The following is a 141,283-nucleotide window of genomic DNA, read 5'->3' on the forward strand; positions in this document are numbered from 1 at the left end:
GGGCACACTGCTAGCTCGTGTTCAGCCAACAGTCGACCAACACCCCCAGGTCCTTTTCTGCCAGGCAGCTCTCCAGCCTGTAGCACTGCATGGGGTTGTTGTGACCCAAGCGCAGGACCCGGCACTTGGCCTTATTGAACCTCATCCCGTTGGTCTCAGCCCATTGATCCAGCCTGTCCAGATCCCTCAGCAAAGCCTTTCTACCCTCCAGCAGATAACACTCCCACCTAACTTGGTGTCATCTGTACCCCTACTGAGGGTGACTTGATCCCCTCATCCAGATCATTTATAAAGGTGTTAAAGAGAGCCGGCCCCAGTACTGAGCCCTGCGGGACACCACTCGTGAGCGGCCGCCAACCGGATTTAACTCCGTTCACCACCACTCTCTGGGCCCGGCCCTCCAGCCAGTTTTTAACCCAGTGGAGAGTACTCCCACCCAAGCCATGGGCAGCCAGTTTCTCCAGGAGGATACTGTGGGAGACTGTATCAGAGGCCTTGCTAAAGTCCAGGTAAACAACATCCACTGCCTTTCCCTCATCCACCAAGCGGGTCACTTTATCATAGAAGGAGATTAGGTTTGTCAAGCAGGACCTGCCCCTCATGAACCCGTGCTGGCTGGGCCTGATCGCCTGGGTGTCCTTCACGCGCTGCATAATGGCACTAAAGCAGGTGTTTGTCCGAAAGCAGTGGCAAACATTACCAGGTCTGTCAGCACACCATGACCTCCTTCCCTTGCCCACCAGCCAGGCACCTGCCCACCCCTCAGCAGCCAAGTTCAGGGGCCCTTTGCAGCGCGGTGGCTCTCCCTGCTGTGGAGCTGCAGCAGCTTATCTGGGTAAGTGAAAAAAGCCTAACGCTAACCTTAAGGCCTTTGAGAGGAACTACCCACCCTATTCCCCCCACAAAAGAAACCCAACCAAACCCACACCTTTTATGCAAAAGCCACTCTACTTCAGTTTGCCCACAGAAACTCGCAGCTGAGAAGGCACCGGTGGGGAAAGGCTCTAATCCCCATGAGCGGGTGCGATGCTGCCGCAGCAGACGGCTGCATCCCTTCGCACCCATCTGGAAGCATCAGATGCGTTCAAGAGCAAGGTCCCCAGCCAGAAGCTCCCAAGAGGTTTAGCTACCCCACCTTCCTTGTCCTAGGACAAGCCATTTAGAACGGGAACACTTTGGTCACCTTGAACAAGGCCTTGTGTTGCACAAAAAGGAAAAACATCCATCATCCCCTTCTCTTTCTCTGCAGAGAGACGCTACTTTTAAACAGCGGATGCAAATCCTAAAGTTAATTCCTGTTTGGTGCTAACTCTGAAGCAGTGGGGGCAGTAAGAGAAGGGCAGGGGAAAGCACAAAGCTCAGGCTTTTCTGAGGATACCAGCTTTGCACCAACAACCTTAACCAAGAAATAACACAGAGCACAGGCATTATTTTTAGAAATGTCATTTCGCACATCCAAGCTGGAAGAAGCCAACACAGCAGAGAAGCAGAAGGATGCAGAGATGGTATGCAGTAATGAAACCATGACCTGAGGCAGCAGAGGAAACAAGGACAACTTCTGCCTGAGGATACCGAGGTGGGTATCCAGCATGACACCTCCACTTCATCACCGAGGCAGAGAAGTTTAACCCAGTCAAACCTCTAATCAAATCAGAACTTCTTCACTAAGCCAAGCAGAAAAATCTACATATCACTGAGGTCTGAAGATATTTTCTTCCCTCAAGAACAGGAGAATCCACACACCTATGTAAGTGGAAAGACAAAGAGACAGCACCCATCCTCTAAAGTACTCATAAATAAAATAGCTGTTCCCTCCTACCTCAGGCATTGACTTTGTGGTCTCCTGATTCCCAGCTCCTTGCTTCTGTGACATTAAACCGCTTCTTCCCCAAAACTCCTTCAAGCCGATGGCTGGCTGTTCCCAGCAGGAGTCCCAATGTCTCCCACCAGCTTATCCCCTGCCAAGCAGCAGTTCCCCCCGGGCTGCAGCTGTGAGAAACAGGGGGGAGGCTGAGCCTCGCTCATGCAATTCACCTGTGCTGGAAAAGTGAGCCAAGGAGTAAGGGGCACAGCCAGCCAGCCAGCCCAGCTCCCCGAGAGGTATGGCTACAGCAGGCTTGAAGTCTGCAGGGTGAAGGAGGCTGCTTGTCCCCTGGAAGGGAAGGGGGAGAAGGAGGGCAGACTGCCGCCGGCGGTACCTGCCACGCCGCCAGAGACAATTCACACCCCTGAGAGCTGGAGACACCATGTCACAAGTTTCGCCTGGAAGCAGCTGTATCAGGCACCAGCGTTCAGCAGGTGTACTCACAGCGTAGGCAAGTCTTGTTCAGCTGCAGGAGAAAGGGGGGTTGGGAGCAGTTCTCTTAGTGACTAATTTCAGTAAGACTATCTTCTGTTTGTTTTTTTTTTAAATCTCACTTAAAAATAACTGATGTCATCTTAAGTGTTTTTCAGCATCTTGACAGGATCTGTCCTACCAGATAATGCACTGGATTTGCAGTGTGAGCTTCTAGCAATGCTTTTTCATTCCGTGGAGTCAAACAGTGTTTGAAGGAGGTGGAAACTCAAATGTTTTCGTGTTTGAAAGCTGACAAGTTGGGGTTTTTTTTCAGTATCTGATACAGATAGCATGAGAAAGAAGAGAGAAGATTTGAAAATATTTGAAAGCAATGCAGTAAATCTTAACAAAAGTCATTTCCCTTAGACTCTTCTTATAAAACCTTTTGTTCAACGCCTCAACACAGTCTCCCAGTGTGGGGAAAATGCGATTTTTACTCTGACTGGTGAGGCTTCAAGTGTTTTAGACTTAGGGGCAAAAGTCACTCTCACTGTCAGTTTACAAGGCGAGCACTGCTTTCATCTGTAACCCCCACGTCGACTCTGCCTCCCTTCCCGCCAGAGGATGCTCCTTGTACCACTCAACTACAACCTCCGAAGGCCGGCCCACTGGCTGTAGAAAAGTTTGGGTTGGTGGTGCTGGGGCCCTCCTCTGCATTTTGGCACCCTTTTTATTTGAGCTGACCCAACCCAATCACCTCCCAGTCCCTTTCTAACTTTCGTCCTCACCCTCAGGGAGCCTCACACGTCCGATGTTCCTCCTCCATCAGGCTGAAGGAACAGAAAACCCCAAACCACAAGTAGCACAGTGGGAAACAAAGCACACAACTCTCTTTATAGATACGTGCCTTTTGTTAACAAAAGCATCCTGTCACTTTACAGTACAGATTTTGATTTGCGTACCACCTCTGCAAGCTATGCTTTTATTTCGTGCTTGTTTTAAAAAAAACCAAGTGCCTAACTTTTGGCAAGGGCAGCTACAGAATAACTCTTGGTGTTCCTTGTCTTCCTCTCCGAACAGACAGGAGGAAATCAGACCGCGCTGAAGAGGAAACGACATTTTGGACGAGGCCCACCATTCATCCAGTACCACTGGAAGTTGTTGCAGGGTCAATAGTGCTTCGGTATTATGTTATTTATGCTTTATTGCACGCTATTTTTGCCTTTTGCAAGCACCAGCCAAAGTCTCTCCTTCCTGTGAAAGTCAACTTCTTCAAAGTAGGAGAGGAAGGGGAAGGATTTTGAAGCGGATCCCAAGTGGACATCATCCTTCCACATCATCCAATTTTAGGCTAATTCTTAAGCTGCCTCTTCCATTAAGGCTGACTCAGACAGGATCTCGGATATTTTTGTATCATGCTCTGGAGGCCAATTTTTCTCCAGAGAGAAAAATTTCTTCCAGCTCCTGGAGAGCCTACAGGACCGGAACCAGTAAAACCACTGAGGCCAAATGCGTTAAGTGCAGTGGTTTGAAGACCCAGTTGATGGTTTTTTGCGCACCTGGAAGCCTGGAACAGGGCAGGCCCGCTCTCCCGGAAATCACCAGAGTTAAGGCTGTAACTTTGGTGTTCAGGAGAGGAATTTAGCCTTGGACAAAACTTTTTCATGTTTTATTTTGGAGTATGGAAAAAATAAATGCCTCCAAAAATGATTCTACAGAGGGAGGTTGGATTAGGAGCTTGACTTCACCTGCTGCACCGGCGTATCAGCCCAGCACAAAGGCTGGGCTCCAGAAGAGGAGAGCGAGTGTCCAGGCAAACAAATCTTACAGAAGACAGACCTGACACTGGTTTTTATATCGAAATGCATGTACACTAATCAGGGAGTCCACATTATAAATAACTCACATAAAACCTGTGCCTTTGAAAAATCTATTAACCATAATCATGAATCTACATATTCTTGACATACAGAACCATGAATCATTTTATAAAGAAACAGATTCCTTCTAGTTTATACCAAACAAGAGATTTTGAAACCTTTTTAGGATGAGAAGCTTTCAACTAATAAAACCTGTATTTTGGATTAAATTTCGGTCCCACTGAGGACAAGGAAAAAGTAAAATTGAATTAGGGATTAATTTATAAAATCACAAATATTAGAGCTAAGTATCATCACAGCTGTAGGTGACTGCAAGAAATATATGAATGTTTAAAGGCATTCTACACAGGTTGTTGGAAGTCTACCTACTGTTTCAAAATACCCCTTTGTTTAAATCAGATGTTCCCTGCACTGCAGCTAGTACTAAAGACCTTTGAAAGTTTTGCTACCACATGTTGTAATAAAGGCTTGTACTTTCTTTCTTCAATTTTCCAGATCCCCTACGCTTCCTTATGACCCATGAAGCTCCCAGTCGGTTTTAGGCTGCTATTTCCATTTTACTTCAGAGCTTCAAGCATTCTGAGCTTGGCTCAGCAAAGCACCAAAGTATACACGTAACTTTAAAAGATATGTCACCCTTTTTATGAGGTTAGTTATTACTAGATTTAGCTACATTTTCTTTTATAATTATAACAAATTTCAGCTACAGTCAATAGCATTTTTTCCATCACTAACAATATAACAAGATTAGATTATAATATATGCACATTATTTATGTGTGAAGTACGTGTGAACACAGAGCAAATGCAGTTACAGTGTTCACACATGTGCCTGTAAGTTAATGCATACAAATATGCACATGCACAATAATCTAAAGATAGTGGACGGCTTCACTGTCTATTGCTGTGTCTAAAGCATTTCTTTTGATTAAACCTAGATTGAAGGCTATCAGCCACACAAGCCAATACATCCTTGAGCTACATCCCATTAAATCATACTGATTGCTACTACTTAATAAATACACCCTTCCTCAAGATACTTCATTTTGTACTTACATTTATTATCTAACAGTTATTTTAATGTACCTTTGGGATAATCAATCAAAATACCCAAGCAACAATCCTTTCCCCATATTTTCAAGTAATCAAAATACTTAATTTTCTTCTGCATGCAGGTTTATTTTGCTTTAGTTTTGATGAGACTGAGTAGGGATTATATTTTCCTTATTTTCACCCATTTCTTTCTGGAAACTAACTTTATTTTGTCTCTGACATGTCAAAGCACCAAAGCATTAGATAAAGTTTAATGAAAACTGTAGTCTTATGGGATTTAAGCATATGCTTTAATGCTTTGCTGAAATGAGGAATTTCAGCAGGGAGACATCTAGAAGTTTTGGTAGTTTTCTCAAGCATTACCAGTGAACAGGTAAAACTCACGTTAGTTGCTGAGTATCAGCTGAACAGTATATACATATGGATAATCCAGTCCTAACCTAAGGATGACATTAAAAACCAGTGGCCAGTTCAACTGTGCTGTTATTCTTAGATTTGTAACTTAGATTTATAACTATGTAACAGCTAAATTGTCAGCGTATTTTCTTTTTTTTTTTTTTCTTTTCTTTCACAGTTGCAATATGAAAACTACCAAAACTGATTCTTATTTTTTAAAGCTCTAGTTATGGGAGAATCCTATTGGCTGCAAGATCACCAGGTTTATAAGGTCAGTCACCCAAAGATAGACTTAACATCAAACAGGCCTTGACATGAGACAAAACACAGGAATATCTGTATGCCAGTTCTCTTTAATAGCAAATTATTTTTAAAAATAACACCAAACCAAGAAAACAAGTCTTAAAAAACCTCAGAACTGTTGCATAGAGGCTTAATAAAATAACATTATCTAAGCTTAACAAAATAATGTATTTCTCCTGTAAAACTGAGTTAAGCCATCACACACAGCAAACCCAACAGAAAAGCTATTAGCAAGACCACCCGTATGCTTCTTGCTTCATTTCAGCTTTAACATCAGAAAAATTATGCATAAGCTACTTTCTCTATATAAAAGAATCTGATACAAAATTCATGTTGTCAGTTTTGTAAGGTGAAAGATAAAATGGTTATATCTCTATTTCCAAAAAGTCTGGTTTTCTATTCTGAAGAAATATATCCTGACTTACAAGAAAACAGAGGGGGAACCATTTTAAAGACTGAATAACACACACAGGGATTTCATGTTCCCATGAAAGAAAATGTTCATATTACACTTCTCTAGAATTTAGTTTAGGCTTTTAAATTACTCTTATTGATACCTGTAAGTCTTTTAAGTATGAAAGACACCAAATATTTGGGGAAAAGGGAAGAAATGACAGAAATTGTTGGTAGACAGAAGCTCTAAACAGAAACCAAAGGGAGAAAAGTACCACCATACAAATCCCTCAATTTCCTCTAAATATTTTTTCTAGGCACAACATTTTGAGGCAAACGTTCTCCAAATTAAATACTTCCATCAGATATTTTTGGGTGTCAATTTAACTTCAAACTTTTGAGGATGAAGAACATCTCAGAGGTTGCTCAAGTGTTAATCCACAATAAGATGACAGCAAGTAGAGTGCTGTATTTGGTGCACCATTAACTTCTAGCGAAGAGCCCGTTCATAGTAATGCCAATACAAGATTACTATCATTTGTCTTGATTCAGCAACACGCTTAAGCCCATGCTTACCGGTAAGTATACGAGCTATTTAGATCTAAGTGAGCAAAGACACAGCATTAGTGATTTTCCCTGGTCAGCTTTGCACAGCAGGTTCAGTGGGTAAATTCCCCTAAGCTCCCCGAGGAGACAGAGCTGCCTTCTCTGGCTGGTTAAGTGTTGTTTGAGGGCTTACAATGCTACTGAGTATATTATTCCAGTGTAAGATTAACTGGAAAGGTACCTAGAGGATTTCTGTGTGTCATTTTTCCTCACTAGCATATACTGTTATTTTATTCATTCTGTTGGGGGGGTTTATTGTTGTTTTTACTTCTGCTTAACTTTAAATGTCTTCTTAAATCCCAGTGAAATCAAAGATATTTGAGCATAGGCTTAATTGCTGTATCAAATAAAAGAAGCATACATACTTGCTTAAGAGCTTGGCTAAATTAGGAGCTTATTTTGAACTCATCACAAATATAACATTCCCTCAGATCTTTGTCAGACAGTTCAACAAAGGACACACAAATCATAGACAATTCAGAGATGCCGCAGGGCAAACTGTTCTAACCCTGTTCCTATGGTTTTTAACATTATGGTTTGTGTACTTACATTGCCAATACTCAGAAACATGCTGAAGGATCTCTACGTATTTCTGCTCCATTGGAAAAATATGTTTAATAGTTAGCAGAAAAAGTGAAGATGTTTGTATGAGTTTCAATCATGACAAGTGGTTCTTCACATTCCTCAAACATCGCCTCAAGTTCAATTTGTTCATAAATGTAATTTTTGTCTTAATGGCATGAAATCAACAAAAACTACATTTACTTTCTCGTAGTAATAATTTACCAGCATTAACGATAAGGAAACCCACTATTTCTTTTGTATAATTAATGAAATTATTCTCAGGGCTGTATTTCTATGAACTATGAATTATTCCCATTACTAAGAGAGAAACGATAAGAGCAATGGAATCGGTGTCATTAAGAGAACTAATACTGTGGATCAATACCTTGTTTACTACTGCAAATTAAGCCACAGCCTATCAGGAACCGGTTTGCTCAAAAAGACGATGATACACTTCCAACCACTAAGGCTATAGAAAGGATTCATAAATGCAGCAATTGTTGCCAAATTTTACAGAAAACTTACAGGCTCATCCCAACAGGTTTCATATTAAAGTGGCTTCACTGACAGCAAGATTTCATGGCAATTTCAGTCTGAATCCAGGCCCGTTAATTTTTTTCATTACTAAATTAAATTTCACCTAGACTGAATTACAAATCCATCCAAACTCAGCTTTTGAAACTAATTTGCTACATAGTCTTCCTTTACTGTTTTTCCACTATGATAACAGTTCACTGTTTAGTGAATCGGTGCAGGACAATCGACAAAACATCTTGCTGTAAATGGGAACAAACTGCGGTGTTGTAGGCTGTCTACATACATTCATAGTGCTAAATAAGTGCTATTTATGAATGTAAAAACTAACAATTCTAACAAATATATTGAAAATCCACTATTTAGTAACATTAGGACTGACACCTCATTATAGTACACCATGTTTTGGGGGCATAAGTCCATTAAGTGAGGAACGTATTCTAATTCTATCTTAATATTATGCCTGGAAGTCATATATATCATGTGGAATTTTAAAGGAAAAATTACGTATGTCCTCATTAAAAGTCAAAAATTGTTTCTCTTTTCTGAACAAATCTTTATTCAAACATAGTTTTGACACTCAATTTGTGTGGGTTTTTTTTCTTTTTCTGGAACAGTGTCATTTTTGTGATTATTCAATTACTGCTAACCAATCTTATACCACAGAATAGTTCATTTATTTCTAATACTACTATACAGTACTCTTGTATTTCCCCCCCCAAATGCTATCGGAAAATATCACCTTGTAAAAATAATTTTATGTTCTTCTAGTAGCTATTAATGTTTGTTTTCTATATCAGTCCAAACGGCATTACCATCTCAAGACTCATTATGTGGGTACTCAACCTATCTTCCCATCATAAGTTATCAATCACAAAAAAATAACATGCTTTATATTTAAAGTATTATAATCTTTTGTTTTCTGCTCATTACATTTTTTTATATCTATGCAACCGCAGCATAGTCATTGCTCTGGTCATTTTTTTTTTCACTTTCCTGTGGGCTGGTGATTGTCACCCTTGGATTTGTGGATGTTTTTTCAAGATGGGAATCAACCTAGAGAAAAAGGACAGGTACTGTTAATTTCATCAGGAAACAAAGATTTCTCTTCATTTCAATACAGTGTTAGCACTTCATACTAAAATTTCCACAAGGTATTCTTCATGTGGAAAAAATGTTTTCCGACAGTGTCACATTAACATTTTTATTTACCTTATACTTATATAGCTTCCAAAGGAGAAAGTATTCAAATTAGAGGTTCCCCCCCCAGTTCTTTCATGAAACATCCAGTTACCCACATATCCATTTAAAGTGAATGCTCACTCAATTCCTCTACTTCCATAAATAACTTCAGCTTTTCTAGAAACAAACAGAAGAAATCAATATAACAAGCACAGAATAAATTCAAGGCCCAAGAATGCCAGGTAACTCAGCTGTCTTAATTGACAAATGTTTTTGTATGCCATACGGAAACAGAAGAAAGCCCAGCAGCAAGATGCAACAGTGTCACAAGAAGCAGAGGAAGAGTCTGTTTCTCAGCAGCCTATAAGCAGCAAGTTGTTCTGCTTCTGATGCTCAAGAATCCCGCTCTTCCCAGATCTGGATTCTCCCCATCAAAAAATGCACTTTGTTTCCCGGATTCTGTTTGCTGGTCAGTTCATCTGACAGTCAGGGTAGTCCACTTAATTCTTCTGGGCTTCGTGCCTCGATCTAAGCCAACAGCGTGTTACCAGGTCTCCTAAATTAATGGCATATTTGCTTTTAAACCGACTAAAGTCCCTTGTTTTGAATATCTTATTTATCTCCACTGTCTTTTCCAATTTCTAAGAAAAGGAGATGAAACTTCCACAAAGCAATAGCAAGAGCCTTTTATGAAATGCAACTTCTGTGAAAGTCAACTCATCAAAATAATGAGGCACTGTGGTTTCATGAACACACCCTTCTGCTCTGTCCTAAAGGACAATTTAACGTGGAAATATGCAATGATTATGCTTTTCTGGAAATTGCAATAATTTTTTTATTACTGTTTTTCAAAATTCAGCATACTCGGGAAAGCAGGAGATGCAGATTCATCAAACAGCAAGAAACGTCTGTTTTCTCAGTTGGAGGGCATATAATGTAATTACTGATGTAACTGATCTATACAGTTAGAAAAAAGCTTTTCCCACAAACTGAAATTCTCATAAATGCTCTCAGAACCTTATCAGGAGTGAGCTACTTAGAAACTAGCTGAGAAGCCTAAGGCTGAGAGGAATGAGGAACAGTAACTTAAGAACAAACAACTGAAAGAATAAACACTCACTTGTTTCTGACTGTCAAAATCCTCTTCTTTTATTTCTTCTTCAGGCTGAAGATCACCTTGGTAGTTCAAGTGCTCCATTCCCTCACCATTTTCTTCTTTTTTCTTGCTATTTAAATGGATAAGTTCCTCTTCTGCTTGGTCAACATTCTCTATTTCTTCTGCTTCATCTTCATCATTCTCATTTAATTTCTTCTTGTTTTCTTCTACTACGCTTCTTTCTTTAACAGTTTCCCCACTTTCCTCTCCATTCACATGTGGATATTCTTCCCCTCCTTTATATACATCCTCTCCCCTGTCATTTTCTTCTTCTGCATTTTCTTCTTCATCTACAGTTTCTGCTGGCCTCTGGTGAAAGGAAAAGCAGCAGCATTATGAGGCATTTTTAATCAGAATGCTCCACGTAATTCTGAAACGTGACAGACATCAAAATCACACTTACATCATTACTGGGGAGTAAGTATGCTAATTGGAGGTTTGCCTACATGGACGGAAAATGATGCTCCTGTACTAAGATAATGCACTCTTATTCTACATAAAACAATGTGTTAGTGAGATTTAAATGTATTACGCCAGGTTAATCCATTTGACCATATCCAAAACAGCTGGAATGAGCTAGATTTAATTAATACAGCAACAGCTATTTTGTTCCAGCTATTCCAGGTTCTCCAACATTCTAGCATTTAGTATGTACCTGTTTATAAAATCCTGTCACAATAAAATATCATACATCACTAGCCCACAAACTGTTCCCCAAAAAGCATTTTACCTATGTACCAGGCCATGTCACGCCAGTCGGTCCTTTTGTGCAGCCTGTCTTCTTTGCATCCTCAGAAAAGTAACAAGAGAGATGAGGTGGATCTACTGGTCACTTCCATAAGGCCATTCCCCTCCCAAAGACCCTTACGTAGGGTGGCATGGATAGGATTTGTTTGACATTTAGCAATTGATTTTTCCCACACAGAATCAGACCAGCAGACAGGAGGAACAAGATCTTGTCCCATATTGAAGAACAGTAAGCAGAAACTCACTATAGATAAAGCTGCTGGCAGCATCATTTCATGACAACCTGGAAGACTGATGTACATACTATCTAGTTTTTGTCATTTGTCTTCCAGTTTCAGCTTTGAAGATTCACTTGACTATTCAGTGAAACAATGCGCCTGCTGCCAAGATGACTTACGTACTTCTGCTAAGGTTTGAATGAAAATAAAGAGAAAAAAAATCCCAGAGGAGTGTCAGGGTTTTCTACCTCCCACACAGCCTCATCAGACTCTAAATCTAAAGCAAACAAGCTGAGAGCAATAGATTATCTCTTAATCAAAAGTGTTTGGAATTTTACTATCATTAGTAGCTCCTTTATGCAGGGAGCCATCTGCTACAGACCTGTAACTTATTTATGTCTTCTAAAAATCTCTTTCCCTCACTAATACTAACATTTCAAAAAAATTCTGTCATCACCTTCAACATATTAGTAAAAGCCAGTTCAGCAATACCAACAATTGATTGAAGCCTCTTGATGAAACACCTTGCTTTTGCTTTGATATCTAAGTAGCAACATAAAACAACTCTATTATGCCAGTGCACAATACCGCATTGACACAGTTTCAAAAAGGACAAGTTATTGTGTTGTGACAATCCATAGAATGACAAATTACTAGAAATATTACATGGTTATCTGACCAGATAAATAATGGCTCCATAAGTGGTTTTTCAAGTATAATAGTCTCTGTGTGTTTTTTATTCAAGCCTTCCTGACTCACTCTCATCTGGTACCATCAAACTGCCTTATCACCACTAAAATTAAAATTAAATAAGCCAAGTCTTAACAGACACCTTCAAAGAAGGCACCATCCAAAGCAAACTTGAACCAACTTTGGTAACCTCCAGCACATAAAGATAGCAAAGACTCTGTAGATCCACAAACTCTCAGAAGTTACCTGCTAAGTTTTACACGTGTGACCTACTAATTTGTTCTCAGTCTGCTAAAGAAAGTAGCAGTTCTGGATTCTGACCAAAAACAGGGGAGAGTGGGACAAATTAAATGCACCAGAGACTGCTAGCTAAAAGTAAGCAGTTTTGGTTTTGCTTAATGACACCTGCTTGCTGTGACATTACGAACACCAAATAAAGAGAGGGTAAGAAAAGAAGAAAAGTAAACCCAGACTTTCTCAATTAACTGTTGTAGTCATATTATTACTTCCAGCTTTTTGTTACTGCCTGATAGCGGGTACATTCAGAAAAGAATATCTGCCCTTGCCTGAACTGCTTTAGGATAATGGCTCATTTTGGACTGCAGAGGAAGGTGTGTAGACTTTACGCCACGGTGTAAACGTATGTATCCCAACGCACATGCTTTTACTGGTTTCATTGCTGTGAAAGCAGTCTTTAGCACAGAAGCACAACGGACATTTGAGAGGCAGTAACCTGCTAAGGTGCTACGCTAGCTAGACTCATGAGACCTTACCTGTCTAAAATTGGTATGGATGCAAATTTTTTATGAGTTAAAACTGAGTAACATAGAAGATAAATGCAGTGTTACGGAACTGTACCCAGAAACTCACTGGAAGCTCACAGGGAACTGGCATGAAATAACATTCAATTTTTAACTAATTTAACTTGATCAGTCAAGCTAAATTGCCTGAAAAATAATAGTACAAAACAGGACCAGTAAAACAAATCCCGTCAGTGCAAGTATAATGTTTTTATAGTAACTGAAAATTTCAAGGTAGCTGAGCATATTACTACAATGGTTATTACAGACAAAAATAAAACCCCATGTTCACAGGTAATATTTGGGAAGCAAAATACAGTTCTTTATTTAATCTCCTTTCAAGCTGCACTACATTAGAATGGACATTTCAAACAAGTTAAAATCAATATTGATCCAGAGGAAAAGACCTTCCGCAAGGTAATCTGAAATGCGGTGTGGTTCCCACTGCCTGCACAGTCATAGGTAGGCTTTGAAATGTCGATATGGCCACAGATGATGCATTTCAGAATGCACAGCAGGCCTAAGGCAAGACTGTAGAGAGGGAACTGAAGGCCAAAATCACTCAGCAAATCACACATTGCACGTTACATTAAAAGTGTGATACTTTCTCCTGAGATCTTATTGATGTACTAGCTATGCATAAAGTAACATTATTTAAGTGCACCTTCTTCACTGAGAAAGAGATATACTTAGCAGAAGTTAAATTTTTCATATTTGGGGAAAGAGAATGTTTAGGTGCATACATACATGCAGGCAGGAAAACAGAAAACGGGAGAAAACCAGAGGTTCTTTTATGGTCCAAAGCCTGTAAATGTTGTACATGCTTAACTTTACCTTCTGGAACAGTTCCAGTGATTTCAGTGAACCTGAAATAGTGAGCTAAAACCTACATTAAAATGCTTGCTGGGTCAAGGTATAATTAAAAGTCCCCTGGAGTCAATGGGAACCTTTTCATTGAATTTGATACACTCCAGCCATCCCTCCGCCTACAACTGTACAAAATGCCTACTATGTACACATCAAAGTTACTACAAACTGTTCTCTCTCAGTCAGACCTACATGTCCTTGCAGAAATTATTAGACTCAATTCTCTAATTCAGCAATGATCTTGTATGTTTAAGAAAAAGCAGTGACACTTGCACATCTCAATTTTTAGCTTTTCACCCCTTTCACATCTTTTAAATAACCAGAATACTCCCAGTAACAGCTTCCTATATGGAATGCATTGGCTGGATAAGCAAGACAGATGTGGGACTTGGCTGCTCCTCTTTGCACCCGAGAAGTCAGAGTTCGGCTTTCAGCCAGTGTGTTGGCTCACAGGAAGTCATACGAGCATGTTACGTTTGGGATTCCGGTGAAAGCTCAGGGCATCTCAAATCCAGAGAACCAACTGTATCTCCAGGCCTGAGTGACTGAGGTCTCTCACTACTTTGTAACACAACTAAATGAACACGAGCATCAAATATTAATATCAACATGTTGATATGAGAGATCATTATGATTTTTAGAGAACAAGGGGCTCTTCAAAAATTCATGTTGAAAGCAGCCCGGCAGTTGTACCCCAGGGTAACTAAAGATTTATACGGTAAGGAACTACGGAATGTGTGTTCCTGCGTCACTTTAATCCTGTGTCCACATCACAAAAAACAGCATCACAACTTGAACCTGACAGCAATAAATTCAGGACTGGAGAAGGACAAGGTGATTACATTCTTATTTCTTGAGGTATTTTTCACAGAGAAGTAAGTCACTTCTAGGACAGGGAATTTTTCCAGTGACTGTGATGGATTATCCTCATTCCTCCTATAGTCAGAACTATTCATGGTAAGGTTTGTAATTTTGTCTTTTGTACGCTTGCAAGAAAATAGGAAGGAGCCTTCTTTCTCATATTGCTGACTGTATCTTTTAAGTGAAGATGATGCTTTTGCAGTTTCCCAGTTGAAAGTACGGTAGTTAAAATAACTAGTTTTCAAACTATTCAAACCATACCTTCATGAGAGTGAGCACAATTCTTTGCTTGTCATGGACTAGCAATAGAAAGACTCACTGACAAAAGACCTTGTCCCAGTTTGAAGTAAAACCGAACCAATTTTCTGTTCTGTAACTTTACGTCCTAGCTCGGCCTCCTCTAACTCCCTGAAATTAACGGCATATTGTGGAGAAAACTGCTTGTTCTCAGAATGATCAGACCAATGTTTGTGCTCCATGCCAAGGAATGGTGAGCAGGGAGGCCCTTGCTTATACTTATTGCTATAACAACCAAGGTCAGCCAATTTCATTATTTGCTCCCTTAGGGGGTCGGAAACGGAAAAAACGTAGAGGGGTCACATCGGTGGGGAGGAGTGGACAGGACAGGTGACCCAAACCTGACCAACTGGGGTATTCCATCCCATCTGCCCCATGCTCAGTATAAAAGCTGAGGGATCAAAGGGTCAGCCCCTTCCTGCGATGGCCGACATCCAGAGAGGACTCTGTCTGTTCATCTGCCTTTGATCCCGATCCGTGTGTTCCTGACTCCAGAGCTGGAATCCAGTTCCCATTCGTCGCCGAGTCCAGCCTGGGACTTCCCCAGTGCCTGCCGGTGACGTGACTGTCATCCTGGGAGCTTGATACGGTTTTGTATATATTGTATCTATTTCATTATTTTCTTCTTTATTTTTATTTTAATATTAATTATTCATTAAAGTAGTTTAGTTCATTCTAAACTTCTGAATCTCCTTATCTCTTTCTCCTCCTCTCTCCTTTCTTGGGAGGGGGGAGAAGGGGGGGGAAGGGCCATCTGTCAGTCTGGTTTTGGTAAATTAGGCCGAAACCACGACAGACCTGTATATGTATATTGAGAGGCATATCCAACCAAAGGCGTGTAGAATAACCGAAGTCATTCTCAACTTCATGCTAGAAACATGGACCCAGCTTGCCTTCTGGAAACCTCCTGACTTACTAGCAGGTTGATGAGGAGCAGAGTGAATTTCATTTCGCATTCAAAAAGTATGATTGCTTGATGGTATTTTTAATCTAGCAAAACCGGAGTGTTTAAAAAAGAAAGATGTATTCTAATTACACTCATCATGCTATCATTCATTAAGAGCTACATTATCATCATTCAAAAGCAATAAGTCAGGAAATCTTCAGACCTTGAAGCATTTGGCTTCTTTTCCTCTAGGGACACTAACGTAACCTCTCCGAAGGTTTGTACATGACTGATACAAGAATATTGAAAAGTGCAGTATCACAAATAATTTAAAGCGGAAACTATTTTGTACCATTAATGTAAAACATAATTTTGCTTTATTGAAGTCATTTAGAAATGTTTACTTGGCTAATGGTCACAACAGATAAACAATGGGGGAGACAACAAAAATCTTAATGGTCACAAATACCGGCATGAAAACATCTCACAAATGCAGCATCAGGAACACTTCACTTTGATTGCACCAAAGCTCTCCAGAACAGAGCTGCTCCTGCTCCTACCCAGTCAGGAATGCTTTGCAGCAGCACTGCACAGATTCCAACAGCAAAACATTTTGTTCCCGAACCAGACAGGGTTGCTAAGTGACAGCAGCCCTCTTCTCTTCCACATCATTTACAAAACCCAGGCTCTTAAAAACAAGCAAATGAATAGTTAAGGGTTCATCAGTCTTACACTTCCCACATAGTAAATGTGCTGTTGTTCATGAAGGCAGAAAAGCCTTTATCCCCTCAACATTTAAACTCCAACCTTTTTATGAGTCGGATGGGGTTTTTTTTGTTTTGTTTTGTTTCGTTTTTTTTACCATAGATGCAACATCTGAGTCTACAAAGTCTAATTTTTATATACAATCATAGCACGCAGAAGTCTAACTGGAATAAACGGAAACTATGTAACTTGGAAGTGTAGGAAAAATAGCTTTTCAAACTCCATTCCTCAGTTTCATTTTGTGGTAACTGGAAGCATGCATAATTCCTTACTCACAAGACAGCCATGGCAGAGAAGAAAACATCTGTTCAGATCCTTACTTTTCTGAGACATACCTAAGTGAAAAATATTTTTCACCATCTATTTCACTGACAATCATGTCTAGTTTTTCCATAACACTTTCCATGCATACGTTAAAATTTGTCTAAACCTCACACCCTACAACACAGTATGATCTGTTGAGCATCCCTGTGGACAATGAGGAGATTGATAAGCATTTGAAAAGAAGCCCTACTGAGGCTGCAAAAATACAGTAATGTTGGTTTGGTTTTTTTTTCCCAGAAACAGACTCTTCTACAGTGAATGAAAAATGCTTTAAGAGATAAGCAACCTGAGAAATCATCTGCTCTAGGATAGCTAGATTTTTTCAAGACAGGTGCACACAGAGAGAGGAAAGTTTTTTCAAAGTGGTATCAACACTAGTTTTGCAATGGAGCTGTGCTTGCAGGATTTACTCAGAAGAAGCGAAGGCCCTCCAACAGCTGACCACACAGATCTCTAAAGAAAAGATCAGACCTTCTGCTATACTTTCAGAAATCACAGTCATCCAATGCAGAAACTGACGGAAGATCTCTCTTATTCTCAGCTGCAAGGAACCAACCAGAGTAAGTTTCCCTATCTTACACAGACAAACAATAAAAAAATGAAGCATAAATCAGTGGAGCTGAAAGAACATGCAGGGAAAAAATCTTATCTGCTGGCTTGTCAGCACTCAAAATCCAGAAGGCTTAAATTACAGCTGCATCATTTGTAGCAAAATTTGAGCGTAAGAAGTTCTGCATGTATTCTTTCGAAATGCCATTTTGAAATCCTTCCTGATGTAATGTAAAATGTTTACTCATGAAAAGTTCTAGCCTTTTTAATCAAGGAATGTTTCTTCGAGCAGTCACCCTGTTTTAATGTTGAATCAATGTAAGCTTTAACATTTTGCCTTCAGCAACAGAGAAGATAATCGTTTTATTCTGTTCACTGAGGTGAATCTTGGGTCTCTAAAGCAAATTGTATATTCCATAATGAAAACTGCAAACGAAAGGTGCAGATTTTCTGCTACTGATGATACACTCTAGCTACAGAAAGAGTACCTAGGGGAGCAACACAATCTCACATCACATCACAGCCCAGGAAATGGGGAATAATGAGTGGCATCAGGGCTGCATTAATCAGTGGACATGTCTGTAATAATGGAAAGCAAACGGCTAGTGAAAGAACTAAGAGTATGAGTATCTACAAAAATCCCCAAATCAGTGCCTGCTGGAGAAATTAATAATCCAATGATTTTTACAAATAAACACAGAAAGAGAGAGGGAGATGCGGATACTGAATCTAGAGGGAGAAAAAACAAAACAAAACAAAACAAACCCCAACCCACCCACCCCCAAACCCAAAGAACCAACAGATTCACTCTACATCACTTACATCTTAATAGCCAGTATCACATACCTCACAGAAAAGCAGGCTGGCATAACAACATGCCTGAATTCCTTGTAGGGGTCATGCACTGGACAACTTCATATCTCATAACTCTCACGCTTATCCCACCTCCCAAGGGCTCAGCGTGGGAGAAGAACAACCATGCTTACGGAAATGGATAAACCAATGCAAACTTGCAGTGTTATTTCAATACTATTACTACTAATTGCTGCTTTTGTATTTCACAGCTTACATAAAATTAAAGAAAAAGCAGTAATTTGTTCTGAAAGCTTTACAAGTTAGAAAATTTTCTATCTCAGAAAGAGTTACTTGGAATATTTATATTATTATCAGCAAACTCAAAGTAACACACTGCCTCCCTACCAAGAACTGCAATAAAATCACCTTGTTCCCTTGCTATTTGCACAATTGATTTCATAGTCTGTCATCAGTTCCTACGGATGTTGACACAGCGATGTAAACAACCAAATTGGAGTAAGTCTGCATGTCAAAAGAAGAAACTACCCATTTTTTATTTGGAAGCTGAAGTCTTGGTACAGAATATAGAACAGAAGGGTCTGCTTTGGTTTTAGGCAAAATACTGATTTTTCCTCCCTGATATTCAATTACAACCATCAGCTAGTCTGGTGTAAAGCAAATCCTGTTCTTTTAATGTGTTCTCAGCTGGCAGACAGCATCTTACAGAACAGGACATAGGCAAGTGTCTAGCCAGCATTACACTAAGTTTAGTTAATGGCTAATCTGGCATTTGTTCAACCGTGTACTTCAAATGGCAAGACAGAGAAGGTGCATAAAAAGAAAAAAGACTAAGTTCTGTCTTCACCACCTCATTTATGTGGCTGATGGAAATGATAGTGTATCAGAACTGTCAGCATTCTACTGAAAGCTGGCATGTAAATATTTATGCATTATGCAAGATAGTCAAGCCCTGGCTGGCTGTCCTTTTCCATATTTCTAGCAATAACAGAAACTGCAGTTCAGATAAGAAAAAGCTATAAAGCTTTACATCACAGAATTTAAAACCATTCAAAATGGTCATTAATAAGAACCTAACACGTGAAATGCTAAACGCTTCCAAGGTCTGAGTAACCTCAGTTATCTGGGAATAAAAAGTACTCAGTGCTACTCAGAAGGACCTGGCTTCTTGCCAGATTACCTAGGAAACTATACATGAAGTTTTAAAATGAGAAATAAACCATGGCTCGAGTTGCAATAAATTTTGGTGCTTTGTTTGGCTTTTCTGAAAATATGAAAATCAGATTATTAATAATGTGCGTGACTGATTTTTTTCTTAAAAAATTCCCCCTCAAACACAGCTGCTTCCAGTTCCTTGTCCAGGTAGCAAAATCAGTTGGTAACAACTGAAAAATAATTCCATTTGAGGACGACGCATGGGCCTTGGTACATGAGCTTAGAGGTATTAAGCAAGTTCCTAGCATTGCAAGTTTGCCAGCACATCCAATGTTCACTGGCAACTGCATCTGTAACCGCAGCGGCCACTGCCAAGTACAGAAGCGGTACCGGGGAGTTAACTACTCTCCCCCTCCCTAGTGATGGTCCCCATCCTCTGGCTGAGGCACAGCGGTGAGACACACAGCAGAATGGGCAGAGTTGTTGCCTGCACTGTAGGATCTCCATGGACAAGTAAGGCAGCCATCTCCAGGGCTCTTGGATTCCATATGAATTGCAGTCAGCCTAAAAACTAGACCTGACAACCCAATTTACACTGTCAAATGCTTTACGCTACCCAGAGGAATTCTTTATGCACCTTCAGAGGCCAATAAACAGGCTAATCATTTCTCAATTTGATTATTACACTGTCAAGACCAGGGCAGGATATACTTCAGGATGCCATAAGAAACAAAGATTAAGATGACAGGCAGCATGTTCTTCCCCAATGTCATTACTATCAGTACAACCCAACACATCCTAATTATCACAACACTTCACAAGGACAAGTGCAATTAACAGTGCTGATGATCCCAATACTGTTTAGCACGCAAGTCTCTGGGGTCGGGGCAGGTATTTGCTGTGAAAAGACACAGCTGTAGCATTCCTTATATCAGGGACCAGGACAGTCATGCTCTTGCCTCTTTCAATCACCTGATTCATGTATCTTTAAAAATAATGTCTATAAAATAGTTGAGCAACACTCCTTCCCATTAAAGTCAATAAATCACTGAGGATGTTCCTTCTTAGAAAGAGCAGCCTAAAATAAAATTGAGGGATCCAGATTTTTTTTCAGATGGTATGGTGCCATTCTTCAAAATGGCTACAGAAGCAATTTCATATGTGTACACATTAGTAATGCAGGCAGAAATTGACACACAAAATACAATGTCATAAAACTTCTGTTTTCCTCTCAGGCATTTTTTAAAAGCAGAACACAAGCAAAATGTATATACATCTAGTATTCTTTTACACAATACAAATAAATTGAAAAAAAACCAGCCAACTAAATAGTAAGCAAAAAACCCCGAAGCTTACTAAAAAGAAGTTGATTATAGGACTGAAATAATCAAAGATGAACAAATACAGAATCACAGAGAAGTTATGTTAGAAGAGACCTCTAGGGCACTGGTCCCCAAACTGTTTTGATTGCACACTGCTATCAGTAAAAACTTTTGGAGCACGAAACCCCCAGTACTTGTATATTTATTTATAAACTATATACAAGTACTACTGAAGTTCTAACATTTTCTTCCAATGGATTGTCTTGCACAGCCCCTAGGCTGTGCACAAGCCACTTTGAAGAATACTGCTCTAGAGATCATCTAGGCCAATGCCCTCTTCAAAGTAAAAATAAGTTGTTTGAGGCCCTGTTTGGTTTAGTTTTAACTATCACCAAAGACAAAGGTCCTCCACCCCCTCTAGACAGGAAAGTGCTTGCAGTTCTCAATGTTGAAAAAATTTTTCTTATGTCAAATAAGAATTTTCCTTGCTGCAACTTTTGATCATTGCCTCATCCTTCTGCTGTGCAACACAAGAGAAAAGATTGGCTCTGTATTCTCTGTTACTCCATCCGTAGCTGAAGAGAGCAGTTTGACCTGCCTTCCCCTGCTTAGCCTTTAAGGTGAAAACAACCCAGTTCCCTAAGCTTCTCCTTGTGTCATAAGCCCTTTAGGGTGTTGTTAATTCTCTCGCGTTGGTAAATTTCTCTCTTGTACTGGGAAGGACTCACAACTGGACAAAATATTCTAGATGCAACCTTAGAGATGACAAGTCAAGGAAGATGATGTTCTCTTGATGTTACTAGCCCAGCCTTGGAGATCAACCAGATATCCTGTGTTCCTCTGCACTTCAGGGCAGCTTTGGACAGGCTCAAGCCTACCAGTTTCCCAAAAAAGCCAAAGTCCACTCTCCTGAATTTCAGGATTTTTATTTTCTTATTTGCTATCTTTACTTTTTTAAGGGTCTTAAACCCTATCATCTCATGGCCACTGCAACTAAGACTGCCACTATCTCATCCCCAACCAGTTCCCCTTTATTCATGAGTAGAAAATCCAGCAGAATGCCTCTCCTAAATGTGTATCCCACTACCTACATCAAAAAATTGTCTCCAGCACACTCCAAAAATCTCCCAGATTGTTTGCACCCCATCATGTTGCCCTGGGTAATTAAAGTGTATTTACAAACAACTATTTTTAACTCCTTCCCATTTATTTACAATCTCACATTAACAACTGTTCCTCAGCACTGAGCTGACCACCAGGAAGTCAGGAAAACGCCCAAGAATCCCTTATGTTGTTGGGATGATTTTTTGCCTGAGAAATCTATTGGATAAACTGTGATTCCTTACACTGCAGCACAGACCGGAAATATTATCTTGTGGCCTTGGTGGCTGGCCCCAGGCCATTATCAACAGACACCAGAATCACAATGCAACATCTTGTGGACCTGACGCAAATTTCTGCAAACATGTAAGATGAAAAAGAGGACTGAATTGTGAACAATTGACTATTTACTGCACATAAGTCTTACAATTAAAAAGTTGGCCAACTTAGTACCATGTTGTTTCAACAGAAGAAAGTGCTGGCAGCCTAAATAAAAATCAGATAAATCCATGCCTGTTTGTGCAGAAATTCTGACCTTGATTCTCTGCCATAGCCCTTTTACACTGCTCCACCAGTATAAAGGGACTGCGATCCAGGTGGATCTATTGGGTAGGTTGTGACAGCAGGGAGTCCTGATTCTCTAATGCCCTAAAAGGGCTCTCAGACCAGTTCTGAAGCCGATGAAAGGTAACTAATATTTGACACATTAACAGAGAAAGGAAGATTTGCTAAAGCTCCCATAAAAGAAGCCACATCGTTGAGTTGTTACAACCATGCCCAAAGAATTATGCTGTACACTTGAAAGAAATTGGGGAAAGAAAAACAACATGCAACCTGTGATCCTAAAAAAAAAAAAGCCATTGATTTAAAGCTCGATGAATACCTGGTCCAGTGGAACTTCTACACGAGTATCTTCATCTTCCTGCACTTCAGCTGCCCCCCACATTTCAGAACCCTCTTCTCTGGCTTTGTAAATATCTTCACCTGCATTGGGAAAGATACAGAGTGGAAGGAAGTGAAGTCCAATTGTGACACTGTGTGGCACAACTGCGGAACTGCACTCAATTTCGTTTCTGAGAGCAGGTTTCTGAGCTGACCCACCATTCCCCATACAGTTTTTTTAATGAAGTTCTCAATCTCCCATTATTGTCAATTTGTTTTCCTTTCCTTTTTAATAACAAATACTTACATGCTACACCATTTGGGGAAGGGAAGAGGGAAGAAAACAAAGACTGAACAAAGCCCTGTATTTGAAGCTCCTTCACTTCTGGCAAAGGTCAGGAGCGAATCTGAACTTAATACATTACAACAACAACATATTACTTCTATTTCTAAAGCCAATGATAGTACCTTCTAGTAAACAGCATATAACACACATCTACCAAAAATCTCAGGCTCTGAATCAACAATAAACACGGTGAAGCAGGACAGGAGTAAAAGATTAACAGAAACAGTTGGGGAATGCTACTCCCCACCCTTGGGCACGTGCAAGTAGAATTACAGCTGAAACTCCACATCCCCATTAAAAAAAGCACATACTCCTAGCTAACAAGGTTAATGGTTAGAATGATGTTCAATTTTGCAAAGCTTTTACACCACTTAGAGTAATTTTTTTTCCCACAAGTCTAACTAATAACTAGGGATCTTCGAATTTTCTAATACAGATCTTTCATTATCAGCTAACTAGGAAAGTGAAGATGGGTACACACAGAAAACAATTTCCAGGTGACACACATTCCTCTCTCCCTTCCCCCCTGACTGAAAGCAGCCCAGAAATCAAAAGCATAGGTTACTCTAAACCATCTCCCTCTCCATCTCTCTTAAGAAAGACAGATGGTCCTACGCTGATGTGTTCATATCCAACATAATAAGTAACTACAATAAGAAAGAGGAAAAAATACTTGTGTTGTTTTGGACTGTCTCTTAAGTCTTCATAAGAGGATAAGAACAGAACTTGATAATATCCACTGACCATGCAAATTGTTCTACATTGCTGACACTGTTAAATAAACAGCCCTAGTGTAGCACTGAACCATTCACAGCACCTTTGAGAAGGAGGAAAAATAATGGATAAAAACCCAAGACTTAAGAGAAATCCAGAATCCACCTGCATTGACTACTCTGGAAGTTAGTTTTCCACTTACTTTCTCATCACTACAAGAGCCAAGGAAGGAGTTTACCTTGGGAAAAAAATTCTGAGGCATACCATACCACTGTAAATGGCTAACTGGAGGCAAGGTGCCAGCTCATCCAGATGGCCTTAGAGGTCTACTGACGGGCCACTGACCAGAGCACCAGAAATTAAAGCTGTTTTCATAGTTTGAAATGAAGAGGCAAAAATGGGGAAGTCTATGGAACATCACAATGATATTCCAGAGTGGTACTGCTAACAGCATCTTAGGAGAGAGATTTTCTGATGGACATAGCAACTTGAGTACCTGAGCATCAGTCCCGCTGGAACAAAAGATCCGACAAAAGATCTATACTACTCATCCTCTGAAAACACCAGTGTTGGAAACACCACAGGGTTCTTAGCATCATTGCCTGGATTCTTATTCTAAACATCACACACATCTTGAAAAAGGTCCCATCTTCACACTTAGTATGGAAATAATAATTTTATTTTCTTAATTTTTTTTTTTTTTAGATTATTAAATATAATGCATCTGTTGTAGTATGTTCCATCGAAAACAACTAAGGACATCCAATATTTGCTGGCAGTATGGTAAATCTTGGACAATCTACATATATGTATCTCATTACAGTCCCCCTTTGATGAGACAAGTTTTTTTGACAAATTCAGCAATAAAAACATGGAGCAGTGGAGAGTAGCATCAAAATGCATCTGAATGGGTGCTACTTGTACTTTTTCAAGTAATTGACACACTTCACATTTCCCATTTTTCTGAGCTCTCTAAGGCACAGAAGGTTCAGTTTCGCTTACCTGATATTATGATTGTTGCCTCCCATCACAGATGTTTGTGATATAGATTACCCCCATATTCTGAGAGGAAAACATAATGTGTTCCTTGAAAGCCATCATGATGCTTCTCCTAATTCAAGGCCTTCCCTTAAGTACCTAAGAAAATAACCTTGTCCTACATTCCTTGGCTCACTGAACTATAAAAAGTGAAATCAGTGTCTGAGAGAACTGCCTTTAATATCACCATCATTCCATTTAGATTCTGTAATAATACCTTTGCCTTCAAGATTCCCAAGTCTTTCAACAGAAATGGTTATTGTCTGGCCTCTAGGGGTAAAAGGATTTTGGTGCAGAGGTAATTCTCATCAGGTTTTTCTTGGGCAGCGCAAAAGTAGTACAAGGGAGATGAACATGTGTCAGCCCTGGAGGCCAAATCCACAAAAATCATCTCGAGAGTTGAGGATTCTCAATTTAAAGCACCTCTCCTTAGAAGAGTAGCCTCGGGGCTAGGCTGAATAACCCAGCACAAGGAGACAGATGTGCAGTATTTTCAAAAACCTTAATCATGAAACCAGGAGGGAGTGAGGGAGAGGGAAGAAGACGATAACTTTTTACCTGGGCCATGCAACCAACTTTCCCATTCAAAACAGTGTACCCAAAGAGCTAGAAACAGGGGGATTCCAAAAAGGAAAAACTGAAATCCCCATGGGATTTCCTCCAAGCACTTTCTAAGAGGTGTCTGCTCAGAAAGCTGGTCGTAAATGAAAAGAAATTATTTGAAAAGAGCTCTGCACAGCCCTCCAGCGTCTCTGAAGGATACCACCGTTCATTGCCATGCACAGGAAGCACTCTAAAGTGAAATAGCATCCCTGATCTTCCACAGAGTGGAAGATGCCAAAACTAGATGGCAGGCTGCAATGGGAAGGAATAGAGACCACAGAAGTCACCAAAAAAACTTCAAGGACAGTGTTTTCAGACAAATAGGAAGTTATCCCATTTTTAGAACAACTATATTCTTTGCAGAAAACAAGTAGCTAAAGAATAGCACATTTCAAATGCATGCAACACAAAAGATCGTTAGTTGGTTTCTGAAGGGATGGCAGAAAAGATTTGTTTTCAGTAAGAAACTTGACAACAAAAGGGGAATGAATTATTTAGCTCTGCACAAACATGAGAGCATGGAAGACAAATGTCCAAAACACGTGTACCATTAATAGTCAGGGAAGGAAGAAAAACACTTAGTTCTGAAATGTGCCAAAACAGGCGAAGGAAAAAATGACACTAACTGAAAAATGGGAAAGTTGTAACACTTGAATAAAACATGAACAAATAAAAAAATCCAAAGAAAATGGCAAGGAACTAAGTTAGTCTTACATTAGGACACATACTGTTGTCTTTTGGTACCAAAAGAGAAAAAAAAATACAGAAATTGTAAAATATTTTACAAAAAATTAACTTGATTAAATGGAGCATTAAGAGAATAGCTTAAAATGTAAATATTGTTAGTTTGTTGCTACCCTACTTCAGCCAGAAGTATTTACACTTTTTGTATGTGAATTTACAAATATTTGGAGAAAGGCAGCTGAGTGAAAGGCCAGCATCTTGCTTGTTTATGTGATTCTGTGTCAAGATCTTGTCAGCAGAAGTTTGTAGACCACATTAATCACTATTATCAGTGCTGTGAGTTACTCAGCACCTCCCAAGCAAATGTTTTAGGTTGGGCAATTTTGCCTCATCTTTTATAGGTAATATTTCAGAAATGCTTTTTGGTTCAGGAAAAAAAGCACACAAAAAAATCTTATTGATGCAATATTTCACATGTCTGTCTCTGAATCGTTAGTCAGTTTCTAGACAAATCTCTAAGGGAGGAAAAACAAGAAGGCATTTTAGAAAATGCTATAAATTACACAGAAAAAACATTTTTGCAAGTTTTCATTCTATATTGTTATGGGCTTACACTGCAATCTCTACTGAAGTTAGATACAAGTAGTGTATTTTACTGAAAAGAGAATTCCCAGTACTTCCATTAGGTGGAACATTTATGCCTACCCCAAATGGTTCATAAAATATTGTAGATTAAACATGCTCCTGATACAAGAGCTAGTTCTTACTTTCTGTGCCTCAAACTAATTGACAACTAGCCACAGTCAGGTCATGGCAAAGTCGGAGAAGAGTTCTAAAAGGGGGTTAAGAAAGGAAGGTAGTCCAAGCCTTACAGACAATCTGTGGCATACTCTACCCATTTGCTCCAAGTTGAGTAGAATACGATGGCAGTGAAGGATTCAAGAGCATTTGGAGCTCCAAGATGTCTCCCTACAGCTTTGCTGACAAGTATAAATCAGAGGATTTATTTCAGTTAGGTTCTCAGTTCTCCACGCAACAGTAAGTGCTGCTTCTGTCAACAGGCCAAGCTAAATACTATTGAGACTCTCCTGATCTTCTGCGAGAGTATTTTTCCATGGTGCCCAGACAACCAGAAGAGACTAGAATTCTTCAGGTTTTGACAGTCACTGTGTGAAAACAAACTGTCTCAAGCTAAAAATCACCACTATTTTTTTATACCCTGTTCAGAGAGAAGTGAGGTAACCTAAACAAACATTTCTCATTCTTTCTGATTATTTTAAAGCAGGGTGATGTTCAGTAATTCAGGCAAGAAGGCAAAAGAAGAATATGCAGAAGGGCAAAGAACAGATCAAAAGAGGGAAAAGGCATTCAAGAGGAGCAGCCAACTGGAGAGAGAGGATATGCAGAGGCTGTAGGATATGGGCACGGAGAGGATGAGGCAACAGTAATATTAGAAGGAACGTGTGGAATGAGGAATGGTACAAGAACAAATAGAAAGATGAGGAAACACGGATGAAAATTAAGGGAAGAGATGGGGTTCAGCCCACTGGCAGAAAGGCAGAAAAAATGGGTTACCTGCAGTGGAAGAGCAGAAGCCTGAAAGAATGAAAGAGGAGGAAAGAGCAAGCTAGCAGGTACCCACACCAATTTAAGCTTCTTAAAGTAAACCTCCTTCAGGAAAGCCCGAGAAGAGGAATGTCTTTTTACTAATACCTATCTGCAATTGAATTTGTATGTTCAGATCCTCCCACACATACTTGTTTGTGACAGAGGTGCAGCAAAAAGCAACAGTGAAAAAATGCTCTTCTTTTTTCAGGCAAGTATTTTTCTTGATATCTTATTCTTATTTATTTCTACAACAAACAATATGTAGTAAGACTCTGAGTAGCAGCTCTACAGTCTGGGAAAAGAATTCTTACTGCATTTTTTGGCTTTAGGCTGAAGGAATGAATGAAAACTGAAACCCCAAATGGTTTTCCAATGGAGCTTCTTCAAGAGTTGTGTTCTATCATCTTACCTCTTCTTCAGCTCCATAATCCCACAGAAAGAAACGCTGATGAAATCTTAAGAGGATCTAGACTGCTTCAAGCTCTGAATGCCCCAAAACCTTGTAAGGGCTACCAGGAAAGGGAACACTTGGAGCCTGATAACAGCTCTACTGAAGAGAGGTAGCTAGTTGTCTCAAAAAAGCAGTGAACCAACTCAACCTGCCCTAAAGCAATGTCAAATGATACAGCTGTTGAAACACTGGCACCTACTTCATGGCTAACCTCTACAGCTAGCAGCAATGAAGCCACACAAACAGTATGAAAAGAGAACGCTTTTCAGCAGAAAAAGGTGGTGAAATTACACAGGAGAGGATGTTCTCAGAAGGCTTAGCTCTTTGGAAATCAGGTACAGAGGCTATGGGTAGGAGAAAGGTAGAATCGGTCAGGTCTGGCTCAGAACCTTATAAAGGATGATGACTGATAAATAGGGTGTGGGGTTTCTGATTTTGTACTTGCTCAAGGCCTATTTCATAAAGTAAGCGGCTTGGTCCTCACCTGGTTTCATCAAAGTTAAGAGAAGGTGGTACTGTATTCCTATAGTACTTTTTAACCTCTGTGACTGTTGCAAATGGACAAATAAAACACATTAAGACAATGTTAAGACCTCTGTAAATTATGCTTCTTGTATAATGGCTCTTAATAGCCAAGGATCTTCATCTTAAGAGTTACCTACTCTGTCTTGTCCCATCCCCTTACCGATGCCAGCTATGCTGGCTTTGCAGCCCCTGAGGATTCATTTGTGTGAAAGGGAGTCCACTGACCATTCAGGGGAATTTTCTAGGTGTTTTATACTTCTGGCTAATCTCCTAATAGGTACAGAACAGAATGATTATCAGCAACAGCAAATTTGTAAGTGCTCAAACCATTTCAACTGACAACATTTCACCTGATACATATTACCAGTTTGTCTCACTACACACATGTTCAGTGTATTGTGCAATCACTCAGTTCAGTATGTACAGAAGCAATGAATCGATGCATATATAACTAAGCAAACCTTGGCTAAAGTGCAAAGGTCATTTTCTGTCTGATGCCATTCAGTATTTCAGCTGGAATCCTTTTGTATACTTTGATACTATGAAGACAGGCTGAGAGAGCTGGGGTCGTTCAGCCTGGAGAAGAGAAGGCTCTGGGGAGACCTCATAGCAGCCTTCCAATATCTGAAGGGAGCCTACAGGAGAGCTGGAGAGGGACTCTTTGTCAGGAAGTGTAGTGACAGGACAAGGGGTAATGGTTTTAAATTGAAAGAGGGGAGATTTAGATTAGATATTAGGAGGAAATTCTTTACTGTGAGGGTGGTGAGGCACTGGCACAGGTTGCCCAGGGAAGTTGTTGATGCCCCATCCCTGGAAGTGTTTAAGGCCAGGCTGGATGGGGCTTTGAGCAACCTGCTCTAGTGGAGGTGTCCCTGCCCATGGCAGGGGGGTTGGAACTCGATGATCTTTAAGGTCCCTTCCAACTCTAACCATTCTATGATTCTATGATAAACAAGAAAGTTATATGACTTTATTAAACAGTAATTGAGTTACAGATTGAACTAACTCATAAGAAATCTATATATTTTAAATAATTAAGCACAGCAATTAATGGCTCTTGTATAAGCTCCTTTCCTAACCAGCATTAACTGTAAAACATTTATTGCAGCACAAATTACAACATTATACAGTCATTAATGCATTTCAAATTTTAAACTGATTGAAGTTTAGCAGTGGGGATAAAAAAAATCATTGTAATAATAGCCTGCCCTGAATATTTTATGTAAATCAGAGGCATTTACTAACTGCAAGCTCTGTATGTAAGCAAGGAAGTTAATGTGACTATAAAAAAAAATTAATGTGACTTACCACAGAGGCTGCCTCATAAAAACATTAAGTCAAATTAAAAACAAAATGTAAAAAATCTGTGGCTCATTAAATTGAATAGATTGCTACAAGAAATAGGGAGGACATGTGCATTTATGCTTATCTACAACATAATTTTCTTTTCTGTTTTTCTTTGGTTGTTTTTTGTTTGTTTTTTTAATTTCAAGGGTTTTTTAACTGTACAATGCCCATTTTCAACAAAAAGCCACTGTCTTCATGATAGGTTTGCACACGTGTGTGTGCCTGTGACTTCTGCCACCAAAAAGTAATGGAATTAAAAAGAAACCGGTAGCAATATACATATGAAACTGTTGGGAATATTAAAAAATACGTATTTTTCTTCACCTGATACTATTGCAGCCTCAAGCTTCTAAGCAATTAGTTTCTCTCTTCAGAAAATACTGAATTTCTAATAAGATTTCACACTCTTACAGATTCCTGTCATCTGACTACCTCAACAGAAGCTGCAAAAGGTCCTTCTAGATGTTGACCTTGTATGCAGCAGTCTCCTTTAATGATAGGAAATATGGTAATGCTAGAGCAAAGGGAAAGCTGCCTCAGTCAGCTGCAATAGCTCAGTCATCTTTATACATAAACAGCTACAAAAAAACCAGACTGCATGTCATTAATGCAAGGTTTTTTCTTCCTTCTCCTTACTTTGGTCATTCACCTCATTTATTCTGTGTTTTGAAGCATCTAATTTATTCATTTATTTAAATGACAGATCATTAAGACCATTTGCATTTTGAAATTAATAAGGCAGCTTCCGTTCAGCCACATCTTTTTTAATTCCATGCCTGTTCCAAAACTCAGCCTTCTCTTGGGTACAAGCTGGGTCCTAAGGGCTAAACTGTCACACAGCAAATGCAAAAGCCCTGAAACCTCTGTCCCGGTCCAGTGTGAGGGATGCACTCAATCCCCTAATCAAACTAGCAGAGGTTTGGTACAGACTCCAAAGGAGGCAAAGCCAGGCCACAAACTCCTCTAGTTTCAATCTGCTCCCTGAAAACCCACAAAGGAGCAGAGTGACACAGAGAGCACCGATGCATGTGAGCTTGGATCACTGATCATGCAATTAACACATGAATAGCAGATGGCTTTTTCAAGACTCATTGATCAAGGAACAAAGTTGTGGGTACAAGGAATCTCATGCAACCTTTTCCATTGCATGTAATTTGACCACAAGCCAACCACTTTATCCTATAAATATGACAGCCTAAGTGTTCCCTCTTTGAGCTCTCCCTGCTAGACAGCCTGGCTGAGGGGTGGTCATCTCCCCTTGAGCTGGGACGCCTCTCAAGGTTGTTCATTAAGGCAGAGAGACCTTTTATCAACAGCAGATCTTTGGTAAGTGATCGATATCGCTCATAAACCTGTAGTATGGTAACTTTGTGCCTTGGTAACTTTGAACGTATGCTGAATTGATGCTAATGAAACATTACACAAACTTTGCATATATAAGCCTTTATATACAAACTGTTGACCAAGTCTGGGACTACGTCTGGATTGGCCTAGATTCTTCTCTGAGAAGGAGTTTAGAAAACAAGGGCATCCATTCGGAACCTCTTGACTCAACAGTAGGGCATCCCTTGCTCTTTGGGTCCTCAGTCTCTCTATGAATCATTTTAACTCGAGTGCAACTCAATTTTCCTTTGTATATTTTTTCCATGCAGTAATTAATAGAGTGAACCTTGCCATCGGACTTTGTTAAGTAGCACTTCTACAACATCATATTAAAACCACTTTTGCTAACACCTTTGACAGTGGTTATCTAAATCACCCATTTGCGGCATTCAGTCATTCCAAACTGAGCATCAGCACACCTACACTCCATCCTGCAGCAGGTTAAGCAACATGACTTTCCTGCTGCCAAGCACTATTTGCCCATTTTATGTTTTGCAATATATTCATTTTAATAAAGGCAAACCCAAAGAAACTCACCATGTGCTCAAAGAAAGAGGCTGCAAGGTTTATCACTGTTTCAGTTCCTCACTGACACTGGTATATTCTGGCTACCATGCTTCAGCACTGTAACAATACAGGGAACTACTGGACACAGTCCAACGTAGGGCAACTAAGATGATTAAGGGATTGGAGCATCTCCCTTATGAGGAAAGGCTCAAAGAGCTGGGACTCTTTAGCCTGGAGAAGAGAAGGCTGAGGGGAGACCTTATCTATGTTTACAAGTACCTAAAGGGTGGGTTGAGGGATGATGGAGATGGACTCTCTTCAATGGATCCCAGCGACAGGACAAGGGGCAACGGGCACAATCTGGAACATAGGAAGTTCCATTCAAAGATAAGGAAAAACTTCTTTACGGTGAGGGTGCCAGAGCCCTGGAACAGGCTGCCCAGGGAGGTTGTGGAGTCCCCTTCTCTGGAGATTTTCAAGACCTGCCTTGATGCAGTCCTGAGTAATGTGCTCTGGGCAATCCTGCTTTAGCAGGGGAGTTGGACTAGATGATCTCTAGAGGTCCCTTCCAACTCTGACAATTCCGTGATCCATAATACCCACTAGCAACAAGGGTTCTCATCTCTTGCTATAGATTGCAATTTTATCTCTGATTATGTGAAGAATAAACCTACAGGTCCTGTAAAAACTCTGCAAATAAGAAACAAGATGATCTCTCTTTCTTCAGCACAGTTTTTGCCACCTTTGACAACACAGCAGTGATATAATCTATGTGCCTATGTTTTAGCTACAGAGAGTTTGTTAATCCTAAAAGTTGTCAGTGAGAAAACGTGGACAACAGTTTTAGCTCACAACGCACAGCTGATATTCAGCAGTCCAGGTTTACACTCTTCGGCAAGTTCTTAATTTTATTCAAAGCAACTCAGAGCATGATAGTAGGAGTGGCTGCCATACCCGATGTTTTGTGCAGCTTTCCCTTTAATTAAGGGTTGGCCTTTTTCTTCCTTTTTTTAACCAATAGCAAATCCAGGAAATTGAAACGATTGCTAACTTCTAAGACCTCATAATACTCAAAACTAAATCTGAAAAACTGTGGAGTGGCTCAGCCCATGTCCAGTATAGTACTTTTCCAAATCATAGCAAAAACTCTAACTTCACGGTCTATTATCTCTAGAACTTGTTTTATAGTTTGGGGGGGTGTATAGGGGGGTGGGGTGTACTCTGGAAGTTGTGCAACCACAATTAAACTACTGTATTTGAATAGAATAGGCTTTAAAGTGAGAGTGCTCCCTTACAAGAATATTCCATATTCCATTATGCTTCTGAACTTTCCTGTTCAACCTCCTATAGTACACTCCTTACAGAATGTGGTGCAAACAAAAAATAAGTAGGTTTGGGTTTTGTGGTTTTTTTAAATCTTAAACCAAGATGCTGATCATTAAACGTGCCTTTAGTGTCATTTTCATAAGCCCAAATTCTGCTGAACCAGATTCTGCACTAGTCTAAGATCCAAATCTCACATTTCCAGTTGCAATTACTGTAACATATAATATATTCAATATTATTTAGGTTTCTACCAGTTCAATGAGAGTCCAACCCTAACATTAATAGCACGCCTTATAGCTTACAAAAACCAAAGCACCAGCTCACAGTCTACTGGATCTGCTCTAAGAAGTGGTGAATTTAAATCTTGCACAAAGAGCTCTCAACACTAAGAAATTCTTTAATCATCTTGATTTGAGAGGATTATGACATGGATCAGTTGTAATATGAATGGCATGCTGGTAAAATTCTCAGTGTATTAAAAAAAAAAATACACATTCAAAGTAAATACACGGCTAGCCCAACTAAACTCTGTTGGAAGATTAGGTTAAGCTTTAAATAAGATATGCACATAATTCTTCAGATGTTAAGTCCCAGGAAACAATCACTTTAAAAGAGTCTGGCACTCAAAACCAGAAGATTCCACATAACTGCTAAACTGGCAAGGAAAAGGACGGCAAAGAATATGGGATACATTTTCTACTATGAATACTTTCTTTTTATCTATTTCCATACCCTCCAAAATGTGCATGTGTAAACTCACTGTGCAATTTATTGGTCTCAGATTAAAATAAATAATCCCATGTCAGTGACAGCCAAATGCAGCCAATTAAAATGCCAAGAGTCTTTTTCACTGTGCATCAGGAAAAAATAAAATAAAAATCGTAAAATGGTGATTAAGTGCTTCCCTTACCCAATCCAAAGCCTTTGAATTTGAAGGAATTTTTTGGAATAAACCTGCAAAGCCAGCTGAGGAACTCCAGTGAGCCTTCAGAGTAGACAGTGGAGCTGTACTGATCAAAACAGTACTTGGGAGTAATCATTATCACTGTGTTCCTGGAGTTGGCTTCTAGCTCTCCATCAAAAATACATCTCTATTTCAGAATCAGATTCCTCATTCTAAAGTGAAACTGAAAATGCCATAATTCAAGTCAGGAATTACATATATGATACATCCAATACTTCAGTATCTGGTCTAAGCTAGATTTCTAATTTCACTGTCAACTGAAAGAATGGGCATCTCCAGACACACTTGTCTCTCTTTGACAGGTGAAGCCTGGAAACTCAGCTTGAATTGATTCTCTAACCCTCATATGGTGAAAGGTAGGCAAGATGCATCTTCATCTTGCCCTCAACAAGTTTCCAGGAGCAGCTGGAATCTGAAAGTGTACCACAGTCAAGAAACCTTTAGGATTTATTGCATCTTTCTTGTTGCCATGAGGAAACAGACTGGAACAAACAGCCTTCCCAAATAAAGAGCCTTTTCTGAACGCCTGCCCATGCTTTCTGAATGGACAAGGAAAAGGTGAGGCACTACAGGCAGAGCCTTCGCAAATAATCCTCTTTTAGTTCTTGCTATGCAGAGTTTGAATGCTATTAGCCCAAGCAGCACTTTGGCTAACAGCTGGCAATGCAGACAGACAACGGACGTTCTGAGAAGTCTGGTGTGCTCGTGTCTGCTCTTACTTTTCCTCCTCACCCTGCAAGGGCAGAGCTTACAGCTGGGCATTCGTGGGCAAAGGTAGGAAGAGAACAAAAGCACCACTTGCACGCTTCCTTCTCAATTTCTGTTTCTCAACCATATGTTTGAAGCAGTCTTGAAAAGGCACAAGCAAACTGGGAAGAAAGCTGCAATACTCCTTTCCACTAACTGAATCCACCTGAAATACTACAGCTAATCGACCGTATGGTACCAGCTGCCTGCCTAAGAGGGAAGCTGCAGCTCATACAGTCAAACCCAGGTGAAACAGAATGGCCTTAATACAGAATAAACCACCCCCGTTACCAGCTTTTAAGGTACCCTCATCATCCACTTCAGTCCCACTAGTCAGACAACAGCTGCAGGAGTCCATGTCACCCAGAGACAAGGTGACAAACCAGGACAGAGTGAGGTAGAGATCTTATTGACAGGGAGACACTAAAAGCATACACATTAGGAGAAGGGGAAGAGCTTGCACTAACACACAGAGCAACAGCCTATATTCTGCCCTTTCAAGTTGGGCTGGATATTAACGCAGATCTTCAGCACATGAAAAAGTACTGAAACCAACAGGTGAAGAAAAACAGTACCCTTAGAAGGTACCGTACATGTACCCTTCATCTGCCCTCTGGATCCTAACATACTGCCCCAGCAGTATAAGCTCCTTTCACCCGCAAAGGGGAGCATGCATGTAAATATAGTGTCCAAGCACAGGATAAGTACAAATACTCACACAGCATGTCTGGGTGCCAGCTGTAAGCCATGGTCACTTATTTGTATTTTGAAACCCAGAGGCTCAGTATCTTTAAATATTAATTTCAATGAAGCTTTTTTTTTTTTTCGTTAAAAATTAAACAACGGTTCTTCAGTTGTTAAACAAAATTTGTCCAGTTTGCCTATTGGTTTTCTTTCCTTTTAACTGAATTAAATATTCTTGTTCCATGGCCGTAGCACAGCAGCCACATTAACTTGTAATGAATACTTAAAATGCAAAAAAACAATATTCTTTGCTCTGTTGAGTTCTCATCACACTTCTGTTCTTTTAATACAAAGTACACTGCAATTGCACAGAAAACTACTTTTGCTTTAAAAAGTCATAGCCCATAAATCAGCCATCACCAATACACACACGAACTTTGTAAAGAGCATCAAGACATATATTTAATGGATACGTTCAAAAGAATAACTTTGTCTTAGTCAAAAAAAAGTTATACTTCACACACATAATGACTTGGAGCTATAAAGCACTCCAAAAGAAAGCTACAAAGCTATGAATTATGACTTGAATAAAGTCTAAAGACATCTTTTCAAGCTATGAAGTTACTTTATAGAGACGCCTGTTTTACAGCTGATAAAACCTCTTGACGAGTCTACTCTTTGCATGTGTCACCACCTGTTGCAAAGCTACACAGGGCTGAGTCCAAACGGAGGAGAAAAATAGTCAAACAAGAATGGCACATCCTCTCTGCTCCCAAGCTGATTAAAGGAAAAGGCTTGTGATAACCAGGTGGAGAAGGAAGCTAGGAGAGCTTTTGTCTTCCCATTCACCACCTCTGACCTTAAGCAGCCACTCCACAAGAGCCTTGGCAAGCCAAGCATTTCTACAGCTGCTCTCTGACATACCCTTGAGCCACATGGAGGAAGTTTCAGAAAGGTGGGAACAGCTTAGGAGGGCTGAACTGCCTCTTGTTACACATGTCTCTCCATGTTGATGCTTCACTGACTTTAGAATGTATCTAGGCCCAAGCAATTGCCCGAAGTCAAACAGGAAAACTGAGACAGAAGAAGGGGTTGAACCCAGACCTCCAGATCCTGGTGAATCAGTGCCAGACAGAAAGGATTACTTAAGGAAAGACCAACAAATGGCACAGAAAGAAAACAGTTGAAATTGGATAAAATTAATGAAGTGCTATATGGAACCAAGGAAAAGCATCAGAAAATGGGATGTCCCCTGCTCACGGCAGGGAGGTTACAAGTAGATGATCTTTAAGGTCCCTTCCAACTTAAACCACTCTGATTCTATGATTCTATAACTGGAAAGGAAAGTAGTGGAAAGAGCAGAGGGAAGAACAGTGAAAGGTGGGGAGGGATGGGAAGAGGAAGGGAGCAAATCAAAGGAGGTGGAGAGCGTGCAGGGAGGCCAGACTGATATGCAGTGAAAGAGTTGTTAGGGTACACGCATCACAGCCATCATGGATGCCACAGGATGAATTAAAACAAACAGAAACAAATTGTCACAGACACAGCTGTGTATTACGGAAGCTTTCTTCCATAACAGTATCAGAAAGCTGCAGGTATGAAATGCATCTGTCACAAACTTGGGGTCACCTGACAATTTTGCAGCACTCAGAAAATACTGATAGTCCCATTATGGAGTAAATTGACCTATACTAGCTTGGTTACATTCCTTACTTTAATTATAGAAATTTGCTACAAGTACTGCTACATACTAACGCACATTATATGTTTTTCCGCTTTCCAGAAAAGACAGGATCCTGGCTCTGGACTAATCTGATCCTCTCCATTAAGTCTGAGTCAGCCTTCAGACTTTCAGTCTTCAAACATTAGCTAGAAACTATTTAAATGACAATGTTTTAACCAAAAGTCCTTTAAGAATATTTCCATCAAAACAACAAAAAAAAATGCAATAAGCCTCCTACTGAACTACTGGAACACTCACACCACGCTATTAAAAGGACAGGATATTCAAATATTCCTGCAGCCGTTTCATTTGAGCTGTGTGTACATTTTATATTTTGAACTGTGCAGTTTACAATGGACAGAAGGATCCTTAACAACATTGTTACTTGGTAAACGAAGAAGAGAATAAAACACAAAGGTGCAAGGGGACATCACAGAATCACAGAATGGTCTTTCAGAGATCATCTAGTCCAACCCCCTGCCAAAGCAGGTTCACCCAGAGCAGGCTGGACAGGAACGCATCCAGGTGGGTTTTGAGTATCTCCAGAGAAGGAGACTCCACAGCATCTCTGGGCAGCCTGTTCCAGTGCTCTGTCACCATCAAAGCAAAGAAGTTCTTCCTCATGTTGGGATGGAATTTCCTGTGTTCCAGCTTGTGCCTATTGTCCCTTGTCCTGTCACTGGGTACCACTGAAAACGGTCTGGCGTCATCCTCTTGACACCTGCCTTTTAGATATTTATGTTTACACTCGACCACTGTAGAGATCAGAGGCTTTTATATGGCTTGGCTTATATATTATTTTTTAAATGTTTTATCAATATCACTGACATTAATAGATTCTTTCATTTAATATGGTAATGCAGATACACTCATATGACCATATATATGCTGAATAATTTTTTTCGGTCTGGAATATATCTCTGTGAAAGATTATCAGCCACTAGTAACTCATATAGTTAGGAATTATATACTTCTCTGAGGTTTTATCGTTAGCTTTTAGCTCTATTCTTGCAACAGAGACTATAAATTGTTTCATATGAAGTATGAACTGGTTTATTCACATTGTTTAATGATGATACTGAGAACACCGTGTGTGTGAAAACTCCATTAAATATTAAATAATAGCAATCCTATATTTTCCCAATGATTTGTGTGATGATCTATACATTTTAGGTTTAGGATAATAGCTCCTTCTTCAGAGTAAATATTTGTAAAGCCTTGACCTTCCAAATCCACATGTCCAAGCTTCAATTTAAGCACATAATGAGCCTAACAAAGACACAGGTAAGTGAGCATGTGACTGACCAGTTGGGTCTCTTCAGGAGCACGCTGTTTTACTTTCAAGCAAGCAGATGCCAGAGGCTCAGTAAAAGAAATGACACCTTGACTGTATGCTTAAAAAGGTTAATCATGCACGTTAGCGTGACTTGGCATAAAAAATATATAAATACACGCTTAAGCACATTTTGAAACTGGGCTGTTTTGGTAGTGGTTCCTCTGGACTTCAGACCCCATGTCATCTCCTGCAGAATTCCACATCTCTTCTTGCAAGAACCTTTCATATGGAAGACCACTCACCACTGACATCTCAAAATTCATACCTGATGATAGTTAGAAAACCTTTATCTGAGACAAGAGTTAACAGAAGAAAGCCGTGCTGTGGGACTCAAAGATTAATTCAAAACACAAACCAAATAAAATGAAGACAAACAGAGGAAAAAAGATCTTGATGCATTAACTCACATCACAGTATCATCTACCTCTCTAGATATATGTGCAGAAGAAATTTACTCAACTTATTTGGGAATTTAGAAGGCTATGTCTCTTATGATATAAACAAACATATTCACATTTGTGCCCAGATTAAACAAAATTTATAAAACTTATACTCATTAATATATTCAGACCGCAGCACATTTAGACTCTAGCAACAAAAATTATAGAGGCTAACGCTATTTAAATAATTGACCTGAAACAAATCAAGAGGGTAAGAAAAACAGTATTTTCTACCTCACGTGTCTACTCTGCCATAAAAGCCTACTGACTTACCAATATTCTTCATTACTAAATGCATGGTACACTTAATGTCAGTCATCCTAATTTATTGTCAGAATTCCTTAAATTACTTTCCTATGATTTTACCTTTCATAAGAACACTTACCAGCTACTGTAAGGATAAAATAACAGAGATCTTAAAAGGCATGAAGAAAATCTTTCTGCGGGAAAGCAGAATGCATTCATATGGAAACACAAAGTTATTATACGGCAGACACTAAAAGCCTTACTTCTGAGAGTCAGAAGGATTGAGGGGAAAGGAAAAAAATTCATTCCCATTTGTGCCGTGTCCAAACTGTTCATGTAAAAAGAGAAATTAATGGTCTAACCATTATGTGGTTTTAGCCAGTTTTAAGCCTCCACTCACAACTATTTAAAAGAAAGGTCTGGTTTTCTAAGAAACAGAATGTAGCACTGTGGAAACTGCTGTACCAGATCAGATCTGTGGTTCATCCATACCAGTATGCTATGTCTGACAATGCCAGCATGGGATGCCCTAGGACAAAAAAAACCCAACCAAAACAAACAAAAACAACAACAACAAAACACAAAAAAAACCCCAACAACAGTAGCCAGACAATAGCTAACCTATGTTCTGATTTGAAATAGTCCTTCTAATTACCAACTGGTTTAGAACTTGATATCTGAATTTTTACATCACAACCACAACCACAGTTTGTTTGAAATATCTATCATAATGCTGGGTATTATTCTTATCCAACATAGTATTTTTGAACCAAAAGACTTCTTTTTTGATGCAATAAAAAATTCCCAGGTTCTTTTGTTTCATGTGTGTTTTTTCAGATCCCTAACCTTTTTTTTTCTTTCCATGAGGTTTTCCTAAAACTATAGTGCCCCTTTCTGAGATGCAATTTAAAAGAATCGCAGATAAGCTCAAACCATTGATTTTATTTACCATGGGATATTCACTTTTCTTTATCTCTACATATCACAACATCTTACTGACTTTTTAATGACCTCTGCTGTAGCATCAGAAGAGATTTTCACAAAATTGGCTTCATCGCTGTTTTTCTAAACCCTTATGGCTAAAGTAGCACCCTGTAAAGTATTTCAGTTCACCACCTACCTACCATTCTGCATTGCTTTTGCTTTACCAACATTAACTTGATATCACATCATCTAGATGGTCACTTAGCTTTCTGCACAGAAACTTCGGCTTTTTTTGCAAATCATGAATATACAATGAATTCTTCATCAGGAAATCTTGCAAACCCACCCTTTTATTCAGCACTTTATTATTATTATTTGCCTTTGCCATATAGATACATTCAAACAATTCTAGCAATGAGAAAAAAAAATTATTTCCTCAGAAAGAGGTTTATTTCCTTAGAAAAAAGCTAGATGCTCTCTACCTATTGTTGCCCTCATGCTTAATGAAACCTGCAATAACAAGAGAATCCGAAAGCCTCCAAATTTTTTTTTTTTAAAAAAGACAGATAAAAAAATATGAGGCCTCACCTTGAGTATTGTGTTCAGTTCTAGGCACCTCACTACAGAAAGGACATTGAAGTGCTGGAGCGTGTCCAGAGGAGAGCCGCCAAGCTGGTGAGGGGTCTAGAGAACAAGTCATATGAGGAGAGGCTGAGGCATGTTTAGTTTGGAGAAGGGGAGGCTGAGGGGAGACCTCATTGCCCTCTACAACTACCTGAAAGGAGGTTGCAGAGAGGTGGGTGTTGGCCTCTTCTCCCAAGGGAATAATGACAGGACCAGAGGAAATGGTCTGAAGTTGCGGCAGGGGAGGTTTAGATTAGATATTAGGAAGAATGACTTTACTGAGAGAGTGGCCAGGCACTGGAACAGCCTGCCCAGGGAGGTGGTGGAGTCGCCATCCCTGGAGGTATTTAAGAAACGTGTAGACATGGCACTTCAGGGCATACTCTAGTGCCTGGGATTGTTGGTTTGTGTCCGTTTGTGGGTTTTTTTGGTGTTTTGTTTTGTTTTTTTTTTTTGTTGTTGTTGTTTGTTTGGTTTTTTTTGTGGTTGGACTCCATGATGTCAAAGGTCCCTTCCAACCGTGAAGATTCTGTGACTATTAACAGCTTCAGCTTCACAGAGGAACAATCAGCAATGACAGAGGTATAAAAGTGTCACAGCAGCCTACAGTATAAACTAGAAAGCTGCTGACGGTCACCTGGTTAAGTCATTAGCAAGAAGTAAGCCTCTCCCTGATGCACCATCTCAACAGTATGGAAAGCATAGCAGACAGCAGTGACTCCCTACAAGATGCCCCCTAGGGACAAACAGAAATGGAGTTGCGAACTTTCCTGTAGAACATCTTCTATACTAGGAGGTCTCCATGGGCTTAATCAGAAGAAAGGTTGTCAAGAGATGAGCAGGCAGGTTAAACCCAAGCAGCCCACTGAGCCATGAACAACAAACTGTATGATACAGATACATTAGGATATCTGGGTATGAAAATATTTTCAGTGTTTGCATATTTCTAACATTTCTTTCTTTCCTGCTTCCATTGTATGCTAAAGGTCACCTCAGTATGTCAAAAGAAGCAGGCAGAGAAGCCAGCCACAACCTGGTCTGCTTGAAAGAGTGGAACTAGTTTGTTTCTTTTGTTAGCAAGGAAACATGGTAGTGAGACTTTCCCACTGTGAACTTTTTTTCAGGTAGAGAAGGGGCTGCTGCACAGGTCAAAACTGAGCCAGGTGACTCTCCTGTGATGTGCCATAAAGACTATGTCAATGCTGATGAGGGCAGAATGTTTCAGGCTTTGCTTACTTCAACACATCTACTTGTTTCTTAGATCCCCCACTGACAGAGTTGCAGTCAGTGGGCTCATAAATCTGATTTGACTGATGAGGTTCTCTAGGGAAAGCTTTTGAGGGGACTACACCACCTCCTACCTCAGTCCCAAAATGTACATCAACCAGCTAGGGTCCACTTCCCACCTGCAGATAGATAATTTGGTGGAAATACTTAATCAAGATCCTGTGCTATATTTAACTCAACAGATAGTCCCATGGGTGAAAAACATTCAGCTAATGAGAAACAAAGAAACAAACTTGATAGCAAAACAGACAACATGCCTTTGACAGTAAGTTTAACATCATCACAAATCACACAGCAGTTCAGTCCCTTCAAATAAGAAAGGACAGAAATATGGTGTTAATGCTGACCCCTACAACTCTAAATTATTATGGTCCAACTGGCTTTCTGTCAAGAGAAGTCTTTGACATGGAGGGTTGGATGGGCAGGAAGATACTGTAGTTGCAGCACTCACACACTAACAGCACACATCTCCTACAGCCTTCCTGGCCTATGCTCCAGGTCACTCTATCTTGAGGTGTGACCAGAAAAACCACTCAGGAGTCAGCAACTGCATAGAAGATGACACTTTGGGGTCAGTATAGTACATTTTCTTTAAACTACTTCACTACGAGCTACCTAAGTTCTACTTCAGTGGAGCTCCCACACAGGGTCAGACCTGAATGAAAAGACATTTGCTGATTTTTCAAGAGCTGTCCTCCTTCCCCAAAATTTGCCCACAAGTGCCGCAGTCTCTCACAGGCAGGCAAAAATGGACAAAATTGTGCAAGAGCAATTTAAGAATCCTTCACATCCCAGGTGGAGATATTTATTTCCTAGGGCTTTTGATTCTCCAGAGGGAAGCCTGCTATTCATTTACATGGGAAAGAACAATGAGAAGGAGCATACAGTGATAGACTTGGTTACCAAACGTGGCATGGTGTGTTAGCTCCTCTTTCACATTTGTAGGATTCCACAGAAAACAAATAAAATAAAATATCTGTCTGCATACAAAAGACATAGAAAAGTTATTATCTGAGTAACACACAACCTCCTACTAGTATATGGCTCAAGAAAATAGTTCCAGCTGTAAAACTACCATCACACTAATAATTTAAAAAAACAAAAATTAGAAAAGAAATACTGTCTCCAGAGACTCTCAAAGATAAGGGTAAATTTAAACAATTGTAGCTATCAATCTACATTTCCTATCTCTCTGAAAGGCATTATTGCATCCTAGGGATACATATACTGAGTACATTGAAGCACTCATTTTCAAAGTAATTGAATGGTGTTAGGTACCACTAACAATCTTACAGGCGCATTTTAGTTCTTAATGTTAATGATAAAATACATTCATTTTTTTCTGGCATATTAATTATTTTAATATGAAAGAATTTCCTATATTTTTTTGCCACATTCACAGCAATACCACATTAAAAAGTTCTTGTATACAGTCATCACTGGATTAAACATTGTGAATTTTTAGATTTTGCCACTATATGGGTAAGTTACCCAATTCACCGTGCTTCAGAACAAAGCAAAAAGAAATCGCACTCAGTGTAAAGTCTTCAGGTTTGGCTGGGTTAACAGGGTGGTTATGAAAAAACATATAATTTGATATGAATGCCTTGCCTGCTTCCTGCAGTAGAAGCAGCAACAGCTATTAGTGCTCTTCCTTAGTCCTGCTCGGCCTCCTCTCCAACACCACACCTCAAATGCCATCCACCTCCAGAAGGACATTTCTGCTTCTCTTTAAAAGGTGACACATGCCACTTGCCTCACTGGGTCAAAAGAAACCTCAGATGTTTTGCCAACAGCATCAGCTCTTGTCAAAAGGTTGGGTACCTCTACCAGTCTGTTAGACTTCAGTCAATTCAGAAAATAAACTCAGTAGAGACACTCTACAATGGTTTCTTATGTGAAATGGTGAATATAGGGTATTAGGTGCTGTTAGTGAGCCTTTGTAAAGCAAAATGCAGGAAACTGGATATCCTAATTTTGCTCTTGATAACAGAAAAAAAAAATATTTCACACTTACTGCAAAATACTAGAAAAAAGTGGAACCAGAAAGGGAAGGAGAAAATAAATAAATAAAACATAATTAAATTTAGTTTGAATCATGTGGCAAAGAAATACATTTAAGCTGAACTAGGATACTGTAATCATAAGGATGCACCTCTTGTTAAAATACAAGCAGGGCTGAAAATCACTTTGAATGGTAGCCTTGTGATGAGAAGCTTAAGGCCACTGCTTCCTGGAATATTTTCCACTTGAACTGGCTGAACAAATATTAGGGAATTTAACTGGGGAAAGGTAAGTCTGTAGACGTTCACAAGTCTGCAGTTGTCACTGTGATTGGCATAAAGGCTTACAGGAGCACGAGACAGTTTGCTTTTCGTGTCTGGCAAAAGGAAACAGCTCTCACTGGCTTAGTATACATCTCCTCATGAACAGAGACCCATTGAGAGCAGGGATTGCACCCCACCAGAAATCCACTGCATAGCTCTGGATTTCTCATCTCACGCTGTTGTCTGAATTTAACCCAGAGGCTTCATCTCCCTCAGCAACTGCCTGCATGACCACCTAGGTCTCTCTGGACTTGCAGAACAGCACACACATCAAATTGCCCATTCCCACTTCTGCTGGCTCTTCATACACGAAGAAAAAACCAGAGGAGCACAGAAAGAACAGAGCGCTTCTCCCAACATATGCTTTTGCTCAAACCAGAGAACTGGCTGCCTTAAACAGCTTCTCCTAGTTACACAAGACTCACAAAGCATGCAAAAGCTGAAGTGAAAAGCAAGCAGTCACTTCTTCAGTAGACCTGGTGGATTTCTAACCATTTCTGTCAGCAGGAGAAGAAATAGCACTAAATATGGAGAGGTAAATATCTCCCTATATTTGTCTGCTATCTACCAAAGTAAGATTTGTCTCAGTGCCTGCTGAAAGGACAGAGAAACTATTGCTCTTCCCTCCACTGGGAAATGAAAGCAAGCAATCAGAAAGCTCCGGTAACATAATGCAAGGCCGACAAAGGCAAAGAACAAATTTCTCTCACCTTGGCATGAGGAGTCTGTTTGCTTCCAGGAAACTTTGCAGAAACTTTACTTACAAAAATCCTCAGGCCAGAAAAAACAGCACATAGAAAATCACCATAATGGCACTATACCTAACAGAAAAAGCTATGTGGCTTGGCTGTTCTTAACATAAGAGTTCTGACTGAGATCTGTCTAGACATAAGTAGAGGTTCAGAGCAGTTCAGTACTCTGAACCGGAGACTAGATCAGAACATGTCAATTTTGAGCTCTGTATAAAGAACTCTCTATCAGAATTTCCCAACAGAAGTCAATGCATCTGTTTCCAAAAAAAAAAAAAAAAAAAGGAAAACATATCAATGACTGAAGATATCGAGTGTGGACAACAGCCTAAACATAAAAGCCTTTCCCTGCACTCTTTGCACCTTACTTAATGAATCTGAGCCTTTAGAAATGGTAAGCCAAGCATAGAATCATAGAACCCTAGAATTGTCTAGGCTGGAAGGGACTTTTAAGATCATCTAGTTCAACCATCAACCTAACTGAGATAAAAACCATCACTAAACCATGTCACTAAGCACTATGTCTTTTAAATACCTCCAGGGATGGTGCCTCAACCACTTTCCTGGGCAGCCCATTCCAATGCTTAATAACCCTTTCCGTGTAAAAATTTTTCCTAATATCCAATCTGAACCCTCTGAGAGGTCATCTCTGGTAGTCTCTCCCTCATATGTTTTTAGTGTGCACCACTCAACCTGTAAAAAGTAGGGATACACCATGATGATTTCAAGGAGAAGAATATATTCAGTCATTTTATCCGTTACAGTGGACAAATGTTTCCAGTCACTTTCATTATAATATAATCGTCATTCTTCAGTAATAAGAAAAATTTGACCAAAAGAGTTGGCTAAAATGATGTCTGCTTACAAACAAAAGGACAGAATAGTATTTGAATCCACACTAAAATAAACCTGAAATTCAATGAACTAACTCTTGAAAAGACAACTGTATTACAAAAGATTAGGTTTCATTGATCTTTTAAAACTCAAATTTACAAACCTGCTCCTGACTTAAAGTAAATTTACAACTCATGCCTGTAGACAGATGTACAAAACTGGATGACATATACTGAAGTTTTAGACCGCAGTTTGTTATTGCACACTTAATAATTAACACTTAAACAGCAGTGAGATGAAATGTCAAATGTTATGAAAAGTGTAATTTATTTCTTGTGGCTGATATTAACTGGCCTGTATTAATGACTTTTGGAACTATTAATAATGAGGGAAAATAGCCATCCCAGCATGGCAGCAAAATCCGTAGTGAGGGGACAGTCTTCTAGCCATTAAAAAGAAAAAAATGGGGAGTAGGGGAATATCATACCATAGGATAAGAAAAAACGTTTCCTTAAAGAGGATGTTTATGACAAAATTTCTAAATTGCTGACACAGTACAGTGAGGGAGAAATTCTGAAATTGTTTCCAGCAGCCGGGCTGTATGATTAGTCTCAGCAGCTATAGGCTAACTGGAGTTTGTGTTTGTGTTATTCCCCCAGGGTCTAGTCATTGTGTTACACAGAACTGGGCAGCGATCATTAGGGACAGCGAGGTGTCCTCTGAGCAGACCAGCTCTTTTTCTGCGCTTTTTTGCAGGGCAGAATAGTGGCAAAATGGTCAAGATGTGTTTTCTATTATGCTTTTATCAAAAGCATAAAGATATGACCATATTAGTTTAACTTCCAAGGCATATTAAAATTATATACAGCCTTCCGTAGTATGTAAACGAAGCCAGGAATGTAGTGGTTATGCATAGGTACATTTCCTAAGCAGAAAGAACTTCTGTAAATTCAGTTAGCCAGAGTAAATGGAAAATTCAAGAACTATACAAGCATATTATTCCACTATTTCACTGTTTTAGCTGATGTTCAAAAGCCACTGGCTACAATATGCACTGACCATTATCTTGAAGGACTCCTGTGGAAGCTGTTACTTTTACTGTCTGTTTTACTTTTGTAGAGTTGTTAGAAAAGTGTCGTCTGGACACAGAATCTTCTGGATTCTGGCTTTTTTTGTCTTTCCCTTTGGGAAGCTGAGGTGAGGAACTATTTTCTCCTGGGTCACTGGATCCAACGGTAGATTTAGATTGCCGATCATTTCCCTGAAAAGAAGTGTACCCGATTATCACTGACGAAAATGACAACATTTATTTTTTTAAAATTTCAATATTGTTTCAACTTTTTAATACTAAGGATTGGTATCAGGTGTTAAAGAAGCATATTAATTTACAATCAGTACAGTTAAGTGATATCTTGAAGTATGCAGAAAACTGGAACTATCTCATCAACTTACTATATGATCTGACTAATTAAATGGTCCTCAACAACTCCCAGAAGAAAATAAGACATTTATTATAAGAAAATAATTTTTCATTTGATGAAAAGAATGGCTAGATGAATCTATACGTGCATACATATGATATACAGCTATATCTCATCTATACGTATGTGTGGAAAGTCAAAAGATGTAACATATACAACTTGTGAATAATTTATTGCCTGTGTAAATGAGACATGGGCATTAATCTAAGTGTCAAAAGCAGCTGGAAGAGGGTAACAGTCTTCACGTGGCAGTACCACTGTGACTGCCAGGTGGACACTAAGAAAGGGGTCTGCCCACACATCACCTCTGAATCACCTCCAAGGACATCAGTCACTTCCTCTGGTTGCTCTGTGGTGTTTCTAGAAACACAACCAGAAACCTGGTCCTTGTTTCTACAGCTTTCATTTATATATGATCCTGAGTGTACTAGCCAGAGATTTTATTATTTATACACATTTTTTTCAGTCTAAATCTGTTCACAATCAACATTGTAAAAACCTGAACTGTATACAGCACCCTTTATGGTGCTGTTGATATTGTTCTAGGTTGCATAAAGACTTTACCAAACGAACACCCTCAGCATCGCCTCTCATTAGGGGCTGTCAACCTCCTACTTTTGCCAGTCTAACAGCACATGTAGTTTCTTCCTAATCCAGTTCTGTCAAAACACTCCATATAACAACAAAACACTCTAGCAGATAGGACAGAAAACCTTATCAGTATCTGGAACTGTTCACCTTATCACAGTCCTAGCTGAAATACGGAAGATGAATATATTCTACTTCATTGTTTTGTTTAGTGTAGCTGCATGAACAATTCATGCCATTTTAGAACTTGCCCACCAGAAAGGCCTTTCATTCTGCAATGGTCATGGACAATTCTCTTCACCTCACTGCTAAAGTTAAAAGGTAATACTGTATAAAATTAAAATCTTTCAGAAAGGTAACTCCTGAATAAAATCCTGCATCTCTTTAAAAAAACTTTTGTATGTTATTACATTTTTATATGATTCTTCTGGTTTTCATGTGACCAGTAGAAATCAGTTCTGTTTAAAATATCTTACTTAAATACCATCTATCTTTTACCATCTAATCTACCATTTATCTACCAATACTCTCAAATCTACCGCTAATCCTTTCTCTATAAAGAGAAATGAGGGCATGGCAACATTCCAGTTTCTTCTGCTTCAAACTGGAGACTGTTACTCCCAAGCAATAATGGTTAAAAAGTGTAGATATCAAATTGTATGATTTATACCAGTTCAAGTGTTGCAATAGATCTTTAAGAGCAGTAGTACATATTCCTGCCTCTTTAAGATTTGACACTTGTTCCCAGTGCGTTACAATCCCAATGGAATTAAAGTGAACGTCAAATAATTTTCTTACATGTTGTTAAGTAATAGTAGAAAAGGCAAGAAGTTAAAACTGTTAATGAGTTATTTTTACAAATGATAGAACTGCAAAGCTCAGGTTTTACAAAACAAACACCACTTGAAAGTATGTTCTTTACTGAGGTTTTATCTTCCACTGAATTTCAACAGAATGGAACAGACTTGTATGTTTTATTGCTTATTTGGTTTAGTGGCTCCAGGGTTTTTTGTTTTGTAAACAGTGAATGGACATGATCAACTACCTCAATTATAAAGACAGACTGTGAGTCTGACTCTCCACTGTCTTGTACTTATATAGTAAACTTCACTTATACAGAATCGGTGCAAACAGATACTTATATTCTGATTTGACACTGTTTTAAATCCACAGTGAAGTCATATTGTACACATATAAATAGCTATATAGGATACAAAGCAGTGGAGGCTTAAGCTCTGTATTTAATTGTTAATTAGGACAAAACACACCAGATAGGAAAGTGGTTTAGAGCCTTATTCAGACCCAGCATGAAGAAATACCATTTTCTGCAAGACATTTTGTAAAAGGTTCTGTGTTTTTCCTTCAGGTGCATAATTTGACTAAATGAATACACAAAGATAGCTGACAAGGTTTATGCAAAGGACCTCAAGGCAGCAGTTGATCTTTGCTATGGAAGGTTTTATAAAAAACAAAGCAAAATATTATTGCAGTAATATTTTCTCAGATGTCTTTTGTCTAATTGACACTGCAAATAGCTACAGATTCATCAAGCTTTAATAAGCACACCACCAGGTTGGTGTGTATTTTTTCTCTTCAGATTTAATTAAAACCCAAAGGACAGGGACTTTCCATCTGCTGGAATTAAGCAACATTAGAAACAAACTTCATTATGGCACTTGATACTTACACTGCCTTTAGATTTTCGAGATCCCACAATCGGAGGTAGTACAGAGGCTTTGGAACTGCAGAAATAAGCCATATCTTAGAATTGTGTCCACTGTCACTATCAGAGACACTATATATCTATAACCAAGTCATGTAACACCAAGTCGGCTATGGCAACAGAGTTGTTTTATTCATGGCACATTTTTACTAAGAATCACACATTTCTGTTCACTAGACTATATTTCAACGTATAATCATTAACTTATTGAAATAAATGCATTACATTTCCCCAGAATGCATACTTATATAGAGAAAATTAGCAGACTGTATTCAGTGAATTACTGTGTGACAGATCCTTACAACTAATATAACGAAAAGTTCCAGCAATTTCAATAAAACTGTTTATATCAAGTGATCAACAAATGGATTCATTTGTTGCAAATGCTGCTTCCCAAAACACTTCCAGGTTATTCACTACTCATTAAAAAAATATATATATATATAAAATATATGCAGAATATGGGAAAAATTCTCTAAATTACACCACTTTGTGGGACAAATTTCCATTTCTTTGCATTTATTTCAAAGAAATGGCTCCTAATTTTCATGTTTTCCAAAGATACAGAAAGCCCAAGTTTTTCTTTACAGACACCAAGTTTAGGACTCTATTATGTGATAATTCAAGCCTATAAAAAATAGACCCAAACACAAAGCATTCTTAAGTGACCACATATTTCACAAAACACTACCAAGCAAGAGTTGAACTAGACTGGTGTGGCTGCACCTAATCTCATTCAGTTGTACACATTTGTATCCCAGGAAAACAAAAAAACCAAACCCAAACAAATTAAGCCAAGTCAAAATAATCCCTTTTCTGACATTAATTTTGCAATACATGATCAATGACATGTTTATGACGTGAAACAATCTGTTGAATTTCCATTTTCTCTTTTGTTTTTGTCATCTCAACTTTCTCAGAAGTTGTCAATAAAGTTTTGCATCCATACTAACCCATCCATTCCTCATTCTTGGAATGATGATTTTGTACTTTAGTGGTGGTACTTTGTAAATAAATTGACACACACATGCACGAGAGAAGTATATCACACACCTACAGAACTTACCCCTGCGGCTTTCTCATTGTAGATTTGCTAAACAGCAGATCACCATAAGGCAACTTCTTAAACTTTTCTCTACCCACTGCAACATAAATTTGCCCATTCTCCAAGTCTGACCCATTCTGAACAAGTTTTCCATCTAAAGTGTAAAGTCTGAAAAATATGAAAATGCTTCATATAATAAACCTTAACATTCAGTTAAGTGTATGAAGAGCGTTGAAAGCTATGTTAATCTAAACTCACTAAATCGTGTTGAATTTCCATAGATGAAACCAAATAAAGTACAGTGCATGTCACACAATGATCAGTTGCTTCATAAAAAACAAAAGACAAGGAAAGACAGCAAAATAATGACTTAAATCACAGTTTATATAAAACTAATAAAGTATGAAGCGCTACGACAGATGAAATACTCTCATAATTTCTAAAATGAAATAAATTACTTTGTACTTAGAAGGTCTTTACTGCCTTTCCCTGATACCATGGAAGGGATCTATTCCATGAGTTCCTGACCTCTCTCATACCAAGTTCCACCTCCCATTTGTGCTCTAGGCACTATGCAGAAATCTGGGAAGAAGAGGGCATTCATGGCTCCACGACTGAAAACCCAGAACCTGTCCACTTAATGCAGACCAAGTTGATAATATTACATTTATGTTATCATACTGTATAGATCAGAAGGTTGGAATGTGGCTGTACCTGGCGGGGTAAGGCTGGAAGTAGCAGGAAATACAATAATACATTATAACAAGAAGCTGTGCATTTTAGGCACCTACAATACTAATAATTATTATGTCTGTTACACCAGGTAGATTTTTACCACAATAATTTGTTTGTACACTTTACTGAGAAAGAAGAAATGCAAAAGGTACTGGGCTGGGTGGAGCAGGGGAGGTCAACACATTATTTCTATGCTATCCCAATTACTACACTGTCAAGTTTGTGATTTTGTTTAAGGATGGTCAAAACAATGAAGAAGGAGAAAACATTCAATAATATATAAGCTCTTTCCCATTAAGCATATTCCAAAACTCAACAATATTTATAGTTAATTAAAAAGTCAACATTAACGGTTTTGCATTTAAGTCTTAAATGCAGGAATGTTGAATGGCCATCTTAATTGCCTCTAGAAGCCTTCTACAGGAGCTACTATATGTGTTATTCATAAATTTCAACACAATGCAAGGAGATATAAATTCATATATACAGCTATACAACAAACCTTTTAGGAAGAATATCAAGAGCCTATCTTGAGAACACCCCTCATATAAACTGCAAAAATTTTCAGTTTAATAGAAATAAAGCTGCTTCTTAAGTTCATATACATGGTCCTGTATGTATGAACTCCTGAAAATGTTATGGACAAATATCTGGCAGTCTCTAGTTGTATTTTTCAGTTATTATAGTTATTATTTTCAAGGTGAATCAAACTTATTCAGTCACTCTAGATGAAAGTGAAATTAAAAAATCATTTTAAAAAACTGGAGCTTAAAGCAAATAAATATTCACTTAACAAGCATCACACAAGTTTTGTGACATTTACTTCTGAAGCCTTTCACCCACCTACCCGGCCACAACCTTTCAAAGACCAGCTGGGTTCTCTCTGGCTAGTATTATGCAATAAAGATGTCCTTGTGGTCACTTCTTCTGGTCACTGGGGGATGACCTAGGGCTTGTCGTGTGGAATGTCAGTGGACTTCCATTTTCCCTCCTGAATCCAAGCCAAAAAGTGCAGCCAAAACAAAGCAAGCATACAGGCTAACAAAGGAGACAGCAAAGACACAATTTGTGGGACCAACATCTCCATACTCCCTGTTGCCAATGCACCAGGCACCTGCCCATCAGGTTGCTGTACTCCATCCCCATATACAATCTGGCAAGCAGAACAGCTTCTTTCTCATTGTCTCCTCTCTCATATTTCTTACTTACATCCCTGTTTTGATGGGGATGATCAATAAATGGTTTTCAAAAAACCACAGGTGAAACTGCTTAAGACTTGGCAGCTTTGTAAGTCTTTTAATAACATGGAAAAGAAAAACTGCCATATACATAATGCAGGTTCTCGTAATTCCACTTATCCTTCTTTAATGAGAAATTATATCTTCCCAGCATCAGTGGTCTTATAGGACCGCCCCTAATGCTAACATACTTTCAGTAAAACCCAGCAATTAATGTGTAACTTATTAAAGAACAACGATCACTTTACCAACGGATTTAATATGTATTCCTGGCATTTTAAGGAAAAGAAAATGAAAACTGGGTTAATAGAAAACCAGAAAAAGGAAAACATTAAATAATTCAAAATGTCGTGTACATTATCTCATTTTTTAAAGGATTAAAACTGAGCACTGATTTCTCAAAGGCAGTTCTAGCTATGTACGGAATGATTTATGCTTTCCTGTACATCATTCAGTTTCACCAAGGAGTGACACCAAGTAATAAGAATAAAATGTGAAAGGTTTTTAAATTGCTAAACAACCTGAGATCAGAAAGAATTGGTATGTTGTAAACAGCTGTTACTTTGCCCCCTTCCGAGTTATACTAGCTGAGAAACATATCCAGAAAACTGCAACCTGTGTGTAGGTCTACTTTACTGCAAGCAGAAGTGCTAAGTAGCCAGATAACAGGAAAAAAGAAATGCAAGGCTGAGAGGAAAAAATTAGATGGGAGCTATAGTCAACAGACAGAATTACCTTAATCTTTTATCGTCTGTATCAGCTCTGGAAAAGCAATCAGAAGAACTGACAGACTATTTTATCTTCACTGATTTGAGAAAGATTTTGCAAGCTTAGCCTCAGACATTCCATAAGCTGTGAAGAATGATTTTCCACAAATGGCCCTTTCCAATCTGAGGAACAGATTTCTGTAATGTGCTCCGCGTGGGGTAACACTGGAATGTCAGCAATTTGCCAGTACACACCTTGGCAGCCTGCTTACACTGCAATGTTTCTCATGGAAACTACAAATATCATTTTGCTCTAAAACTTGCAACAACTATTTTAGAGAGCTTATTTTACATCGTAAAAGCCTTAAGGGACTGAAACTTACTGATCCGAAAGGTCATCTCCTATTCCTATACCACAACTCCTCAGACCAGCTGAGATACCGGAACTGACAAACCCCATCTACAACTTCGGCCCTGGCTCTTACTAGGAGGCTGACCTGGCTGAGTATAAGGTCCATTCTAGTCATAGCACAGGTCCTCAAAAACCAAAGAATCTATAATATTTCCCTTGAAATTGCTTGCTGCAATGAATTTTCAGAACTATCAAAATTAAAAGGTAATGTGTGGATCACATTGCCTTTATTGCACATTCCAAACATCTTCACCAACTTTACTGGGCTCATTTGTTTTATTGACATGAACTTAATTATTACTAAATATATTGCATTATTATTGTATTATTACATGCCTGCTAACCAAATATATAATCAAGAAATAACAGTTGATATAAATTGGGGCTTTTCTTTTTTTAAATAGCAGTTGAAATGAAACCTGAAGGTTACTTGGAGTCAATGTATTTCCATTTTGTGTAAAACATTTTCTTACAGTGGAATTTCCCATGAGGCAGGAACAATCCATTATATCTACTTATAGAGTTTTAAAAACACATCTACACATATCAAATGTATCTTGCAAACATTCAGCTTCTTGATACCTGTGAACAGCTCCACTTCTGAGGGTAACTTTTCCTGTAACCATTTCAAGAATATGATCCCAGTGACTCAGTGTTTTCCTGGGAATAAGGAGGCGCGTTACAGGGCTAATAAGGTCTCCATTGGCAATCAGGCTGAAATAAAGCAAAGTAAAATAATTTGGAGGTGCATTTTAAACAAAACTCATCTGAAGTTAAGACACCACTCTCCCCCCTAAAATGGCAGTTCACTAACTGAAAATTCTACTTACAAAATAGTGTAGGGCTCCTGGAGTGGTTTTCGAAATCGAGCAGACACAGTGATTCTACTGTGAGTAACTGGCTTGACCTGCAAGGACAAAAAGAATTAAAAATTCTCCAGACCTAGCAAATCAAAATAAGGTGTCAAACCCAAACAAACATTCAAAAGTCATAGTACATACATTAACAAGTTGGGCCGTATTTCTAAAAAAAAGACCATAAAAGCTTAAAGGATTAAATAGATGCGTGCACTGAGACATGCTTTCAAACAGATGTACACATTTTATTTAAACCGGCAATGCTCCAGTCACTACGTAAAGCAGTCTGATGACGTGATGTGTTGCAGTTATCACATTCTGTGCTAACTTAAGTAATAGTTCTCATTTAATTTATGGAAAGTGGTGTGGGCTCCAGTGCTTAAGTCTTTGCTTTAAGTCTTTTCACACAAATTCATTTAGTGCTGACAGGACAGGACTGCTCTCCAGATCTTTCTCTTGCGTATACTAGAAAAAAGCAAGGGAGGTGCTCAACCTACTAGATATTCTAAATGGCTAAAAATTATTGTTAAAATGATCAAATTCAACTGCCAATATAACCCAAAGAACCTCACACAGCAAATTCTGCACCAAGTACATAAATCCTGGAGCTAAGATAGCTCTCTTAGGAGAAAACACAACCAACAAAACAAAAGCAAAACTGGCATTCCTTGATGTACAAGCACTTCAAGTGAAAGACAGCAACAGGTAAATCTGTTGAACAAAATCTGTTCTCAATATCTGTTAAAAAAGCAGCATATCTATTCTGAGTTCAACTCACTTCAGCTTTTTGCTTTTCTCAAAGGCCCTTGAGAGCAGTGTAGCCCTCCCAATCTTTCATTTTCTGAGATACTCAGAGGACATGAAAGCCTGCACTGGTCGTGGACGGAGGAAGGCAGAATTAGCCTTTGCACAGCACAGTGACTGAACAGAAGCAATCATCAGCAGCAGAGGCACAGTGATCTGAAGCTCAGTGCAAATGGATATTTTAGCCAGAGACTTCTACAGGAGGAGAGACAGCAAGAAAGATGTTACTGCCACATTATGCTTGTGGACCAGACTAGGAAGCGGGCTCCTGGAATGGCTGGGGACCTTCCCTTTACGCAAACAATTTACTAGGCAGTGTATTTACTCTTTAAGATCTATTTCATAGATACATGTTTGTCTTGGCCTCATACAATGAGAAATTTTGTAGTAGACTGCACATAAGCTATGCCTTAATGCCTAAAGTAATTGAAATTCAAAGACTTGCTGTTAATTCCAATGTGTTCTGAACCAGGTGGAAGATTCACACCTACTACTACAGGCTTGGAAAGAGAGTAAGAGGTTGTTATCGTATGGGTCATTAGGGGAGGCAAAGAAATTTTTGGAGGCTGCCAAATAGTTTAGGAGCTCAGCCATTCTTGCAGAAACATTTAAAGCACATTTTTTAGAGCTTAGCTGGTCGTTTATGTCACCAAAATTTGAGATGAAGATTTACTGAGTCTCTAGGAAGAAAATGAAACGCACCTTAAACTGCAACATCTGAAAAAATTTCTGTTGCTGCTGTCAGCCATTAAGGGTTATTTGCCAAATGTAAGCAGTCTAATAGAGAGCTTCAGAATACAGAAAAAACCAAGGTAACCTTCTAAAGACTATACTGCTGAAGGGTGGGGCAATACTGACTTACTTCCACAGCATCAGGTCCTAATATTTAGGCTCCAAACACAAGTTGCATCCAGAAGGGGAATGACTTAACTTTACACCTTTCTGCATAGCTGCTAGGTTGCCGGGCTAATCCCCTGTGAAGTATTCAATATATAACTAGTAAAGCCTTATATCTCTTTTTCTGAAAGTTGATTTCTCATCTATTCCTGATGCTCACTTATGCTGTTGATACCTACGCTCGAGCTCTCACACACTCCAAATAGTCCATCAAAGTAAGTTCTCCGACCCAATCTGCAACACTCAGATTTCGATGATCCACGCTTTACTGGAACTGGCTAGAAAGCATTCGCTAAGCGTAAAGGAGCCCTTTAGGACAGTCCCAGGTGTGCCCAATTATTTCGTTGTTCTTACAAGCTGATGAAACCATTAATTTTTATGTATGCTCCTCAGAAGGCCATCATGTTATTGCATGCAGCCCAATCACCAGGCCCCCGAGAAAACAAGCAACCCAACAGATGTTAAGAGCTCATTTATTATTCGAAGGACTGTATTTCTGCCAATAATAGATACTCTGGCATCAGCTTGCAATTCTGTCTTTTGGGTTACTCTCTCAAAGAGTCATTAATATTTCTGGCAGCCTTCTATGGCCTAACAAATCAGCCCTGTTATTAAACAAGCAAACTGCAGGGGACTGTAAGACGGGACCAGCTTGGACAGAGACTTAATATCTGTCTTTTCTACCTAAACGTGACCTAAACCAGAACAAAATACAATCTTGCGTTGTTTTCGCTGTGCGTGTTTAAATCAAATGCACCTCTTATACTAAATGGTGAAAAGAATACCTTAGTGCAATATTACCTCTGCTAATATAACACCACAAAAATCAGTGCATGGAAATACTAAGATGATTATTATACTATTAAAACACCCACAGGTGTTAAGCACAGTGCATAGAACAAGACCTCAGTTTCTGGGAGCATGGAACAGAGTAGGCCAGACTAAACTAAGCAGGCACTGGACCAAGATGGCACAGAACTCTCTGAAGAGTCTTTGCCACACATGACATGAACAGTGGGGGCAAGCATACTGCATCTTCTCTTGGAGTCCACAAGCTCTTAGGCAGATGTTTAGGCTTTTGTTGTTTGTCTGGAAGAAGAAGGATAACTAAAGTCTTTGGGACTTCTTGCCTTCTGAAGGCATATTTTACACCTGATCTGCTTCAGAGGCCAAAAGAAAGATAAACCATATTCATACAGGACACAGGGAAACTCTGATGCTTCAAATGAGAGAGGAAAGGATAAAATATATATATAAATTATAAGACAATTTAAAAAAACAAACAGAGCACAGGCATGCTGCAAATGAGCTGTGCACAACACCTTTAATTTTGAAGCTGGCAAGCATGCAGACATGCAAGCAACTACAATACAGTATAATATAGTATTCCACAATGCACATGAGATAGATTCTTATAGATGCCCAATGTATGTTGTGGCTACTGCATAGTGTATCAAGCTCTCCAAGTACAACAGCTCAAAAACTCAGCACAAGAAATCCTAGCCTGCGCTGAAGCCACCTTTTTAAAAAACAGTTTGGCTAGATCTACACTGCATTGTGATTAAAACAAACAACAACAAAAAAACCAAACCAAAAAACCAAAACAAAACAACAAAAAAAACCCCACCCTATACACCATTCTTCTAATAAACAAGGCTGTGCTGTTCTTTTTTGGTTTTTTTTTGAACAGTCTTCAAGTTACTATCTCATAGAGTTTAGAACTTCTGTCTGACCAATGTTAATTATAATTATTATAATAATTATAAATTATTTAATATAAGATATTATAATTTCAATATACAGAAGTATATATATTAATAAAAGACCAAGCACTCAGCCACTATGAATCAATCTAGTTCCTCTGAAGTACATGCAGTTATGCCAAACCACCACAGCGGAAGATCTGATCAAGGATTTAATTACAGAATACACGGTTCTGCTCGTGTTTTGTTTGTAGGGGGTACCACAATGTCGCAGTGTCTGGAATAGCCTGACCCCTCTGGCACTGCAGAGTTACATATTAACAACAATGCCGTCTTGGGTGAAAGTTTGTGTTTACATTAAGAGACCAGCATCACTAGCCCCCTAAACCCTTTATTTTCTTTTAATTTCACTAGCAGCATTCTCAGCTGATGTAAATCAACACTGTCCCATTTACGTCAGCAACTGTAAGCAGATTTACACTAATCAATGGTCTGGCCCCATTATGATTTTATCTTTAAATTTTGTACATTTTCAGTTTGTTTGAAAAGACCCATTCAAGGGCAGCTTCCATATCCTACTCACACGTTGCCAGCATTTCATAATTTGTGATGAGATACTCATCTGAGGCAGTACGTGACAACATACAGCAGCAACACAAAGTATTAAGGGAGGAAAAAGTAAGCATTATATCAATTGAAACTCAGAGGGAACTTTAAGCTGGAGGCAATCAATCAAATGAGAATTTGCAAGGCAACAAGAGCTAAACACAGTTGGAAATACACCATGGGATCACAGACACTCAAAACCACCATAATTTTTACCTTTCTCTTCTACAAAGAATTTGTTATTTCCCACAGTGCCTCTTACACCAACAGCAGCGTGGATATTTCTTGCTTCAGAAAGGAGTTAGCACCTGTGAAATATCTTTGCAAAGCACCTTGCAGAGTCTGGGCAAAACAAAGCAGCTAAACTCAACACAGGCTAGGTTCTGGGAGTGGGGATCAATCTGCAGCGTTTGAGATCTCTGTAAACACTCAGATTTCAGAATACATTCTACAGAGAGTCTCTCAGAGCCCAGCTTTCATCTTCAGTTGTAATTCACTGTGGTTGAATTTGTGTCTCTGAATGTTAGCTGCAGCTGAGTGCCTCCTAATAGCCCTTTGAAAATACAAAGCCAAGACCAGCATCTATCTGGAACATGGTAAAAAAATCCACATCCTCACAGCTGCTTTATAACAACATTCTACACATTTTTCCCTTAGACTAAAAATAAGCTACATATTCACAAAATTTAACAAACACACACAGACAAAACACTTAGCAAACACATACAACACATTGCACAATCTACTTTAGGTACTTACATCTTCCACTGTTGACTGTTGGCAAAACAAAACAAAACAAAATGATCAGCAGCCAAACCATTCCCTCAGGTATACCATCATATGTATACACATGAAAATTAGTTTTTGTAAGAAAACCATTTTGAGTTTGTGTGTGCATACCCACATGTATTATATCCATATCCATATATATATGTGTGTGTATACATACATACACCAATTTACTATAATTTTCATACAAAAATTTCTATTATGCTTATGTTCAGCTGACCACATGAAAGACTGAAGATCAACTAAAACCACGTTACTCATTTTTAGAACACTATAGACGCGCTTGCTCATGCAACGCTTCTAACTCAAAGAAGTGTTCCATTGGGACGAGAATGTTAACTTACATGGCATTACAGGGATATTGTCATTGAAACTGGCTATTCATGTAAGGACTCTGAACAACCTGCACGTTGCTTTGAAATAACACAAATAAAAAAAGAATGGTTTTCACTTCTTTCTTCAGAAATGTGTTAACCAATAAAAGGTAAAAAACTTAATCCTTAAAACGGAGATGTAGCAAAATTATGTGCATTTGTTTTGGTTGGTGTGAACCTATTTGTTGATCCCCATGCATAAACTTTTTGTTTCCACGAATGCTACATTATACTTTTCACACCTATTACTCTATAAATATAGACTGGAAAGCGGGACAGACCCAGCAAACCACCCAACCTCCTGTTGGCTACTCAGGCCTTGCAAGATGCCTGTGACATTTCAGAGAATCAATCCTTCTACATCAGAATAGTATACAGTTCATTAAATAGTATTTTAAATGCCCCCTGAACATACCATGCTGCATGTTTAGTTTCTAAAAAGGTGACTTTTACATACTTGAGAATAGTTTCAAATAGAAATGTGCCATTCTTAGCTTTTCTTTTCCCTCCAGTGTACATTAAATAATTAGAGATATGCTAAATACAGAGGTCTGGCAGCACTTTCACAGGCTGCCATAAAGACATAGGCTAGTTATGCAGAGCTAAAAAATGGTATGACTATCAGATTTATTTCCTCTTCTTACCAGAAGTGCCCCCCCATCAAAGGGGGCAACTGAGCAACTGCAAGATTTACAGGTTTACACATATTTATAAAGCCATACTGGATGACAGCAAAACAACAGTCAAAAAATGTAACCTCCCTGAACCAGATGCTCTAGGCTGGTTTGATTTATACAGGTTTAAGAGCTGGCCTTTTTTATTGATGTATTAATACAGTCTTGGGCGCTATGAACATCTTGCTCATTACTCACGTCACTTTGTAACTAACCTTTTGAAGTTTTAAATATTTCAACACAATGTCACATTCCAAATTTATCAGCTCATGCAATGAGCCATGGCTTTGCCAGTTTGTTACAATGGCCTGTTTGTTAATCAATGTGCTCAGGAAAATTGAGAACAAATATTTGCATTCCCCTAGGGCAGAACGGGGGTCAAAAGAACCAAAAACCCCATTTATACACACCATCATCACCCTCTGATGTGAAAGAAAGGAATGTTCAAGGTTCAGTGATCAAAAGCAAATTACAACGATAAGTTTTCTAAAGCCATTACAGCACAGGAAACATCTTATCTGTTTCATAGAAACATGACTTTTTTTAAATGGGCATTTTTATACAATTTGATAAAAGATGCAGAGTCAAACTCACTGAGGTGTTTGGTCAGTACAAAACCATTTCAGTCATCCTACGCAGTAATTAACCTGGATAATCTACATTTCCCTGGCTACTATGCATTGCTATATGGTACACTGGATAGTACAAAACAGCCTTGAGCAAGAGACTATTAGCCTTTCTCCTGATGTGGATACAAAGCACCACTCAAACTGCTATTAACTAAGCATATTTCCAAGCTTGCATATATAAGTCTCAACACCATGGCAGTACACGAACTTCTCAGCCCACATAAAGCACAGATGAGCCAGAAACAAACTATGCCAGAACAAACAGTGATGTACTGATTCAGGGAGCCTTCTAGACCTCCTAACAAAATCCCCAAAATATTTGAAGCCACTCTGTTCACCTCCAAGGTAAATCTCCCTCAGCCATGGTAAGTGAAATGGAGTTCATATCCCCTGTGCATCTGGGAGTAAGTCTCACCCCATCTAGCTGAGGGACTCTGGAAAGAAGTCCTAGACTCTGGAAAGAAAAATGTTTCACTTGGGATCTGTCACAGTTTTGGGGCACTTGGATTAAGGGCCAGACCTTCAGCTGGGATAAACCAGACAATGGCATGGCCTTATCTGCCCAGGAACCTAGCCTGTGTAGTGCTCCAAAACAGATCACACCTGTGTTGCTTCTGGATCCCAAGAATAGCTCCTATTTCTTCTTGGAGTTGCATGATGCTACACTCTACAGTGCTTATAACATACACAATGATAGGATTAACAGTGTAGATTTTATTCAAGCAAAATAGATCCTGATACTCATTTCTGTCACTGACATAATACTGCCAATTCTGACCATTTTTGCCTCTCATAATTTGTGTATTTTCCCCAAATTCCTTAGACTCATTTAAACCAAAAGGAACTCTCTGGCCCTCACGGCTGATCAGAAGGGCCTGAACCTGTGAACAGTGACAGCTGAAGAATGGAAAGCAACCCACCAAAAAAACTTTTTTTTTTCCCCCCATCATTTTTAATCAAAGGTAAAAGTTGTTAATGTTTCCATGTTAATCTTTCCAGTAAGTCAATTTGGTATGCAGCGGCAAGTTTTTAATGAGACTAACATGCCTCATTAAAAGCTCCGGTACTGGCATCTCTTCCCTTCCTCCCAGCATCCCCACAGACCAGAAAGAGCAGCTACCCTACAGAACAAGGCAGACATCTTAATCAAGGAAGAGACCAACTTTCAAGTTTCATATCAAACTCAATACAGACCACGAAATCTCCAGTGGCATGAACCAAAGCCTCTAAAAGACTTTCTGTTGCTCCAAAATCCATTAAATCCATCTGTAAGCAAGCTGTTAAATAAAATACTCAATTACACAATTCAGGTATACAGAACGATATAAAGAGAAATTTTATTAATTCACAGACCCAGTTAGAAAAAAGGACACAGCTTACATTCTAACTAGATGTCTGGTCAGTTCTTCTCTAATTCCTCCTGGTATTAGATTATGAACACTCAGGAAGAGTATCTGTTTTGTATGTCTTGTTGTGCTAATTATGTTACCAGGATACTAAATACCAAACAATGACATATAAAATTTAACTATTAAAGATGTTGCTCAGGAGATTAAAGAAGGATATCACATTTTTTAATATTTGCATTTTTATAGTCTTATTCCCTAAATTACACTTAAAGTAGAATTCCTAAGTGATTGAGCATCAGAAAATGAGAAATTCCTTACTTGGTCTGTGACACCAGTGGTAGAAGAAATCAAACTGGTCAGATTTGATGTAGCAAGAGGGTTTAGATTTGCATATTGGCACAGGAATATGAAGTGGACCTTTATATACAATTCATTTCCAGACATACAAGTATTTTGTTTACAGTACCCTTGGGTATCACAAATCGCATTTGTTTCTTTCTTAGTCTTAGAAAAGAATTAGGAAAGAACATCCTGTAAAGATAGATTTTTTTGACATCAAATGGCTGTAATTTGCACATGCTGGGATCATTTCTAATATCTATTCACACAATCTTTTACTCTCACAAAACTATCTCCTGTACAGAGAAAATATCAATGAACCATTTCTAATTGACAGTTAAAAGTCAAAGTGAATCAAGAGTCCACTCTTTGAAAAATGACAAGTTTTTTCTTATGATTAGACATGTACATTATTTGTCAGATCTGACAAATGCTGGGTTTGAAATAAAAAATAATTATAAATACAGAGATTTTTCATAGGAAAGTACTTGGAAAAAATATGCAAGTATGTTAGGTACAAGGTATATCCAGCATAAATATAATAAAATAATTTGTGAAATCAAGACAACATTATAAACTTCCAAAATTCAATTTTTACTAATTAATCCAATCATACTACTGCTGACAGATGAGTGGTGACTCCGCTGTCTAGTAACGAAGATGCCCTTAAAGGATGCTGAAGAAACAATTGCCATAAATTATACTAAAATAATTGACTTTTAAAATATGGAGGAACAGAGGGAAGCAGAGAAATGGCTACTCCTCAAAATACTTTTATAGCAACGTTTCACATACTTTTTTTTTTTTTTTTGAAAATTCTGATGGTAAATTCAGATCTACCATGTCTCACGCATTGTATTTTCCACCTTCCATCTCCCTGTCATGGTGCCCTCCTGTTCTGTCTGCACTGGATAACTAAGGAACCCTTCCTGGCCCAGGATCTCACCAAGAATGCAGTGGCCAACTGACCTAAGCTGTGATCTGCCAATTAACCATGTCAGGCCCACAAGACCCCACAGCAAGAGTGGTACTAAGCTGATGTGCTGCAGCTGGAGACCACCAGTAGAAGGTACATTCTGCCAGTGACAGTTTTGTTCTGTAGTCACGCTTCACCACAGGGACACACTCTGTGAAGTTCCATAGCAAGCAAACACACTCTACTCCATGTCCCAGCACGTCTGTGCCACCCAGTGTGTGACCAATGTGAGGACTGACAGGCATTGGATCAGAAAAAGAATCTAAAAAGTTTCAAAATGCTCAAACGCTCATTCAAACCCTTGTAATTATCAAGTGTTTTCACTAGAGAGAGATGTTCTGGGCTTGCATGCCAATACAAATATTCAGGTCATACATGTATGAAAGCTTTGAGGAATCTTTACTAATCCTCTGAAGAATCATTAGTAGAAATATTGATTATTCCATTCTACAAATACTCCTCCAAATACGACCACACCTAAACCACCAGATAAAAGAAGCAGCTGCAATTGAAATAGAGTTATGGAACAATAAAATATGTTTATGTAAAACAGTGGAAAAAAGTGATGAATCACTAGAAAAATGTGACCCGGCCACAACGACTACATGTGAGGCAACAGACCTGCAGAAAGGTACCCAGGCTGAACATGGGAAGAACTTGGAGCTGGAAAGGTAGGACAAGACTCAGTGGGTGGTGGGCAGAGAGTCCTGAGTGCATCCCTTGCACCAGGGCCCCTGACACGCTCAATCTGACAGTCCAAGAGCCATACGCAGCCACTTCTAACGCTAAATGCCAGCACTCTGGAATGAACCCACCACTCAAAGAACTGGGTAAAGTGACCCTTCCTCAATGAGCCACACACTTGGCCTACAACCAACCAGCTCTTACAACGTCCATGTTCATACTTACTGCCCTACAGCAGTTCCCAGTTGACGGGTAATAATGTTATAAACACAGCGTAAGTAGGCAAATGTTATAAAATTGTGGACCAGGATGTGTCCATCACTTAAACATCATAGAAGACAGTGGTGAACCTAAGGAAAGGAGTCTACATCATTCTTATCTCGCTACAGTATAGAGCTAATTTTTGATGTGCCTTATGCAGAGAAAGACATATAAGTAGAGTTTTCTTAAATAACTTTATAAATGCTTTTCTAGAATATAAGCCGGTAAAAAAATTCAAGTGGAACACAAATGACAATGAATCTTGAGCAGCACAAAAAATATGTGTCAGAGCTTGCCACACAATCACCTTGTCCTAGAAGCCTAGGAGAAAAGGTGAAGTGCAGACAAAAAACCTCAATGTTTTTACTACCTAAGAAAATCTGCCTGCTATCAACAAAGGGCAAATCTATCCATATGGTCAGTAAGGCAGCTTAATGCAGGTCTACTGTGAACTTTTGGTAATTCATGCTGTTTCATACAGATACTATAACCTTCCTTTTTTCTTTCAGTTGCTAGAGACTCATTCTTCCAATATCAAAATGCATCTGCTTTTCTTAGGTGCCTGCAATTCTTTGCTTTTACAATAACACCTTGCAAACTCTGTTTACTTCAGTGTGTTCAAAAAACTGTTGGCCATAAGAAGTCAAAGAAGAAAAGAGGTTTCAGCTGAACACGTTTTTGTAAAACAAAGATTTTAAAACAAGTAGCTGCCTACAGGATTTGCAAATACAAAAACTCAGTTAATTCCTCAGCAGCTTACCCTGCCCCAATGACAAGTAAAATTCATCCTTTTGAGTGCACAGGGAGAGACCATCTAGATCAGAGATAGTGCTTAGAGAACTTTAAATGTCCGTACTTTACACATTATAATTGGAACGTAACATTCAGTACCTTCTACAAACAATTAAGCTTATAATAAACAAACAGTAACTCTGTTGATCCATACTTCCTCAAGAGATTAATTGTTAGATTCCTCAAGCACATCATTTAAAATGTATTTGTACTTGCAGATCATGTTCAGTACAAAAGGGATCTCTCTTGCAAAACAAGAAGCTCCGTTGCCAAAAGAAGTGATGGATGGAAACATACCTGAGGAATAGTTTGCACTAAAGCTTTAACTTGGGTCAAGATGAAATCTTTTTACTACTTTCCCTACCAGTTAACATGTAAAAAGCTTTGAGACATATCATTACGGCGTGAGAGCTCTGCCAATGGATTTAAAACAGCCAAGAGCCTGGCTGCCATCTGCTGAGACTGACACAATTTTCCCATGCTTCTAGGACAAGTGTCTTCTTTCACCCTTACTGCTGCCCCTGGTTGAAAGAGGGAGAAGGCAGAAATGTGAACTTACTCTCCACCCCTGCTCTCTCCCCAAAAAGTCTAAACTACGATGGGATGTGACAATTCTAGGGGATTAGCTTGTTGCAGAGGCCATCAAATGGAAATGGAAAAACCAGACTTTTCCTAGGAAACTTGCTCCAGCCTTCCAGGCAGAAAAACTACTACAATGCTACAGTGCAAGAGACATGTCATCACTTATCTGCCAGGATAAACAGCAAAACAGAAGGGAAAGAGTACTGCCATGTCAGTAAAATGCTTGAGCCAGAAGGAGAGCAAAGTACAAGCAGGCAAGAAAGTGCCTGATACACATAAGGATGGATGAAGCGAAAAGAGACAGAGATGTGGCTTTAAAATCCCACCAGCTCTAGCAGCATGCAGCAGGGGATAACTTGTGAGGATGTGCTTGATAATTGCTCAAATGCTACTGCATCAAGATTATCTCAGAAACCAGAGAACTGAAACTGGAGGTTAATGTGAAACTAAGCAAATTGCAGACTGATATTCTGAAGTGAAAAGGATCTTGGAGGCCTCTCCCATTATAAACTTCCTTTCTTCTGCACAGTTACCAGTTTTCTCTTAAACTACTCCCTTCATCACATGCATAAGTACGACAGTCTGAGGAAGATTTCCAAAAGCAAAAATGGTATCAAGGCACCTAACTATCCTCAAAATCCAGTGACACTTGAAACACCACAACTACCAGTGGTATTTTTGCATAACCAACAGTATCCCATCTCCTTCCTGGCCCTGGGCATGGCTCAAAGTCTACTGAAGTCAGTGATCACTGAACTGCAGGCATCACATGAACTGACACTACTGGAACGCCTGCTGCTTAGAAACATTTAATAAATGTTCAGCATCATTTTCATGCACTTTTATCATAAATCACATCATCCTGCAATAAGACGTCAGAGTGACCCTCCCTCATTCATCATCCTAAACTGATACTGGTCTATATACAATGCTTCACCCAGAAGAATAAGGCTATAAGATTAAGTCCATATCTGGGGTAGATTGGTGAAAAAAAAGTAGCTGTTTTCCAACAGCTGAGCATTTGGCCCATTTATTTCAGTTTTTTGGAGGTCTTAGGCTGGTAAACAGCTAGATTTTAAGAAACTAGACACTGAATTAAAGAAATCTATCATTGATATCAGAAATATTAACAGATAATGAGATTATTTCATTGAAGAACACCTTGAAACCTGATTTGTATCAGTAGTAGAATGACTATGGGCTTTTTAAATAATATTTTTTAAAAGCCCCAACTCTGATTGATGGTTGGACCTCACAGACCAAGACAACATTTATTCTGCGAGATTTTAAAAGCGTTATTACTGTCATACTTCAACTGTTCTTAATGATTATTTTAAAAAGAAAAGCCTTCAAAATTAAACTGCTCTGTGCAGTTGTTACACTCAAGCTTTCTTGCATTGCTCTGCTTATGTGCTTTTGGATGATGACACCACTGATGGGGAACATGTAATAATACACTTTTTCCATCTCATCCATCTTTCACCAAAGACAGCCTACGGTGAAATCAGTTACTGCTATTATAATTAGGTATTTGGTGGTATAGACCCTCATCTATAATTCTATCGGCTTATGCGGAAAAAAATGTATCCTCCCAAACTATTCCAACACTGACCCATCTTACAGACAATCACATCTATTTGCATGTTCCGCTTCTCACATTAAATAGATGGACAGCAATTGATGAATTACACAACATTACGTAGTTGATTCATTGCTGTGTTGTAACATAAAGACCTTATTGACCAAACCTTTCCCCAGAGCTCCTGTTGTCAGTTGTAGAGGACACACAGAAAATACAGGCGCTTACTAGCTGTAAACCCTTGTTAGCTCCAAACATGTCAGGCAAGGCAAGGTGCACCTTACAGGCCAACAGGACCGTGGTATTTGAGAAGCTCCAGCTAAAACTGAACCAGGGCATATCAGAGAGAAGTAATACTGCTCTCAAATGTTAAATCTCATCCTTACAAGAACAGACGCTAAAGGATTTCATTAGATGAGTTTTCAGAATCCATGAGATGGGAGAACTTTCCTTAATTATTTTTTTTCCTCCCCCCTGACCCTGGAACACCTTCCTTTCGAAATCAGATTCACAGATTTCACTAAAGACAACAAACGTGTTTCCGATGGACTACTTATTCTGTCTTGCCACTCCATGAGAAAAGTGAGAAGAGATTTTAGTAAGAAATTAATGCTTTATACTTACTATCTATTTTTCTTTATGAATGTAGGTCACTGTATGTACACCATATCTCGAACATGAATTTTTTGTTTAATTCTAGTTTGACACACATTTCCTAGTTACATGCAAATTTAAAATAATTGAGATGCTGCCTTCAAAGAAAAAATATTAAAGTACTACCAAAAGCAGATGTCAAACATTTGGCAGTTTAACTAACACAAAAGAAAACCTACAGCTGCATACAAATACAGAATCTACAGCTGCTGCATAAAGTTCTCTTCCTTTTGCCTTCCTCCTTACTAACCAGAACCAGAACTAGATATTTGTCATTGCTTTACTGGAGAAAAACCTGCATCGAGAAACACTCATCAGTTAGGAAATGCCAAATTAAATGTGCTTCATACAACCAGAGCTGATACCCTTGTATCTAAGAACGATGATATCAACTTTAATCACTGAACATGAATTTCTCAACCGCTATTTCTGTGCTATGTTTTTAAAGCTTTCAGATCCTTGATCTATGCCACTATGCAGGTACCACCAGGCCAGCATCAATTTGCTTCCAAAATTTGGTCTAGAGCAAGCCAGCTCCAAGACCATCTCCTTCTGTGTGCAACAAAAAATGCTGCACCAATTCCTAACACACCACCAGCACTCAGGAGTACTATGGCACAAGGTGTAATTCACAAATTCACCTTGCTGTGCTTGCAGGACTGAGCCATAAATTTCTTTAGCAATATTGTCCTTCACACATGCACTGATTATTTTTTTTTTCTTCTTTTAATGAAACAAAGAGGGAGGATTTTAATTCTGAAATTCAATCTAAAATAATACCTTACAAAAGCAAAATACCATCTAGCATCAAAAACTGCTTATAGGCTCCATGGGAAAACATGATTTTTTTGTGTGCTGATGCAAATCCAGCAGAATCAAGAGAACACTGCTGCCCCTCCTGGTCCTAAAACACATCTAGGCTTTTGATCTCTAAGTGAATGCCTGAAACAAAGTAAAACCAGAACTTGCTTCCTCACATCATTTTAGTATAAATACATTTAGGCATTAAAACTTGTTATTAGCCTCCTGAAAGTTCAGTCCTAAGACTAAATCATTAGAGCATGAAAACAACTGTGCTATTCATAAACCGAGATAAAAATCTGTAGACTATGACTAGGTTTCATCTCATTTTTATGACTCCTCTCCCCACATAAATCTATCACACAAAGTTAAACTCAACATGGGGAGTTAAGGTCTCCACAGAGACTGTGGAGATTGCAAACATAAGTCAAATAGGAAGAAAGCAAGCTGAGATAACAGATGGTTTATACCGACTCACTTCAAAGCCCTGAGAGATGGCTGAAAGTGTTAAGATAATATACGAGCACTGATTCCAAAAGAAATAACAGAAGCCTTTTTTACCAAACATGCAACTGTAAGTGAAAAACCCACAACTTCTACAATTACTTCTCTAACTGCACAGAATTTCTATTATAACAAGAATCTTCTAAGGATTTGCAGCAAAATTATCGACCTTAAAACGAGCCTTAAAGTAACAAGCCTGTGGTTGTCCTGATAACTAGCAGTACCAGGAGACTTGGTTAACAGCCTTCCATGAAGAAAACCACCTGTTCAGCAAAGGGCACATGGAATTACTCACACAGTGCACTATTAATGGGAGTCACACATCATAGTAAATGCAGACCACTGCATTTTCAGAAATAATCAGAAGCAATTTCCTCAGGTTCTTTTTCTTGTCCTAGATATGTAAGAATAATTTTCTTTTTCACCCCGTTACTGTTCTAGCATAAAATATGGTGCTACCCACACATTCAGGTATTCAGGAGAAATAGTAAAGACTGGTCATACATCCAAAGGTGGGACTTTTGGTTCAGAACTATTTTATGTGTTGAAGGTTCAGGTAAGTGCAATACTGCTACCATACAAAAAATTTACCTTCTCCCCCAAATTATAATCTCTTACTTAGATCACAATTAAAAGTGAGATGAATTACTTGATTCTCTGCCTGTGCACCCTGCAAGTCATTAGTTTCAGTAAGATTCACAAAACTTGATCAGCGGAGACTCAGGACTGGAATAAGAAAATGCCGGAGGTCAAAAATGGAATTTATGAATTACAGACATGGGGAAGCTTATATAGTGCAAATGTGAAGGTGTGTTGCTCAGTTTTATAAACGTCAGCGACAGAAAATAATACTGCTGTGTCATCAGTGCTTAATTAACTTTTCTTATCTCTTAAAATTGTTCTCTTTCCTTTGTAAAAAAGACCCAGAACAACAGGGAGACATGAATGGCTACACAAAACCAACAAAGCTATCCCTACAATGTTCTGGTCAATTGCATAAATAAACAAACTGGGAAAAAATCCAACTTAGAGTAAATTTATACGGTACTTGCAGTAGTATATCAAATCTCCAACTCAAATTTGATTTTCCTGTTGATTGTGCCCATTTGAAAGAAAAAAAAAAATATGGGTTACAAAGTTATGATCCACTATAAAATACAGGTGTCATATTTAATAACCTCTGAGTAAGAAGTATCCGAGTATCACAGTAAAATGTCATTAGGGCACGAAGGCCTCAATTTTGAGGGTCTGAGGTGTCCTACTGTCTGAAGACACCTGCTACACAAACCATTAAAATGCTGGACACATAGCATGAATGCACAAGGCAAAAGAAATTGAAAAACAAGTGAGCTGATGTGTTTTGTCCGGTAGAAGATACAGTTCAAATGTTTGTTAGGAATCATTGCTGTCTCCATACACAATAAAATAGTAAAACTAATGCAGTCACGCATCTCACAAAAATCCACAGACTGTTTTCTGAAGCCTGTAGCTATCTCTTCAGGCTACAACATCACACTGAGAAACAGGTGAAGAGAAACAGGTGAGCTTGAAGAACTATGGACTAGAAATAGTTAGAAGTTTACAACTGATACTGGCAGTAGCTGGGAAAAGCATTTCAAATAAGTGAGATTTTTTCAAATACAAATGTCCCTTCTCCAGGGAAAATACCAAGTTTTGAAGAAAAATTCCTGGTTCAAAACTCCCAAAATTCTCATTCCCACCATCTTTTTCTGTATGAAGGAGGGCTCCCTTAGGTTTATGATCAGATCCAATGAAGACAACAGCAGATCTTCTTTACTGAAAGTTTTTAACTGGCTGTAGCAATTCGGAAAGCTCAGTGGAAGACAATCAGTGCATCACGCTCAGAGCCATCACAGTAGTAATCACTGAAATAATATGTTCAGAATGGTAGATAATGGTATTATTATTAAACATAATAAATAGATATAAAAAAATCAGGCATAAATGCAGGCATGTCACTAACATTAACTGCAGGTTGACTTCTGAAATATTTCAGGCATCCTACCTCATTATTGATTTCAGCGGGTTTTTTCTTTGTTTCTCCAATGTCCAAATAGCTGTGGAAGGAAAACAGTTGATTATTTACAGAAGCATCTAACTTGCATAATACAAATATTTCTACACTTTTTTCATACATGAAGCTTTTAAAATTTATCATGCCTCAAAATAACATAAAAAATAACTAATTCAATATTTTAATGAAGGAGTGTTAACATAAATCTGTAGGCTAGCCCTCTGGACTAATACAAAAGACAGGGAAGAACCAACCATCTGCCTTCAAGTCACTGTTGATTAGAACAAACTATCAACAAGTGCCTTGTCAGAAAGAAGCTCACATACTACTGTGAGGTGGATCAATAAATCTCAGCACAGTATCAACTTACCACAGTTTTCAAGGTCATCATCTTGCCTCTTAGTTTCTCACAGGAAGTCCCTGACAGATTTAAAGCTTTTCTTCATACTCATGTTTAACCCAGGGCACCAGCTAAAGTTTAAAAGGATCTACACCACTTGTGTTTCAACAGGACGTGGACACATCTGAACACTGTATATCCTGGCTTCTCGTGATTGTGATGAACCAATTTCACAACTATTTTATAAACAGACAAAATACAAGCCTCAACTAGACAAGAAAACAAAACACACCTATTTGAACAATACTGCTCTCCATCAGAGTACATATTCCCACAGAAACATTGCATTAACACAAAATTGTTAGTTAAAACACACAGTGATGGATTAGCTGTACATTGCCTTTCCAAAGAAAGGGAATTAAATGAGCCTTCAAGCATGAGTAACCCATAGACTGGCAAAAAGGCAACTGTCCAGGTACCCAGATGACACTAACTCCTGTCCCTTGTCAGCACTCTGAGAGCCATGAGAGTGGTTCTTCTCACGAATGCAGCTCTCAGTAGCTGCTGGTACTGCAAGATCTCAGCACTGCAGGAAGAGATACCTTATTAGGCAGTTACAACTCAGTGGCGCAGCACGTTTCAGCACCTTCTACCAAGAGCTAAACATGAGAACAACAATGGCTGGGGCATCTATTCTACACTGAGAGCATCTAACCCAACATCAGGTGATGGGCATTTGTTAAAAGTTTTCCCTATTCCCACTTTCAGTGGGAAACCACAGGTGCTTTGCCAGGCTTTTAAGACTAGAAGACCCTATTTGAGAACATCCAGCGTACCTGATGGCAACATCAGTGCAGGCTCACCAAAAGACCTCAAGGCTTGCAATGCATCTATAGCTCTCCAGTAAGGTCATGCTCTGTAGCTAATGACTGGGATAAGATTTGTTTGGCAGAGGAAACTTTCCTGCCTGGCCAAAGATGAGAATTCATGGGACCTGGGAACCAAAAAAACCCAAACCAACACATCATTCATTCTTTGAAGGAATGGCAATCATTTATCAAGGGACCACAGAATGGTCACAAGGATTTCAAGGCTTCAGTGTGTGGGGACAGTAAGATACACTAAGGCTTCCAGGCAATGCTTGAAAGTGAATGCCAATGCTTTGGGAAGGGTAAATGTAGCAATGTAGAACAATGTTTAAAAACAAAGTGTCCAAGCTTCCTGTTTAAAAACAAATAAAAACAACTGCAGGCTTCTCCATGTGAAAAGGAAAGAAAGAGTTCTCTTGAGGCACACACACCCACAAAAAGAAGTCTTAAAGCCTACAAGACTGAAAAGAAATAAATTCCTCAAACAAAATAGTTCCAACAGCCTGTAACAACAGCTGCTGATTGTGGTTCTTGTTTTCTGGGCATCTGTGAATTACTTTGAGGAGAACTAAGGAAAAGGACAAAGAAAAGCAAATATATAGTTAGAGGCTTAAATTCACTATGCAGAGGTCTGGGCATTCAGCTGTCAAATTTCAGGGATTCACCAATCTGAAAAGGTCTAAATAGGGCCAAAGTCTTTTCTTGAGACAATGGAACTCAAAAAAAAAATCCAGACCAAAAACTTTACAAAAGTATTCCCACTTGCTAAGAAAGCAGAACTACTTCTACTCAATGACTATCCAAGCCAGTCATGAAACTACAGTGTTGTTTAAAGAGACGCTGCTGGAGGGAGGACCATCTACCATTCACTAATGAGCACAGACACAGGTAAACGGGCAAAGGAAGGTTGAAGGTAGAGTAGCATGCTCAAAAAAAGCTAAAAATCGAAATCAGCTCCAGTGTAGACAATTTTCTTTCAGGAAGCTGACACTCATAGAAGACTCCACAGGGGTGCTGGCCTGAACATGCATTCTCAGTCACCACTGCAGCAACTACAACATACCAACACACCTCACTGCATATACACCAAAAAAGCACGTATTCACTTAGCACACCTGTAAATGACAAAACAAGCTGGGAAACATTATATATTATGAAAATTCCCAACACTGGCTAATAATTCCTCCTTTAAAGAAGAAATATGCATATTTTTCTAAAAGCAGAATTTCTAAATGCTGATTATTTTTATTTACAAAATGAACAGTTTATAAAGACTATGTGCCCTCATAGGTATCTATCTCAAGACGTAAAGATTCAGGGCTTGGAATGACAGAGGTTCATGTGCTAAAGGTGAGTGCAGTTTAGTCTAGAATTCACTGCAGACAGGGAAGAAAGATTCAGTTCTCAGTATGAGGCGTCTGAGAAGAAACAAATGCACTGCTTGAAGTGGAGCCATGACACTTTCAGCTTCTGCTGTTCCTTGGCTTTCCATTATGCTCCCACACATTGGTGGTACAAGGCTCCATTTCAAAGTTCAGCCCCGCATAGTCTGTCACAGCAATGAATGCGTCCAACAGGCGTCACTGCAAAAAAAGTTGTAAAAAATGTACAAACTTCTTGCTGCTATCAGAACCAGACTCAGATCCTTTAGGGAAGATGCTTTGGTCTCCCACAGCTGTAACTGCTTTATCTTTGCCTGTGACACATACACAAACATATGCTCTTTTCTTCAATTCCTACAATTCCTTTCAGAAAACTGTGCCTCTCAATTAACCCCTCCTCTCCTCTGACTTTTCTGGCTAAGATGCCTCCCTAATCATCATTCTGTCTACAACCCAGTTAAGAACAAGATCAACATTAAGTCCTTCAGCCTGTCTTACATAATGCTTGCAAAAGCACTGCCAACATATACAGCACTATATAAATAAATACTAACAGTGAAGAACTCCCAACTCTGAACATAGAAATGGAAAAGATCTCAAGTCATCCCATTCATCCTCCCTACAGAACGGGACTACAGCATACTATCAAGGGATATATGAAACAGCCTACTTTTACCAAGTCCTCTAGGTTCGCTTTTCTTAAAGTACTCTCTTTGTTGACCTTAAATATTTAGGTATGTTGTTGCATGTTGCAACCAGAAGAGTCTGAAAAGCTCTCACCGTAAAACCCAGACCACAAAAAATTACAAAGAAATGCTTTTTCCCACCCAAAATAAATCCAGATGCCCAATCCAAATGCCCAATTCTCTACACGGTGCATACTAATGCCAAACGCTTGCTTACTTTCAGCCTGTCTGACAAACATAAAACACATTTAGGGAGGTGAAACATGATGTGCTGACAACTAACAACTTTAAGCCATCCACAGAATCACAGGTTTAAATACCAAAAAGATACAGTACATCATTCTTGAGAGTTGAGCACTGCATTTGACATGGAAGAGAGCACAGAGGGAAAGGGGCTTATATTTAGCCTGTCATACATCTTTCTTTGTAGCTTTGCCACTGAAGTGCAAGAAGCTTCAATAAATCACAGAATCGCAGAATCACAGAGTGATATGGGGTTGGAAGGGACCTCTGGAGATCATCTACTCCAACCCAACCTGTCAAAGCAGGTCCACCAAATCTTCAGAAGCAGCCAGTGACAAAAACAGCAAGAGTGCTGATAGAGATTCTGTTCTTTACACAGTTTCGTCCTGAAACATAATGAGCTCTCCTGAAAAATGTAGTGCCCTCAACTCTACAAAACCAAAATGAGTAAGCTCCTGTAAAGCTGGTAGTTTAGCATATAAATTCCCAACCACCTCCAGAAAGGGGCTGTTAATTTTGAGATTTTTTTAATTCAACTGTAAGAAAAATACCCACAAAGCCTGAACAAAACATATGAAGCAATTGAGACTATAAGATTCACTCCTAGAATTAGCAACCATTACTGATCACATGCAGAGCCACTCGGGAAACGTACCTAAAAGCCTAGATCTCCTCCTCGATATTCTCCCAGTCATTCACTAGAAAACAGAGAAACTGTCAGCTTAATTCTTGGTGTCCAGGCAGGGAAAAGAAAGCTAACAGTCATCTTTTAAATAACAGGAGGGACTCAACTATTCTGGTCATAAAACAGCTATATACCTACCCAAAATGAACAGAAGTGATGGAGAGGTGGATAGCTCAGTAGAATATTTGAGATTTTTTAGAAAATAAGCAAGAAACCAAATGTTGGGAATTAAATTCCCAGGCTCATCAGCTTCACGGCAGGACTGCCAACACTCCACCTTTCTACAGCTTCTCCCTGTTATCACCGGACCACTGGATACTGACACTCGCCTCCCATATAAGCACACACATCACATCAACATGCCATCACCGCATGTCCTTCGGGTTAACGGGCTGTTTCTCCTACTGTCATGTCAAGGTGATGGCACTATGTGACTGATAGTAACAGCAGCCTGTGGCTCACCTCTAAAGCTCTTTTGCAGGTGCATGTGTTAGAAGTACCTTTCTTTTTGCCTTGGGTCACAGCCTTAAGTCCTCTTCCCTCAATGCCTAATAAAAGGGGTGGGGTGGGGGGTCCTCTGAAGTATTGCCACAGTGCCAAGACCCAAATGCTGATATTCAAGTTCTGTATAAATCTTACGTTACTTTTTAGCCACTCACTTGAGTTTCTTGAAGGCTTCCCTGCCACCAGCCACATACTGCTCTCCACTTTGAAGCTCCTCCAGCTGCCGGACACGATGCCCACCCCGAGGGGTATAGATGTTACGCACAGCTCCAAAGGGTGCCTTCACCCCGCCTGTCACCTCTTTCAGGAATACTTCGAAGTTGGACACTTTCTTCTCATTGATGACAATACGGCGCCCGGGGAAGAAAGGGTCCCCGTTGCGATACACCAACACGCTCTTCACCATCGGCTGCGAGAGCCACGACCCCTTCGTGCCGGGACTAGTCATGCTGGGTGGCTTCCGACCTTCTGCACAGCCCAAGCCACCCCGACGCCCTGCTTGCACCTCTTCACTCAGGAGAGGGTCCCTGCCTGAGGAGAACCCGTCTCGCCCCCGCCCTGACGACTCCCTGCCAGGGGCGAGGCGCCCACACACCCCCACGCCGGGGGCCTGGGCACCAGGGCCCACCTCCAGGGAGGCAGAGGAGGGATCACAGCCTCCCCCCGGGGCTTGCGGCGCAGCTCTGCCCGGCCTTCCCACAGCGGCTCCTCCTAGGCAACCCGCTCTTGCGGCTCCGCGGCGCCTGGGGAGGGTAACGCGGATCACGCTAACCCAGGCGAAAAAACACATTGCAGGGAAGCGGATCCGACAGGGCAGGAGACGGGACGGCAGGGGAACCGTGGCCTCCCAGGGTCTTTATCCTCCGCCTCTGCCATCACGGGAAGCGGCTTGCCGCTACCGCCCTGGCGTCCTCGGGAAACTTCACCCCGCCGGTGCCCGTTCTGCCCCCTGCCCAGCCAGGCGACAGCCCGCCGGCCCCTCGCAGGGGACAGCACAAGACACGGCTGAATTATTCACCAGGCGATGGCTGGGGGAGGGAGGACGAGCAGGCGTCGTGCCCAGAGGCAGAGGGACACGGGGGCAGAGGGAACCCGGACCAAGGGCCCCGCAGCGGGGCGAGGGAGGGAAGACCCCGCTCTGCCACCGCCTCCTCCTCCCCGGCGGCCCAGGCGCTGCCTACTGCCGCCTCTCTCCGGCAGCGCGCCGGGGCTCCCCGCCACAAGGGAAGGGCCGGCCGGCTGAGCCGCCCTGAGGGGGAAGCAGCGGCGGCGAGACGTTGAACCGGCTCAGGGCTGTCACAGCGAGGACGGGCGGCGCGGCGGGGCCGGGCCGGGCGAGGCGGAGCTGCCGTGACATGGCGGCCCGGCGCGAGGCGGAGTGCTGGCGAGCGGCCGTTACCCGCCGGTCGGTGAGTACGGGAGGAAGCAGCCGCCGGTCTGTGCCCCTCAGGGGCTCCGGCCGTCGAGGGCCGGGAGTTTGAGGGGGTGGCAGGCGGCGGCCCGGCGCCCGCCCCGCCGATGTGCCGCCTTTGGCCCCGCCGGGGCGGGCGGAGGAGAAGGGTGACCGAAAAACACGTCTTTACTTCACATCTGGCCAGCTCTTCTTCGTATTTCTTACTAAAGGGGTCGGGTTTTCCCCCCACTCTAGAATAAAACAGACTTTTACTAGACCTTCGAGGTCAAGGTGACGAAGTACCGAGGCAACTGGCCCGGCGTGGAGGCAAGGGCAAGCCACAGCCGTCCCCAAAAGGCAGCTCCTGCAGCATGAGCGACTGCTTCAGGCTCTGCCCTGGACGCTCTTCTGTATTCCTTTGCTGATTCCCACATATGCTTTCGCCACTGGAGATGCAGTTATTTGGTGCCTGATTGTGACCTTGGTTCATTAATGCCATCTTAACGATTGCCACTCGTGTGTGCAGGATGGTCCGTGTACAAAGCAAACGAACCACTGAAAAACCATACCTACCATTATTTATTCCACTTTTTCTTTCCTTCTTGTCAGTTCTTGAATATCCCACCTGAAAACTGGATGTTTGCTCCAGGTCCCCCACTGCCATTTGCTGTTTAAATTTGCTGCAATTCAGAAATAAAGCTGGTCCGTGATCTTTCAGGGAAAAGGACTTCTCAGTGGGGTTGAAATTAGGCTATTGGACTACACAAACTAATTGCATATATGTAAAGGCAATTAGTTAGTATTTTTTTAATATGCCTACTCACATACCTTCTGAATGTCTTTTTGAGATGATGTGTAAATGTTACGGGCACTGTTTGGGTGCTTTTCCCCCATCCTACCATCTGAATGGGCAAAATTTGTTAGTAATACAAAACTAAACTGCACTCCCCCCAGTATTTGGGTAAGATTATGTAGTTAGCCGCATTCCTGAAATATTTAAAAGCTTTTCAGTACTCCTATCATTCTTTGGTTGAGTGAGTCCGTTATAATTTGTTCTCTTAAGAAGCCAGGATCTATCACAAGAGCTAATATCACTTCTGCTGAGCTGGCACAAACCTGCAACTCTGTCGGGATAATTTGAGTTAATCAGACCGAGAGGTGACCTGCCCCACTAAACGAAGCTCAAATTCGAAATACACCGTGAACAGTAGCCTGATAAATCAGAATAATATTCTTGGGCACAGTTTATTTTAAAAAAAAATACACTAACAGAATAAAACAGAAAAACAATAGACAAAAAATATAAAATTACATTATGTTCTTTGAACCACAATTGGGTTAAGTCAAATTGGGTTAATGTTGTACTCTTTCCTAAGTCAATTTCTATAATTCTGCACAGTACATATATAGTATATATAAAAAATATTAATATACATATTAAGGACCAGATCCAACCTCTACCGTCATCAAAAGACTCCTTAGATTTCAGAGATAAATATATCAGATCATTAAATCATCCTTATAGCATTTTCATCTTAAACCATTTTAAAAACTTTGTAAACAAACGATCCACTTGAAACTGCATTTTCCTTGCTAATTCTCAGCCAAACATCTCCAGGCTGTCCAATGTTTGGGAAGTAACTTTAGATACTGCATTATCAGAATAGTAGGGTTTTTTTAATCAGATTATTAAATATTGTAAAAAATCAATCAAGCATGCATTTTATGGGATTATTCAATGAAGAGATGAGCCTCTGATGTGTCCAAACAAATTCTGACTACAGATAAGTTTTCTTTACTTGAGGCACGCTTGGGACATGATTTTTGGCTGTACTTTTTAATGCTGCTTTGCTTTTTCCAGGAAGCTGCATAATAAAATACAGAGACTTTGATTCCACTGGATTTTTACCACATCTCGGGTACGAGAAGCCATAAAACCTGAGAGAAACAGAGAATGCCTTAAATTCAAACTGAATTCCTTTAACAGCCCCCGTTCCTCACTGACCGTCACAAGCCTAAAACTGGTGTAGACCTCCCTACCTGGAGCTGTTTAGCGTAAAGTAATGGTTGTTCTTCCAAATGGATTTCAGCACCTGTGATGGAAGGAATTTTTCTTTTATCTTACCTCCTTTGATGGGAAAATTACCCCCCCTGCTGTGAGTTACAACAGGGCAGTTAACCATTACAGAAAGAGCAATTTCAGGGTGAGGGAAGTCAAATATGCTACTGTTATTGGTTAACAGTTGAATTTCTTGTTGCTGGTCTTCTAACTAATGAAGGGGAGAGCCAAGCATTTACCATCCTCGAATTAATACTGTTTATAACACTGATGTAGTGCAACCTGAAATGAAAATTTGTATTAAAAATATGCTTATGTGTAAAAGAAGAAGTGATGCTGACCTTCACGCGGTTCTGCAGTGAAGTAGTGATACGTCAACTGTCTGCTATTTCGTGCCAGATTCTACCACTTCTGGTGATCTTAGGCCTATTTTGCAATCGCACATCATCTTTGGCATAGGAATAACCTACTGAATATTTCACTCGTGCACCCATTTTGACACCTGTGCTACTTCAAAATACTGTTGGTCTTTACCTATGGCCACGCTAATTACTATCACTTTTGTGAGTTGTAATAAAATATCCCTTAAATGGTACCAGAGCACTGCTAGCCTTAAAGCAGCCTAGAACTGGTGGGCAAAATCTTTGCCCAAAACTGGCAGGACATTAGGAATCCTTTGAAGAATTGCAATGCAGAATTTTGCCCATAGTTTAACCTTTACATAGCCTCTAAAGACTTTATCTTTCAAATTCAGCTGCTTGCTATCCCTCTACTAGTGCTGCAGCGGAATATCACCGTTTTCTTACTCTTAAGGCAACACCTTCAAATTCAGCCCCTGAAAAGCAGCCATGACTGTCCAGCCCACCACGGGCTACAGAGCCCACGGTTTCACACCAGCCTTTTCGGAACGAAACATTTTAGTTTCTTCAGTAACAGGAACAAAACAAAACCAAACCAGAGTATTTCCCATACAGTATAAAGTCAGCATGTTTTCCATCTTGCCTAAGTACAACTGCTGCCCGAAAGCTAAGAAAAAGCTCCAACACTCCAGCCCATGACAGCAGGGCCTTCATCCATGAGAATCTGCTCCTTCTGGCCTTTCCAGGGCCTGACGTCATATATCCCTGCTATTGTTTCCGTTCCTAACCAATCTCCTACCGCATTCTGAGCAGTAACGAGACAAGCTGCTGAACCCACGGACATGATTAAGATAAATGCAGAGACATATAATCTCTTTATGATGGAGTAATTAATGGAGTCAGACCTCTCTACTTACTTGAGGTTGATGCATGAGACCACATCTCGTCTCACAGGTCTCACATGAGCACGCAGGTCATGCGTCAGGATCACACGCTGGACCTGAGGTCACATAACGAGCACACATTGGGGGATGTGAGAACATGATGTGGAGAACAGAGCCATGGCAGAGTGACGTAGCATTGAATAGGGTCACTTTTTTTTTTCTGCAGCAAAATGCTGTGAGGTCTCTGCTGTTTCAGGACCAGGGAAGATTTTGTAGCTTGTTGCAGGACCCGACAGCAGAACATAAGGTCATGAAGACAGGAACATGTCCTAATGCTGAAGAAAAGACTGGCAGAATGGACAGAATGGAAAAGGATAAAGTTTCCGAACACTGAGAACGAAATCCAGCTTGCTCTATTGCACACAGGGGTGAGAGTCACACTTAGTAACTACACCTTTGGGCATCTTACCTAAAATCCAGACTAAGCAATAGCAGCCACTTTATTCCCAGTTGCAATTCTGGGGTAATCGGAGTGTCTGCATTGACAGTTTCAAGTACATAAATACCAGGTGGTTCAGCTCTCGTGCACACGTACTAACTGGAAGAAACAAAATACTGATGCAGTTGTACATTTTAAAACCCACGTCATAGCAATTTCCCCTCCTTACACAATTTCCAGATTAAAACCTCCTTAGAATACCAGGAAAAGGTATTTTTGCTTTAAAAAAAAAGCATTAGACAACCATAGTTCAAGCTACAGCCTTTGGTGACACAGGTCTTTTCTAACAGTATTCTTGAAACAGCTGAGATGATAAAGGATTTCATGGGGAAAAAGTTTTGGCAAACCCTTAGAGGCACACGAGGGAATGGTTCTCCATGGAGAAACAAATCGCAGGGGGTTAGCTTAAGTAGAGAAAATGTTGAAAAATATATTTCATGTGGTCTTTGTATAGAGTAATGAGAGTGAAGTTATCCTTTCTGGGCGAAGATTGCTCAGTGTGTTACTGTAGCTACCTTTGATCAAGGCAGGGACGTTGAGATTATCAGTTGAGTATTCCCAATTCATTCACGTAAGAGAAATTATTCTAAATATGAATGTTATGGTTTTTAAGTTTTCTTTTGGGTCTTTCCTTTTCTTTCTTCTTATTCAGCTGCACTCATCATCCACTACGTAGTCATCTACTGTCTGGAAGCAAACTTCAGGGTTTTTTTTGTTTATCTGGTTTTTTGTTCGTGGTTTGTTGTAGCTTTTTTTTCTCAAGGTGAATAAAGTGGGGCCCCTGTGAGCATTTCTTTTAGGAGAAGAAACAGGTAACAACCTCAGGCACATCTTTGTATATAAACAGGATTGATTAAATATACAAATCATACACTGGGAGATAATTTCTCATCTATATGCCTTTCTACCATAATTTTACCAAAAAGTTCTCCGAGCTTTTATTCAGTAGAGATCTGTAAGGACTCCTCTGATGATACTTACAATTTTCTTCTCTTTCTCTGTGTTTTTCTTCGGTGTTCCTGCTCTTCCTCTTCCACACGCCCCAACTGCAATGGGACCAGTCCCTCGTGTCTGCGCTGACCTTCAGCCGGCAGCGGAACCAGTTGCTCACGTAATTCAATCTCACAAATAGCTTGTGTTTTGGATGGCAGCGTCACGGCTAAGCAAACCTTTTGCAGGCAGGAGCTAGCTTCTCGTTTTGGCTTAATGGGAAACAGCCATCATGCTCGTTTGTGTTAATGAGCTGCTTCAACAAACAGCAGGTGAGCTTGAGCTGTTATTTTTTGGATGAAACACAGCCCCCTGCTCCCAAAGCTTGGTGCTGCAGGACAGACGGGATACTTGATGTGTGTGTACAGCAGAAGCAACAAGCAGCTCGTTGGTATTTAGAGCTGCAATAAATAGATGGCAGTTCTAAATCTTCAGTTATCTTTTGTCAGCAGCTGTATAAAATTAGATATTCTATCTGTGCTTCATCGCTTCTCCCTGGCTGCCAGTTCACACCAGTGCATTGCCTTCACCTCTGAAGATAAGAAGTGATACTTAGTTATTGCCTACTCTTCCAGGTAGTTATGAAAATGACTGATAATGCAGCTATAATGAGATGCAATACCAATATTTACTGATATACTGGCTTATTATATCGTACATGTCAAGATTTGTATCAATATATGTCCGGTGTGAAGTTATGTCACCCTATTTCCAACACTTCTGTTGTGTAAGTGTCTAGAATAACAGATGGACAAAGGAAAACAACTCGATTCCCTTTTTTACTGAAAAGTCTGAAATGTCAGCTGTGTGACACTTAACTGTAAATTCATGCAAAACATAATTTTCTGGCAGATATTCTTCAGATGCTTCTGTGGCTTTTGCTGCATCCCAAGCATGCAGAGTCAGTCTCCGCTGCCCTCAGGTTGCCAGCAATGGTGCCTGTTTGTTTCATGCTCTCCTGCAGCATTTTCTGGGCTGTCTGGCATTTCCAGATTTTGTTTAAGTATCTCTGATGTCCAAGAGCATTAAATTAGTCTTGTACATACTGCCACCTGCTGTGATTATCCAAAACTAGAGCTAAAATACTCCAGTTAAGTACATTTCAGCTTTTTATTAAGTGTGACAGGGGCCAGGGTTTGCATTCAGGTGTGCTTACCTGGAACTGCAAACCTTTGATGGCTTCAGTCTACACCCCCTGTATATATCTACTAAGGGCATTTTTTATTGAATTACTTACTGATGAAGGCATTTATCTTTGTGCAAAGATAAATATCCTTCTGATCCTGTGCACGTGTGCAAAGGCTCATCTGTGGAGGCTGATGAGCCTACACACACCCGCACAAACGCACAGGTGAGGTGGTGTAGGAAAGGAGGGGACAGCGTCTGCCCTCGGGTGACTTCCCTTTAACTCACAGCCCGGCCCGGAGCGGAATTTGGCCCTGACCCCCTCGTCTTCAAAACTCAGCCCGGTGTTCAGGCTGGTGGTTAGATTTGGGTGCTCCTGTCGGGGCAGCCACGCTGTACGAGGCGTTTCGTTAGCAGCATGATCACTTCCTCGTTTATTTCCCCGCTAAAGTAGTAATGAGCGCTGTAAATACATCCTGATAATACATCCTGCTGCGGGGCTTTTGTTATCTGCAAACTGGCAGATAAAACTTTCTAAGACTCAATTTGAAGTTTAGAAAGCAGGCATGCTTTATTGCGGCGCCGGGTGCGCAGGGCATAGCTCCTCCTATTGTGCACACCAAATACTGTTGTCAAATTAAATTTATACACAACAGGTGTACATATTCAATGTAATTCCAATAAAACATTAGCATATTCATTACATTTCTGAGAATTCATTTACATATTATAATAAGCTTTTGGGCATACGTAGTTGTGCCTTCTGGTGGTCCTCGTTTTGAGTGAGGGTTGTTTCTTCCTCAGTCATCTTCTTCACCTGTCCTTTGGCTCACTTTTCATGTTGGCAAAACATTCTAACTGCTTAATTGCTCATTAAAACTAATGATCTCTCTGCTACCACCTGTTTGTCAGACAACGTCCGTATTTATTGCATCCCTGTCTTAGGTCACCATGTTCTCAGGGCCACATACATCCTTTCTTGTCTTACTCAGTCCTTGAAACCACTTGGGATGGTTGCTAAAATATCTGCGTTTTATTCTCTAAAAGAAGATTCTTTACGGTTTAACCATTTATAAACTACATAAAATCTGCCTTAGGTATCAATTGAACGGGCTTTGCCTTCACGCCCCTTTACAGGTTTCAGCAGAACCAAGCCGAGGAAGGACACTCCTGCCGCTCCAGTTGCCCTTCGAAGTGTGAACACTGCGCTTTAAAAATAATATATAATAGCGGAAGCTGGTGTGTTACTAATTAAACTTTTAAATCTCAACCAACCAGCAAGTAGGGCAAAGAAATTTAATTGCAAGACCTTAACTGGAGGCAGAATTGTTCCGCACTGGGAAAACCCTCACGTTTTAAAAGTAAAAAAAAAAAAAAAATTATCTCCGTCAAGCGGCGGAAGGCGGCCGGCCGAACCCCAGCCGCCGCCGGGTTTAGGCGCGGTAGGGGACGCTCGGGGGAGGCGGTGCCCGGGGCTGTCCCGCCTTGCGGGGACACCGCCGCCGCTGCGGACCCGCACAGGCCGCGGTGGCCGCCAGGGGCGAGCTCCCGCCCGATTGGCGGCTGTCCGTGGCCCGGCCCCCACCGCCGAGCCGCCGCCGGCCCCGCTCCTCCCCGGCTGCGCAGGGGTAACCCCGCCGCCGGCCCGGCTCCTCCTTCGCCGCGGCTGCGCGCTGGGAGCCGGGCCGGGGCGCTACGCTGCGCGGGGCCTGCGCGCCTATGCTGCGCGCCGGGCTGCTCCCCCGCGCACTGAGCCGCCCCTGCGGCTGGGCGGGCGGCGGGTCCCGCCTGCGGGTCGCCCTGCGGCTGCCGTTGGGCTGGGGCCGGCCGGCGGGGGTGGCGGTGCCGCCGTGCGCCCGGGGTCTGCGCTGGGCGGGTAAGCGGCGGGGCTGGGGCGGGCAGGGCCGGTGGCCAGGCCCCGGCGGCGGCCCGCCTCTGCGCCCCGACAGGCCTCGCTGGGCCGGCCCGCGGGCGGGGGGGGGGGGGGGGGTGTGACAGCCCGGCCGGGGACTGGGAAACCCGTCGCAGTCGGTGCGGTGTCGGCCTCGGCCTCCTGCCCGGGCGGGTGTCAAGTCGGTAGGGGCCTTGTCACGGTGGGTGCTTGTTCGTTTCTGAGCCGGTGCGTTATGTGGGTGGCTTGTAGGGGGGCACGGGGTGATTAAAGGCAAAGTGCAGCGGGCTGGGCGTAAAAATACCTCCTCTTTCTTCAGGTAAATTGTATCAACATGGCACAACAGAGGCCTCCCAAGCCACCTTAGCGAGCGTGTCTCCGGTTTTTGCAGTGGTGAGTATGCGCGGGTGTTCCCACCAAGGAGGGAAATGTTGTGCGAGGCGATGGCGCTCTTTTTTTGGTTGGTTGGTTGGGTGGGTTTTTTTTTTCTTAAAAGCATCATAACTGCAGATGGATTCATCTCTCATAGAACATCCCTAGTTCTAAGTTGTTGGTTTAAGGTATTCTGACCTGAGGACCAGCTGTGGTATAGAGCGTTCATTGAGATGTTTTCCTAAGATCCAGCACCTGCTGGAAGTTCTCGTGCTTTAGTTGTGAAGGCAGGTCAACTCCTAGAAGTTGTGCGGTCAGAAGGTTTCTTCTTAGGCTGTCAAGGCTTCCTAATGCCTTTTAGAAATATTATTCCCGTGTCTTGGTAGCTGCGGTTCTAAGCAAGTGTAGGATTTGGTGAAAAACAGAGCTCTCTATATATTAAGACAATTCTGAAAAACGTTTGCAAACTGCTTCATTGATGTTATTCACGCACGTGAGGGAATGCAAGGCCTCCTTGTTGAGAAGGAAGAGCACTCATTCCGCAACACGGTAGGTGCGTGCTGCCAGATCCTTGTGGCCACGGAAAACCCCTGTTGCAGCTCTGCTGGAATGTACGCTTAGGTATGTTTAATTCGGGGAAAGTTATTTTTAAAGCCAGTAATTTGGAATTAAGCTACGTGGTTTATGAGCAAACCAGCAAACTTTCTGATTAAACCAGAGATTGCAGTTTTTCCAATAAAATAATTTTACTAGGAGATAGAAGTGTGTTAAATGAATAATCTAAATGACAGGTGCTAAGACAAGAAGGGTTGAGGTGCAGGTTACTAGCTGAATAGCATGCTAATGCGATACTTGACGCGGGCACAAGGTCTGACTACCCAGTTTGTGGGAATCTTTACTTTTTAAACTTGTAAATTTTTCAGATTGCTCCAGGGGAAATAGCAAAAATTTATAATCCGAAATGGAAGTTGCCTTGCTGATCGCTTCTGCCTGGGATCCAGCGATAGGACGCGTGGGAATGGTTCAAAGCTGTGCAAGGGGAGGTTTAAACAGGGCATTAGGAAATATTTCTTTACCAAGAGGATGCTCAAATCCAGGGACAGGCTTCCTGGAGAGGTGGTGGATGCCCCATGCTGGTCGGTGTTTAAGAGGCATGTGGACAGTGCCCTGAATTGGTCTGACAGTTGGACTCAATGATCATTGGAGGTCCCTTCCAACTGAAATAGTCTATTCCATTCTAAGCCCGATCCTCTGTAAATCACCTCCTTCCCAAGGTTTATGTAGGAACATGGTCATGTGGATGACACTGGTTTTGTTTGGTGTGTATACAAACACAGTGAAATACACAATATAAATTTGGTGCAGCATTTTTCTTAATTGGAATGAACTATGAAAACAAGGCATAAAACGTTGATTTTTCTTCATAACATATTTTCCATTTGACTTCTAGGCAAGGGCAAACAATTTTAGAAATCGATTTCTTGTTTTATAGTAGATCTGTCAAAAAAATGTGTTTTTTCCACTCCTTTAGATGAAGCTTGACAAAGACGGAAATGCTACCTTTTTTGGTGAGTTTTTATTGTGGTGTTGGTTGCGTGGGTGGGTTTTGTTTGTCTGTTTTCCTTGTCCAATCAGAAAAGCCCAAATGGGAATCTACAGGGGGTAGAAAATTACATTTGGGATATTTCATTGTGTTTATTTGGGATGTTGCAATGTTTCTCCTGTTTTGCTGCTTTCTATTGGTCTTCACAGCATCTTTATTGTTACATTTTTTGTATATTTTAAGTAATATTTTAAAAATAACATATACAGTCTCTCAAAGGAAGGTCCTTTTTACTTTGTCTTTTCCCTTTCTGACCAGCATGCTCCTTTCCCTGCCTTGTATTTCCCTTCCCGTAGGATGACAGGTGGTTTCTCAAACGAGTCGCATGGTTTCTGACATGAAGTTAATTGTCCTGGCCAACTTTTTCACTTACATCTAGAATTTTTGTCTTTCCACTCGATACAATCTTCTGTACTTCGTAAAAAATAAATTACATTGAGGAATCAATGGGAGGAAAACTGTTTTAAAGATAGCAGAGGTTTTGTTTGTCTTTTGCAGGACTTAGTAGCACACTAAAATGTAATTTCAGAACATACATGCTTGTCCCCTAAATGTCTTTATCTAAAAATACTTTTATGGTAGAGAAGAAGAAAACAGAATTGTACCAGGAATTGGGTCTTCAGGCTCGAGATCTAAGATTTCAACACGTAATGAGCATTGCAACAAGGAACAACAGGATCATCGTGAGAATGGAGGTAATGGTTTCCCTATAGCTGAGTGTAAACTTGAACTGCGTCTTATCCTTGCACTTGTGTTTTCTTGCATGGTTTTTTTTTAATACCAGCTCTCTATGACGTGCAGTCCAGCAGGAAATGTGTCTTTGGAGCTCTGCTTAGCAATCAGAGGTACGGGTTTGCCAACAGTACGTATTAATGACCATTTTCCTAGTTGAGCACAGGTAAAGCATTACTAACGTTGTCAGAGAAGTAGAATCTTGCGAGGAACCTTTTCTCAATGATAGCAGTGCTAGCACAGTGCTGTGTCTGAACCCTGGGCAAGCCACTAGTTTGCAGTTAGCATTAGATTCTGTTATTTTCCTGCCTGAAAAGACGTTTGAAGAGTGGCTCTATTGAAGCCTAAATTATCAAATGCACTACAGAGCTATAAGAAATCTTCAGAGAGTTTCTTTTTTTCAGATTCCTATGTGTACTGTCTTTTTCAGTTCTTGAAGGCTGTCATAACACCAGAGTTTCTTCTGATACTAGATTATCGTAATTTAAATCTGGAACACTGGCTCTTCAATGAACTATCATCTCAGCTGGCTGGGGAAGGTCAACTAGTTACATATTCCCTGCCCTTTGAATTCCGAGCCATAGAAGCAATCCTGCAGTACCGGGTGAGCTATCTCATATTTATATTGTTTTGGAAGTTGTTGCTTCATAGAAAGGACAGTATGATTTTATTCTTGTGTTAATATTTATACACACACATTTGTATATGTATTCTGCTGTTATTGTAGGAGCTCTTTTTTGGTTTTCATTTTTGTTGCTTTAGTTTTTATGGTTTTGTGTGTATGTGTGTTTCCATTCCCTTCCCAAGAAAATACTATTTGGATGCAATGCCTTCACCGTCATTTGGTGAAGAATTAAAAACGATGAATTAAAGAAACAAGTCAGAGTACCTTTCTAGAGACATGCTGTAGCTGAAATGGAAGTCACGCAAAAGCACTGAGGTTTTTGGCCTCTTGGGCAGGAGTCAGGTAATGAATTGTAGCTATCCTTAAAAATCTATGCTTGCTAATGCTAATGTGATCTTTCTAGACAAAGAGTGTTTGGTGTGGTTGTCACTGGGTTTCAGTTCAGTGCAAATCACTTCTTTATAAGATACTGTATTTTGCACTGGCTTTACCTTGTAAGTGGTGTCCCTACAGCAAGTATTTCCTGGGCGTTGGAAAGCAGATTGTCTTAACTGCCTGTTACTGTGAATTCTGTGTTCAGAGATGGAAGCGAGTTGCCCAAGTCATTCTAAAGGGATTGCTTTAATTCTTATGGAGGATCGTGTTGTTATCTAGATCAGCAAACTGCAGGGGAGACTTAACACTTTGCAGCCTCAGATCCTTGAGACACTGGAAGCTCTAGTGGACCCCAAGCTTTTGTCTGTGGATAGGAGTAAACTACACATTCTCCTGCAAAATGGCAAGAGGTAAATAAGAGTAAGCCGTGAAGAGACTAGAAGGTGACCATAGAAAATTATGTGTGATCAAATGTTAGAAAAATGGTGTCTAATATTAATTTCCTAGATTACTGTAATGCTGGACCGTGCATCTTATTTGTAAATGTAAAAATCAGTATGTGAAATATCTAGTGATATGGGGAGAAACAGAAAAAGGGAAATCTATTCCAAGTTGTCAGAAATACAGTCAAGCTTTTTAAATAGCACCTGACAGAACAAAATAATACCTAAGAGAACAAAATAACATCATGAAAATGTTCCCTGTAAAGTAAAACAAGATTAGCCTTTGGATCTATGCTTTAAGGTTACTAGTACTAATACACTGGTGCCTTCATGTGTTAGCCTCTCTGATACCACAGTGCAAATACACACCCGCTACATGCTTACGGAGTGCTTGCTTTTTCTGACGTACAAATATATCCAGAAAACACATCTGAATCCCTTTCGGTGTGTGTCTGTAGCTCGCTGGTCCCCAGATAGATCACTGCCACCGCTAAGTGTGTGGCCTGTAGAGACTTTTTTGAAGGAGCTCCTAGAACCCCGCAGGGAAGCCTTCCCTGGCCGCTCCCTCTGGCGAGGGTGCTGGCTGGCAAACTCACTTAGAAATTACCTTTGTGCACTGGTGCCACTGGGGATTACTTGACTTTTTTGCCTGTTCTTTCTTCAGCTTGTCAGAACTGGAAACAGATCTTAAAGTTTTCAAAGAAACAATTCTGGAGATCTTAGATGAAGAAGAGTTAATAGAAGAGCTCTGTCTGTCTAAATGGACTGATCCACAAGTATTGTATGTATATTTTGAAACCACATGCTTCTTTAACAGTATGTTTTGTTTAAGGAGAAGTTGAACATTAAGCTGTGTGTTCCCTGCCAAAAAGCAGAAAGAAAAAGAGTTGCTAATTTTTTAAAGCCCTAGTGCTTGCTGCTTCAGAAATCAGTGTATTTGCCATTTTGGAGAGGGACTCCATTAGCACTAGTCATATTATGCAGTTTCAAATAGTTCTTGGCATAACAGGCCAGCTCATCTAGTATTAACAGGGTGGGAGCAGGATGGCAGGAGGAGAAAAAGTAAATGTTATTTTTCAATACAAATTAACCCTTTCTGGGAGAATTTTCTTCATTTTCACAAAAAAAAAAAATATGAAGAGGCAGGTTTTAAAGCTTGCCTAGAATAGGTCAGACACCACGCTTCATTTGTTAGAAGTCTTCCGGATGCTTTGCTTCTAGTTTTTTGCTCACCAGCAGAACCTGAAGGACAGAAGCCCTGGAGCAATCTTCTCGTGCACCTAAGAACAGCATTTCAGGAAAAACGTGCATGCAGGAATAGTCCCATTGCACTCTGTCAAATTCTGGTTGAGGACAGCACACAGCAGCAGCGGCACCGGCCGCTTTAACAAAAACTAAAAAGCAAAAAGATAGTGTATATCAGATGGCAATATGTTTTGGGATGAATTGTATGTATCTTGGGCTTACAGACTTGTTTTGTGTTTAAGCAGATAACTGAAACTACCTTTTGGGGTCCTTTGTGAAGTTGCTGATAATACTTGTGCCTAACCACACTGCATGTGGATATTAACACTGTTCACACAGTAGCGTGGGTTTGAAACCAGGAGGTAGTTTCTTGCCCTGCAGAGCGTAGTCTGCTTACTGCAGCAGAAACTCAGTGTTCCAGAAGTGGGACGCGGTTTGGATTCCTAATGTATGTGCTGGAGCAGTGTCAGGAGGGCTCTGAATTCCAGGCTGCTCCCGAGCAACCACTCTTCATCCTGGTTTTGCTCCCAGCCTTCGTTGGGACTTAATACAAGCTGCTGGCAAATCTTGCTTTGTGGTAGACAACGTGCAGGGAACATCTAGGAAAGATACCAAGGTCACCTTACTCTCTTATGTCAGGAGAAACCTGAAGTCATCCCTTCTTTCAGACACCACTGCACAAGGATAGGAGAGGTGGTGGGAGGTTGTGCTACTGGATGGAGTGAGGCAGTCCATGCACGAGGAAACGCTAGCCAGGACCGGACGTTTGCAGGCAGGCTGGCAGTGTGCAGACAGCTCTTCTGGCTTCAGGGTTGGTGCAGGTGGTGCGTGGTATTTGACGAGCTTAAGAAGCCTGAGAAGGTGTGGAGGAACCCAGTTAGGCACACGGGTGCCATCAGAGATCATTTGCAGCAGGAATGGTGAGATGAGCCCAGAAAGGCAGGATGAGGCAGACATGGTATCTTTGTGTGAAGGGATGGCAGACTGTCAAAGACTCACCAGGCAGATGGAGGCTGGTTAATGAAAGCAGATCAGGCGGCAGTTATTTTCAAGCCCGTATGCCTGTTGTTTCTCTTTGTATAGCCACAGAGGAGCCAATGTAAAGAAACTCATCAAGACCTTGAGCTGAATCCGTACTAGAGCAGACAGAGCTCTAAGGGCTTTCAAGTCTGCAACTGCTCTCATCTGGATGCAATAAAAACCTGGAGGTCCGAAGGGCTAGCTAACTCAAAGCTTCTGCCCCATAGGAGAAAAACTAAGGGCTCTGTTAAAGGTCCTCAGGGAGCTTACGTGGGTTGATTCTTGTGACATATTACATATTTTCTTGGAAAACCATTTCAGAGAGGTTCCTTTAACAGACAGCAATGCCAGGAGGAGATTCTTTAAAAAGTTTAGTCTCTCTAGAGAAATAAGGTCATACCACAACAGAAAAAATTATGAAGAGTCTTCTTGGCTTTGCTGCCAGTTTCCAAGCTCCTCTGGATCTTGGGTGCCTCAGCTTTTATCTACACAGTGAACACCACAGTACAGTGCCAGGAACATCCATACCTGTTCCAGAGAAGGCTACTGCACCAGCAGTTGGACCATGAAATAAGATGAAAGTCTCTCAGACAGACTTAGGAGAGCAGCATCTTCCATTTGATGCTCACTCTTCATCAGCTTCATGCCCCCAAAACGTTTTCCAGTAATTACTGTGTGTAGCTGAAACACCTCGCAACTGAACTATTTTAATATACGCCTAAAACATCTCCCCCACCATATAACTGTTTGTGTGTTGACTTTTTGTTGTTTTATTCTTGGGAGTTTTTGACTGCGCTGTTACCAGCTTCCACCACTTGAGGGCACCAAGAAGTTAAGCGTCTCCTTTCAAAATTGTCAGCACTTCATAAAAATATAAACATTTATAGTAATACAAACTTTATAAATAATATAAAATTTGTATAACTTTTTAATATCTGAAAAATTAAGGTTTGTGGTGGTGTGCATGCCTTGAGCACATCAAATGCTAACTGTTCTACTCAAAATAACTGACTGCCTATGCTGATCAGCTGATAGATCTAAAAATATGCCTTTTATTTTAAGTTGTTGGTACTAATGGAAGTTCCTCACTGACAAGATTGCATTTTGAGATCTGGTGTCTAACAGCATTCTTGTTGGCTGTTCCCCACAACTCTTATGTGCCTTGTCTTAACACGTCAATAATTCACTTCCATACAACATGTTGCTAACCAGACAAATATAAATTGTTGCTCACAGTGAGGAGAGTACATCTGGGATTGACCACGCAGAGGAAATGGAGCTGCTGCTGGAGAACTACTACAGACAAGCAGAAGATCTTGCAAATGAAGCTCGTGAACTGCGAGTACTGATTGACGACTCGGAAAGCATAATCTTTATCAACCTGGACAGGTGAGCTCCCCTGGCTGTCAGACTACCAAAAGCTGAGCAGAATTTAATGCTGCCTGGTCTTTCTCAAATCTGTCTAAAAGGAAGGTTGGGGAATTCCATTCTCATGAGGGTTTGAATGGACTTGCAGTTATAGCACAAGAAGCTGCACTGCACTTTTCTTATCAGTGAACTGGATAAAGCAAAGCAACAAGACATGCTGGTTAGTAAAATCTCTCCTGTTAGGCACCAGTTTTCCCTAGCAGGAGAAGCCAGGCTTCTCCTAGATCCTTCTGGGGAGCTGTTCACTAAAGGAAACGTCTGCAAATTTAGGGGCAAAAAATTCTACTCGGGAAAGTTTACACTTAATTCAGCAAAACTGAATTATTGAAGAGTCTGGCTAGGCTACTCAGGTGTTCAGTACAAGTTGCATTATCACTCTGTGGGGTGATAGAAGAATGAATAACTTCGGAGCAAATACTTTCTCTCTCTCTCTGTATGCAACAGTGTTCATTACTAGTCGGCCTCTTACTGAAAAAATAATTGTAGCTTGCACCTGCAAGCACATGCCACTCTGACGTCAGTGTTTAATATTCTTCCTCCTCTTTACTGGGGAGTTATCTGTAGAAGCAGTTGGTGGATGCTGCATCAGGAAACCACAAAAATCCTTTTGGGGAAGACTTGAATACGGAATTCTCCAAAACAGGCTCAATGTTATAGTTCCGCAGTGTTTACTGACTGTTTCTTTGTAAGTATATTCATTTGCAAGGTAACAGTAAATTTTCGTTTCTTGTGAAAATGGACATATAAATTCCAGCCAGTTAGTGGTGAAAGAACACAAATTTCCATGGAAATTTACTATTACTCTGTGTATATACACCTCTAAGAAATGAGCAATGCTGGAAAGTCTGCTGATGATTGAGCAGAACCTGCTGCCTTAGAGGTATCCTGATGCAGCAATTTCAGAACGACAGCCTCTTTATACTGCTGTTTCATGAGCTTTGTCACCGAGTTGCCCAATTCCAGCATGACTTCCTTTCTTTCACTGTTTGGGTTTAGTGCATGCTGTACTGAATTGGAGAATTTAGGCAGCAAATCCAATTTTTTGGGTTCCTCTTACAGATGTTTCTCCCTTCTTTAGCCACCGTAATGTGATGATGAGACTGAACTTGCAGCTGACTATGGGGACTTTCTCTCTGTCTCTCTTTGGACTCATAGGAGTTGCATTTGGTATGAACTTGGAGTCATCTCTTGAAGAGGTAAGGAACGAGCGCTGTTTATATCTGTGACATAAAACATAGGCCCTACTCTTACAGTGCATTTTATATTCCGTACAAATTCATTCTTTCCATAGATAAAGCTCCAGATTTATATTAGCGTGTGAACATAATTTAGTCCAGTGATTCATGTGTTCATGCAGTCACTTTTTTGTAAGGAAATTACTGTGTGGCTCACTGCACGGTATTGCAGCCTTTTTTCTATGTAAATGTCCATGGAAAAGGAACGGGAAGACAAATTTCTGGTTGTATAAGGGCTGACTATAAAGCAGTATTAAGGTTTCTGTAATGATTATCTGTTCTTCTGAAAAGACCAGCTTTGTCTTCCTGATACAAGGGTATCTGGGAAGCGGTCAGGGCATTTCCAGCACACCAGAGGAAATAGTCTATTGTCTGTGACAGGTTTATACCTAGACTGGGGGGTACAAATTTACAATTGCGCATGCTATCTTCAAAAAAAAAAATAAAAATGAAACAAAGCAAAGACTTCTTCCTTTCCAAATTCATTGAATAGAAGGCTTGAATTTCCAAACTTCCTAATAACGGAAGGAAAACTGCATGGGAGAGCAATAGAATACACCAGGGTGATCCCTAATTAAAATGCTTTGCTATGAAACAGCCCTTTTCCCAAGGTAGGGCTTGGCTGTTGACGGTAGAGAGTTTACCACTTCCTCCCATAAAGGAAGAGGGGGTGGGGAGCGAGAGATTATCTTTGGATAACTCCTTTTCTGAAGAGAAAGTTGCATGACTAATGGGAACGTTCTGTTGGTAGGATCCCAGAATATTTTGGCTGGTGACAGGGATTATGTTTCTGGGAAGCGGTCTGATCTGGCGGCGCTTGCTTTCCTTCCTTGGGCGGCACCTAGAACCTCCACTACCTCCTCATGTACGTATGGCTGGCCAGGGTTTCTGCTCCAGACTCTTGCATGTACAGCCCATTTCTAAAGCAGGAAACTAACTGTTGTAGAGAGGTGGGCCACAGAGCATGGGGGAGTTCAGCTCAGTGTCTGCTTGGTGAGGAAGGAGAAGGTTCTCCCTAGCTGGATTGAATGGGAAGCCCCAGCACTGGCAAGGATACACTTGAGCAGTAAGATACTGCTCACTGTTGTTGGAAGTTCCTTGAGACATGCTGTGTTTACTTTCCCCTGGCAGCCCAAGGGGAGCTGAGGCTACTGGTAGAAGCAGCCCTCATTTGCTTTCTCAGCTGCCGCAGCAGTCTCTTCATAGGGAGGGACATAATGGATGCTGCCCTCCTCCTCCCACCCAGGTACTAACTGTGGATCTGTAGTCCTTGTCTTGAGAAAGAGAAGGTAAAGATAAAAGGACGATGGGCAGGTACTAGCTGTAACATCTCTTTGGAGAATGATACCATGGTTGTGATGTCCTGACTCCCAATCTGAAGTTTGTGATGGCTCCTCACCTGCACAGCAGCTATCTGCCATTCATGCTGATGGCATCACAGAACCCTGTTGTACCAAGCTGTAGGAAGATTTCCAAGGAGACCATCTTCAAGATTAGCAATATTTTGCGTGGTTCATTTTCCCTGTTGACTGCCCTTTTCTGCCAAAGTTGGGGGGGGCTGTATTTTCTACCTCTCTTCCGCAGCCTAGATTTATAACAGGGAAGTATTAGTGGATTCCAAAGTTGCTACAAATGACGAATGAACGGGAGACCCAGATAAACTCCCCTTTGTCCCTCCCCTCCCTTGCCACCGAGAGGCAGACAGAAGTAGTTCCTTGTGGATTGTTGACTATGGCTACAACTTACTGGGTTATCCTCAAGTGTTGCTCAAAACCAAGTCCAGCTCTGGCTTGGAGAAATGTACTGAAAGGGATTAGGGAGGGAGAAGCCAGAGTCAGTGTTCTGAAAATATGAGGAGAGATCAGGGTTCAGTCCTCTGTGAAGCTTTACTTTCTTTCTGCTGCATATAGAGCAGTTTCTCATGTAATCACAGGGTATTTTGTATCTTGCCTAGGTTCCTGCAGTTTTGAAAAAATCCCAACCAGCAGCTGGAAGAATGGAGCTAAAGAACAACCTTAAAGCAGAAACATTTGGGCTGAGCAGAAGCACGTTAACGAACCAATAGGAACAGCAGGAATGAAGAGACTTTTACTGTTACAGGGTGGACTTTGGACTTTGCTCGCATTTGTTCTTCCTTTCTGAAAACTGCAAGAATTTCTAAACTTGCTAATTTAATATATATTTTGTGCCAAAAAAAAATATGGTGAGATTTTAATGCTCACATACAAAAGGAGAGAAACACAAGGGAAAAGTGACATGCTTTCCACAATAGTCTCACCTCCACCCCACGTATGTTCCATTAGTTTTCTGTATCACATACATGTACTAATTTTTGGGGCATTCTTATTTCAAGTGTTTGTCAAATACTTCTTCATGTGATGGCTTTTCTTAAACAGAACAGTACTTTCAGCTGTGGGCATGACAGCAGTCAGCATTCATCAATAACTCTGGTTCTGAGCTGCAGATTTAGGAATTGGACTTCAAATGTCAAAGAAAAATCTGCCCCAAAGTGGCCTTTTAAATGGATTTTTTTAAGGCCATATTTAATTGCAGAGAACAGATTTTCCAAAGCAAAAAGCATACCTGCATCTCTTGGGAAGCATCACCTCTAAATTGGCAGTAACCAGAAATAACGATTTCCCTTATCTTAAGTGAGCAAAACCAGGCTTTGAAATGCAGCTGCTTATCTTGGGTGTTCCTTAACAATTTAGGCCCAAAACGTAGGCAGTTTCAGTAACGGGAAAAGTGGGCCTATTGGTAACGTGCACTTGTGCTTGCCGTCTGCTGCTGTTTCAACACGCATGGATGCAGCTGCAGTTTAACAGCTCCTCGTGTTCTCGTAAGGACTGATTCAAATGTTGGTAAAAATCAACAGGCCAGTTGTTGGCTTCTCGTAAGCTGGGCTCTGCTTTCCTCTTTTTTTGCTCCAAGAAGACAAGCCAAAGCATGGACTAGCCTGCGTGACGGTAAGTAGCCGGGTTAGTAAAGAGTGTGTGGAAGCCTGGTGTCCTGTGATAGACTGAAAGGAGGAGTAAAATTCTTAGGACTTATCTCTGAACTCTGAGGGCGTAGTTCTCCACTGGTTTCTCTCAGTCTGTAGAGGGAACGTGAAATCCTTCTAAACCAGGTCACAAACTGTCTTATTTGGGTTTTTTTAACCTCTCTGTAACATCCAGTGAGTAGCTCCTTAGGTGCCACCAGACAAGTCACTTCACTGGCAGAGGTTGAAAAGACAGTAACTGTAGCTGTGAACGTTTTTACTCAGGATTAATGTGTCAAAAATGGAAATAAAAAGGTACATAAATTAAAGTTATACAGGCCTAGCTTGGTTAAAGTAATTTCTACGAAATTTTCAAACAGTCGTTCTTGCTCTGTGACTTCAACTACAGGTATAAAAGGCATGAGAAGATTAATGGGGTTTGTAATGTTTTTGAGGTTTTTTCAGCTCAATTTTGTGTAGTGTTTTTTGCTTCCCAGGTTGAGATGTAAAAAAACCTCTGAATTGAGCAATCCAGTGGAAAAAACAATGGCTCACGTACCTCGGCTGATAAACCCCGGGAAAGCCCAGTGCATGAAGGGATATAGATGCTGATGTTTTCAACCAAGTCATAGTTGCATTAGGTCAGGACTGAGATGTGTCGGTGCAGCTGTTGGGGAAGCTTTCACGCAAGCTTTCCAAGCTGTGTCTTTTGTGCAGAGAAGCTTCTGTGGACTGTACTGACTCCTTTTCCTGTACGTAACTGACTTAAAGCACAATAAAAGCACTGTGAGAAAGACGCATCTTTTACAAGACCGCCTTTCTCTCTACAAACGTACACAAATGTTTAACGGCTTTCTTAAAACTCAACTAATCAAAATGCATTCACGTGCAATAAAATTACTCTTAGGTCATATGTAGAAAAAAACCCAAAGCCAGTGGAGGTTGTGTGTTCAGAATGGAATTGCTACAAAACATACTGGCTTCATCAATTTTCATTTAAAAAGGAAAACTACTTTTATTCTGTCCTTATAAATACACGGCTCGCTTCACCTCACGCTACAGTTCACAGATTTGTAAGGTAAGTTCCATACATAGAATCATAGAATTGTCTGGGTTGGAACAGACCCTTGGGATCATCGAGTCCAACCATCTACCCTACTCTACAAAGTTCTCCCCTATACCATATCCCCCAACACCACATCTAAATGGCTCATAAACACATCCAGGGATGGTGACTCAACCACCTCCCTGGGCAGCCTGTTCCAATGCCCGACCACTCTTTCTGTGAAAAATTCTTTCCTAATGTTCAGTCTAAACCTACCCTGTTGGAGCTTGAAGCCATTCCCTCTCATTCTGTCATTAATTACCTGTGCGAAGAGACCAGCACCAACCTCTCTACAGTGTCCTTTCAAGTAGTTGTAGAGAGTGATGAGGTCTCCCCTCAGCCTCCTCTTCCTCAAACTAAACAGTCCCAGCTCCTTCAACCGCTCTTCATATGATTTATTCTCCAGGCCCTTCACCAGCTTTGTTGCCCTCCTCTGTACCCGCTCCAGCACTCGATATCTCTCTTGTATTGAGGTGCCCAAAACTGGACACAATACTCCAGCTGTGGCCTCACCAGTGCTGAGTACAGGGGCACAATCACCTCCCTACTTCTGCTGGTCACACTGTTTCTAATACAAGCCAGGATGCCGTTACAGTTACATCTTTCATAAAGTTCAGATTTAAAACTTTTTTTTTAATAAGAAGTGTTCTACTCTTTGGCAAGTAAAGTCCCCAAAATAGGTGTCAGAACAAGTGAACCTAATGTTCACCTTGCCATTTTACTTGTTTTTAAAACAACCTCCCCGAGAGAGAGGATTCCTAAGGAGGTAAGTTGAGGTGTGTCACCTTGGAGTATGGCCTTTAGAATTTTGTGCTGTTCCACTGACTTACACTATTTAAAATAAAAATAATGATGTTTTACGTTTGCGAAGGAGGCAAGAGAGAGAAAATACGTATACATACGTGTCTACGGACTAGTGTTGGTAATAATAGCATCACATCTCGCTGCTCAAGTTGTTTAATAGATAATTGATGCACACTGTTAAATCTGCATCATAGAAAATCAGTGTTAATCAGTTGAAGACAGTACTGTTGACAATAAAAGCTGTTAACAAGCATTAAGTTACCATGGTCATGGAATTTTACATGAAAACACAAAGAAAGGGTGTCAGTTTCAGTGATGAGTGTGAAAGCAAAAGCCCTTTTGATTGGCATCCACTTTTCTGGGTGGCTTAGAGCTGCCCCTCCTGCATGCTTATTGTTTTGACAAGGAATTGTAAATTATGTGCTATTCTTTGCTGGTTTTGTTAAGAAAATACTCAAATCTGACTGGTAAAGAAGGTGACCCACTGAGCATTCTTTATACTGCCAAATATTACTACCAAAATCCAGCCTTCTGCTCCTTTCAGCCTCTAAAAGGTTTTCAGATCAGGTTGTTCTAGGTTCAGGGCTGCTGCTGCTCACGATGGAATTAATTTGTGCTTTTACATGACCGATGCAGCTTTGGTTGGTTTGTAAGTCAAACCACCATGAACTTGCATATTCCCCTTCACTTAAAAACTGAGCATCCCTCCCTTAACACTATCTAGGACCTTGTCTAGCTATCTGGGACACCTGTCTGTCAAAAGTTTGCTGTCATGTGGTCTGTTGGTTTGTATGGGTTGAGGAAAGTATCACAGATACTACAGAGATGATTGACTTAAAGACCAGCTGTGCCCCGGTCTTAAAGGCTACCGTGAACTTCTAGAGCGAGTAGACAAAAAGCCTTCCACCAAGTCGAGCTTTGGACGAACTTCTCTCTGCTGCCACTACAACTTCTTTCTGCAGAGATACAGAGCAAGGGTTAGCAAAATGCAGCTGCAAGTGCGTGGTTGCCTTAAGCTTCCCTAAGGGAAACCAGATTTTGTCCACACCATTAAAGTCCTACAGAAATGTGATGAGGAGAAATGAGAGCAACCCGCCTTATCAGAACTGCGGTTAACAAAACAATTTGGCAAACAGACATTATTTCATTTGGGGAACTGGAAGAAGCTGGAACCAGTCGAATAAATCTCTTGCCGATACCAATTGTTTCTCAGGGGTAAGATCCATACAGATGAAGCTGGAGTGTGGACTGGATTGGTGCCATAGCAAAGGCACACCAACGGCTTGGGGACCGGCTTGCGCTCACGCAGAAACCATCAGTGATGCCTGCGTTTCAAGAGTTGGATTATTGGATTATGTGCCCTGACCTACTTCAGAAGCATTGACATTTCCAGGTGTTTCTCCATTGCATGTGTTAACAGGAAGAAGTCAAACACCATTTGTTGAAGACCAGTTGCACACCTCCTGAGCCTCATACAGTTATGTCTGAATAAGCAGAACATTGGACTCCCCTCAGCTGACCAAGCACTAAGTAATAACCTTCAAGCTGAAAAAAAAAGGTTCCTCAGCACATCATACAAATATAGGGATTGACTTTCGGTAAAAAGAATGGGCGCCTGAGGGAAAGGGAGAGAAAGGGGTGCACAGACACATCCGGAATGACTCGGGTAAGAACTGGGCCTTTTTATGCTTGGAAATACTTGACGTATGAACAGCGCTCACCGCGAGCGCCAGCTGCGACAGCAAGCCTGTAAACATTACACAAGAGGGTTGGTTCAGTGTCTGCTTTACACCATGGCTGAGCATCCACTTTGCACACAGGTTGGCATGACCAGTAAAGCCAGCTGGCACCGACGCTCGATTTGCCATGCAACCTTTCAGCAAACTCCTTAGTAGTTTACATTTCAGGCCATTTTAAAGTGATCTCTTTCATTTCAGGTGTCAGGTGCCAAAATTTTGGCACTTCCATAGTTCATCCACCTATAAAATGGTTTTAATTACCAGTTTGGAGAGTGACTTAAATGAAAACTTAAGTGCTTTACATAGTTAATTAATTAAGACTTCTGCAAATAAGTAAAAAAGATATGAAATAGATATGTGAAGTGTTGGCTAGTATAGGCAAGTGAGGAAGAAAGATGTTACAAAGCAACTGACAACTGATTTTTCTCACCTTTCTTTCAGATTTCACAGTGATCACAGAACTCCCAAATCTTGATAGTTCCTGTAAAATAACATCACTTGTTATAATGCTGTTAGGTTTTTTTTAAAGTGGGACTTTTTAATTTCTCTCAGTAGTTTGTTTTCTGGTTACTTACCTCAGGAGAAATCAGCACATACTGTGCCTGAAGAAAAAAAACAAAAAGAGAAAAGTCAGTGGAGAGAACCATACTAGGAGAGTAGAAGACCAGTGCAATAATCCTGGCTCCTAAACAGCAAAGTAATTCAAGAACGAAGAGGAAGAGTCAAATCACACAGATTCAGAAACAGAAGTAAACCTTCTGTTTTCTGAAACCAAGTCAGAACACACTAGATAGTGGTACTGGATGTAATTAATTAGCTGTCATTATGATCTCATCTCCCGATTTCACTTCTATGCTTTCTTACCCAGTCCTCGGGACAGGGAGATATCCACGATTTGCAGTGGCCTGTCACATTCCCCGAGGATGCCTGCTTTCCGTTGTAAATGTAAACACGGCCAGCTGCCCCCCCAAACAGTACTGTGATATCGTTAGATCGCAGCGGGGATGTCACAATCATTTCATCTGCAAATATGACAAGGATGACGTAACACATCAGAAATGAAATAATGCTAGATCAAAACATGAGAGAGATGGCATTTACACACCTCTAGATGCCACAATTCCTATTAACTGTGACAGTTAAAACGTTTTCAATTTCTGAGTTGTTTGGGATTTTAGAGATGCCTCTCCACAAGGCATGGTGGAATACTGGTACAAGGTAACTGAGGAAGCAGACTGTGTTCAGCACTTGTATGAATATGTAGGTGACCAGTCTTTCTGTTGCCAAAACCAAACCATTTCACCTCTGATGTAGACTGATCAGGCTTTACCTAGTCCATCGTCATCCAGGTCGCTTAAGTATATATCTCCTCCAAAACGAGAAAACCTCCTGTCCCCGCTGAATGTGCTGAGCAAAGAAGGCTGGGTGCTGTTTGTCAGATCATATACCAGAGCCAGTCCCGCTTGGTGCAGCACCGAGGATATAAATGAAATCCTAGACAGGCTATCTGGGGGGAAAAAAAAGTAGGAACAAAAGTTAAGCATCAGACATAGGAACTCAGGTTTAATTCTTGCAATACACTGACAGCAGGAAATACTGGCATTGCGTAACATGGACAAAATTAATATAAATTATGAAACAAGATCAAATATGGCATTAAGACTAATTAGCATAGAAACAATCTCCTAGCAATAGTACCAGGGGAAAAATGAATTCAAGTTTAAGATAGAGTTCTACATTTTGACTTTCCTAATTCCTTACTGCTTACTGCCAGAGTAAGGACAAAATACAGTGATGTTTTAATTCCAAGAAATATGCAGCCTACTAAATCACTGCAAAGTAGTAACACTGCTAAGCTAATTTTAAGGTAGGAAAAAAAAACATTGAAGTTGAGGCATAGTAAAGAGGACTCTACATGTAAGGTGCTTATAGGTGTCCAGAGTGATTATATCTAATTATTTTTTCTTTAAATTACTTGGCAATGCAAAGGTCCCTTTTCTAACTTTTAACTTTGTATCCGTCCTCTGGTCATACAAGAACGCATATTCCCAAAGGAGAAATGGTTTTCAGTTCTCAGGACATACCTGCAGTAGGCGTACCCACCACCAAAACCGTCCTTGCGGTCCCGGCCACAGACATCACACCACTGGCCAGAGACAAACCCATTCTGCTCATCGCCTGTGAGATTTTTAAAACACTTTGGTCATTTCTACAGAACTTCACTTTACTTCATATTATTCATAAGGTCCCATACTACAGAAGGAGCCCTACCTTGTCTCCAGTTACTGCAAACCAGTGCTTTGTGCTTGGTGGGTTATACCCATACACCTTCCCAACGCTCTGTCTGGCATCCCGTGAGGAGGGACTGCAGCTTGAATTACAACGCAGAATATATTTATATGCAACAACGTATTTTTGTACATTCAGGATTGCTCCTCTTAAAATATTTTCCCCTTTTAGTTTGGAATAATAGTGGCTGCCAAAGTCTAGAAATCTATTTTAGTAGTTTCCATGCTTGTTCTAACTAGTTACACAACATTTAGGCCAGACTTGGCCTGTCTATCCACTTCTTTATCCCTCAATACATTTTTGTGTTTGGTTTGCTTTTAAAAAAGTAGTATTTCAAAGTAAGTGTTATCATCTAGGCTATTTTAGGCGTGCTTAGCTGTCAGCATTTTTGTGCCACCTCTCCCCCTCCCCAAGAAAACCCAAAAAATTCTTAAGTGTCTCTAAATAACAAAGACCCTCTATAGAGAGTCTAATGACCCCTCCTTCTTCATGAGGAAAGGTGAAGGCATAAAAATATGAATTTAATAAAAATATTCTAAGCAGGACAAAGGGGAAACTTCCTGAAGAGCTGGAATTCTAATCTCTTGCAAATCTTAAACGTTATAGAAGTAGGGGAGAATGGAGGAGAGAGCAAGCTCATGTACAACACACCCAGCACAACTCTTCCACGTAGGGCTACCAATCAGCAGTAAAGTTGTGTTCTCCAGCTGGCAGCTGTCAAGCGAAAATCCAAACCAAGCGTAGTTTTCCTCCCCCTTCACCATCCAGTTGGCATCCTGTACTGACAGAACTCCTGACAGACCAGAAAAATATGAATTAAGTCTGGGTGTAACCCCGGCATAGAAAAATCTGTTAGCAACCCTCCACTGATTCATCCTACGACAACAAGTTTCTATAAGCAAAGTTACACCATGGTCCATGATACGGCACCAGCTATTGCTATCGTTGGTTGCTCAGTCTGCAACTGCACTGCCTGGTGAAAGCCTTTATTCAGCACAGTCTCCTTCTAAACCCTTGCAATAGCCTACACGAAGTACATGAAAGCTACCAGTCAAGTCCGCCCTAAACTGGTGGCTCCTTCTCAGGGACAGGACAACGCTGAAACTGTTTATCAGAACTTGTAATTCTTTAAGGGTGGTGGGCGGGGAAAGCTTCCAATGATTCAAATAATTCTGGCTTTAATTCAAATAACTCATCCTGTGTTTTGGTTTTGCAAAAATGTCAGTCAGCAGTGTTTTGAAACCCATTTTCCTTGTGGTTTCTAATTTTACATTAAGTAGAATAAGCTACAAAAAATTAAGCGTTACTGGAAATCTTAATTACATCATTCTGACAAAGCTCTGAATACCTGTGTATCCCGCCCACCCCCTATTAACTTTATTTAGCTCCCTATGTGGCCTTTCCTCCCTCCTTCACAACAATCCTCATCACCTGTACTCATTAGCGGTATTCACTTGTAGCACTCCTCGTTACCCACTCGAAGGAGCATACAGAATGATGAAATTTCACCTTTTGAGATACATTTGCAAATTTTCAAGGAAGACCAGTGAGTCTGCCCTGGTATCACCAACATACAGTTGTATCCATTGCCTTAGCAAGGCTTTCAATACTGTCTCCCACAATGTTCCTGTATCCAAGCTGGGACATTGCAGTCTGGATGGGCGGACAACTAGATGGGACAATCCTGGCTGAGATGATCACCCTCCCAGGGCAGCAGTTAGTGGGTTATACTCTGAACGCCTGTGGCAAGCGGAGTGCCTTCAGGGAGCTATCTTCAGACTCATGCTGTTAAAGACTTTCGGAAATGATTTGGAGAAGGCAACAACATGCCCTTTCTCGAAGCTGGTGGATAGCAGGAGACTGTGGGACACTTGAGGACAGGTCTACCATTAAGAAGGACCCAGACAGGCTGGAGGAACAGGCTGACAGGGACCTCACAAAATTCAGCGGGGACCAACGCAAAGCCGTGCCCCTGGAAAAGGAGGTGCCCTGGCAGCGATACAGGCTGGAGAGCAGCCATGTGGAAAAGGCCTTGGAGATCCTGGTGGGCAGTGCTGAGCGCAAGGTTCCGACAGCAGAGACGGCCAACAACATCCCAGGCCATATAAGCAGAAGCGTGGCAAAGAGACTGAGAGAAGTGATTGTTCCCCCTTTACTCCTCCCTAGACCACACCTATAATACATTGTTCAGTTTTGGACCCCACAAAACAGTAAAGATGTTGATAAACTGCAGCAATTTTAGTAGAGGGTCTCCAAGATGGCTTGGGGCTGGAGCACTTGCACTGTGAGCAGAGACTGAGGGACCAGGACGTATTCAGCCTGGAAAAGAGAAGGTTTTGGGAGGACCTAGCAGAAGCCTGCCATTATAGGCAGGCTACCATTATAGGTACTATAATGGAGTTAACAAAGAGCCAGGCTTTTCCCAGTGTACTGGGGCACTCAATGTCTTCTGTGCCTCTGACTTCACTATGTTTGGTGGGAGGACAATAGACAATGAGCGTAAGACAAGAGAGGTTCATACTGGCTGTAACAAGACATTTTTTTCCCTATGAGGACAGCCAAGAGGTGGAACAGCTGCCCAGAGTTGGCTGTGCAATCTCTATTGTTGGAGGGGTTTAAGATCTGACTGGATAAAGTCCTGAGCAATCCAGTCTGACTTCATAGCTGTCCCCTTTTTGAGTAGGATACTGGACTAGACACCTCCTGAGATCCCTTCAAACCTGAATTATCCTATGATTAATTAGGAAGAAATGAATAGTCACATAAAATGTGGGAGGGTTAATTTACTCAACAAATATTACCTTGGTCACTCCTGTTGAAATAAGAGTAAAATGCAGCCACAAATCCTCTCTGCTGCCCACCGCCGGGTGCGTATGGAGAGCCCACAACCAGATCAGCATTTCCATCCCCGTCAACATCAGCTGCCAGGAGGGACCAACCAAGATTACAGTAGGAATACTGCAATAAACAGTCAGTTTAAGCCTGAAATGGAACTGAAACCACCAGTTCTGTAATAAAATAGAGCAATTTACTTCTAAAGAGCTAACTTTGGCTGCTTCTGATCAAATTACCCTCCTACTCCCTGACTTCAATTTTGTTTTCTTTGGCTTTTGAGGTTGGTTTTTTTTTGAGGGCTATGCATTTTTCTGTTCACCCTGCTGCCTGCCCTGAACTGGAGTACAAATGTCTTTCCCACATACAACTAACGCAGGCGAGCACCTCCTCGCACCATCCCCATCAGTCTAAATTCCCTTGCAACTAGAAGTTTGATTTTAACCTTCTTTTCTTTTAAGCCCATAAGCCCCTTTCCCTTTATCCCACCTCCAGCTTGCGTAGCCCTGTGTTAGCCCGATCGATATACCTGACAAGTGATGGTAACATTTGGTTGAGATGCCAAGCCTCTTCCCTCAGTGCCAAAATAGACATACACAGCACCCTAAACAGAATGAAAAGCAAATATAGCATGAGAGCACCTGCACGTCAGCACCAAGTATGAAATCCAAGACAACAGCACAAGGAGTGAAACAGTTCTGCAAGGGCTATTTATACAACTGCATTTTTCCGATCAGAGCCTTCTCATAATACTGTCTTTTCCACCCCAAACCTAAGAATACCCATGCTGTAATGGGTACTGTTATAACCAGGCAACAAACTGGAGAAGTACATTTTCATCACATGGTGGGTAAGAAGCAAGGACAGTATACTGTATATTTACACTCGTTCTGCACACATTCAGGTGGCTCAAATTTTGTTAATTATTATTCAATGCAATGGCACACAGTGCCAGGCACAACAGATGCATGCTGTTTTCCAAGCTAGCGGGTCTACATAAAAGCCTTTAAATTCCTATTTAGGCAGCTGAGTTAGTATGTGAAATTCTGAAGAGTTGTAAGCTTAATGGACGTGGTTTAAACCAAAACATTTCGCCTCTCAGTTTGCGTGGATTGAAAATACTCAGGAACCATTACATGGGCTTATCTTGTAAACTGCAAATCATTCAGCCTCTGTAACTTGATTATTTTAGCAAGTGTGGCTGTCAACTATCACATTTTAGATATCATCTGTTGGCCTGTAACAGCAGATGACAAGGCTCACTGATCCATGAGGTCCGTTCTAGACTCTCTGTTCCTAAATAAAAAGGGTAGACTCGTATTTCATGAATGGCCCCTTACATTTCCTGCACATCAGTCCGGCAAAGTTGCAATCTGATTTGGATTTGTAATGTGCAAAAAAGCCACTGAAAGAGAAGTACAGATAGCTGTCATTGCTCTAGTCAAAGTACCCACAAAGGTTATCAACATTTGTGTTTAAATTACAATGTCACCTTGAGCAACAACAGAAATTCTGTCTCGTTTCACTGTCCAAGAAAATACGTATCAATAAAAATGTTCTGTTTGGAGGGGAAAAAACCCCATGCGTGTGACTTACTTTGTAAGTAAGAAATTGCGATCCCACAGAAGGTGCTCCAACTGCCAGATCTGGCACTCCGTCCTCATTGAAGTCCAGGACTGCCAAGGCAGAACCAAATCTTCCTGAAGGCTAAAAGAAGAGGGATCGCTCTCATGAAAATAACAGACGTTTTCAAGACAAAACCATCAGAACCTAACGCACATTTGCAATCACAGCACAGGGAAGAATTGGTAACAGAGATGACAAAAATCCATCCCAACAATTCTGAAGATGTTTCTTAGCATCACTGTTCTCCCAAGTAATAACCGTCAGACTAATACACTAACTCAGAGTCAACTGTTCTGTTTGAGCAAGTGGAGGTGTTAAAATGTAAGATAACTGAACACAACGTAGTGCTGCTTTGCTATTTCTTCCTCTGAGCCTAGTGTACCATTGATGTTAAACTTAGGACCTTTCCCGTTAATAGCATTATAGGTGTGAACCACTGAAACACTCTGTAAGACGACAGCAGCTGTTACTCCACAGTTTATAAACACAGAAACAGATTAAAAGGAAATTTATCTCATCTCTCTCTATTCTCTTCTTTGTGAAAAGAGGTACTTTCTACAGAAGATCCTCTTTATTACTTATACGTATTTGTTCCTGCTTCTCAGTTACAAGCCAGTCCCCATCATCGTAGTCTTCTTGTTTTTTAAAATAACGTGTACTCTTAGTAAAGACAAACAATGGTTTTGTGAGAAGTCATCAATTAAGGAAAAAATGTAGCTTCAAAGGAATTGAAACTTATATTGAATTAATAATTTTAGATGAAAAAGGAAGAGAAAAATCACAGTATTTTCTTAAATGCAGGGACCCAAATGAGCTATACTGTGACTTACAGAGACACTACTTCAGTTTTATTCAAGGGCAAATTATGTTCTAATACCCACTTACCTGGCACAGCAATAAAAGTGAACCTACGGATCACCATTGCTTTAATTGTTCCTGTGACTCAAGGAATGGTTATTTTTCTTGAAAAGCATACGACACCCTTTTACCGGGAGAGGTATTTCAGGAATAATCCTCATACATATTAAAGATACTGTCCGTCAGTCAAAATTTACCACATTTTCAGGCAAAAAAATGTGACAAAATATCTGACTTGACACCTCACCTGATGGCCCTGCAGTACTTGGTCAGCTTTCCCATCTAGATCCGTGTCCTCTGGCGGCAAACCTGACTGGTTGCCATAGACCACATAGACCCGTCCTATCTGAATGCGGCCCAACATGCTGTACCCTGGGGCTCCAACCACCAGATCTTCATACCCATCCTGGTTTAGGTCAGCTGAGATCATTGCCCTGAACAGCAAAGGGAGTCAACAAAATCATAGCATTAGCTTCCAGGCTACCACAACATCAGCAGAAAATAAATACCATTGCTTCTTTCAGGTAAACCAAGATCAGTCTTTGCCCATCTATTTTTGTAAAAATCTACACAGCATTTTTCATATCATATATTTTAATTTTATTTTCTTGAATTAAATAAAAACAAAGCCTTAAAGATTCATCTTCCATTAATGCATCTGACATCCGTAAGAACTGCTTTTTACTTACTGGCACAAGGTACCTGAGAGCAATCAGAGCAAGGAGCATGAAAAAGTGCCGCTTGCATATGACACAGAATACAAAAGCTGAAATTAAGTGTCCTTTTAATTGAACCTCTGATATAATCAGATGGATTTAACAGTAGAAAAGCAAAGGGATCATACGCATCAGTAACGTTGAGAGTTTAGAGAGGGAATGTGGAGACAAAAGACCTAAGTGCTGTTAATTTGGCTGGCTCAAGAATTAAATCTTCAATTTTTGAGTCAGAAGAAATAAAGCAAGATGAGCAGCAATTAAATTTATTTTATTACTCTTCTCCTTTGCAGGTCAAGCTAGAACCTCTCTGGCAAGGAGAGAGAATATGTCTCTTCCTGTGTCCTGAATGTATCTTTGAACTCCCTATTCGTCTTGTAGTGTTTCCAAGAACACTCGGTAGGCACCATCAGTGCCCAATTCAGGACAGACAATTAATTCTGCACAAACATCAATCAATAACCAAAAAAGTGTAACAGTGTTCCTATACTGCTCAGCACTAGAGCTGATGTTGGTTGGCATTTTGGTTCCTTCCATTCTGAGCTTGATCACACACAGAGCATTGAGCTCCTTCACAACGGAGAGAATGTAAAAAAATAACAAGACAACCTTTCCAAAGAAAGAGGTTACCTCACTAGAATTCATATCTGAATGGAAATTTTGCTCTTGATACGGTTTTTTTCAGTACCAACACAGGGAGGCTTACGCTAACGTCTGAAAGAAAGGTCTTATGGATTTACTTGTTGTTCTGGCCAGAAAATATAAGCCAGATTTGCACCACTAACTGGTTTGGATTGTCACCTTAAAAGATTGTCCAAAGAATAAACATTAATATTTTGGTGGATATGCAAATTTTTCAGATATTAAGAGGAAGGTGGGAGAAAAAATATTACCAACCATCCAAGTCTAGCATAGGGTGAAGTCAGAAAATATGAAGCCGTTGGCTTGGAGATGTGCTGAGAAGATTTCTGATGTGTAGCTAACGCTCTCCAGACGTTGCTTGCAAAAGCACGGTTTATCAAGCGGAGGGAATTCTGAAAAATAATAAAGAGACACAAGAATGGCCGAAACTCTAGAACATTATGGAGCACCTCAAAAAACAAGTCATCAACAGTGGAAATCACCACATTGATCTAAGTGGACTCTGACTCAGGTCATAGGCACCACTTTAGAAAGAGACAAAAATCTGTCTGCTCTAAACGGAGCACTGCTAATTGTTCACTGCTACGCTTTGTTGGGACTGCTTAACCCCCAAAGATCACACGATCCTGTAAAATGTAAATACTAAAGTGTAAATACTAAAAATACATTTTGCCATTTTTGGCACTGCAAGATGTGTTCTAACTTTACTATACAATGAACAATATGCAAAAACTGAATATTTACGATGAACATATAAATATATAGATTAATAACGGTGCTGGAATCTCCAAGAAGTGAAGTCAGAGGCTTCTGTTAACATCCAGAGACCCTGCTCCATCACGCAGCATTTCAAACAGAAATTGGAACAATTTTATGCAGACCTTAATTTTACCTGACACATCTGTCACTTCTCACTTACCGTTGCCCAAGATTCTATGTTGAAGTGAACTCCTCTCTCTGTATAATTGATATTCTTTTCAAGTGTTTTTGTAAGCAAAGAAGTTGTATTCTTGGGACGTTCATGTTTCGATTGTTTGTTTCTGCTAAAATAAAGAAGACAGCAATAACAATTAATACAACTGAATTAATGACTTGAGTATTTTACGACAAAGCCAGTAGAAGCAAACATATTGCCTGCAATCAGGTGGTCATTTCTCCCATGTACAAATGGAGTTCTCAAGAGATACCAGGAAGGCTGGTTTCTCTTGAGATGTTTGCTTAGAGCAATACATACATTTGTGCTCCAAATAGCTGAGTTCCATATTTCTGTACGTGTACCTTCAGAGCTATACTTACGCAGAGTTGTCCTTGTGCTCCCTCGTGCAGTTTATAAACAGAGGGTTCTCAGGCAGGAAGCAGCCACTAAAGAAATATGCAGAACGCATTTGAAAGATTTTCCCGCAATGGAAGTGAAACTAAAAATAAAACTTTTATCCTCAGTGATATCCTCTGTTAGAAGTCATCACTTTTCTCAAGAAACCCTGTTTATTCAAAATCAGAGCATGATTATAACCCTTAGAAACCCCTTTGATATTTATTCTAATGGCCTTGATTAGGTTCTATATGAATCTCACATGTCTTTATGTAACTCTTCAAGGAAATTTACTGTCACATGTTCTGCTAATTCTGTTAATCTAAAGCACTTCTAATGAAAGTGCCATTCTGGAACAAAACCCACGAGAGATTATGCCATATTGTATTTAAAACATCATTTCCCAAAATAGCTGCAGTAATATTTTCCATGTAAATGGATCAATTAATTGCCACTGCTGGTGTTATAAAGTTATTTACAGTAAGATTACATTTGTAACAGACCAGTACAAGGCTAGAACTTCTATAAAAATATATTATTCTGAGTACAAGCCTGAGTTTCCAACACTATATATCCTTACTCTTTCTAATCCCATTTGCCTTAAGTGTCTGAAGGCAACACCTGGCCTCCCCTAGGAAGGGACATCTTTGCTGGCTGAAGACAGCAGTCAGAAGGTGCAGCCACTGCTCAGACTGCCAGGCCAGGCAGAACCTCAGGACACGGCTATATGAAATTTAAGCAGGCCCTTGAGTATATCTCAAAGAATACCCCAAATTTTCCCTGTTGAGTATCAGCTGGACATGCCAGAGCCTTCCCTGGGAAGAGGAATGTGAACATATAACACATGCAAACTCAAGGCCTGTGTAATCCTGGGCACTCGGGTAGAAGACAGCCACAGAAATCCCTCTGTGTGAGCGAGGATTTAAAGGTCAGCACCTCTTCTAGGAAAGAACCTGCCTTCAGAAGAACAATTAAATGGGTGTCAGAACTTGACTGCTGCATTTCATATTGCAGGAAACACTCTATACCTGGTTCCATTCTCTAGCATGTGGCTTGTCAGCTCAAAAATATTGTTTGTCCAGAATGCCATGTCATCCACTCCTCCAAGGAAATACTCATGGAACTTCTCCACCAGAAATGGAGATTTACTGGCGTACGTTGGAAAAAGCTAAGAGACAAGCAACATACTTTGTAAGATGGATTACACTGTCTTCCCGCTATATGTTAATTTTTATAAAGAAAACAGAAAACAAACCTTGGCAACAGCAAGCCTTTCTCCATGCCTGAAAAAAAAATAACCCTCAGAAATAAATTTGCTTCATTAAATAATATTTAATTATTTAAGCAGTTCTTTTCAAGGTTTATGTATGGTAAATACTATGCAACTCATTACATTTCCTTGCTGGTTGTTAATATGTTTCTTAAAGCTGTAATGTGAGAAGTAATGATATTAACTTTATGGCTGCCCTTATTTTGGAGTGATACACAGTGTTTATAAATGCTGTGTGACTACTGGTAATTACCTGAAATAAAGGATACAGCTAGGTTGCTTAAGATATTCAAAGGCAGACATTGCCAAATATCAAAAGTTCCTTTCGAATTATTCTTGGACTTGAAAGGATATACATAAAGTGTAGGTAAGCGACCTATTTAGGTATGTACACTACCCCTTCGGTACATGAAAATTACATTGCTAACGTGCTACAATGCAACGATATTTGAAGGCACAGCTGTTATCAAATAAATAGACATTAATGCATTAAACAGCCAAGATGCTGAATCTGTGGTGTAATGATGAATTTAACAGTCATTAAGCAGTCCAAATTTGTATTCTAGTCATTAAAAAAATTCAGATGTTTTATGATTTGGGGCTCTAGTAGGGAATCTATATTGCTAGCCTCGATGTATAAGGCATTTCAAATAGGATTATAATAATTTTCCTACATATATTTCTCTTATGAAAACCCAGACAAAGCTATTCAACTTACAGTTCAAGAAACAGCAGGTAAGTACAGTCAGTAATTGTGCTTTCAGTTATGACCTCTCTTCCATAAAACTCCTTATAGATAGCTGCTAGGTCTTTTACAGGTACATACCTAAAAATAAGACAAAGGTATTATAAGAAGAGATTTTCCACATTACCTGATAAAAGATTACAGTTTCTGTGATAACAATAGCCTGCTTTAAAATATTCTAAATTTCAAAAGACTACAGAAGGTCATGAAGATTTACAGATGCCAGAAAGACCAGGACTGCAGGTGCAGTTACTCTCTGCACAACACTCTCCTCGTGTTTAGGTTCAAGGTCAGAAACCTGTAGAACCATTCCCCTGTGGCTTCTGCTGGTAGAACTTCCACACTTCCCACACTGCTTCCCTGCCTTGGTGATCACATAAACTTGGAGGATGTCCTCCAACTCTCTGCTGTGCCAAATCTACTCCTAGCCAAACAGACATTTCCCACAGCTGTGTCCAAGTTTTATTAATCAACTGTGCCTTCTACACCTAGATGAACTACATCCTACCTAAAAAAACACGACTCAAACGACCTACTTCATCAGCAGAAAAAAAGGCATGTGAGTTTTTTATTTCAGTCAAAAACTGTGAGAAAAAAAACTGTTTATCTAAAACTGCTGCTTCTTTATATGCTTTTAAAACCTGCCTGAATTCCACAACATCTATAACCATAACATCCTCAATTTCCAATACTTTAAATGGAAATCTAAATGAGATTTATTTAACTGAGTTATTTAACTAATTGCTAGGACATTCCAGCAAATCTTTTTCACTGATTATATTATATATAACTACTCATGATTCCCTTCAGAGATAAATAATTTAAATCTTTCTTGCTGTGTTCCTACATGTAAAATTCTTTTTTCTTTTGTCCTTCCAGTTTGTCATGTCAGGGAACAGTAAATATGCATATAAGGAATGCCAAACTCAGAAAAATTCCAATAGCTGCAAGGGTTTCTTTTGAAAGAAAGATAAAGGATAGTATTTTGTTAAAACACAGTGTGTATGCAGAGTAAGCAGAAATAATTATTAAAGAAGGTAACCTCATTATCTTACCAATTTGATGCCAGATAACTGAAGTCCAGCTCAAACTGACTCACTACATCTCCTCCTGCAGATGGAAGAATGAAAAAAACCCACAAAGCCCAACAAACCAAACCCGTTAAGTATTTATCATAGATAACAGGACGGATGAAGCCATGTATGCCTATGTTATCTACGTTTAATACAGTAGATCCTCCAGCTATATATTTAGAATACATAAATGGTTCACCTGAAAGCATGCTGAGTATTTTATACTTCCAGAGAATAAGAATAGTGTAAAGTTTAAAAACACAGTAGTGACTCCCTTTAAATTTTACTGACCTTCAGCCCGTGTTTTGTTTTTAATACAAATGTCCATATGCCCTACCACATCTCCTGAAACACGGAGCATGAGTACAGGTATAGAAAGGCTTTGCAAACTATGGGGGAGGGTGAGAATACAGTGTCCTCATGACTCATTCTTGGCTCCTGCATTGCACAGGGTAAGAGCCAGAATCACCCGTGTGGTTTTGAAGGGGACTAGTTATTCCAAAGGAAGGATCTACAATCAGCAAATAGAAGCATTACCAAAATCGCCAACATTGTGAGCTTCTGAGTATGAACCATGAAAATCAATCTGCAGAAAGAGGAAAAAAAAGAGAACCGTCCATTTATTTTACTCAGCCTTCCATACAAACACAGGAGCAGAAACAAATTGTCCAAGCAGCACTGAAGTTTACAGGTCCCAAACCTGACCACCTTCATTCTTATGGAAGTTGTGACATTACATCTCTTTGAAGATCTTCCTGAAACAGGGCTCCAGCTTTTCTCTTCCCTCCCCACCAGAGTTCAAAGCTAAGCTATCAATTCCAATAAACCCAGTAAAGTCAATAAACAAAATAATACAGGCTTACTTCTCCCATGGCCTTTAGAAATCCTTGGTCGATGCCCAGGCTATGCCAGCTAACATCTGCCACCATATGTGAAGCAATTCCAAACAGGAAAGCCACCAGCTTCTCTGTAGCCTACACAACAACAATCCACTTGTAACATCAGTAATTTTACTCCTGTCTTTAAGAAGAAAGCATTTTACATACATGCATTATACAAGGATATAGGTTAGAAACTCTTACAATCCAAGAACTTAGCGTGACAAAGTGTTGGCCGTTTATTCCTTCATGCTGAAGTCACTTTTTGTGACTCGAGAAGCTTTAAGCACTTTGGACAGTCCAAGGCCAAAAAATTATGTGGTTGACATCAGGACAACTTGTGTACTCCAAGTCAGATGTGTACTCCAAGTCAGATGTGTACTAAGGTTTTTTTCTGGACTGGGGACAAACACTTCCACTGCCAATGAGTGGACCACCTCTGTCACCACGGGGGTTGTGCAGGCACACACAGGAGAGAAAGACCTTTCTGTGCAAGTGCTGTTCACTGTAAAAGTACCTGATCAAAGACCAGTTATGAAATCACTCATCTTACTCTTTCAAGCAGAAAAGTTATCTGGAATAAATTTATCAGCAACAGAAATTTCGTTTCTCCAGAAAAGATTTCCCTGCATTGAAGCATTGTAAGTTCCACAGGTCTTCTAAAAATCTGTAATTGAATCGTAGTTTTTGATTTATTTATACTTCCTGAGGGTTAATAGTTCACAAGAACTGCATTACCAATGGCCAGTCAAAAGGCAGGCAGACTTGTTTAGGTTCTAAAGAGTGTATGCTCTCAAACGCTCTTCCACCTGTATGATTCTCCCGAGCAGGGAGAGAACGGCAAATTCTCCAGTAAGGAAAAGAAAACAGTATTACTCTTAAAATTATTCTGACTTTTGATAACTTGTATTTCTTCTGCTCCTATGCAGTTCATATACCATAAACAAGAGCAAATCAGGACTGAGTCCAAGATTTCACAAGTGAGAATTTTAAAAGATGTCTGGTTTTCAAATGGCAAACACTTAACCAGATCTGACAATAATGCAAGACCACCGATCACATGTCAAAGTTTGGACCTATGAAATGTATCACAAGCACCAGACCACACTGGACAGAACTGACAGACTTTGTATGGAAGCTGTAACTTTTTTGTCTGGTAAAGAGGAAAACAGGATTTTGAATTTTCCTACATCAGCAGAGACTTTAATTTAAAAACATGTATTTTTTTCTACATTTCCCAAAGGATGAAATTGCAACAACAAGTGAAGGTGAAGGGAACAGTAGGATGCAAAGTCAAAAGTTAATGAAATTCTCTTACCTCTTCCCAAGGCTGAGGATAATTCCTTCTGATGTAGTCAATACTTGCACTGAGAAATGGCGACCAGTGAGTGTCCTCAGACACATCATGGAATATTCCTATTGTAATGAAATCATATCAATATTTGATTTATTCTTTGGGGAAGAAAAAAAAAAAAAGAAAAAAAAAAAAAAAAAAGGTTTTCTCCATGAAAAAAACCACAGACTTTTGTTCAATTTCATATTGTACAGACAATAAATTTTTCAATCCACTTATATGAGGAGCCAAATGAGATGTATTTTTATACAATTTATACTGTCAAAAGAGATACTAGATTTACCTTCTATGATTTTGATTTGAAGCACCTGAAAATTTTGTGCCTGCTCCCTTTCTCTGTGCCTGTGAGTAGGTACAGTACAATGAAAAACTGCCTCCCAAGTGGAGAGGATTAAGGAGAGCTGACAGAGAAGCTGTTGACTAAATGAATGCACCAAATTGTGTGGCAGAAAAGCTGACGGGCATGGCAGCCAACTCAAAATATCATGCTTTGGGACAGGTATCAGCTTCCACAGGGTGAAGGAGGGCTGTGTCGTCATCATCATCATCATCATCATTTCCAATAGAATGGCAAACTTGCCAAGATACTGTCAGTGTAGGAGATGAAAAAGGGTGGAGGAAAGCAGAAAAAATTGGGTTTTCCTTTGAAGTATCAATTATTACTCTCACTTGGATTTATGCAGAAGAGATTACAGAATCACAGAATGATATGGGGTTGGAAGGGACCTCTGGAGATCATCTAGTCTAACCCACCTGCCAAAGCAGGTTCACCTAGAGCAAGTTGCACAGGAACGTGTCCAGGCGGGTTTTGAACGTCTCCAGAGACGGAGACTCCACCACCTCTCTGGGCAGCCTGTTCCAGGGCTCTGACACCCTCAAAGTAAAGAAGTTCCTCCTCGTGTTTAGATGGAACTTCTAATGTTCAAGTTTGTGTCCGTTACCTCTTGTCCTGTCACTGGGCACCACTGAGAAAAGACTGGCCCCATCCTCTTGACACCCACCCTTTAAGTATTTATAGGCATTGATCACATCCCCCCTCAGTCTTCTCTTCTCCAAACTAAAAAGACCCAAGACCCTCAGCCTTTCCCCGTAAGAGAGATGTTATAGGCCCCTAATCATCTTTGTAGTCCCCTGTTGTACCCTCTCCAGCAGTTCCCTGTCCTTCTTGAACTGGGGAGCCCAGACCTGGCCAGATTATGTAGGCTCTAACATTGACCTTGCCAAAAAATTTCTGTGTACCTACATAAAGCCAAGGGCAAAGTGATGCTGATGTGACAAGACCAAGCACCACAACATTAAATCCTCTAAGGGGTGGAAAGGTAGGCAGGAGACAGATGTTTGGATTGTCAATACACTTGGAGGAAGTGTATTGTGTTTATTCACACAGAACTCTGGAACTGCAGATTAAGGTATATTAAATGCTGAAACCAAGAGAGCAGACCTTGTGGGTGATTGAGTCACCTCTCGGTCTCTTGACATTTTACAGTGCAGCTGAACTAGGTAACGTAAGGATGGGATTTGCTAGACCAAAATTACACATTCACAGATTAGACTTCTACATCTGTTTGTCTCCTGCCTGGAAAGGCAGTCGAGATGGCTTTGCTCTTGATCTAGAGGCACACTGTTAAAACAGCTCAGATCTGCAGAGGTACCTGTTTCTTCCACATTCACTAAAGAGAATGCTGACAAGTGGGCCAACCATAAAACACGGCAAGAGAGACCCCCAACTTCAGTGAAGGAAAGCTACTTTCTTAAAACATTTTCAAATGTATTATTTTCTTACAAAATTCTGCAAAAAGGCTCAAAATATTTTAAAAAATGGTGGATCTTTTTACAAGAAGGTACCTTTGGCCATACCCATATTCTTACAACATAACTATTTTCAACCCTACTAAATTCTATAGGATTTTCACCTAAGAATGCAGTTGTTACAATAGTAGACATATATAGCTTGTCTTACCACTTTTGCAGATTGAAGGATAAAAGGCATCAGGATAAATGCTCCCAGCCTGAAATGCATCTTGGTGATTTAGCAATAACTGGAAAAGAATGGGGAAAAATGAATCAGAATGCTATCACACAGCACGAAAACACAGTTTACTGCCAATATCGAAGATAAAATTTAAATATCCAGCAAGATTCAATTATTTTCTTGGTAAATTACGTTATCTCAGTGTTGTCGTCATCCCCCATCATTCCATTCCCCTTGCCCCCCTTGCCCAAATCCTTGTAAGTGAAACTAAACTACTCAGTATATACGGTAAATTGAAAGGTCCTTTAGGAAAGTATTTGTATGATCTAACTTAGGTGCTGGTGAAGTCACCTTCTGAAGGTGCCCTTCTCCTCTTGGACTAAACTTGAAGCCTGGGCTGCTGACTTCCATCCTCTGAATCACAGCATGGCTGTCTACAGCAGAAAATGTGAATACTTCCCTTGAGTGATCTCCTACCGTGATCGAAGATCAAGTTATATAAAATGGTCTTCTTTTACATTGTCCTAAAGGATATTAAAATGTTTTAAACACAAAAAACACACGTATGTGTTTTGTTTCTGCGTTTATGAAAACCGTCCACATGCTTACAGTGGTCTGCTGCTCTGCTCTTCCTTTTCCATGAAAGAAAAAACTATTTGCACCAATCAGAAATCAGTTAAATGATACATGTGGTGGACTAAATTCAAAACCTTGCTGTCAGTTTGCTGTCCTTGTGTTTATTAGATCTCCTTTCTGAAAGTTCTTTACTGATTCTCCTAATACAAGTACTCACAGAGGGTATGACTTAAGAAGATGGGAAAACAAGCGGGAAACCACACACAATATTATACACATTATTAAAATTGCTACATATTTGTAACAGTATTCAGAAGGAGTCAAATGATTTTCAACAAGAAAAGGGAAAAATACAGACTAGGCACAATATTTACACATGCATTACTGAGAATAAAGAAAAAAGGCAAGAAGACAGACAGAAAAACATTCAGAAGAAAGGTGTACAAAATTAAGTGATAATATGCTTCCTACCTGTCTATAATTAACATTCCCTTCACGCTTAATGAAAAATTCCAGAGCTCTATGTGCTGAAAAACAACATATTGAAGTATTGATTTACAGGTACTGTGGCCAGGCCCGTGTTTCGTTAGAAGCATTATCAAAAGCAGAATACACCGTGTTGTCTCACCTAAGCCAAGTGGCACAGGTGCATGAAACATGATTTCTCAAAAAAATCCTCCACCCGTGAGAGGGTGTGTTTCCTCACCTAGGGAGCTAATAAGGAAATGCGGTTTCTGTGGCACATCTGGGCACTGAGGTCTCCTCAGTCTCTCTCTGAGCCCCAGCTCCCGACCTCGACCAACAAAGCTGGAGTTCCTTTTCAGGAATTCCCCAAGTCCAGAACCGAGCTACAGCAGTGAACTGACACCATCCCAGCCAGCACATAACAAGTACTGATCATAAAGTTCTAGCTGTAAAGGACCCACACAAATTGTATTTTAAATTTCACTGCTACCCTTATCATTGAAAAAGGTACCTCAGGAACCAACGCGGATGTTTAACAGTTTGACTAATTTTTAACACGTATGAAAACCAACAAAAATCTGAAGTTAGCAAGGTAAATACTACTATTTATTCACTGAATAGGCAGACATTCTTACTGCCAAAATATTTATTGTGCAAGCATAACAAGAGAATGAAACAAACCGACATCACTTTTCTTTAATGAAGTTTCCTTCTAACTAATGTTAGATCCCAGAGATGATCTATTAACACTATTCTAAAAATACTCCATGTTGCCTCTAAGATTATTCAGTTGAAATTGTCTGCATGGGTTATTTATTGTCTTACCTTCCCACACGATGTTTTACTCCTTGCTTAAAGCTAGTTACAAAGTAAAACTAATCGAGATAACCCAGAATATGCTGAATTTAATTTGATCCATACCAAATAAATCACATCACAAAAAAACCCACTTTACTCTCATTCTGGAATAAGATCAAGACAAAACTGTGTGGGTTTGAATCATCTTTCACTTTGAATTTTACCCACTGGTCTAAGCTATCCTACACAAATACGTTAAGATACCTTAAGAATCAATCTTGCACCAAAACAAGAGTAACGTAAAAATAATAATTAAAAAAAAGTCTATCATTTTGAGGCTCAGCCGTTTCAAGACACATCTCCCCTTGCAGCATGGGAGAGCCTCAGTTTAGCAGTTTGCTTTTTCTGCCTCTCCCTCTCCCAACTTCTCTCATTATTCCTGTGGGACCAGGTCCTACAAGTTCACCTTTACAACGAGTTTCGTGATGGATCCCCACCGTTCCACAGAGCCCCTGCGGGTCTGACGGCAGCTCCCGAGGGGAAAAGAGCCTCCCCACTCAGACCTGCCTCCAGCAAGGAGGCCGTGGCAATGTAGGACACTGCACAGCTCTGCCAAGCACACTGAACATGATCAACATTTTGAACAGGCAGAGCTTTTCACCTTTTCAAAAGTACTTTCAGAATTCTGTCCAGGAGAGACTTTGGTGCTGCTTTTGAGTAGGAGGAGTTTCATTCTACAGGTTGTTGTTGTTTTGTTTTGTTTTTTTTTTGTTGTTGTTGTTGTTTGTTTGTTTGGTTTTTGTCCTGGAATACTCAGTATTTGGATTTGGCAATAACTTTCAGTATCTTATCATCATGGACTTTTATTTGCACATTCATAAAAGCATTGATTTTAGCAGCATCAGAGCTGACCCCAGTATAATGTCACTCTCAGACAAATGGACAAAATTTGTTGTAAACGATGACCCAACAGTTCAGGGTACACATTACTGCTCAGACAACCAAGATCTTTAAATTATACAGATGCAGGTTTTCTGCAATATGCTTCCTTGATTAGAAAAAAAAAATGCTGTTTTGGGACAGATCCGTAAACACTTGTTTCTCTTTGTAAATTTCTTGCAAATACACTCTGTTCTGCCAAATCACTTATTTCACGTTTTCAGAAGTTCATATTCGGTAATTAGAGCCCCGAGCCTGCAAAGATGTATGCACTTGCCTAACCTCAGCCAGAGTGATTTCTCCTACCAATTACTATGGGTTTTTTAAAGTATCGTTAGGAAAAGAGAACGGTTGCAGGACGCTGACCAAGGGTACAACACCAAGGGAACATACTCTCAGTCTCAAAGGAACACCATGAATCATCTCAGTACTTAAAGTCTGGGAAGATGACCTGAACAGAGACAACATCTGAGAAATGGATTTAGAATCAAAAACAGAAGAACAAACAATTAAAAGTGCCCATTTTTTATGAGTAAACATTTCAGAATAACCTCATGCTACTCCTGAGCATTCTTGCAGGAACTACAGCAGAAACCAGATTTTAAAAATAACACATGCAAACAAGACATTCAAAACAGAAATATTTCCCCACTTTGACGTTCACTCAGTTCTCTCCTTCATTCTCTACAAATCTAGGCTGTTCAGGCTACAGAAAGCAACCTACCTAGAGACACAGAACAAAACTGTCATTATGTTAGCGGTAGATACCAACATATTACAGCATTTTATCTATTTTATGCGGGTATGGGAAAGTTAATACACGGCGATTTGAAAACAGAGCTGCCGCAAATGACCTGTGTGATCCTCTAGTTTAAATATAACAATCCCATGAATTGCGTATTCCTCTTCTTTCTCCAAACCAAACCCTGTCTGCCTAAGACTCACAGACACAAACACTCTGGTTACATAATGCCTGTGTTTTAGAAGACGGAAAAATACGCAACCAAATTGATTCAAGCATTTTGCTTATAAAAACAGTAAAGTCTCAAACTCCAAAACCAAACTACTCATCTGTCCTATGTGTTTTTCACATTTTTAAAAATTATATAGAATGCTCATTGCTTTAACGTTATTTCCTCCCTTTGCTTTCCAGCCGAATCTGAACTTAATTCTCTTGCCAAGCAACTCGAAAGATACAAAAATTCATTCTGAATATGTCTTACCTATTTCAACATGCGTTGAAATTCCACTTGGGATACATCTTTGGCAGAAGTGGTACAGTATAACCACCAAAGCACACCAAATCTTCAAACCAGCCATGATGCCGGCTGGAACTCTGATTTTCGGAAGCCTGGAGCAGTAGCACTGTGACCTTTGAAATGTAGGTTACGGAGCATGCCTTTTCTTTCAGACATATCGCTGACACAGCAAGTAAACAAAGGGCAGCCCTCCCACAGCTCGTCCCGCTCATGGTGCAGTCGCCTTACAACAGCGACGTCAGATTTCACAAAAACGAAAAGTCAATTGCCAAAGCAGCTTTTTTAAAATACCACAAGCTTCCGAGTAGTACGCAATACAAATTCATAGGTTTTGGTGAGCTGATAGGGCATCGCACACATGTGTTCGGGTCTTATGAGCCAGACTGAAAGCCCAATGGATATACGGGGGGAAATTAGGAGTACTCCTGGCACACATATTGCTATGAACTTCTCTCTGAGCCGGCTGCGGCTCCCAGCCATCCTCCATCTAACCCTGGCCTGGCCACCATGCCAGTCCACTGCCCAGCTTGCGTGTACGGCCACGCTGGTCCCCAGCGAGATGGTGGCACTGGGCAGGGGTTTTGCACCTGGCCGTGGGACCCAGTAACCACAGGTGAGGACCTACTGGCCCAGTGTCACCGCAGCCTCCAGCGGGCCGGTGCTCCTGCAGCCAAGCCATCGGGCACAAGTCCCACCTCTCCCTCCGGTGGCGGGTCTGGATGGGGCTGGGGAAAGGGGGCTCCGGGAAGCCAAAGCCCACCCCTCCCAATATGCTCCCACCCCTGTAAGAGCCGACCATGGGGCCCTGCCCGCTAACCCGCCGCCATGCCCCGCCGAGAAGCCGCTTCCGGCCCGGCCCCTGCGCAGCTCCTCCTCCGGGGCGGCGCGGGCGGGCTCGGCCCGGGCCCCGCCGCCTGTCGCCGGTGCGCGGCCATGGCGAGCCTCCTGCCGCGGCAAGCCGCCGCCGCTTGCTGCCGCCGCCGCCTCCTCCTCCCCACGCCGCCCCCGGGTCCGGCGGCGGCGCGGCGCAGCAGCTGGGCTCTGCCCGCCGCCCTGGTGCGCCGGGGCGGCCTGGTGGGCGGCCGCTGGGTGGAGACGGCCGCGGCTTTCCCCGTGCAGGACCCGGCCAGCGGCGAGGAGCTGGGCCGGGTGGCCGACTGCGGGCCGGCCGAGGCGCGGGAGGCCGTGCGGGCCGCGCACGAAGCCGGCGCCGCCTGGGGCCGCCTCCCCGCCAAGGTGAGCGGCCGCGGAAGATGGCGCCCGCCGGGGTGGTGAGGGCGACCGCGGGGCGGGAGGCGGCCGGAGCGGTGGGGTCCGCTCCGGTCCGGTGAGGGCAGCCCGTCCCCCGGCTGGGTTGCGGGCCCGCCCCGGTGGGGGGGGGTCTTGAGGGGCTTGGCTTCCCCCTGGGAGAAGCTCGTCTCGATCGAGCGGGCGGCCCCCGCGGCCGCTTCCTGTCTTCCCCAGGAGAGGAGCCTGCGGCTGCGGCGCTGGTACGAGCTGATGCTGGAGAACAAGGAGGAGCTGGCGAGGATCATCACGGCCGAGAACGTGAGTTGAGCCTTCACGGGACCCCGCCGCGGGGATGCCGGCGTTGGAATAAAACAACACTGTCGTTTTATTAATAGGAACGCACCTTGTGTGCGCTTCACCAGTTAGCCACCGCTTTTTAAAGTTATGACTTAAAAGTTGAGCCTAGCGGACGCGTTGTGGAGTTGCATCGCTCCGTTAGGTTAGTGGGTAACGTTTCAAACCTGTCTCTTTCTGACATTCATACGGTGTGTTATTTCAATGATATTAGTACCCGGCAGTCCAGCAGAAGTCAGACCCACGTGGTGTGCAAAAGCATACGTCAACTTAAACCATGGTTCTTCATGGCAGAAATGAGCATCTTTCATCAGTTTCATCAACATTGCAAAAACTGGAGTACTATTAAAGCTAGTCTCTGAGTTGTATTCGCTCAGTGTGCTTTGGTTTGCATCACAGAGCAGTCTGAGAGCTCGCAGACCGGTGTCCTTTTGGATAAAACCATGCTGGAAGATACTTCAGCAGCACCTCTGTGGTGTCCCGGCTGCTAATGACCATTCGGTCCACGGGGTCAGACCTGCAGGTAGTCCGAGGTCATACTTCCCAAAACAAATGTCCCTGGCATAAACTTGAAACTGTTCTGCCACCATCTGCATCTTAAGAATGGTAATAGCGGATAACTGCAGAGTTGGTAAATAAACGTGCGCTACATTTGCTGTTCCAGTTCCTTGTCCTGGGCAGGTCTGAATCCAGGCACAACATACAACATGTTGACGTTACAATAATGGTGTATTGAAGCTGCACAACTATTGCTGCTGCGATCATAGAATCCTTTTTGGAGATCACAGTGTACATGAGAGGGGGTTATGAAGTACTCTGAAAAGAAGAGAAACTCCGAAATGATTGAATTTGTTTCTGTTGCCTCAGTCTGCCGCTTACGGTGTATCTTCAATCTGATTCAATCGAAGGGGAAGCCTCTGAAAGAAGCACAGGGTGAAATCCTGTATTCTGCCTCCTTTCTGGAGTGGTTTGCGGAGGAAGCTCGCCGGGTGTATGGTGATGTCATTCCAGCATCTGCAAAAGACAGAAGAATCCTGGTGCTGAAGCAGCCAGTAGGAGTGGCGGCTGTTATAACCCCAGTAAGCACAACTGAATTTTTCAAATCATGGAGGTTCTCAGCTCGGCCCACAGCATGGGGCTGGGGCCTTAGGGCTTCTCCAGCCCAGGCAAACACCCCTGTAAAGTTTCATTTCTACCTTGTTCTTCCTGGACTGGCAGTGCCTCTTTGTAGTGCTCACTTAGGACAAAGCACATCACACAGGTCTGTTTAGGTTATCATGTAGTGACAGAAAATGCCAGCTATTTCTGCAAAAACTGGAGGCAAAATTTTCCCAAGTTTGATTGTACTTTTTTTCCTCTCGTCCTAGTGGAATTTCCCCAGCGCCATGATTACCCGGAAGGTTGGTGCAGCTCTGGCAGCTGGCTGTACGGTGGTAGTGAAACCTGCAGAGGACACACCTTTATCAGCATTAGCTCTTGGGGAGGTGAGCTTTCTTCCTAAGTTTTACCTTAGCAGTGGACTGAAGCTGTAAGTGGGGAGTCAGAAGACAACTCTGGCCAGCTTCATACACAAAGAAAGGGCAAACCAGCTGACTCGATGCAGAAGTTTTACTTTAGTAAGAATCTTCGAAAGTAGCCTCCAATATGGTCTAGAGCCTCAAGGAGGACCTGGCCATTTAGCTACACAAAACACCTCTCTGTATTTCCTTTGGTTACTTTGAATGACAGCTTAAACTGGAGCGAAGCCGCTCTCTTGACATGGTTACATCTGTTTCTAGTTGTGCTGTGGTCTTTCGACTTCCGTTGACTTACAGACTGGTTTCTTCAAAACCAAAAAGAAACATTAAGTGACGACTCCTCATACGAAACACACTGATCGTGCACATTCTGTGTTTGTTCTGTTGCAGCTCGCAAACCAGGCTGGAATTCCAGCGGGAGTGTATAACGTTGTTCCATGTTCCAGACAACAGACGCCAGCTGTAGGGGAAGTTCTGTGCACTGATCCATTGGTAGCCAAAATATCTTTTACTGGCTCTACGGCAACAGGAAAGGTATATATATAAGTGCACAGAATATCCTTGAAGATTATTACTGTGGTTATACTGGAAAGGTAGGGGGAAAGTGTGTGCCTTTATATAGAGCTGCCTTCTTTTTTGGCTACTGTACACAGATTGTCCAAATAACTGTGTACTTCTTGCGATACTGCCTATTTATTTTAGTGTCAGTACTTCGCAGAAGGATGCCTGTGTGGAACTTCTGGATAACTGCCCTTTATTAAACTATAATGTGAACAGTTCTGTACAGGATGCTCTTGTTTCGTATCACAGGGTGACAACATACTAATAAGAACACTGAAATTGAGTTTCAAAGCTATATTCAGGAATGGTTCTCTGCAGTTGAGAGAAAGTATCAGAGAAGTGAGGCCCTTGAATCTCTCCTGTCAGCCGTAGTCAATAAGCAATCTTGTCACCATCTCCAATGAAACTAATAAAACTGCATAGTATGGCTAGAAGATGATAGAATTCTATGGAATGGATGGATGCAGAATAAATAAAGTCTGGTATCAAGGCAAATCTTAATCACAAATTCTGTCAGATCTTGGAAAAATTTAGTAAGATTAGTCAAGATTTTTATTACCAAAAAAGAAAAGAACAAGCAAACAAGAGTGACAATATTAGTATATAAATGCCTGACCTGAACTGAGGTTGATGAAAATCCTTCTCTTCGTTATTTCTTTGCCAGAATTTAATCTAAAGACTTTTATGAAGAAAATTGGTCCTTGTTTTTTTGTCATAGGAGAAAACAGATGTTTGGCATTATAGAGAAGATGCAGATTAATTCACTGCCTTCTGTTTGTGGTTCCACAGTTCACATCTGGTAGGGGTACTGATTTCTGTGTCTCCTCTGTTGCCTACAGATACTGCTGAAACACGCAGCTGGGACTGTGAAGCGGGTTTCCATGGAGCTTGGAGGACACGCTCCTTTTATAGTGTTTGACAGCGCCAACGTGGACCGTGCTGTTGCAGGAGCCCTTGCTTCTAAGTACAGAAACTCAGGGCAGGTAAGAATCACCCTTTTGTCCTTGTTTCTGGGAAGCCAAGAGCTGTATGTACTGTTTAAGCGGTAAATAAGCTATTTTATGTAAAAGGAAAGCATAGAACACTTCATTGTGAAGAGAGAGATGCTGGAGTCACACGTAGCTCTGGGCACTCAGGCCAGTTACCAGCAAGTCCGAATAACAACACTGTAAAATCCCACGTACTTTCACAACATACATGGCAGTCAGTAATACCACAGAGAAGGAAGATGTTCACTAGGGCCCTTCACAAGAGCGTGAGAAGTGGTAAGGCATTTTGTCTTATGCTTTGTTGGCATTAAATTAATTGGAGAACTAGAGCTGTGAAAAGAAACCATCCTGTCTCAGATCATATTTTACAACATGTGCCTAGCTATTTCTTAAAACAGTGGTTTCAAGTTCCATGATAAATGTTTCTATCTATAAGATTTTGTGTTCAAGTCTTTTTTTCTCCTACGTGTTCTGCAAGCTGGGAACTGAAATCTGTTAAGACACTCATGGCTACGTTTTTCCACAATGAATAGCTTAAAAGAAGTGATCGACAGGATTCAAGTGTTCATTGCTTCAAATGTATTTTACTTAGAGTCAAAAATTTTTTAAGAGCCTCACTTTCCAGAACAGTCAGCTGAGCAGGGCTGTGTGGAGACTGTTCCAGCCTTGTATTACCTCTGCACGTGAACTTGAAGTTGACGAACTCCAACTTTGGAGAAGCAGCAAATTTTCAGTGGGATTGAGAGGTCATTTGGTTGGGAAAACGTTGCTTGAGCAACACAAGAAGAAAACATAAGACTAATCTTGGGCAGAAAGAAAGGAAGCAAAATAGAATGGAACATGGACAGGGACCACTGGGTGATATGACCCAGCCTGGACAAGATCTAACAGATCTAACAGAAGGTACCTCTGCTGCTGCATAGAAGGATAAAGTAGCTGTTACTTTTCAGAGACTGTAGCAATGAAAATATGATGCAGTCAGAGCAAGGGGATAGCACAAGTAAGTAGGCTACTGAAAGCACTTAAGAACAAATTCCAGGAAAAAAGCAAACTCAATGAAAGAGAAAAAAAGACTCCACACCGACCAAGTGTGATTTGAGGTTCTGCTGCTCAGTCCAGCATTCTGCAGTCTAATTAGAAGGTATTTCTTGCAGCTTCTGGACCTTGTCGATCCATATCTTAGAGTCCCCAGAAACCTTTTCCCAGCGTAAGCGATGTAAATTTAGCAGTGTGGTGCATTTCACACGTGTACTGACAGCTTGTTGAAGTTGTATGTCTAAACTGAGAGGGGTGATGAAAGAAATGGCAAAGCTGGGTAACAGCTTAGGATGCTGGAGAAGAGGCAGAGGACAGATCACTGTAGTAAATCTGATACTGTGGCATGATTTAATTCATCCAGAGTGAATTCATGAATGGACTCAACACAATATAAAGTACTGTTTTTCCTTTTTCATGATTGTTTTCAGACCTGCGTTTGCACAAACCGTTTCCTGGTGCAAAAGGGAATCCACGACGAATTTGTGGAAAAGTTTGCTAAAGCTATAGAGAGAGAACTACACGTCGGAAGTGGATTTGATGCAAAAACTACCCAAGGGCCACTAATAAATGAAAAAGCAGTGGAGAAGGTATAAATAGAAGATTTCATTTTTGACATCTTAATTTCCTTTTTATGATCCACAAAGTAACTTTAGATTTATATTTCACTTTTTTAACACTTTTTTTGTGAGAATGTATTTGCAGTGTGACTGGAAGTGTGTCCTGTCCTCCAACTCCATGTATATATACAGACAAACAGATGTGGCCAGTTAATGTATCATTTCCATTTAAGGGAAAAAGATTCCTCCTTTAGGGGAAGCTGATTTCTCATGATTATTTCCTAGCTGTCCTCAAGAACATTTACTGAAATTGGATACACGATGAGAGTTGTGTGGGGATCCTGCAATTCTGAAGCATTGTGAATGACAAGTTATTTTGAAGAATAGTGCCTCTGTTTGGCAAAAGCTAAGCAGAATGATACATTGAGGTTAAAAATAGTGGAGCTCTGGATGTTGTAATCACCTGAAACCTTACATGCACGGTTTGGGTCTTCTGTTTTGCACGACTTGTGACTCCAAGAAATATTATTTTTTTTAATCACATTAAGTCATGTTTTCTATAATATTTTCACCTTTCCTAAGGTTAAAGTTATTAAATTGTGTGGTTCATACTTTCTAAGATACTGTGGCTCAGTTATATGCAGGCTTGCTTTGAATCCCATTATACTTAAATGCTGGCAGATTCTTTCTGTTTATAAAATAATCGAATATGAAAATATTCAGAGTTTTTTGGGAGACAAAGGAGACAGTACTTTGATTTCTTTCCTTCATGCCTTCCCTTTGTGCAGCGCAAAAGTATAGTGTGTGTGTATCGTATGCATCTATTTATGCAAATAAGCAAGTACTGTATATAGTCGCCTAACTGCCTTTCTGTAACTTCAGAGGACAGTATCCTAGGTGGGGACTGCTACTTCAGTTGTCTTATTACTTTCTTGTCTTTGGATGAATTGTAGATGTCGCCGGTGGAAGACGTTCTTGCCAGTACCATCTTGAAAATTGTCCATTTCTCTTTAAATGACAGTCATGTACTTCTGTTTCCATAGTGCTTGATCACTGATATCAGGTGTACTTTAGTCCTGCAAAAACTTTTTCTCATGTTAGATGTAATCTTTTCATTTCAGCAGAAAAGCTGAATCTTTAATATCTGTGAGTCTGGGGCTGTGCTCGTAATTGATCCCTCTGAAATTACATCAGACTGAGAGAAATAAAAATTCAGGAGAAATTTTAAATAATATTGCAAATAGTCTTCTGCAAAGTATAAACCTCTCTTCAAAATCTTTTATTTAATACTGGAGAGTATTATTTTTTCAGTGGAAAATATGCTATTGTTCACTCCTAAATGGTGACTTTGAGACTCTTGTTTTGCGTACCTCAGGTAGAGAGGCACATCAGCGACGCAGTTTCTCAAGGAGCGTCTGTTGTGACTGGAGGGAAACGACACAGCTTGGGGAAGAATTTCTTTGAGCCAACGTTGCTTAGTAACGTTACAACAAAAATGCTTTGCACTCAAGAGGAGACATTTGGCCCATTAGCACCAGTTATCAAGTAAGATTATTCATTTTCCAGATTAAAAAAACCCACTGAATGATTATTTTGAATAAAGATATTTTTGTATGATCACACAAGTCTTGTAATAAGACTGGGGTACACACGTGAAAACTTACTTTGGATTACGTGGTTCGTTTTGTTTTTCTCTCTCTTGACCTGATTTTAGCACCTCTGCAACTTTTGAAAATTATTTTCTTTTAAATTGCATCAGCAGTTAAGCAAGGGTAAATAGCAGCAAAACCTTGATCGACTTCGTGATTTGTGGTATGAAATAGGAGGCAGGATGTTGCAGTTTGTCATGTGGTTTTCTGATAGAGGATGACTTGGAGGTCTCTTTTCTCCTTAAAACCTTCCCTGCCTCTGTCCAGAGCAATTGGATGCGATTGAAGAAGACACGGTTATCTCTCACAGTTGAGTGCTTGTGTCGTCGGGGAAACTGGTGGGCTAACCCATGTGAAGTAAATGCTTTAGCTACCAGCATCTAGGGAGGATAAAGGCAATCTTAACTACTTAACTGCATTTTAAATTAAGAGAAGTGGTAGAAACTTCTCCATTGTTTCAAAATGAAAATTAAATTAGATGTTTAAAATACATTTTTGGAAAAAAAACCCATCTTGACTTTTTTACTTCTGATAAGGCTGCTTCTGAGCAAGTCAGCAAGATGATAGATGAACTGCAGGCCTCATTTGTATTTTTTCCCTTTATATTGACAGATTTGATACTGAAGCAGAGGCTGTTGCTATAGCAAACGCAGCTAACGTGGGTTTAGCAGGTATGCCTTACTCAGATAAATGTATTTCTGTGGGTTTATGAGCTTTAGTATTACGGGGTGACCATTTTTAATCTCAGTAAATCTCTTTTTCACACTTCTGCAATTGTTCTTCCTGCTTTTAATTTTCATTCCTGTCTCTCTGTGTCTGCACGGCAGGATATTTCTACTCCCAAGATCCAGCTCAAATCTGGAGGGTTGCAGAGCAGCTGGAAGTTGGAATGGTTGGTGTTAATGAAGGCATAATCTCTTCAGCAGAGAGTCCCTTTGGTGGGGTAAAACAGTCTGGCTTAGGGCGAGAAGGTTCAAAATACGGCATCGATGAATACTTAGAAATAAAATATGTCTGCTTTGGAGGCTTATAGAAATCTTCAAAAAGCACAATCCCAACAGCTTGGAAAAAGTGCTGTAGTTTTAAATAAGCTTTTTGAACCAGAAATACGTATGAATGCAACTTCTACCTTCTTTACAACTAAGCAACCCTGTTATGTATGTGTAGAGATATTGACAGTGTTCTGTGCTGCCATATGTTTTTACATGTTCTTTAATTATGCATTCAGTTTTTCAGCAATGTGATCACAGTTGCCCATCAATTTTAGTAAGGAGTAGGGAAGAATGCATGTATTATTCTTGGGCTACTCCGGTGTAACTGGGAGGGCTTGGACACTTGTGCATAATGAAAATAAATCATAAGGCAAGGGGAAACCAGACTACCATTTTCTGCTGCTTCTAATGGTTCCGTGTGGATGTGTGAGGCTTTGGGGATGGCAGTCTCCCTTTAGAATTTTGTGTAAATACATTGTCTAATGTGGTTATGTGACCTTCTTTTAGAAGCAGACGTCTCTTTCTATTTTTTTTTTTTTTTTTTTAAGTTGTGGGAGAATCTGTTGCTTATGAAAGGTGAGGAATTGCTTTTAGCTACAGGTAGGCACCCGTGCAGGCAAATGGGCAGCTTTTTCAGTGCACATTAATGCTGGCTGCAGCGCTGCCACCTGCTCCGCAAACAGCTGTAATCTGTGCCCAACAGCCTGCACACCTGGGATCAAATATGGCCCTTTGATGTTTGTGAGCCCCAGCAGTCCTGGGAACAGGACATTCCAGGACAAGAAGTTGCTGGCCTAGTGAGTAGCAGGAGGAAGATAGGAGGCTTACTTGCAGGAATAACTTGCAGAATTGTAAGGGGATGCTCTTAAGGGCTGTGTGACAGAAGTAGAAGTAGTGACGCGATGATATAAACTCCCTTCCATGAAAAGAATGTGACTGTCCTTGGGTAGAAGCACAGTCACTGATGTAAATGTTTGTCAGTGTCTAAAGGAGCGTTACTCACCACCTCCAAAGAACACGAGCAGTAAGATGGTTCCATTGCTGTGGGGTCTGTGCCTTGAATTGGCTTTGTGGTTACACAGGTGAACATCCATTAGGGAGGAAGTTTTAAAAACCTCTGAACTTGGCTAACTTGTCACCTAATGAAGATTTAAGTAGAAGTGATTAGGGGTGAGACTTCTACACATCACCTTGCTATCTTGTCATCTTCAAGAGATGAGGTAAAGCTTCCTTAATACAAAATAAACATTGCTGTTTAAACATTATTTTAATGGCAGTCAAAAAAAGCACTTTAAAAAAACATGCAATGTTAATTTGGCAAATAAATTGCCCCTGAGAGGCTAAGGTGAACAAAATTTGTTTTCTGCATTGGTTAACTTTATTTGGTGAGCCTTTACCCATTAACTATTAAAAATAAATAAATAGAAGAAGGGAACAGAGCTCTTCTTCCTATACGCTAATGAATGTAGCCTATGAAATGGGATATTTTAAGATATTTTATCCAATCAGGCAAAGAGGTACCAGGTAACACAAGATTTAGGGGGAGGGAGGGAAAGGGGCGGGGGGGAAGAAAAGGCAGCAAGACACAACTGAGTTTCATGGGTTTTTTTTAAAGCGCACATAAGGTAGCATTGACTGCTACTTAGTATTTCTCAATGTTTTTTATGGTTGTATTTGTGTTACACTTGAGACCAGGTGGGTCTGAAGTACATTGTCAGTAGTGTATGTATGTGCATCGTGCCAACAGAAGGGTGGTTAAAGGACACTTACTGCCCTTCCAGTAATTTCCAATGCACCAAAAATGCATATTTAAGATAGTGAGGATTTAATACCGATACCATTTGCAGCATATGTGCTTGTCAAGAACAAAAAAAAAAGATGGCCTAGTTCTACTAGTTTTCAGCAACTTTTTTATAGGCAACTTCTACGCTTAACGCTATTGAATGCACAGACTGTCTGAATTTGGGGAATACAGTGATGTGGAAGAAAAAGCTGTTTGCCAGCCTTGGCTGCCAATATATGTCTGTTTCTTACTGGAAAGAGTAACTAGGTAGAAGAAGGTCATACCTTGTTGCCTGGGTACCCTAATACAGTGATGCAGGCACACTGAGTTATTGCACAGATTTAAAATATGCCTGCCTGTGAACTGCAGTATAAGGTCAAAATTAAAGTAATATCTCATTTACTGCTGTATGACAGCACAGTCTTGAATGTTGGTGTATTTCTTGGGACAGTGAAGATGGAGGATAATTTTTTTAACCTGCCGCTCCATTTATTGCAAATTTGTTGATCTGATGCATCGATGCATTTAAAATCATGATGTCTTTTCTGAGAAACAGCACTGTTAAAATTAATGAGTAAATGTTTACTTCTTTCCTAGCAAATAATACTTTTTACTATGCCTGATAACAAGCACAAACCATAATTAAAGATAAGGTATGTAATAAACTTTAAAAATACCTGTTTAGATGGGATGGTGGTTGGATTCCAGCATAGTATCCTTGTGTCAGTAAGGTCTACATCAGTGAAGCACAGAATAATCTTAAAAGTTTTCTTCATAGCAAAAGCTGTGATTCTTCAGCAGAAGATATACTTGAATTCTCACACCTCAGTTACGTTGATTACACTTGTGATAGTTTAGCAATTTCTGGATATTAAAACTGTGATGGAATAATGTTTCCAATTAATAACTTCTGTGAAAGCACTGGATTGTGTGGTTCATTACCTTATTCAGTGTTGAGCTGACAAGCTGACAGCAGCCACGTTGAGTTCAGCCTCTGAGTTGCACAGAATTTTTTGTTCTGCTGGCTTCAGCACTGGAAGGAGAGACACTTCTTTGCATCCGCATGTTCATGAGGTTTAAGATTTTGGTTACTCCAATTACAGTTCCTTGAATCTAAATCAAATAGTTGAGACTACTTTGACATACTCATTTGCCATCAGTCATTTTGTGTGCAAGTCTTTTATGCTGAATCAAACATTTTACCACAAGATATAGGCTTTGTGGATCCAGAGTGCCTTTCCCTGCTTTCAGGATATGATTACTTGCATAATTCTTTACTTGATTTATTAAGATTTAACTTAGATTTTTTGGAAGCTGTTTTATTTCCATTTAGTATAGTTTTGAAGCCTCAGAAACCGTCTTCTAATTTCCAACCTTAGTCACGGCCAATTTGCATTTTATTTTCTTATGTTACTCTTTAAACAGCTGTTGTTTGACCCCCCACTGCCTGTCCTCTCTGTGTAATAAACCCTTAAGAAACTCTGTTTACCTTTTCTACTACATATTAACATTTTTAGCTTAAACAGGCAGAAATTATCTCCGACTACAGCGCACAAGGTTTTTTTGGCAACTCACTCTAGGTAGTTTGTCCATTGGTATGCTAAGCCGGCAGTTACCTTGGGTGGGTGCTCACAGTAAGTAGGCTCTTGATGCTGGTAACACCAATACCAGTGAAGATGGACAATCAGTCTTACTGATAAGTATATCAAGCCTGACTAATACCTAGTACTCAATTTTGTTTACAGTGGCTGGCAGATTGCACTTCGTTATCTCTTGTCACCAAGATCAAGAAATGTTTAAAGCAGGCTAGCGTTCTGCAGCCTTTCCATCTCCCAGACACCAGTGTTTTTAGACACATTTCACGCTTTTATCATTCATTGTGCTTTTATGGTTAAGTCACAGAACACAAACAGAAGTTTTTACTGTTCTAAATCAATCGGGCACACGTTGGGAGTTGGGCCATCCTGTAAGTGAAAGCAGCTCCATGCTTTGACTTGTCATTGAAGTAACTGTCTCACTGTAACCGGCAGAGTCATAAGTGTCACTGGTCATGCCCTTTGTCCCAGCCCTACTGCTTATGGAAGCGTTGAGCTATCTTAAAGGAGAAGGTTTAAGTATGGTGTTCAGAAGCTCCCAAGTTAAATTTTAGCACTTGTTTAAAGTGTTTCCAATGTCAAAACTCTCTGCCTAGGACCTTCCAAGACATGAGAGGTTGGTGGTTTATTTACTTGATCAGTGAATGCCGAAGCTACTTAGCACAACTGGCTTCAGTTGTTCAGAAATCACTACTGATTATCGCTGTGGCACAAGCCCAGAGGCTTGCATTAGCCAACTCAATGGGGAGGGTAGAGGCTACTGCTGTTAACAAAATGTAGAATGCAGGACACTACCTATCTCATCAGCTCATTCAGCAGTCAGTATTCCCTTGTAGGAGTCAAGTATGGATGCAAGAGGCACCCCATAGACTGTGGCATCATGTATTCAAGTACACTTTAAAAGTTGCTTTCATGGTATATGTTTTTCCCTTACAGAAAGACACTTATATCTCATAGTACCTTTTATTATCATGATTGAGCACAAACTTCACACACACCGATGCATGGATTTTTCTTTTCCAGTTCAGAAACAGGCAGCGTAATTTACCCCTGGAGCTAACAGCAGTATTTTGGGTTATATTGCACACTAGTACCTCTGATTACAGCAAAGCAACCACTGTACTTACAAGCACTCAAGTATTAGATTTGCTACAGAATAAGCCACAAAACTTGTGAAGTCACCACACTTGGGATGACGGCTGGTAAATATTTACACACAGCCAATTAATCTGAGTAAGGACAAGCACCACATGTAAACCCTTACTGTGAAGTGCAGTACATTGCTTTTCTGCTCTCTGATGGACTGAATTATGCCACCTCTCTGAAAAAAGAAACTGTTTTGATTTTGTCACTAAGAAGGGAAGGGATCAGGTATTACACTGCTTTTATGTTTCAGTACAGACATAAGCTATGGTATACAACATATCTTGATTAGCCTGACCAGAGTGTTGAGTCCAATGCAGAACACCGTGTCTAAAAGAGTACCTGACAAGTTCCTAGAAGGAAAGACAAAACTTTATTAGTAGTTACATAAATGTAGTAATTTCAGCTCAGAAATGGTTCCAGTTACGATACATCACCATTTGCAATAAATAACATTTTCTAGAAACAGATTCCTTATATAAATTCTGTAATAGCTCACCCATACACACATGGGGAGAAATGCTTCCATACAGAGAAACTACTGACGTGCGGCTCATCTGCACTTGATTCGTAGCCTGTGCAAAAGAAAAAATGATTTGCCTTTTCTGCCTCCTTTTATTAAATTTTATTTCTAAGCTTTAAGATTCCCTCCCTTTCCTTGAGGGATTCAGGGCCTAAAAAGTATGTGAAATGGGCTCCCCTTTGCTGCAGAAGTGTGGGATTAGTATTCTAGTTAGGGATCAATGATAAGCAATAGCCGATGTTAAGAAACTCCAGTTCACCTCTATCCCATTTCCTGTTGTCTAGAGGAATGTGTACCTCTCTCAAACCTCACATAAATGGCTCAGAAGACTAAAGAAGCTGTCATTTTATTAATCACCATCCCAAAGCTCCAGCTGACTACATCTCATTGCTACTACACTGAGGGGCAAAACTATTTTCACTTGAGGCTTAAAACAGGAACAGGAAATTTGCCTAAGAACTCCATTATTTCAAGAACACCAGAATTGCCTAAGGAAAGTTTAAATTCAGCACAGAGAACACATGCATGTGTTCACTCTCTCTCTTCTAAGTTCACAGACCGTTAAGTTCCCTGCCTGCATGCACACTTCTATTTGCACAGAAAAGGAAGAAAAGGAAAATTCCCATCATACAAGCAAACACAACTGACAGCAGAAAAGAGATGCTTGAACAGCACCTGCATTTGATGTGTCTGACAGAGGGAGACTGCTAAGACTCTGTTTACCTAAAAGGACACATGCATTCTTACACATGAAAAAGAATAACCTTCCCCCCTGCCCACCCCCTCACCCCCCCCCCCAAATAAACAATCCTCCACAATTAGACCATTCACATTTTGCTTGAATTTCTCAGTAATCTGCTCAGTTGGTATGAAAGGTTGAACCACAGGACAGAGAATATGGATTGCATCTCAGCAGATTTGCCAAGGGAAATTTTGGTTAAGACAACTAAAAACAAGCTGATGACCTGTTCGCAGTGTGACAGTTTAGTGGCACGTATACGCTGCGCTGAGTACTGAGGCACTGAATCTGTTTAATGCTTCAGGAGGTAATGGTAAGGAAGATTTGTTTCCAAAATACACTTCTTACTTAAAATGCAAATAAAGGCAGTCCTTTTACATAGCTGGACAATCCCTACTTGTGCATGCCTTAGCATGTATAAACGTAAAACCAGATGCAAATGAAAATCCAGTGCTTACGTCAAGGCTATGAGGCACCGTAAGTGTCAGCACACCATCTGCCTTCAAAGAGAGGCAGTATCTTACCAGTGCCAAACTGAATGTATTCTTTATTTTCAGGGGACTCTGAGCCATACGTGACAAGCTATATCTGGTCTGCTCTGCTTTTCAGAGCAGATGAGACTGTTGGGAATATCCCCACCCCTATTTCACAAAGAAGCTGCCAGGACTCTTTCTGTATATGAAGGAAAACCGTGTTGTGGAAGTAAACGTGAGGACTGAGAACCTGCTTCAAACCCATCATAACCCAAACCAGGCAGCTAGCATCAGAATCCTACCATTGTGTTTGCACCTTAGCAGCCCATTTTCTGACCCTTTCATTCCAGGTCTGCCCTGACGTTCTGCAAGAAAGCAATAGTTCTAGAAATAAAAATAAAAATTATACTGCATCAAGATACAAGGCTTGCTACAGTTTCCCCTAAATTCCTGACAAAAATCACGCTTTGCCAAGTGATACAAACATGTAATGTCACAAATTCACAGAGTCAGAAATTATTATGTTTGACTTCTGTGCAAGTTTCATATTAAGAGCAGGCCTGATCTTATGTAAGAGGAATGACTTCTCCTTCCAAGGAGGGAGAAGGATCAAACTAGACGAATCAGAAGCAGCTCAAAAACTGAAACTATATTCAACTTCCAAAACATAACTAAAATACTGTTAGCAACGAAGATGTCAAAGCATCATCTAAGATGAGACTTTAGTAAGCAACTTCCACTTGCTAGGGCCTTACACAGTAAGAAATTGGTCTAATGTTTCTTATTTTTTAGAGTAAGAAATGCTTAGCCAAATCATGAACTTACCAACGATACAAAGATCTGAGCCCACAGCATGTGTGTGTGTGTGTGGGGGGGGAATAGCCCTGGGAATTCTGCAGCACTGAGGAAAGCAGGTTTATGATTCCTGTAGTTGGTTGACTAGAGAATCAGTTTTTAGCTTGTTTGTTTTTTTTTTTAAAAAAAGTCTGAATTTTAATTCCTTGAAAGAACAACCTCCTCCTAGGCCTCAGCACCAGCTTTAAAAACATAAAATGAACTCAAAACACACGAGTGATTGACTTCACAACGACGCTGCTGACTGCACTGACGTGTCCTAGAAGGTAAGTTTATAGATAAAGGCACACAGGATATACCATTTAGCAGAAGCATTAATGGCAGCACGGCCAATACAAAGTTGTAGTTGCTTATGCAACGTTGTTTGTTTTTTTTGTTTTGTTTTGTTTTTAATGCATGTTTCCAAGAGCATAATTCCTGCTAGAACATTTTGGGAATTTGTGCAGAATGGATTAAGCCCAACATTTTGATTTAAAAAGAAAAAAAAAAAAAAAAAAAGAAAAACATATTTTGAGCGAGTCTTAACTTTCTTCAGGAATCCTTTAAAGCGAATATTGCATTATTGTGTTAACACATCTGGAGCAGAAATTGAAAGACATCAGAAGCTGACCTTGCTTTTATTGACCAAGTTATTTAAAAATATATACAGACACACACACTCAAGAAGGGAGAGGGTGAGATAAAATAGATTTGTTCCAATAAATAGCCTAACCCCCCCATACACAGAGTTAAAACTTGGCTTCTGAAGAAAGCAAATCATACCATTTATACTGCATCTTACTGGTGGGGACAGGAAAAACATGGACAATACTTGCATTAGCCCTTTTTAGCTCTTCACAGCCTCTCTCACCACAGCTCCTGCAGCCACACTCAGCTCTCCAGAGAAATACAGGGCTTGGCACAGGATAAATGCTCCTCAACGCGGCATTAGTAGCCTTAGGGACTGTCGCTGGCTGCAGTTCAGAATCAAAGGTATGAAACCAGTTATGAGCATGTCATGTTGCTGCAACTTTTGACTACTAGTTCCTTCCAACCCAGACAGTTGTTCTGACTTTTGCCCAACTCCATTGAGAAGCACAGAAGCCAGTGTTCAACCCGACTACTCCGCTGTATCAGACTTCTATGAAAGGGCAGAGAAAGCCCCAGAATTCTCCACCAAATTATTCCTCATGATGGAAATGGGCTATGTGCCCTCCCTGACCCTTCTCATCTGCTCCCCTTGATCTCTATACTGCTCCACCCTTCTCTGTTAATGGATTCTCCACCACTAGATTAAAAAAAAAAGTTTGAAAAAAAACCCTGTGCAAAATGCTCCCAGAGGAACATTTTCTCCATCAGAACACATCATTCCTCCAGCTCAGCCCAAGACTCAAGCATGTCAGTAAAGGACCCCCAGGAAAAGCTGACATTGTGGCCAGACAGTACAACTGAAACAGATGCCCCCAAAAAGTGAGGCTTATATAGAAAAGCCAGATCTTCAGTTTAGGATTTCAAGAACAGTATTGGGGGTATGGCTTTGAAGCCTAACAAGCTTACTCAGATTGCAAACGAGAACATCAGAACTCCAACACACCTACCCTTCCCAAACACCCAAAGGGATCTCTTTAGGCCAACACATCTAGTCATTGAATAGCCACAGAGGAAAAAGTAAAACAATCTAATACTCAAGCTAAAACCTTCCTCAGCACCAGTTCCCATGACAGCAAAGGCAGGTGTTGAACCTCCTGCTCCACATGGGGTATTTTGCCACAGGGGCTTCACTACACAAATGCCTGGTGTATTCTTAAGTTGAGCACTGAGGCTGACAGATAAAAACTCATCTCAGCTGAGGGTTCAAGTCTTAAAAGGTCCAGAGCTCCTTAAAAGTGCTCTCTAAGCAAAAGGGTTTTTGTGATGCTCAAAATGTTTCTGAAGGTGCATCACATCAAGTCCTTTCTGCTACTGTTTGCTGGCTGGACGTGGCAGACTCCAGAGAGCCAACATTACAGAAGCAACCTAAGGCTGGACTTCCCTGCAGGCACCATACTTTGTAAATACAGGGAACAATGCATCCTAACAGGACACAGGTGTATCACATTACAGCTGATTAAGTGCAATCACTAATTGTAAGCTTCCTTTGAAAACAAAGACATTTCCACCTGATGAGCACTATCCTAGAAAAGAAAGTCACAAAGCAGAGTCAAAGATAAATACAATACACTAAAAATGCTCTC

At 40.6% G+C, this 141,283-nt stretch overlaps 4 protein-coding genes across 5 annotated transcripts; 2 read left to right on the plus strand and 2 right to left on the minus strand.

Moving 5' to 3' along the window:
- Nucleotides 1–8,951: 8,951 nt before the first annotated feature.
- Nucleotides 8,952–77,013, minus strand: DCDC2 (doublecortin domain containing 2). Its single transcript, XM_074146651.1, has 12 exons — nt 76,721–77,013; nt 71,848–71,899; nt 71,097–71,099; nt 59,594–59,608; nt 54,798–54,874; nt 54,550–54,681; nt 50,897–51,043; nt 49,795–49,849; nt 47,098–47,299; nt 22,623–22,723; nt 10,309–10,653; nt 8,952–9,062 (listed from the first exon to the last, which is right to left on the minus strand). The coding sequence occupies exons 1-12, from the start codon at nt 77,011–77,013 to the stop codon at nt 8,952–8,954; spliced, it is 1,533 nt and encodes a 510-aa protein (XP_074002752.1).
- Nucleotides 77,014–85,539: 8,526 nt separating this feature from the next.
- MRS2 (magnesium transporter MRS2) lies at nt 85,540–98,657 on the plus strand. The gene is made up of 11 exons (XM_074146324.1): nt 85,540–85,750; nt 86,085–86,158; nt 87,669–87,705; nt 88,323–88,435; nt 88,903–89,076; nt 89,752–89,882; nt 90,580–90,696; nt 93,417–93,569; nt 94,687–94,804; nt 95,595–95,708; nt 96,798–98,657. Exons 1-11 carry the CDS (start codon nt 85,594–85,596, stop codon nt 96,906–96,908), a joined length of 1,299 nt encoding a protein of 432 aa, XP_074002425.1. The 5' UTR covers nt 85,540–85,593; the 3' UTR covers nt 96,909–98,657.
- A 1,953-nt stretch (nt 98,658–100,610) lies between these two features.
- Nucleotides 100,611–123,133, minus strand: GPLD1 (glycosylphosphatidylinositol specific phospholipase D1). 2 transcript variants are annotated; one of them, XM_074146500.1, is made up of 25 exons: nt 123,037–123,133; nt 120,083–120,138; nt 119,024–119,102; nt 117,028–117,125; nt 115,695–115,805; nt 115,369–115,417; nt 114,814–114,868; nt 113,732–113,839; nt 112,999–113,026; nt 112,772–112,911; nt 111,728–111,793; nt 111,351–111,471; nt 110,687–110,823; nt 109,324–109,510; nt 108,189–108,299; nt 107,122–107,196; nt 106,562–106,718; nt 104,412–104,553; nt 103,743–103,842; nt 103,556–103,649; nt 102,802–102,978; nt 102,336–102,493; nt 102,047–102,073; nt 101,902–101,952; nt 100,611–100,688 (listed from the first exon to the last, which is right to left on the minus strand). In XM_074146500.1, the coding sequence occupies exons 1-25, from the start codon at nt 123,131–123,133 to the stop codon at nt 100,611–100,613; spliced, it is 2,502 nt and encodes an 833-aa protein (XP_074002601.1). The 2 variants fall into 2 exon arrangements, with proteins under 2 accessions (XP_074002601.1, XP_074002600.1); XM_074146499.1 differs by having other exon boundaries at nt 111,351–111,474.
- Nucleotides 123,134–123,990: 857 nt separating this feature from the next.
- On the plus strand, nt 123,991–134,662 carry ALDH5A1 (aldehyde dehydrogenase 5 family member A1). The gene is made up of 10 exons (XM_074146267.1): nt 123,991–124,308; nt 124,537–124,620; nt 125,565–125,735; nt 126,024–126,140; nt 126,564–126,707; nt 127,574–127,717; nt 129,190–129,348; nt 130,694–130,863; nt 131,580–131,638; nt 131,795–134,662. Exons 1-10 carry the CDS (start codon nt 124,006–124,008, stop codon nt 131,998–132,000), a joined length of 1,557 nt encoding a protein of 518 aa, XP_074002368.1. The 5' UTR covers nt 123,991–124,005; the 3' UTR covers nt 132,001–134,662.
- The last annotated feature ends 6,621 nt before the right edge of the window (nt 134,663–141,283 follow it).

The sequence above is a fragment of the Numenius arquata genome, chromosome 4 (assembly GCF_964106895.1).
Source record: "Numenius arquata chromosome 4, bNumArq3.hap1.1, whole genome shotgun sequence".
Taxonomy (NCBI): Eukaryota; Metazoa; Chordata; class Aves; order Charadriiformes; family Scolopacidae; genus Numenius; species Numenius arquata.

Bases quoted from the DNA above. Each gene is read 5' to 3' on its own strand.
- DCDC2 (XM_074146651.1), bottom strand. From the start codon at position 77,013: ATGACTAGTCCCGGCACGAAGGGGTCGTGGCTCTCGCAGCCGATGGTG. The intron at 10,654-22,622 runs GTATTCATCGAG...TCCTTTCACCAG, and splicing joins TAGAAGTTCCACTGGACCAG to AGGCCAGCAGAAACTGTAGA. The intron at 9,063-10,308 runs GTGAGTGTTTAT...CTTTTTCTCTAG, and splicing joins ATTTTGACAGTCAGAAACAA to GTTGATTCCCATCTTGAAAA.
- MRS2 (XM_074146324.1), top strand. From the start codon at position 85,594: ATGCTGCGCGCCGGGCTGCTCCCCCGCGCACTGAGCCGCCCCTGCGGC. The intron at 86,159-87,668 runs GTGAGTATGCGC...CCACTCCTTTAG, and splicing joins TGTCTCCGGTTTTTGCAGTG to ATGAAGCTTGACAAAGACGG. The intron at 87,706-88,322 runs GTGAGTTTTTAT...CTTTTATGGTAG, and splicing joins CGGAAATGCTACCTTTTTTG to AGAAGAAGAAAACAGAATTG.
- GPLD1 (XM_074146499.1), bottom strand. From the start codon at position 123,133: ATGGCTGGTTTGAAGATTTGGTGTGCTTTGGTGGTTATACTGTACCAC. The intron at 115,806-117,027 runs GTAAGAGAATTT...GTTGTTGTGTAG, and splicing joins ATCCTCAGCCTTGGGAAGAG to GCTACAGAGAAGCTGGTGGC. The intron at 115,418-115,694 runs GTAAGCCTGTAT...CTCTTTCTGCAG, and splicing joins TTCTAAAGGCCATGGGAGAA to ATTGATTTTCATGGTTCATA.
- ALDH5A1 (XM_074146267.1), top strand. From the start codon at position 124,006: ATGGCGAGCCTCCTGCCGCGGCAAGCCGCCGCCGCTTGCTGCCGCCGC. The intron at 126,141-126,563 runs GTGAGCTTTCTT...GTTCTGTTGCAG, and splicing joins CAGCATTAGCTCTTGGGGAG to CTCGCAAACCAGGCTGGAAT. The intron at 130,864-131,579 runs GTAAGATTATTC...TTATATTGACAG, and splicing joins CCATTAGCACCAGTTATCAA to ATTTGATACTGAAGCAGAGG.